Below are 144,179 nucleotides of genomic sequence, written 5' to 3'. Positions count from 1 at the left end.
AAATATGATTTGATGGATCTAAGTTTCCAGAGAATGAAAAAACTCTTTCTGATTAAGGAATCCACCTGGTCTTTCATGGTTAGGCATTGATCCAGAGTTACACCCAGTATCTTCATGGTAGACTGAATAGGGTAACTAAGTTTATTGATGCATAGTGGTGTTTTGGTGTCAAGCAGATGTGGCGAAGCAACAAAAAATTTCGTTTTTTCTGAATTAAGTTTGAGCTTGAACTCAGTCATCCATTGCTCCATCAAATTTATAGCTTCAGATGTCTTGGGAATAGTTTCCGAGATAGAGTTAGCAAATGGAATGATGATTGTAAAGTCATCTGCATAACTGAATAATTTTATCCCTAGCTGGGTTAATTGCACACCCAGTGAGGACATGTAGACATTGAAAAGCAATGGGGATAGCAGTGACCCTTGTGGCACACTGGAAGGATTGATCCAGGTATTGGAGAGATCATAATTGAAACGTACCTGATAGGTATGGGACATAAGGAAGCCACAAAACCAGTTCAACACCTCAACCTTGATACCAATAGCGTCTAGGCATTGTAGCATTTTCCCATGGTCTACTAGATCAAAGGCAGAGCTCATATCAAATTGCATGATCAGGGCATTGAGGCCCTTGCTAAACAATAGACGCAGCTTATCTAAGATAGCCGCAATTACCGTCTCCGTACTGAATAAAGGTCTAAAACCGGATTGGGTTTCATGTAGGAGAGAGAACTGATTAAGATATTCCATCAACTGGGTGTGTACCAATCCTTCCATGATTTTTACAATAAATAGAACGTATGCTACTGGTCTATAGTTGGTTACTAGAGCTGATGATTCTTTACTATTTTTTAGGATTGGGGTTATTATTATGTGACCGTTATTAGTGAGGAACTTCCCTTTTTTTAGGTTATGGGCTAAGTAATGCAGCAACGATAGTTTAAATTCTAATGACGCTGCTTTCATAATTTCCGGGGGACATGAGTCCAGAACGCAATATGATTTAGAGAATTTGTTATATAGTTATTCTATTCTAAGTCTTGAAAGGAACTCCAGATCATATCTGCTGGGATTTCATTTCCTTGTATGTTATTTATTTGATGATCGCTAGGGTCATTTGTTGAGCAGTTGTTTCTTAGGTTTTTAATTTTTAAATCAAAATGTAGTGCTAAATCATTCGCAGAGGGTAACTTCATGTTGTGTATGGGTGAAGTGTAGCGAGTGGTGTCGAATAAATTTGTGATCAAGTTAAACAGATCTTTTGTATTGATTCCTTGTGAATCGTTGCAAGATAAGTTGATTTTAGTGGAGTAGAATGCTTTACGTTTGTCTTTTATCAGTTGTTTGTAGATTTTTATATTAGCTCTCCATTTGTTGCGGTTTGCCAATTCTCTTGTTTTTTTCCAAATTCTTTCTAGTTGTTTCGTTTTTAGAAATTCAGTGTCAAACCATTTGTTGTATTTATTTGCACTACTTTTGCTATTACGTTTAGGGGCAATTTTATTTAAAATGGATGTGCTGGTTGTTGTCCATTGATCCCAGAAATCGACTCCTTCATCTATCTCCGCTTGCAGTACATATTGTGACTAGTATTCTTCTGGATTAATATAACCTCTTGTTTGGTGTTCTCTTTTTATCATCGGACTTGTTTTAGAGTTTCGATGAAACCAGATTAACTTGAAATAATAAGTCAAATGGTCAGACCAGATATCGTGACACCAGGTGCCTTCAGGTAGAGAGATGACAGGATCTAGGATTTCCTTTGTGGACAAGGCTACCACATCTAAATGATGGCCTTTTTCATGTGTTTGTGTGGGTAAAGGGAGGTTGTAGTTGAGTAGGGATAGAAAGTTTTTAAACTCTTTCGTGTCTGTATTGTCCTCTTCATCTAGGTATATGTTTATGTCTCCTGCGATGATATTGTAGGAAGGATCAAGTGAATTATGTAGGACAAATTCACAGAAGTCCTCTTTGGCTTTTGGCCAGCTTTTTGGTGGGACATAGAATAGTATACAAGATAGGGATTCTTCTAGTTGATTGTTATTGATTTTACAGGCTAAAATTTCTAGTTGGTTGGTCACTTTGGAATCCAATAGTTCGAACTCAAATCCTTCTTTAAGAATAATTGCTAATCCTCCTTTTTTTCCCTCGCGGTTTAGCGTAAGGATTTTAAAATTATCTGGCAGAAGATCAATTATTATTGGATCATCTTCACACAATAGCCATGTTTCGGTTAGAAAAAGGCAGGCTATTTGCTTGCTGATGATCCAATCTTTAATTAGGAAAGCCTTATTCCTGACAGATCTAGTATTAAGATATGCACAGGGAATAGATGCGGATGTGATAGGTTTGGTAGAGGAAGTGGTTCTAATAGGTTTTACTCCCTTATTCTTTTTTTAAGGGTTCGTTGATGTCTTCCTTTATTTGAGATAACATTAATATGATTTATTATGTCTTCTTGTGGGTTAATTATGTGCATGATTGATAGATCAGGGTAGTGGATTGATTGTAATTGTGGGTAGAGTGAGTTAACATCTTTGATGCTACCGCTAATCAGATAGATCAATAAGATCAGAAGGAGATTCATGTTTGCAGGGTAGTGTGTTTCTTCCTGTCACAAGAACTGTATTAGTTTCCCTAAGAATCTCGATTTATAGTTTGTATGGTTATTAGGCGGATTGATATGGTTCTTAAGATACCCAAGTGGATGTAGTTCTTAAGATGTAGTTAGAAGTTGGTAGTGGTGGTTGAGTTGGGGGAGTTCGCTATCGCAACTTGAGACATACATACGTCTACTATGTGGATCTATTGTATGTGTCTAGAGTATGCATCTAATGCATATGCCTAATCCATGCATTCAATGACTGCGTTTGACGTAAACAAACATGTGTGTCCTATGTATCTGGAGAATGTGTTTAGCAATCACATACGTACCTAATACAAGCATCTAATAATTATACATGCATTTAAAATTACACATGCATCTAATACAAGCATCTAATACATGCATCTAACAATTACACATGTCTCTGACGGTTACGCATGCCTCTGACAACTACACCTGCCTCTGGTAATTACGCATACCTCTATCAGTTACACATGCCTCTAAAAGTCTGGCACTTACATCAAAGTTTGGCAGAAATCTTAATGGGTAAACCTTAGTAAAACCTTAACTGGCTGTCGGTAGGAAGGCGGTAGCAGGTGGTCAGTTCTAGCTGCTGCGGGGCTAGGGTTCCTGGGTTGCTTCAGGGGGGGCGGAGCATGCTCACACGCCCGGCCTAGTAAGGAGGGAGGCGGCTTGGGAGCCCTGAAGTTGTTGGACTCGACGTGGGGGGCAGGTGGGAGGACAGACTGCTCTGCAGAGGATCTGGGACGAGTGTGAAATTCGTGAGGCTCTTCGTTCGCTTCATCTTGTTGTGCGCCGGGTCCGATCTGTGAGGTCGCTTCACAGAGGACGCTTAACAAAGGCGCACACGCCTTAGCCACACGCCGAACGGCTGCGTGCTGTTGGCACTGCTGTTTAAATCTTTATCCCCGCTGGCTCGGGGGGGCGGAGTGGTGCTCGCACTCCTCATTGGAGCGGGCTTCCGAAGTAGTTGTTCGGCCCGCTGCTGTTTAAATCTTTATCTCCGCTGGCTCGGGGGAGGGGAGGGGCGGAGCGGTGCTCACACGCCTCGTTGGAGCGGGCTCCCGAAGTAGTCACCTGCATAACCAAATGTTGGTACTAATCCCTCTTATCTTCCTTCACCTTCTGTGAATAATACCACTGTAAATTGCGATATGCGCATAACCTACCCTAGTCGCAAGATTTTTGCCATCCTCTTTCTGCCCTCCTCAATTGTCGCCTTAGCAACATCAACCCCTCATGATGCTAGGGATTCTTCCTGCAACGTCGAAGCCCTCATAAAAACAACCTCGTAATCCTATATCCCAGGTCTCCTCTTGCAAAATTATCCGTAAAAGACAAACTCTCTGGAATTTGCTGGAACTCTTTTTCTCCTTTGTCTCTTGTAGTTACTGTTGAATTTATTCTAAATTTCTTTTTGTTCATCCCAGGTTTGTAAACCACCGTGATGTTGGCCAGTAAATTATATCAAATAAGTAAAGTGAACTCTAAAACTGGACAGAATATTGTTAATATTGTGTCTCACACACTGTTGATTTCAGTAGTGGCTCGAGGTTAACTGTGTCAAATGCTACAGAAAGATCAATCGACACCAAGACAAGTCATCCTCCAGTATCCAAACATCTGTAGAGGTCACCAAATGTTCACGATAAACCTCTAAGATGTTATTGTTGGTCATAAAATAAAAAAACGGATGGGCCACAGTTTTCCAGGTTACCATCATCAAGAACTGGCTTTTTCAGCAATGGCTTCACACCAGTGACTTTTCTTTTGCAGAGAAGGACATTTACTGGGATGATTAAGGCGAGATCATGCCTTCCTCTCGCCAGTGGTCAGCTGCGCAATCAGGGTGCCTTTTTTGTATCCTGGGTGTGATAGAAACAGGCCTTAAACATTTCCTCCCGTTCCATTATTGCTGAAAAATGTCTTAATTTTGGGCCTTCCGTAATTCCACCCCAAACACCCTCCAACATGCCCTCCTGCTAATTGGATGATCTGCAGTGTAAAATGTCCAAATTCTGCCTTTCAGAAACTGTGAACATAAGAACATAAGAAACGCCTTCACCGGATCAGACCACAGGTCCATCTATTCCGGCGACCCGCACACGCGGAGGCCAAGCCAGGTGCTCCCAGATGGAGCCCTGGTCACCCGTATCCCTCAATGTGATTTGCAAGGAGGTGTGCATCCAACTTACGCTTGAAACCCAGAATGGTAGACTCCGTCACCACCTCCTCCGGGAGAGCGTTCCAAGCGTCCACCACTCGCTGTGTGAAACAGAACTTCCTGACATTTGTCCTGCTGCCCCTCAGCCTCAGTCCATGACCTCTTGTCTGTGTCACTTTTGACAATGTGAACAACGATGTTTCTTGCTCTATTTTGTCAAATCCTTTCAGTGTTTTAAAAGTCTCAATCATATCCCCTCGCAGTCTCCTCCTCTCGAGGGTGAACAGTCCCAGTTTTCCGAGGCGTTCTTTGTAGCTCAAATTTTCCATACCTTTTACTAGCTTCATGGCTCGCCTCTGCACCCTTTCCAGTAGGGTTATATCCTTTTTTAGGTATGGAGACCAGTGTTGGACACAGTACTCTAAGTGTGGTCTGACCATTGCTCTGTAAAGCGGCATTATGACGTCCCCCGATCTACTCGTGATCCCCTTCTTTATTATGCCCAACATTCTGTTTGCTTTCCTTGCCGCTGCTGCGCATCGAGCCTACGGCTTCAGGTTCCTGTCTATCAGTACCCCCAGGTCCCTTTCTTGTTCGGTTTTGGCCAATGTTACACCTAACATTTTATATTCATGTTCCTTATTTTTCTTACCCAGGTACATTTGTCTCTGTTAAACTTCATCTGCCACTTTCCCGCCACAGGTGCTGTGGGATTTGAACCTCGCTTCCCTGTTCTCAGGTATAAGTAACTCTTCTCCACCTTTCCCTGTGCTCTCTATCCCATTTAGTCTTCTTTCTTCCTCTCTTTCAAGTTTCAACAAGACATTCTCATTGCTTACCATGCAACAGATAAATATTTTGCTTGCAAAGTTCCAAGCAAGTGCCGAGATAAAGGACAGGTGGGTGTTCCCCTTATCTCATTTCTTTTGAAACCAGAGTAACATATAAACAAGATTTGATACAAACTCTGCTTCTACACACTACTGCCTTCTGCCTTGAAGTCGGAAACCTGTCCAGCTGTGCTAGTGACTGCATTGAAGCCATGAGAGGTTCTCTTCTGAATACGGGAGCAATGTTCCCAGAGTTTATGCCCAGAAACCACCTCTCCTTCCCCCTCCCACACTATCCAGTGTCTGCACTGCTTCGGTGTCCTCATCGTTCTGGCTCTTCCACATCCTCTTTACCTGTCAGCTTCTGTCACTATTCCTTAATGACTCTGAGTCTAGTCCAGGTTCTCAGGTCAGGCGCATCCTTTTTTTCTCAGCAGCTTTTCATATAAAGGGTTATCATATGGCTCCAGAAAAAGGAAGATGGATTGAGACATCTGGGTTTTACTTCCTCCTCCACCTTCTCCACTGCTCGAAGTGCTTCTAGTTTCAGTATTCTGCCTTCCAGGAGTCTAACTTGTTTCTTCAGGCCCTCCAGTTCCTCACATTGAGTGCATATATAAGACTGACTCCCAGAGGGGAGGTAGTCGTACATAAGGCAAACGGTGCAGAAAACTGGGTAGTAATTTGTAATTTTTCTCTAAAATTCAGCATAGTAGTGGAAGACTGGAGAGTGGCCAATGTGACGCCAATTTTTAAAAAGGGTTCTAGAGGTAATCTGGGAAATTATAGACAGGTGAATCTGATGTTGATGCTGGGCAAAAAGGTAGAGACTATTATAAAGAACAAACTGACAGAACAAATAAATAAGCCAACATGGATTTAGTCAAGGGAAATCTTGCCTCACCAATCTACTGCATTTCTTTGAAGGGGTGAATGAACCGGTTGATATTGTGTATTTGGATTTTCAAAAGGCATTTGACAAAGTACCTCATGAAAGACTCCCTCCAGGGATTCAAGACAAAGTTGGACAAGTTCCTACTCAACTGGAAAGTATGCAGGCAAGGCTGGGCTCATTTAGAGCACTGGTCTTTGACCTAGGGGCCGCCGCGTGAATGGACTGCTGGGCAAGATGGACCCAACAGCGGCAATTCTTAGGGTCTTCTGAGGAAATTAAAGTCATGGGATAGGAGGTAATATCCTATTATGGATTAAGAATTGGTTTAAATGGTCAGTATTCTCGGGGTTCCCCAGGGGTCTGTACTGGGACCACTGCTTTTTAATATATTTATTAATGATCTAGAAATGGGAATAACTAGTGCAAGAATTAAATTTGCTGATGACACAAAGTTGTTAAATCGCAAGAGGATTGTGAAAAATTACAAGAGGACCTTGTGAGACTGGAAGACTAGGAGCAAGTGATGGTCCTGGGAAACTCGGTCTCTCTCTTGCTCTGCATTACCAATCCCTGGCTCTGCCTCTCCCTTAATAGTCACATGTTATGGTTGACGTCTTGTTCACTTGCTTATCTAGAAATCCAAGTGTACAAACAAGTTTTGTAAAGATTTATTAAGGCAGTGAAATAAAAAGCTGTCACCTATGACTTGTCGGTTGCCCCTAATTTCTACAGAAGCTGACACAGGGTTCCACAAGTTAACGATGGCCACGGTGAATAGCTAAAAGTAACCTTGAATCTCAGAAGACCTCAGAATTTGGGGGCCAATCTTATTCCAGTGAAGTCCACTTTCCTTTTCTCTATCTTTCATTCTTAGCTTACTCTGGAAACTGAGTGAGCCAGTGGAATGCTTTACTGTCCAGAGGGATTAAAGGAACTCAGCGCTGCTTTTGACTGTAATTCTCTCTAGACAGCGCTGTGTACGCCTTTCAACACTTAGTAGTAGCCAGGGGCTGCTCAGTTCATTGTTCAGAGTCTAGTTCAGGTTAATTACTAATCCCAGCCCCAGTGGTCCGGTTCCTGCTTCATTAAAAGATCACATTGGTTGCAAGAGCTTGGAAAAGGTTTCACCTTTAAGGGGACGGCTCTGTTTATTTAAAGACTGAACTGTGTGTTTACTCCCATGGGACAGTGTAACTGTCAGTTTTCTCCTTGAAACAGGCTTGTTTAGCCAAGATATCTAATCATGTTTTTCTATTAGCAGATCCGAGATTATAGAATAAATTGTCAATTTAAAATCATGAGAAGCAGATTATTTGTTACTTCAGAAGTTAAAGCTTCCTTTTTCACTTTTGCTTTCAGATCTCATGTTGGCGTTCCCAGATTATTTTTCTGACCTACTATACTCTTCCTGCTGGTAGCTGAATCCAGGCTCCAGAAAAGTTCCCCCCCCCACACTTTATAAGAACATAAGAATAGCCATACTGGGGCAGACTGAAGGTCCATCAAGTCCAGTAGCCTTTTTCCAACAGTGGACAACCCAGGACCAAAGTACCTGATGAAAGCCCACTTTTCCCCCAGGTGTGAGATTCCCAGGCACCGCTAAGTTCTGTGTGGGTCTGATGGACAGGGAACCCCCATCCCACTGACTCTTTTTATAACTCGCAGTGGTATGGTGGGTTATTTTGCTTTTGTGATGTTATGTTTGCAAACTGCCTAGTTGTAGAAGGTATATACATTTTTTAAATAAATAAATGAAGATTAGGCTGGTTTGCTTTGCTTTTAGGGTTTTTTTTAAATACTTTTGAAAATGAGTTTGGGACAAGAGAATAGATGCTTTCTAAATAAATATCAGGAAATGGAATGGAACTAGTTCAGAAGCAGATGAAACCACAGACATGCTGTGAAAGGTCAGCAGAGCCAGCAAGAGGAAATCCTTTCTGAGCTGTGTGTACCTGTGGCTTTTACACCCAGAGTCCCGGAACCAGTGGCGTAACAATCCACATGTCGCACAACAAGAGTGCACCTAGGAAAAGGCAGCAGAACCAAATACACCCACTGTCAAATGAAACAAGCCAGACTAGTTCAGATGGACACAGAAAACACCTTCGCCCAGTATGGAATATGTAATCCCATCGGCCACGGAAATAACAGCGTTGACGCTCATAGAATTGCTACGAGTGTCAGAGCTGTTACCACCGTGGCCGTCGCTAAAAACCGCACTACGGTTTTTTAAAGGAAGGGTGGGTAAAATAGAAATATGTAGACAAAAGAAGCTGGACTCTGCATACAATGCAACGCCACAGAAACAGTAACGTATGTCTCCTAATATTGTGCAAAATATAAAGATAGCAGATGTAAATTTGAAAAAAAAACCCAGAGAAATAGAAACATGATGCCAGATAAAAGCTGTTAGAGGTTTTCTATATTGCAGACCACGTTGGTAAAAGCTTTGGCACTCAAAGAATTCCTATGAACATTGGAGCTAATATCGTCATGGCTGGTGATAAAAAAGCCTAATGCAGCGTCATAAAAGGATGCCAAAGTGGGGGGTGGGGGGAATAAAACAAAAATGGAAAATAAGATAATATCATTTAATTGGACTAATGAGAACATAAGAAGTGCCTCTGCTGGGTCAGACTAGAGGTCCATTGTGCCCAGCGGTCCAGGACCTGTATAGTGATCCTCTATCCCCTTTTCCTTCAGGAAATCATCCAGTCCCTTCTTGAACCCCCACCCTTTGGGTGAAGAAGAACTTCTAGCATTTTTCAATTAGCTTTCAGAGGCCAAAACCTCTTTTTTCAGGTATCTCTTGCTTCATGTTTTGTACATTATGCAAAATTTTAATAAAACTTGTGCTGAACTTTAAAAAAAAGTATACTGCTGTTACAGTATCCTGGCCTGACCTGAGGAAGGGGGTTAAGTAAAAAAATGTATTACAATTAGTCCAATAAAAGGATCACCTTATTTCCATTTTCTATTTATAAATATTTATCAACATAGCTACAATACTACTTTATCTTAAAGCAAAAAAATAAATAGAAATTTTTTCTACCTTTGTCCTCTGGTTTCTGCTTTCCTTATCTTGTCACTCTCTTCCTTCCATTCACTAGAGTTTGCCCTCTCTCTGCCCCTTCTAAATGGCATCTTCTCTCCTTCAATGCCCCCTCTAGAAACTGTATTCCCCCCTTCCATCTCTCCCTTCACCCCCATTGGGCTGGCATCCATCTCTCTTCTCTCCTTCCCTTCCTTCTCCCACACGCCCATGGTCTGTCATTTTACTCTCTCCTCTCCCTTCCATTTCCTTTTCTTCCCTCATCTTCTTTTTCAATTTATTTTCTGCATCTGTCTAGATTATAATACAATAAATCAATTTCTAGACCGCATAACCAGGTAGTTCAATACAGTTTACAAAAGATGAAATCATTAAAGAATTAGTTGCCTATGAATTTCCCTTTTCACTATCTACCTGCAGCTTGCCACCTCTTTCCCTCACCCCCATCAGTATTTCACTAATTCAATCCTATTTCCCCTCATTATGTGCCCTCTTTTTATTTATCCCCTCCTTCCATCATGTGCCCTCTTTCTCTATCCCTTACATCAAGCATCTTCTCTGTCCACTTCCATCCAGCATCTCCCCCTCTCTCCACTTCCATTCAGTTTGCTCCCCTCTTTCTCTCCTCCCCACTTCCTTCCTGCATCTGTTCCCCTCTTTCTCCCTCCTCCCCACTTCCATCCAGCATCTGCTCCCTTCTCTCTCCTATTCACACTTCCATCCAGCATAGGCTCCCTTTCTATCCTCCCCACTAACATCCAATGTCTGCCCTTTCTCTCTCTCCATCCACCCCTCTTCCATCAGCATCTGCCCCTTGTCTCTCCCTTCCCCCCACTTCCATCAGCATCTACCCCCTTTCTTTCCCTCCAACCCATTCCACCCAGTATCCTTCCCCCTTATGTCTCTCTCCCTTTTCCCTGCATACCAATTCCATCAGCATCTGCCCCCTTTCTCTTCCTCCACCACCCTTCCATACCAGTATCCTGCTCCTTTCTCTCTCCCTCCATCCCAATGCCATGCAGCAAGGTCCCGCGATGACTGCGGCTGGCGGCTCTGCTCCGGAACAAGTAAGTGACGTCAGAGGGGGTGGACCGGCAGCCACGGGTGGTGCAGGAAAGTCCCGCAGCAGAATAGGATGGGAGATTCCGGACCCAATATGCTGACTGTGCACCCTCTAAGGGCGTGCATCCAGGGCAGACTGCCCCTCCCACCACGCTTGGTACGCCACTGCCTGGAACATTTTCTTCATGGGTCTTTGTGCTCGCAGACATCAGTGTGATGCCAGATGAAAAGTTTCATCTGGCGGAATTCACCCAAGAATACTAAGAGAACTTAGAAACGAAATAGCGGAGTTACTGCAGCAGATTTGTAACCTATCCCTGAAAACAGGGGTAATACCGGAAGACTGGAGGATAGCAAATGTTACACCTATCTTCAAGAAAGGAACCAGAGGCGACCCGGGGAATTATAGACCGGTCAGCTTGACCTCAGTTCCGGGGAAGATGGCCGAATCATTGATCAAGAACAGTATCACCGAGCACATAGAAAAAAATAAGCTGATGAGAACAAGCCAGCATGGTTTCTGTACTGGAAGATCCTGCCAAACAAACCTACTGCACTTCTTCGAGAGGATAAGTGGACATTTGGACAAAGGTGACCCCATAGATATAGTATACCTAGACTTCCAGAAAGCCTTCGACAAGGTACCTCATGAGCGCCTTCTAAGGAAACTGTGGAACCACGGGGTGGAAGGGGACATACACAGATGGATCAAAAACTGGCTGGCAAAGAGGAAACAGAGGGTAGGAGTAAAGGGACACTATTCTGACTGGAAAGGGGTCACAAGTGGCGTCCCACAAGGGTCAGTGCTGGGACCGCTGCTATTCAATATATTTATTAATGACTTGGAAACAGGGACAAAGTGTGAAGTTATAAAATTTGCGGATGACACAAAACTCTCCGGTAAGGTTAGATCTGTAGAGGAATGTAAAAAACTCCAAAGGGACCTGGACAAACTGAGTGAGTGGACAAATAAATGGCCGATGAGTTTTAATGTGGAGAAATGTAAAGTTATGCACATAGGGAAAGGGAACCTGATGTACAACTACACGATGGGGGGATGACATTGGGAAAAGGCAACCTAGAAAAGGACTTGGGGGTTTTGGTGGATAAAACAATGAAACCGGCAGCACAATGCGCAGCGGCCTCAAAAAAGGCGAACAGAATGTTGGGCATTATCAAAAAAGGTATCACTACCAGAACCAAGGAAGTTATCCTCCCGCTGTACAGGGCAATGGTGCGACCGCATCTGGAGTACTGCGTCCAGTACTGGTCGCCGTACCTAAAGAAAGATATGGCGATACTCGAGAGGGTCCAGAGAAGAGCGACAAAAATGATAAAGGGCATGGAAAACCTCTCGTATGCTGAGAGGCTGGAGAAGTTGGGGCTCTTTTCCCTGGAAAAGAGGAGACTTAAAGGGGATATGATAGAAACTTATAAGATCATGAAGGGTATAGTGAAGGTAGAGAGAGACAGATTCTTCAGACTGGCGGGGGCAACAAGAACTAGAGGACACTCAAAAAAATTGAAGGGAGATAGGTTCAGAACAAATGCTAGGAAGTTCTTCTTCACCCAGAGGGTGGTGGACACCTGGAATGCGCTTCCAGAGGGGGTGGTTGAGCAGAGTACGGTTTTGGGTTTCAAAAAGGGATTGGACGAATTCCTGAAGGGAAAGGGGATCCAGGGGTACAATTAGAGGGTTACTATACAAGACAAAATGCTCTTGAGTAATAGATCACTACAGGTCATTGACCTGGGGGGCCGCCGCGGGAGCGGACTGCTGGGCATGATGGACCTATGGTCTGACTCGGCAGAGGCCATGCTTATGTGCTTATGTTTCATTTTTGGCACACTGTCACTGAGCCACTGGACAGGGCTGACCTATTAGTTCTCGCTTTAAAGTTCTCCTTTGATGTCTGTGTTACAGAAATGATCCCCTGATTTGTTCCCATGTGAAGACATGACTCTTCATGCTCTGTTGTCAGGCCTGGAGTGCCAGAATTGAGTCTGAGCACTTGAGGTAAACCAGAAAAAGTATGACCTTGGGGAGTCCCTGAACATAAGAGGCCTCATATTACTATAAAACCCTTTTTTTTTTTTTTGGGGGGGGGAAGAAGATCTGGGACCCTTAATCCAGGTTAGTAAATTGTTACTGGTGGGGCAGAGCTAAGAACAACCCACAGAATACAACAGCTCACCATCCTAACCCTAAACACAGACATGGGGTGGGATAATCTGCATGGAGTGACTGGCACAACCCTAACCACCTTACTGGCAGCATTAACCATTGATGCACTGGGACAAACTGAAGGTCATCAAGCCCTCTATCCTGTTTCCAACAGTGGCCAACCCAGGTCCCAAACAGCTGACGGAATTCCAAAAGAGTCAAACAGACTTTATTCTACTTATCCCAAGTCCATCTTACTACTACTATTTCTGATTTCTATAGCGCTTCCAGCTCTACCCACGCCAGAGACGGTTCCTGCTCGAAAGATTTTACAATCTAAATATGACAGACTTCCAAGTTTATTTAGAATTTGGTATACCGACCATCGACATGTATCTGATCGGTTTACAATGCTAAAAATATAAAATTTTAAAATAAAATGAGGGGGGAGGAGATAAACAGCAGGGAAAGGGGGGAGGGTTGCTTCTTAGAAGCGGTTCACATGAGTAGTATTCTGCGGTTAGAGGAAGAATCTTATCTCGTGTTTTGGTATGCGTCTTGAAATAAAAAGGTTTTGAGTTTGGTTTTGAATTTATTAAGAGAATTTTTGTGGCGGAGATGTGATGGCAGGGGCTGTGGCAGAGAAGATTGTGTTTCTGGTGTAGTAGAGTTCTTTAATTGGGGGAACGGTTAGCAAGTTTTGATCGGCGGATCTGAAGGCCTTAGATGAGGTGTAGGGAATGAGATGCTTGGGGAGCGGGTAAGTTTAATTTTGAAGACGAGCAGAAGTATTTTATATGTAGTGCGATGTGAGACTGGTAACCAATGCAAAGGATGAATCAATCAATGCTGCCCATGAAGAGAAATTCAAAGGGATGAAGAGGTAGAGAGAGTTGGGACTATAGAGGGAAGGAGAAACAGATAGAGTGTATTACAAGTTGGATCGTTTAGGAGGAAAGATAAGGAGTTCCATTTTGGCTATGATTAACTGTAGATGATGGTGAGACATCCAGGTAGCAATGTCAGACAGGCAGGGCAAGACTCTGAATGAACTACTGAATGAATACTTCTGCTCAGTCTTCACCTGTGAGGCACCGGGACACGGTCCGCAGTTGAAGGCAACACAAAGCACAGAAGACCCGTTTCAGAATTTTGAGTTCACACCAGGTGAAGTTTACAGTGAACTGGCAAGACTCAAGGTGAACAAAGCCATGGGACCAGACAATTTGCACCCAAGAGTGCTCAGAGAATTGAGCGATGTCCTGGCGAAACCGTTGGCTGAGCTATTCAATCTCTCCCTAAGTAAGGGGAAAGTTCCCCTGGACTGGAAATTAGCTAATGTCATTCCTCTGCATAAAAAGGGTTGCAGGGCAGAGGCTGCGAATTATAGACCGGTGAGTCTCACATCAATAGTGTGCAAACTCATGGAAACACTAATTAAAAGCAAATTGGATATGATCTTGAATGAAGGGAATCTTCGGGATCCCAGTCAGCATGGATTCACCAAGGGTAGGTCCAATCCAATCTCATCAGCTTCTTTGACTGGGTAACAAGAAAGTTGGACTTGGGAGAGTCTTTGGACGTCATGTACCTGGACTTCAGTAAAGCTTTTGACAGTGTCCCACACTGCAGGCTGCTAAGCAAGATGGAATCGATGGGGTTAGGAGAGACACTAACTGCATGGGTCAATGATTGGCTGAGTGGCAGACTTCAGAGGGTGGTGGTTAATGGTACCCTCTCTAAAACATCGGAGGTGACCAGTGGAGTGCCGCAGGGCTCGGTCCTGGGTCCACTCCTTTTCAACATATTCATAGGGGATCTGACTCAAGGGCTTCAAGGTAAAATAACACTATTCGCCGATGACACCAAACTATGTAATATAGTAAGTGAATGCAGTTTACAGAATTATATGGCGCAGGACCTGCTTACATTGGAAAGTTGGTCCTCAACCTGGCAGCTAGGCTTCAATGCTAAGAAATGTAAGGTCATGCACCTCGGAAGCGGAAATCCATGCAGGACGTACTTCTTGAACGGAGAAACTTTAACTAGGACTTCAGCAGAACGAGATTTAGGAGTAATCATCAGTGCAGACATGAAAACTGCCAATCAAGTGGAGAAGGCTTCATCTAAGGCAAGGCAGATATTGGGTTGTATCAATAGAAGTTTCGTCAGCCGAAAGCCTGAAGTCATAATGCCGTTGTACAGGGCCATGGTGAGACCTCATCTGGAGTACTGTGTGCAATTCTGGAGGCCACATTACAGTAAAGATGTGCGCAGAATTGAATCGGTTCAACGGACGGCCACCAGGATGATCTCGGGGCTCAAGGGTCTCTCGTACGAAGAGAGACTGAACAAATTGCAGCTCTACACTCTTGAGGAACGTAGGAAGAGGGGAGACATGATCGAAACATTTAAGTACCTCACGGGACGTGTCGAAGTGGAAGATGATATTTTCTTTCTCAAGGGACCCTCGGCCACAAGAGGGCACCCGCTCAAACTCAGGGGCGGAAAATTTCATGGCGACACCAGAAAGTATTTCTTCACAGAGAGAGTGGTTGATCATTGGAACAAGCTTCCAGTGCAGGTGATCGAGGCAGACAGCATGCCAGACTTTAAGAATAAATGGGATACCCATGTGGGATCCCTACGAGGGTCAAGATAAGGAAATTGGGTCATTAGGGCATAGACAGGGGGTGGGTAAGCAGAGTGGGCAGACTTGATGGGCTGTAGCCCTTTTCTGCCATCATCTTCTATGTTTCTATGACTCGGGCTTGGATTGCCAACGAAAGTTTGGGTGTAGAGAGGTAGATTGCAATTCATCAGCATAGAGATGGTACCTGAAGCCATGGGAGGAGATCAGAGCACCAAGAGAAGAAGTGTAAATGGAGAAAAGAAAAGATCCCAGGACCAAACCCTGATAACAGAATGGCACCAGAGGAGGATCCGCCACAGTACATGCTAAAAATGGTTTATGAACTTTTCTTTTAGGAAATTGTCCAAATCTCTTTTAAACCCTGCTATGCTAACTGCTTCTACCACATTCTCTGGCAATAAATTCCAGAGTTTGATTATACATGAAGAAATATTTTCTGCAATTTGTTTTAAATGTACTACTTAGTAGCTACATTGCATGCCCCCTAATCCTAGCACTTTTGGAAATTCACCTCTACCCGTTCCACTCCACCCAGGATTTTATGTCTCCCATCAGCCATCTCTTCAGCTTGAAGAGCCCTAGCCACATTAGTCTTTCCTCTTAAGGAAGTCATCCCATCCCCTTTAGCATTTTCGTTCCCCTTCTCAGTATCTTTTCTAATTCCACTGTATATTTTTTGAGAAACACTGTGACCAGGATTGTACACAGTATTTTAAACAGAGGGGTTATAAAACTATGTAAAAGTTCTTCCTTAATTGCCTCTGCCACAAAAGTATAGAAAATGTCTATCATTCCCCTCAAACTTTGCTTTTATGATATTTTGAAATTTACCTTTTTTGCAGAACATTTCGGATTGATTCTCAGCTGAGTAAACTTAGGGGCCATTTTACTAAGGTGTGGTAGGTATTGTCACGTGAGAAACAATACCACAGGCAAAACTGCACTTGCCACTGTGGTAAAAACAGATATACCACACAGCAATTCAGGTGGAGATGGGCAGCGAAGGGGTGTGTTGTGAGCATGCAGATCCACATTGTACTGGCAGGCTGCAGTAAAGGCATAAGCTGTTTCTTACCACCTGCAAAAGGTGACAGGATAACCGCGCGCCAGACGCCAGCGCGCCAACAATTCGGCGGAAGACAGAAGTTTGCGGGGGGGGGGGGGAAATAATTTTTAAAGAGCTACGACTGGGGGTTTGGGGTGGCAACCCCCCCACTTTATTGAAAAAAGGCAGGTAGTCAGGGTTTCTCAGATGCGCTGTTACCACAGCGCTTGTGGGTGAAAACCTGCATCTTGATAGACATGCCTACGAACCATGCTTTTTTGACCAATGGTAATTTCTGAATTGCTGGTAGGTGCCTGTTGCATTAATGCTTGAGTACCTAATTTGTAACCCATTTTGAGCCCCTTTGGGACGATGAACTAAACAAACAAAAAATCGACTAAATAAATAAATTTTAGCCATAGGCCTTAGTAAAAGGGCCCCTTATAGTAACTTCAAGAACTTTCCATCAATATAAATAGTAGTTCAGTGTAACTAGAGAGATCTTATGCTCACCAGCTCAGTTCAGTTCCAATTGCCTAAGTGGTAACATATCTGCATTGTTTTAGATGGCATCCAGAGGCTGGAAACATCTGGCAGATGCATTTTGCTATGTATGCAGTCAAATTATCAAGACAAGAGGGAAAAAGTATTCCATAGAAGCATCTGCTAAGATATGCAATGCCTACAAGGCATATTTCCACTTGCCTGCTGGGGGGATCAAGAGAAATCTTGGGCACCTCACTTCACATGCGAGCTAGCCAAAAAACTCTGAAAGTTTGTTTCTCACTAGGAAGGCAGAATTTTCTGCTAGAATGTTAAATTTTTTTAATATTTAAATTTTAACATTTTCAATGTTATTTGAAAATATATCATATATAACATATGTTGCGATAATCTTGTACACAGTCCATAGGTGAAATAAATTTATTCTTTTCATTTTGTTCTTGTACAGGATGGTACAGAGGGGAAAAGAGAGCCATGAAGTTTGCCATTCCAAGAATTTGGCAGGAACCCACTGACCACTCAACAACTGCTTCTGCGTGGTGGACCCTCCCAAACATCGAACTGGCAAACATGCATCTGCAATCACATATCCAGACATTCCTTCATCCCCTAGAAAGAGAGCAGCTGTCTTCAGAAGAGATTACAAGTTAGAGAGGGAGGGAGACATTGCAGATCCAATTTACAATATCAGCGGTGCAAACCAAAAAGGCTTCAATAGCTTGATCACATCCAGTGCCAAGCTTTTGACGTCTAAGCTCAAGCAGTGGAACTTGTTGTATGAAAGTGCGCAAGTCACAAAGGAAGCGTCACCAAACTTTCTCCACCTTCTTCACCCATCAAGATGAGCTCTGCTTCTGCCACAATGTGACCAGTCTGTCTGTAACCCAAAAGAGTGGCATCTCTCCATTGGCAGCTCATCCAGGAGCATCAAAGCCATAATGCTCCATAACGACTCACTCAGTGCACCTCAAAGAGGATTACAATAGCATCAAGACCTTGCAAGCACCTTGACGTACGATGAGTATGGCTGGGAGGTCATCAGAGACTTCAAAATGGTGGCATCCCTAATGGATCTCCAAGGTGGTTTTACCAAGTTCCCCTGCTATCTCTGCCTTTGGGACAGCAGCGACACAAAGGTGCACTATGAAAGGTGGGACGGGCCACAGTGGACAATAACGTTAAATGGGAACCACTGGTGAACCCCTGGAAGGTGCTGATGCCACCACTGCACATATATTGGGTCTAAAACAATTTGGCAGAGCAGCATTTAAGTACCTTCAAGCCAACTTCCTTAATCTGTCTAAGGCAAAGATCAAAGCTGGTGTCTTTGTCGGACCACAGATAAGGGAGATCCTGGAGTGCAAGGAATTTCCCAAGAAGCTAACTAGGAAGGAGGAAGCGACTTGGAACTCAGTGCAGTATGACTGAGGCCTTGTTGCAAGGAGATGAACAGCATCACATGCTTTAACCTGACTATCTCAAGATGATATTGAATGCTTGAGTGTTTGGAACGCCATTGGTATACGTGTTTAGCTATTAGCGAAGTATGTTACATTTATGTTATTGTCTACAATAAAGTGCAGATATTTAATAAAATACTGCTAGATTTTTTACATAAAATGTCTTTTTATCAATGCATCATTTGCTGAGGGTGAAAACATAAAGCTTATAGCACAATTACTGAAGCTCATGTTCTGTAACACCTTTACCAAAGCTCATGTATTGTGACACCATTACTGAAGCTAACGCAAACTTCTCTGAATTGATTTCCCAGTCATTTGTAGTGGCGTAGAAGCTTCCAATAAACAATAATATCAATAAATTTGCTCCAATAAGCAAAAATAATCACAAATTTTAAGAAAAATGTAGCTTTATGTAATCCAGGGCCTTGAGCATCCCCAGGATGGTCTGTAAAAAATTTATTTTCTGATCAAGCACAAACAAATTTATGGGAAAAACTTCAATTTGTAGTTTTTCCAACTTTAAGGTTTTCTGGACTACCCTAATGCCCTGGTGTTACCTTTATCCAGTTAAAATTGGGGGAATTGAAATCACTAAGGGCTCCTTTTATCAAACCTCGGTAGAGGCTTCTACCATGGGCCTTCAAGGTAAATGCTCTGACACATAGGAATTTTATGAACCATCGGAGCATTTACCTCGCTGGTCAGTGGTAAAAACCTCTATTGCGGCTTTGTAAAAGCTGGCACAAACCATTTAAACAGTAAAACCTGAGCAGTATACAACCATGAAAATCTTCCAAAACTGCTCCAATTTGTGTTATGTGAACTAGAGAATGACACAGGGACAAATTTGTCCTTGTCCCCGCAGGAATTCAATTTCCCTTTCCCTTCCCCATGAGGTTTTTTCCCTGTCCCTGCCCCATTCCTGTAAGCTCTGCCTTAACTGCAGAAGCCTTATGATTTTCAAGTGTTTGAGTCTTGTGCCGATGAGGACGGAGCTTGGGCATTGGTGGAATGAGGCATTATGATATCGCATTCTAACAAGATGGCAGCCGATTAAGTCACCATTTGTGCTGCCTCCCTTTATTCTCTTTTATTTCTTTTTATTTTTGGTTTTCCTGCTGTTTTTATTTATTTATTTATTTAATTGTTATTTTTATCTGTGTTATTTTTTAATCTTCTTTGATTTTTTATTCTGGCTGGGACTTCACTTGTGGACTTTGATCTGATGGTTCTGATTTGACCGTTGTTCTCAGTCTATCAGAAAGGCCTCGTTCTTCACTTGATATTCCTGCACCTTTTGGCGATCCTGAGCTGTGCCTGGCGACCGATCCATGGCGAGTGGAGCTGATGGTGGAGAGTCGGGGGGGACTGAGTCGTTGAGTGGAGGCGGTTGTCGAGGCGGATGCGCCAAGTCTGAAGTGATCAGCATGGACTCTGGCTCCCTGCAGCGATGCAGCTTCGGATTTCCTACTGGCAGTGCGATATCAGCAGGATTGGAGGTCTGGAGAACGGCTTTTCATCATGAGGGATGGTGACTTCAAGAGTGAGGGCTGGCTGAGGACCAGGGAGCGGAGAATTGGAACCGGAGAGATCTGAGCGTTGTTAAGTTTGGTGGACAGTGGTCTGGAAATCGAGAGATGTTTCTCACTGCTTTGGAAAAGTGGACCCTTGGCTGATGTGCAGAGGTCGATGATGGCGGTAGCCCGGCTAGGGTTGATGACATTGATGATTGATGGAAATGAAAATTAAGTCCTTCCTGACTTTTATTCCATCGTGCATATTATTTCTTTTTCTTTTTTTCTATTTGTTTAGTTTTTATTTAAATTTCCTTAGTATTCTATTGTTTAACGGTTTCTCATTCCATTCAATTCATATTCCTTCCTTTACCTTTTTTTTTTCTTCCTTCTAATGTTTATCTTTCTTTTTACATTTCTATATTTTATTTAATTCTTAAAATTATATTTTTATTTTATTTAGTTTTTTTCCATTATATTATTTTTTAGAATGTACATTTTGCTTTAAAAGTGTGGCATTGAGAGTTCGATGTATTCTTGTTAGGATGCTTCATATCTCATTTTTTTTCCTCTATCTTTATTTACCTCTCTATTATTTGCTAATTTGTTTGTTCTCAGGTACTTTAGTTAGATTATGAGCCTTTGGGACAGTAAGGGATTTTCAAAGTACCTATCTTTACCTATCTTATCTTATTGCATCCTTAATGTATATTTTCTGTAAACCGCTTCGAACCTAACGGATTAGTGGTATATAAGAAATAAAATTACAAATTACATTACATCACAATCTGAGCTCTAGAATGTTGCTACTTAGGGTTTGAGGCTTGTGCAGATGAGGACGGAGCTTAGGCATTGGTGGAATGAGGCATGATGACATCACAATCTGAGCTCTAGAATGTTGCTACTTAGGGTTTGAGGCTTGTGCAGATGAGGACGGAGCTTAGGCATTGGTGGAATGAGGCATGATGACATCACAATCTGAGCTCTAGAATGTTGCTACTTAGGATTTTCAAGCGTTTGAGGCTTGTGCAGATGAGGACGGAGCTTAGGCATTGGTGGAATGAGGCATTATGACATCACAATCTGAGCTCTAGAATGTTGCTACTTAGGATTTTAAAGGGTTTGAGGCTTGTGCAGATGAGGACGGAGCTTAGGCATTGGTGGAATGAGGCATTATGACATCACAATCTGAGCTCTAGAATGTTGCTACTTAGGATTTTCAAGCGTTTGAGGCATGTGCAGATGAGGTCGGAGCTTGCAGGACCAGGAAAATAACTTGCGGGTACAGGAAAATGAGTTCCCACATGGATGGGGAAAAATGTGTCGCTGTGTCATTCTCTAATGTGAATCCCACAATGTTTTCAACTTTATCTTATAAAAAATGTGGTGAAAAAAGACCTCAGCTATAGAAACATTTCCAGTCTACTGTATATGGTGAATAGTGATTGCATTAATTATTGGCCAGAAAAACTCCACACAATATATTTCAACACAACTTATGGTAGTTCACACAAAAGCATGACCTCACACTAGCGATCAATAATTTAGCTTAACTAAAAGCAAAGCTTTCGGAGGAGTGGGGTGTTCAATCCTAGATCTTGTTTTGCTGAAGAACTGCATCAGGGGAATTCACCTGGAAACAAGTTATAATGAAGAAAGAAGGTGAATTTCACTGATGCAACTCTGCAGTAAGACACGGACCCTTGATGGGACTGGATTGCGCCCCCCCCCCCCCCCCCACCCCCACTCCACTGTGGCTGAAAGAAGTCTTCTAAAGCTAAACTTTTCTATGAAACGGAAACTGTTTTTATCAATGAACCTACAAATTCTCTTCTATCCCATCGTTAACTTCCCAAAGCACAGAGCAAATGTCCTCTTCTCTTCTAGAGTCTTCCCAACAGTCGCATTCATTATGAAAGCAATGTTGAACCTACGTTCCACTAAAGTCTTCCTTTCTCCACTGAGATCTACAAGACCTGGACTCAGATTCCCATTTTTGCTCAGACCATACAACCATGACCCTACTTGCCCCATACAGGACATAGACTGGAGAAGTCTGTCCAGCATCAGATGCACTTGCCCAGGGCTGGGGTTGCCATTTAAACTGCCCTCCTGCACATCAATAGTATTATAGTTGATCTCTCATGGTATGATTCAATACGAGGGGGAAGAAGAGAATGACGTAGATATGGTTCAATCAATGGTCAGAAACCTAACTGGCATTTAATGAAATACGGTGGCAAAATAACGCTCAGAATTTTTCAGGATACCCTTGTACTATCTTCTTTCTATTTAGGGTTTCATGCATTTTCGAACTCCGTCACTGATTTTGCCTCCACCTTTACAGGGAAAGCATTGCAGGCATCTACCACCCTCTCCATGAAAAAATATTTCCTGACATTACTCCTAAGTCTAACCCCCTCCCCCCATTCAAGTATTGAAACATCTTTATTGTAGCTCCACTATCCCTTCTTTCCTCAATGGTATTTGTATTCCGGTATTCAAGCCTCGCAAACCCAATATCATTTGCATTGCCTTCCTCTGGACCACGTCAAGTCTTCTCACATCCTTAGCAAGGTATGGCCTCCAGAACTGAACACAATATTTCAAGTGGGGCCTCCCTTTTTCTGCGGCCCAGCATCCTGGCTAAGGCCACCGCTTTGTCACAATGTTTCGCCGCCTTGAGGATCCTCCAACACTATCACGCCAAGGTCCCTCTCCCAGGCCATGCATATCAGCTTCTCACCCCCTAACTTATACAGCTCCTTTGGATTTTTTTCTCCCCCAGTGCGTCACTCTGCAGTTCTTCATATTAATTTTTAACCTCCAAACATTATTGCATTCTTCTAACCTTTGAAGATCTCTTCTCAATGGGAGTAACAAGAGAAAAATCAATGGAGGAACAAGATCTTAGCCATGTCAACAGGTGTGTGCTGCTAATTAATGACTGAGTTTGCATTCTGCATTTAGTGACTATTTGGAGGGGGGGAGTGCAATGGGAGGATTAAGGCAGATACTTCCTCTATTCCCTGCTATATGGGGCTGGTCGAAATGAGCCATTTTGTACAGACCTGTTAAGTCCAATGTTGAGAAAATAGATGATACAAGTGCACAGGCTTTTTGCCAGTTACTTGTGACCTGGATTAGCCTCTGTGAAGACACGATACTGGGCTCGATGGACCATTGGTCTGATCCAGTAAGGCTATTCTTATGCTTATTGCCCTGTTCAGTCTAAGCCCAAACCTGCCCCAACCCCCCATTTATTAACTGTCTTGTCATGAAGAGATTCACTCAATACAGTTTATAATTCATTGAAAAGTACTCAGGTCCTCTTGAGCGTTTTCCTCATGTGTCCCAGTAGGCTCACCTGCGTTTAAATTGAGCCTTTCTAAAATCGTGAGATTTTCACATATGTATCATGAATCAGGGCTTTGATCTTTGCTTCCGATTCACTTGAGTCTTCTTCCAGGATATTCAAAACAGCTCAGCTACTCTGATTGGACACAGAGGGGTTCACTTTAGTTTATTATTTAAGGGAATATGTAGAAATAAAGCAAAAACCTAAAGGAAAAAATAATACCTTTTTAATTGGACTAACGCAGGCCACCTGTTATTGTCAGCCAAAGCGGAATTAGCTCCGACGCTCATAGGAATTCTATGAGCATTGGAGCTCTTACCTCCACCGCTGGCGATAAAAAAACCTAATGCAGCTTCATAAAAGGGGAGGGAGGGGAGGGGTTTAATGTAGTTTCTGATCTGAGGAAGAAGAAAACGAATCATAAACTACTCATTAGTCCAATAAAAAAGGTTGTTTTTGCTTCATTTCTACATATTATCTTGACCAACACGGCCACTTTGGAATTGTAAAGCCTTATGCAATCAAAGTTTGTTGGTTTCTTCTCCTGCTTTAACGCATTTTCAAAGATGTTTGCAAGACGCTGACCTGTTCACCAAGTCCAGGGTACTCCAAATTAGGTCCCATCTTTTTTCCTGTTGGCTATTTTTCATGCACAAGAACTTCACCCTCTGTTTTCTGCTGTTCCTGCCTTTTTTGTAATGGAGGTAAGAAGTAGTAGCTGCTGTTTTTTTATTTTGGATATCTGGGGTCTTAGAATTTCTTTTGATGTCTCCTTATTTATCTGGGTGTATATTCTGAGTATAATTGTTCAGACTTTAAATCATATAAAAATATATTTGATTGGTTTCTTACTTTCCCCCAAATTCTATGAAATTTTCAGCAAACAGAATGCTAGGAATGATTAAGAAGGGGATCACGAACAGATCGGAGAAGGTTATCATGCCGCTGTACCGGGCCATGGTGCGCCCTCACCTGGAGTACTGCGTCCAGCACTGGTCGCCGTAAATGAAGAAGGACACGGTACTACTCGAAAGGGTCCAGAGAAGAGCGACTAAGATGGTTAAGGGGCTGGAGGAGTTGCCGTACAGTGAGAGAATAGAGAAACTGGGCTTCTTCTCCCTTGAAAAGAGGGGACATGATCAAAATGTTCAAGATAATGAATGGAATAGACTTAGTAAATAAGGACAGGTTGTTCAAGTTTCAAGTTTAATGGTTCTTTTGATTAATCGCTTAATCATAATTCTAAGCGATGAACAATTTAAAATACATTCAGTGGGAAACAATACAATACAAACTTAAAACAATAACATAGAGTTAAAGATTACATAAGAACATAAGAAATGCCTCCACTGGGTCAGACCACAGGTCCATCGTGCCCAGCAGTCCGCCCATGCGGTGGCCAAACAGGTCTAGGACCTGTGCAGTAGCCCTCTATCTGTACCCCTCTATCCCTTTTTCTAGTAGGAAATTGTCCAATCCTTTCTTTAACCCATGCACCGAACTCTGCCCTATTACGCCCTCTGGAAGCGCATTCCAGATGTCCACAACACGCTGGGTAAAGAAAAACTTCCTAGCATATTCATAACATAAAAAGGGGATGCGAAATACAATTCAATATAGAAAAGCAGAACAAAAAAGGAAAAGTACACGAGGAAAACAAATAAAAGCATAATAATACAGTAAAATCAATGGCCTAAGGATTATAAGGTAGAAAGAACAAAAGGGCACTCTTTAAAGTTAAAAGGGGATAGATTCTGTACAAATGTAAGGAAGTTCTTCTTCACCCAGAGAGTGGTGGAAAACTGGGATCTCTCCTCCCTGAATCTGATTTTTGTTCTCTTTAGGTGTTTCTTCTTCCTGTATCTGGTGATCTCTTTTCCTTGAATCTGATTTTTTTTTTTTTGCTCCCCCCGACTGTCTCTTTTCCCTCTATCTGTTTTTTGCTCCCTCTGGGTTCTCTCCTCCCTGAATCTGATTTTTGTTCTCTTTAGGTGTTTCTTCTTCCTGTATCTGGTGATCTCTTTTCCCTGAATCAGAATTTTTTTTTTTTTTTCTCCCCCTTACTCTCTCTTTTCCCTCTATCTGTTTTTTTTGCTCCCTCTGGGCTCTCTCCTCCCTGAATCAGAATTTTTTTTTTTTTCTCCCCCTGACTGTGTCTTTTCCCTCTATCTGCTTTTTGCTCCCTCTGGGTTCTCTCCTCCCTGAATCTGATTTTTGTTCTCTTTAGGTGTTTCTTCTTCCTGTATCTGGTGATCTCTTTTCCTTGAATCTGATTTTTTTTTTTTTGCTCCCCCCGACTGTCTCTTTTCCCTCTATCTGTTTTTTGCTCCCTCTGGGTTCTCTCCTCCCTGAATCTGATTTTTGTTCTCTTTAGGTGTTTCTTCTTCCTGTATCTGGTGATCTCTTTTCCCTGAATCAGAATTTTTTTTTTTTTTTGCTCCCCCTTACTCTCTCTTTTCCCTCTATCTGTTTTTTTTGCTCCCTCTGGGCTCTCTCCTCCCTGAATCAGAATTTTTTTTTTTTCTCCCCCTGACTGTGTCTTTTCCCTCTATCTGCTTTTTGCTCCCTCTGGGTTCTCTCCTCCCTGAATCTGATTTTTGTTCTCTTTAGGTGTTTCTTCTTCCTGTATCTGGTGATCTCTTTTCCTTGAATCTGATTTTTTTTTTTTTGCTCCCCCCGACTGTCTCTTTTCCCTCTATCTGTTTTTTGCTCCCTCTGGGTTCTCTCCTCCCTGAATCTGATTTTTGTTCTCTTTAGGTGTTTCTTCTTCCTGTATCTGGTGATCTCTTTTCCCTGAATCAGAATTTTTTTTTTTTTTTTGCTCCCCCTTACTCTCTCTTTTCCCTCTATCTGTTTTTTGCTCCCTCTGGGTTCTCTCCTCCCTGAATCTGATTTTTGTTCTCTTTAGGTGTTTCTTCTTCCTGTATCTGGTGATCTCTTTTCCCTGAATCAGAATTTTTTTTTTTTTTTGCTCCCCCTTACTCTCTCTTTTCCCTCTATCTGTTTTTTTTGCTCCCTCTGGGCTCTCTCCTCCCTGAATCAGAATTTTTTTTTTTTTCTCCCCCTGACTGTGTCTTTTCCCTCTATCTGCTTTTTGCTCCCTCTGGGTTCTCTCCTCCCTGAATCTGATTTTTGTTCTCTTTAGGTGTTTCTTCTTCCTGTATCTGGTGATCTCTTTTCCTTGAATCTGATTTTTTTTTTTTTTGCTCCCCCCGACTGTCTCTTTTCCCTCTATCTGTTTTTTGCTCCCTCTGGGTTCTCTCCTCCCTGAATCTGATTTTTGTTCTCTTTAGGTGTTTCTTCTTCCTGTATCTGGTGATCTCTTTTCCCTGAATCAGAATTTTTTTTTTTTTTTGCTCCCCCTTACTCTCTCTTTTCCCTCTATCTGTTTTTTTTTGCTCCCTCTGGGCTCTCTCCTCCCTGAATCAGAATTTTTTTTTTTTTCTCCCCCTGACTGTGTCTTTTCCCTCTATCTGCTTTTTGCTCCCTCTGGGTTCTCTCCTCCCTGAATCTGATTTTTGTTCTCTTTAGGTGTTTCTTCTTCCTGTATCTGGTGATCTCTTTTCCTTGAATCTGATTTTTTTTTTTTTGCTCCCCCCGACTGTCTCTTTTCCCTCTATCTGTTTTTTGCTCCCTCTGGGTTCTCTCCTCCCTGAATCTGATTTTTGTTCTCTTTAGGTGTTTCTTCTTCCTGTATCTGGTGATCTCTTTTCCCTGAATCAGAATTTTTTTTTTTTTTTTTGCTCCCCCTTACTCTCTCTTTTCCCTCTATCTGTTTTTTGCTCCCTCTGGGTTCTCTCCTCCCTGAATCTGATTTTTGTTCTCTTTAGGTGTTTCTTCTTCCTGTATCTGGTGATCTCTTTTCCCTGAATCAGAATTTTTTTTTTTTTTCTCCCCCTGACTGTCTCTTTTCCCTCTATCTGCTTTTTGCTCCCTCTTGGTTTTCTCCTCCCTGAATCTGATTTTTGTTCTCTTTAGGTGTTTCTTCTTCCTGTATCTGGTGATCTCTTTTCCTTGAATCTGATTTTTTTTTTTTTTTGCTCCCCCCGACTGTCTCTTTTCCCTCTATCTGTTTTTTGCTCCCTCTGGGTTCTCTCCTCCCTGAATCTGATTTTTGTTCTCTTTAGGTGTTTCTTCTTCCTGTATCTGGTGATCTCTTTTCCCTGAATCAGAATTTTTTTTTTTTTTTTGCTCCCCCTGACTGTGTCTTTTCCCTCTATCTGCTTTTTGCTCCCTCTGGGTTCTCTCCTCCCTGAATCTGATTTTTTTGCCCCCTCCCCACGGGTGTTTCTTCTCGCTGAATCTTCCTGATCGCTGCCCGTAGCCGCCTCTGCTCAGCCCTGGGACTTCGGACGGTAATTGCTGCCGCTGCAGGCAGGGGGCAGCGGCGAGCTCAGGATCCAGAGCGTTCGGGGGAGATTTGCTCCTCTCAGTGCCGTTTGCACTTTCTCCTGCGCCGATCCGGAGTCTTTTGAGCTGCTCTTGAAAGTGCTCGGCATGGCCTTTGCAGGCAGAAGATGCGCCCCGGGGGGAGCCGGAGCGCCGCTGGGACTCGTCCTGTGCCAGGTACCCTTTGCTCTTTGCAGTGCCAACTGTGCAGGGAGTTGGCATAGGACAGTGCAGTAGTTAGTTGGTGAATGGAGTAGGGGTTGGGACATGGGGGCTTATTTAGAGAGGTGGGGGTGTCCTGATCTAAGAGTGTGTGGGGACTGGGTGACATGGTGGGGAGTATTTAGGGGTTTGGGGATTGTTGGCAGGTGGTATGGAGGGGGTGCTGTGGAGAGAGAGAGATCTTGAAATCTCTCCCTCTTTCCACCTTTTGGACTTTTTGGGCTTATGGCAGGAGATGGCTCAATTAATCTGAGGTGAGTCTCTTTCTTACCCACCCTAGTGTGTGTGTGTGGGAGGGGGGGGATCCTCAACATTTTGAATATATTTAGTGCTGTGATTGTATTCTTTTAAATTCATATGAATGTATAAATAAATGCATATATTCTAGGGAGAATCTGCTCATTGCTGACAGTTTGCTGTAAATTTCCCAGCAGAAAAGAATTGCCAAAGTGACTGAACCTATGCAACTGGGCTGTACGTGAAACGGGAACCCATGTTTGCACGTCACCCGAGCGCAGACGTGTACCAAATACCAGCACAGCGCATAAAGCATATGGGGGTCCAGGTGCTGCCGGAGGGTGGTCTCGCTGGGGGTCCTTAGGAGCTGCCCCCACAGTCTGTGTAGTGGCACTCAAGAAATGTTTCTTTTAAACACTGCAGCAGGCGCTTAAAAAAAGCTCAGGTTGCCACATCTGTTTAATTTTCAATGCTAGAGAAGGAAAAATGTCAGCCCTGAAGGAAGGCATTTCTGCTTCTCTTTCAGTGGGGTCGCATGGTTCGCTGAGTCTGGTTTCTTGATTTTTGCACTTCCATGTTCTTACTTTGGCTTCTGCGTGAAACTGGGGTGAGGGATTCTGAAATTGCAAATGATCCAGCTTTTTCTTATTTCGCCTCTGGTCCAGGGCTCTGGTGAGGAGGAGGAGGAGGGTCAAATTCCTAGTCTGGTCTACTTTCAAACTTCGAGAGAGAGAGATTGGCCAGACTGGGGTTTTGGCCCCTTGTATCATCATCAGTGCCCTAAGCCAGGGCCTCACCTGGCTTCATCAGGAAGGGGAGACTTGAGAGGGAGAGGCAGGGTGATACCAGATAAAGCCCCTTGAGTCGGCCCTGGGTAGAGTTGAGGCAGTTTGCGATGAAATATGGTTTCCTTTCATTTATTAAAATTTGTAGTCCACCTATTATAATTATCCGATGGGCTGATTACCTGCTCTGAGGTGAATTGATAGAATTGTATAAGTATTGATTATATCTAGTTAAATACAAAAGGGATGCACCAAAGAAAGTCTCTGTCCGGCAGTGGAGGGAGTTTGTTGCTGTCACTGATGAGACACCTGAGTTTGAATGACGTCTCCAGTGAAAGATCCCATTTCTGCTCTTCACCTCTGGCCGGGGGAATTTGATTGGCTGCTCTAAGAATGTTGACTGGACGAATTTAGACTGTGAGACAGACACTCTGGCCTTCGTGAATCACGGCTGCCGGTCGTGTAGGCCTGATGGAGAATGGTGCATAGCAGTCCCTAACCACGATTCTGCTACCTACCTTTTTAAATGACTTTTTAATTGGTCAACAGGTACTTTAGCTAGATTGTGAGCCTTCGGGACAGCTAGGGAAATCCAAAGTACCATTTTTATTTATTTTATTTTAATGTATCTTTAATCTATCTTCATTGTAAACTGCTTTGAACCTCGCGGTATATAAGAAATCAAATCAATTAAGTTATGTGGCATTACCACTGTCTAACTTACAGCGCCATTCAAAGAATCCAGGCCTATCCGTATATTTCTGGGCTGTGTTGGGGGGAGGGAGGACAGGTCAAAAATGTATCCAGATAGCAGTGATAGTTGTTAGCTGGATAAATTGCACATTTAGTTTAGGCCTTCGAATAACGGATCTAAAGTAACTCTTTCAAAAAGTACAGAGAGCAGGTGGGGGGGGGGGGGGGGGCATTCAATGGAAATACTTTAAAAACAAAAAGAAAGAAATATTTTTACTCCAAGAATAGTTAAGCTCTGGAATTTGTTGCCGGAGAATACAATAACAACAGTTAGTGTGTCTGGGTTTAAGAAAGGCTTAGACAAGTTCCCGGAGGAAAAGTCCATAGTCTGCTATTGAGACAGACATGGGGGAAGCTGCTTCTTGTTCTGGGATTGGTAGCTACTATTTGGATTTCTGCCAGGTGCTGGTGACCTGAACTGGCCACTATTGGAAACAGGAAACTGGACTATTCTTATGTGCAGAAATTGCCAATACAGTTGCCTACTAACTATGTATACGGTGTCTGGAAAAACAGGACCCCAACATTTTTCGAAATAACCCCAAAATGATCTTCTGCTTGAAATTTGAGGCATTTCTGAGGACGTTATTTTTCAACAGGGCACTCCAGTCTATCAAAACAGTTGGACACCTGGGGAGGGGAGGGGAGGGGAGGGGGAAGGAGAGATGCTGGACAGTGGCCACCTGAAGAGAAGATGATGGATACTTGGGGGGGAAAGATAGAGAAAATGAAAGTTGGATGCCTGGGGAGAAAAAGGCAAGGGGAGATACTCGACATTTGAGGAAGGAAGGGGAGATATTGGACACCTTGGGAGGGGTAGGGAAGAGAAAGGAAAGGGGGGGGAAGGGAAGACCTTGAGCTGCCCTTTATGGGGACACAGAACTAACTGAAGGCTCACTTAGGGTGTCAGGTCTCCTTGGGCTGAGTTCTGACTCTGCCTTCACTTCCCCACTACGGAGTCAGTATTTTCTGCCTCTACCACTTGCCCTCAGGGGCTCTTCCATTCTCGGATAGTCCTGAGTTTGCCTCCTCTGAGCCTCATGCTGTCATCATTTATTCTATAATTCCCTTTTCACCGAAGAAATGCTTTCAGTTGCTTTATTTATGGTTTTGAGGTATTTGGATAACTCTGTCCTATCCCTTTTATTTTCTTTGTGCATCTCAGGCTCTTCTCTGTAATCCAATAACCGAGAATATGATTTTCCTTGTACACATGCCTTGAAAAATCTTTTGCGACAGAATGGGAGAAATATCTTTTCATTTTTCCCTGATACCACTATGACTGATTTAATGTGTCAATTTACTTTTCAGTACTATTTAAACACAAATGATGTCCAACTTTACTTTTTATTAGAGACAGACTCGTTTAGTCGTAAATCAAACAAGGAGCCTCAGGCCCTGAGCCAGAATATGCTGGAGATAGTCTCAGCCTCTCAGATTTACTGCTAATATTCACCTCAGCAGTGCCTCCTGGTGGTGTTCACTAGTCATATGCACAGTCAGGCGACATTCCAAGGTGTGGTTGGAAATTCTTTAAACTCCAGTACAATTTGTACAATCCTGTTACATTTGCTTGGTCTCTTTTCTCAACATACATATGGAAGTCACTTGCTTCTTGTAATTATCTCAAGGATAACTGAAGCGCACTGGAAGAACAGTCTTGTGATCAGGAACCACAGAAACCAGGGTTCAAATCCCACCATAGATCCTTGTGACCTTTAGCATACCAAGGGCATGGTGGTGGGGGTTGCTCTGCTGACCCCACCCCCTCTGACATCGACTTTCTGTTCTGGGGTGGGGAATTGGCAGAACTGACGGCTGCATGCATGCGGTCAGCAGGCCTGTGACCGCTCCAAGTGCCCCCCCCTGCTGCCCGGAGGAGGGGGTGCTCAGCAAACCGGGTCTGCCTCTGCCTCAATCCTCTGTTGCCTCAGATACAAACTTATCCCTCTTTTTACAAAGCCACGCTTGCTGCCCCAATGCCCTTTAAATCCCTATGGGCTTTGGGGCAGTTACCGCAGTGGCCCATGCAAAACAGCTTCGTAAAAGAGGCCTTAAGATTGTAAGCCCACCAGGGACAGGGAAAAAACCCTGGACTATTTTTGAAAAGATGTGAGCTAAATACTGTCTCCTCTGCCGATAAATATGTTTCTCGACCTTTATTTTTACATCCCTTTTTTTTTTTTACCCACAATATCTGCTTTCTTAAACTGTGGGAAAAGGAACATCACCGATGACCACAACTTCTTAATGCTCCACACTTTTGTCTGGGTTGCAATTCCTCACGTACACTACGCGCTTATTTTCAAAGCAGATGGATGTCTCAAAATGACTAAAAATATGTCCATCTTCCTAAAATGTCCCAATCATAATTGGGATGTTTTACAATGCAGTTCGTCCAAACAGCAAAGGGACATGTTGGAGGTGGGTTCTGGACGGGACTAGGCCACAATTAGGCCATCTTTTAACAATAATGCAGTGGAAAGATTGAGGCAAACATGAGGGATTTTTTTTAAAAACCCAATCTGTTCTAAACCTGTTTCATTCACTTCCAGGGTACAAAAGGATGCACTGATTGAGCGCTGACCACTGGAGGGATGAAAGCATGACCCCTCCTTCATCTCCCAGTGGTTACTGACCCCTTCCTTCCCCCCCCCCCACCAAAAAAAACAAAAAACCAGTGGTTATGGCCGTTTCTAATGGAGCAGTGAGCAAGTGTAAGGGATAGCCCTATTGGTCAGTGCAGTGGACTTTGAACAATAGGAGCCAGGTGTAACTCCCACTTTAACTCTTTCATTTCTGTACAAAGAGGTGAACCATCCTAGATTAACTTCTAGACCTCAATTTATAAGATATCTGGAAGTGTGGTGTATCTTTAGTTGCAGTAGGTTTTTATTTGGTCCTCAGAATAAAGGAATTCAAGTGGGAATTGTATCTGGCTCTTCAACATATTTATAAACGACGATACAAAAGTTATTCAGAATAGTGAGGACACAGAAGGATTGTGAAGACCTACAACGAGACATAAACACACTCAAGGAATGGGCCGCGAAATGGGCTGTACTTGGAGAGATCTCTCAGGAAAAGGACTTGGGAGTTCTGATCGACAAGTCGATGAAGCCGACCACGCAATGTGTGGTGGTGGCGGCGGCGGCAAAAAGGGGCAAACAGAATGCTAGGAATGATTAAGAAAGGGATCACAAACAGATCAGAGAAGGTTATCACGCCGCTGTACCGGGTCATGGTACGCTCCCACCTGGAATATTGCATCCAGCACTGGTCACCGTACATGAAGAAGGACACGGTACTACTCGAAAGGGTCCAGAGAAGATAGACTAAAATGGTTAAGGGGCTGGAGGAGTTGCCGTACAGTGAGAGATTAGAGAAACTGGGCCTCTTCTTCCTTGAAAAGAGGAGACTGAGAGGGGACATGATCGAAACATTCAAGATAATGAAGGGAATAGATTTAGTAGAGAAAGACAGGTTGTTCACCCTCTCCAAGGTAGAGAGAACGAGGGCACTCTCTAAAGTTAAAAGGGGATCGATTCTGTACAAATCTAAGGAAGTTCTTCTTCATCCAGAGAGTGGTGGAAAACTGGAACGCTCTTCCGGAGACTGTTACAGGGGAAAACACCCTCCAGGGATTCAAGACAAAGTTAGGCAAGTTCCTGCTGAACTGGTGAGACTGGACTCATTTGGAGTACTGGTCTTGACCTTAGGGCCACCGCGTGAGCGGACTGCTGGGCAGGATGGACCACTGGTCTGACCAGCAGCAGCAATTCTTATGTTCTTAAGACCACTTCACTGGCCACCAGGCTGTCCGTGGGATGTCCGTGAGACCTTTTTTGTGCCTGGTTTTTTTTGGCATTCACAGTTTGGAAAATAGCTATTCATTTTGGATCTTTTTAGTACAAGAATATTCTTCTCATGTAGTTTTTAACAAGAAATCCCAATGGGTTTTTTGTGTGTTTGAAAATGGCTATGAGATGGACAAGATTGTTGTTGGTTTGTTTTTTTTTTTTTTTTTTGGGGGGGGGGGGTTTGGGGGAGCTAGATGTTATGAGCAGGATGTTTTTACAGAAATGCCCCTCTAGGTGTATTTCCCTGTCCCCCAGGGCTTAAAGCCTAATTTTGTACCTTGGGCAATTGAAGGGTTGAGTGACTTGTCCAAGATCACCAAGAGCAGTGGTGGGATTTGAACTGGGATTCTACGCTTCTATCCACTCGGTTTTCCCTCTCCTTATATACTGGATTGAGTTTGTTCTTTTTCTAGGATTCAATTCGCCTTCTCTTATTGATTGTATTAATGCTTATATTTGGTCATTTTTCTCTTAGAAATATTATAAATTGTATGTCAAACTGTACCTGCTGTATATCAACTTCATAAAGGCAGTTAATGAGTTAATATATATAGGCCTTCTGACTTCAGCAGGTCACAAAGAGACATGAGATCTATAACCATTTGCAGTTCATTGGGGGGGGAGGGGGTTGTGTTTGCTATGAACGACTTAAGAGATTGGGATTGTTCTCCCTTGAGAAGAGGAGACTGCGAGGGGATATGATCGAGACTTTCAAAATACTGAAAGGAATCAACAAAATAGAGCAGGAAAAAAAATTATTTACAATGTCCAATGTGACACGGACAAGAGGACATGGATTGAAGCTAAGGGGGGACAAGTCTAGGACAAATATCAGGAAGTTCTGCTTCACGCAACGAGTGGTGGACAGCTGGAATGCTCTCCCAGAGGAGGTTATTGCGGAATCCACCGTTCTAGGATTTAAAAGCAAACTAGATACACATCTCCTTAAGAGACGCATAGAGGGATATGGGTGACTAAAATTACGCTAGGTGTACACTTGGCTGGGCCTCCGCGTGTGCGGATCGCCGGACTTGATGGACCGAAGGTCTGATCGGAGATGGCAGTTCTTATGTTTGTCCAAAGTTTGCTGTCCTGTGTTGAAAATAGCAACCTCTCATCTTTAAGTCAACAGACTGTGTCCAATTTAGATTAACATATGGTTCCTGGAGTAACATTTGCCACTTATTCTTTTATTTTCCAATTCTGGAGCTTTTGTCCTGGAGAGGTGATAAGCCAGAGTACAATTCTGGGGTTCAAAAAGGGACTGGATGACTTCCTGGAAGCGAAGGGAATAACGGGGTACAGATAGAGGTTTACCTCACAGGACACTGAGCAAATAGGGTATGGACTTTTTAGGTTAGGTAGGGAACATTTTCAGGTCATGGACCTGGAGGGCCGCCGCGGGAGCGGACTGCCGGGCGCGATGGACCCCTGGTCTGACCCGGCAGAGGCAATGCTTATGTTCTTATGTTGTGTGCTGCTGGATTCTGATTCCTCCCTTCGGTTTGTCCAGGATGAAGAACAGAGACTCGGTCCTGCAGCACTTGAATCTGCTGAAAGCGTTCACTTCGGCCTAGAATCGGATTCTGAAAGGCTTTTTCTTCCGTCAGCTCTTGCCATGTACTGATTCTTAAAGACAAGCTTCATAGACATAGTGGAGTTTTCTGGTTCAACGTTTTACAATCTTTATGGGGCCAGTCAGCAATTCCAAAGCTGTGTGAAAGCTCGTGGATTGCAAATTGAGTAATGGCTTGTTGTTAAATCAGTTTTCATATCATTTTCAGTCTCTTGCATCATTGTTTGATCTTTTTTTTTTCCCGAAACTGGGTCTGTCTCATTTCTCCTCTTTATGTACACCTTCCTGCTCAACTTCTGCTATCTTAGTTTTCAGTTTTACTCAGTTTTCATTTAGGAAAAGTTGCTATAACGATCGCTGTACTTGTAGAGCTCCAAATAAATTGGTGCAATATTACTAGTGGATCATTAATATCTGTAGGGTTAAAGCTAAATCCATGTCCCAAGCAATTAAGAATAGTCAGTGGATTTAGTGCCAGACAAAACAAGAGTGGTGATAGGGAACCTCTGTCATAGGTGCCAGAAAGGAGGGGGTGGGGAGTAGAAACCCAAAATGTTTTGCCAACTGACACCTTCTCTAACCTGCAGAGTGACAGGAGCTTGTCCTTCTGCTGTCACAGCTTTGGTTATCCGTGGCCTGCTCTAGTGAGAAACAGGAAGAAGATGTTTCTTTTTTTAACATTCATGTGGTGCTGATAGGCAGAGCAGCAGCAGAAACATAAGCTCCCATCACTCTGCAGGAGATTTAAAATCGGAGGTACTGGGGGCCAACAAGGGAGCAGGTAGAAAGGAACTAGGACTTGGAGAAGGGTCTGATATAGGGGCTGAGGGCTGAAAAGGGGGCAAATAAGAGAACATAAGAATAGCCATACTGTTTTCAAAGTGGCCAGTCCAGGTCACAAGAAACCCAAATAGTAGCAACATCCCATGATACCGAACCCAGGACAAGAAGAAGGGAGTTGAGGCTTGAAGGCAGATCTATGAACTGGCAAGGGGGCAGGTGAAGGAAGGGGGATGGGGCTTGGAGATGAATCTGATGTAGGGACTGAGGCTGGGAGAAGGGGGCTGGGGGGGATGATGTGAGCCTGGGCTTGGCAAAAAGGGGCTTATTCTGGCAGATGGTAGGAGAAGGAGGCTGTGGAGAGGGGCTGAAGAAGGAATGTAATGATGAGGGTGGGAGAAGAGGGCTGAGGCTGACGGGACCATAGGATAAGTGGGCTGGTAGAGCTATAGTGAGGGGTGGGGTGGGGAAGCAAGGGTAAAAATGGAGGAGCAGAGGGGTAGGATTAGGTTTGGAGTTAGAGGTAGAATTGGGTGGAGCTTGGGCCCCCCATACAAAAAGGTATTTCACTGACCCTAATCTCCATGAACATCAAGCAGTTGAAAGAATCTGTGGAAAATAGAAAAGCCTGGCGAAGACTGGCCTACAGAGTATCCGAGGGTCAGACACGAGTGAATGGATAAGAGTGATCTCCATGAGCTGATGACTGTAGCTTAAGAACATGGCCTGTTTAGTCTTTTTTACTTTCAGCATAATAGCCAGGTTTGTGGGGGCTTGAGCACCCCCAATATTGAACAACGTCCTTGACTGTATCTAGAGAGAGGTCATTTCCACTGAGTTTAGCAGCTCCAATAAGTATGAAAAAGTGGCTTCTATGGCCTTCGAAACATATGCCAGTTGTGTCCATGTCTTAACAGTTCCTGCTTAATTCAAGATTTATTATCTCTAGATTTGATTATTGTAACATCCTGTACATAAACCTTTTACCTTTCCCATTATTAATTAAAGACCAGCTTCATTCTGGAAATTGTGGCACTCGAGACAAGTAGAGAATCCACTTTCCTATACCCCTCAGCTTGCTCTGAAAGTTTGCAACCAAAACTTGTCACCTGGTTACAACTAAAACCAAAACTTCTAATTTGGTTGTTTGAATATGAACAATGAAGACCACTAGGGATTGTCAGGGCTTCCAAAACCCACAGGGGCTCATAATCAAAATGGAAATACGTCTAAACACCTGCCTAAATCGGTACTTGGACAATCAGTAAGACAAGTCATCCAAGTGCCGATAATCAAGCTGGGTTTTAGACGTCTCTTAAAACGACGTAGGCCTTTTCAGTGCTGCTGTACGCCCAGAGCTAAATGGGGTGTTTTAGGAGGAGTGGTGAGGGCGGGATTTGGGCGGGACGTGGGCTGACCTAGATTTAGTCGTACTAAAAGTTTAACGACGCTGGCTAGACGGAATTTATACATATCAACTTAGGTGATTGAAAACCAAGTCTAAGTGCCCAGAAGGTATCCAAAGTGACTAGATAACCACTGCACACACAAAATACAGTCCCCCACACACTTCCCCAGTGATCACTAACTCCCCCCCTCCCCGCCATAAAAATCGTAATAAAAACTTTACATATCTGCCTCCAGAACATCAGCACCTGGCATAAGAAAGCCTAGTAGAGCAGCACAGAGGTGGCTTAAGTAGTCTGGGACTATTGGGGTTGAAGACAGGTGGGTCTAGTAGGTTTTGGGGGGGCTCACCATGACCTATTGAAAGGTCACTTTGGGCAGCCACAAAACTTAAGAGACTTGAAGAAAGCAACAGGTTTTATTAGCATACATATGCGACTCCTGAGCTCCAAGCTGGCTTCAGAAATCCCGAAAACAGGATGTTACAGAGATATTTATATATTCTTCTGGCTATACAACTGAATTCTAGAAAAAACATTTCACGTGTTACTTTTCTTAACAATCATTGGTGCTAAGCTCACACTAGCAGGTCATTAGCAGGTCACTTATCTAAGCCCTGCAGTCTTTCTGTTACATGTCGTTTATGCTGAGATAGTCATAAGAAGTTAGAATGTCCAAGGCAGGCTAGAACATGAGATAAGTTAGGTCTGCAGCTAAACATAATTCAGCATTTTATGAAAGAGAAAACTTAGTTCAACACTTAGGAAAACCAGTCCCAGACTCCTTCACTATAAGGGAGTTGTGGTGAGATGTTTTAAGTGGCACCCTTTTCGTGAAGGTCGCAGCAGTGCCCTGTAAGGTGCCCCACTACTGTGTTGCCATGTCTGGGTGGTCAGATCATCACTTTGCTGGTCCCTCCCATGTCCAAAAGGTCTTGTTCTAGGTGTTTTTGACTTGGACAAATTTTTGGACGAGAATGGGGTATAAAGATAGACAACTTAGTGGTCTGGCTGACCAAACGGCTGGACGTATACTTAGACGATTTTCAAAAAAAGAAATATTTTACACGTATTTTTCGGGAATGGACTTTAGACATTGCCAACTTTGGGTGCCTAGGCCCAAAACGGACTTAGACGTTTCTTTTGATTAGGCCCCTCACAGTATCCAAGCCAGAATATAATAATTGAAATCATGAAAGATGATGCTGTATTTTGCCTCCACCCACAAGGACTACAGTTCATGAAAACCAAAAGCCACAGTGGCTAACTCTGACATCATATCATCCCAGAAAGGGCAGGAGTAACTGGAGATGCTCCTGACCAAACTTAACCCGTAGCCTGTTAGGAATTGTAAGATAGGGAGAAGCACTTGAGAGGGGGTCCAGTTGGGGGAGCAACTTATTTTCAGAGGGAGTGAAACAAACGTTAGAAAACACATGGCCATCTTCAGCCAAAACTGAAAACACGGCTGAAAATTAAAATAACGTTTTGGCTGAGATTATAAAGCTATGTTTTGTCATTGAAGGCTATTACTAACCTAGAGAAGGGAGATGGGGATGAAAGAGATGACGAAATGTTTGCTGTCTGAAATTGGGCAGTGCCAGCCTGTGAAAGGGTAAACGGGGGCTCCGGTTAATTTATATCCTGAGCTCAGGTTAACATACATAATATTCAGTCAACTTATACATGATAAACAGTCAGAATGGGTTACAATTTATCAAGCTTACGGTGCAATGTATTTGTCCTAGTATGACATATATAGAGGGTCTAGTTCAGGGGTGTCCAACCTGCGGCCCTGGTCGAGGGCGATGCAGTGTTTTCCTCTGCTGCCCCCGGGTGTTTATCATCTTGCCGGCTCCCTCCTGTGTCTTCCTGCAGTGTTTGAAAGTTTGTGCGGCCCCAGAAACATTTTTTTCGGCCAATGCGGCCCAGTGAAGCCAAAAGGTTGGACATCCCTGTTGCAATAGACAGTGAGGAATATCTGCAAAAGTGTGTAAACACATGAGAGGTCTAGTTTTGACCTTTTACCTTCTGACCTATTTCTGCTTGGAATGTGAGGCAATTAATATGACATATATGCATGAGAAAACCTTCAGGGTAGTGCTATTGTAACTCGATAAAGCTCTGTAAAACAGCCAGAGTGAAGAGAGTCTGCTTTGTGAGTCTCCGTCTCCCAGTGCTGGTAGAATAAACAGTTCTGTGGTGCTATCAGTGGTCAGTGACTTAATTATTTGACAGAGCTTGGACAACCAAGTTTCCAAGTTGATTTAAAATTTTCTATCCTGCCCTAGGGAGAACCGTCAGGGCAGCTGATATTCTAACACATAGTAAAATACAATACGATATACAGAATAGCCATGCTTAGAGGAAATTGGCTGGTGATTTGGGCAAATCTTTCTTCATAAAGGCAAAATAAATAAATGAGCTACCTCTTGTTGCCAGATAATACATTTGTTCTTACTCTATATCAGGGATCTCAAAGTCCCTCCTTGAGGCTGCAATCCAGTCGGGTTTTCAGGATTTCCCCAATGAATAGGCATGAGATCTATGTGCATGCACTACTTTCAGTGCATATTCATTGGGGAAATCCTGAAAACCCGACTGGATTGCAGCCCTCAAGGAAGGACTTTGAGATCCCTGTTCTATATGGAGCTATAGGGTGGGCACTCCTTGGTCTTTTCAATGTTATGGGTTTACTTAGTGCAAGACCAAGATATCATTGCAAACAATTTTAGACATTCTGCTTTGGGCCACGTTTCTTTATTTTCTGGTTTTCCTTGCACTCTTAACTCCCTACTCTAAATTTTAGTGTCTTACTTGGTGCTTGACTCAGGAATATCCTTCTTTCCTGGTTGAGGGATTCTCAGGTCCTCCACCAAGTGTGAACCCACTTTCCTGTTTGGGGAGAGGCCCCGTTTAATTGCTGTTTCAAAACCGAAACTAGGTGAAAAAGGATTTTGAGCTGGTTTCAGTGCTGTAACTGAAATTCAGCCGGCCTCTATCTGAAAGGCCTTATTTAGCTCCTTAAAGAAAACTCTTTACTCCAGGAATTTATTTCAGAGCAGCATTACTCCATTTTTGGATAACTGGAACTTGGTCAAGAGAGGAATCTTACCTTCCTCAGTCCTTACCCCCAGATCTTACCTATCTGGCCAAATATAATTTGAGTTGTGATGTTGCCCCTCTCTTATTTATAAGAACATAAGATTTGCTGCTGCTGGGTCAGACCAGTGGTCCATTGTGCCCAGCAGTTCACTCATGTGGCAGCCCTTAGGTCAAAGACCAGTCTAGCCTTACCTGCATACGTTCTGTTCCAGTAGGAATTATCCAACCCTTTCTTGAATCCCTCCCAAAAGTTGAGATCCTTTGAGGTGCTTTTGGCTCATTTACTTTTCCCATCTATAGTCTATCTCCTCCTCTCTCTAAGAGATCCCACATGCTTGTCTCACGTTTTCTTGAATTCAGACACAGTCTTTGTCTCTACCACTTCTATTGGGAAACTATTCCACGTATCTGTCCTCCTTTCGGTAAAAAAGTATTTCCTAAATTACTCCTGAGCCTATCACTTCTTAACCCCATTCTATGTTTTTTTGCACTCTGGAGTTACCTTTCAATTGAAAGAGACTTGCCTCATATGTATTTATGACACATTCATAGGTATTTAAACATCTCTATCATATCTCCCCTTTCCTGCCTTTCCTCTAAAGTATACAGATTGAGATTTTTAAGTCTGTCCCTGTACGCCTTATGACGTAGATCTTCAACCATTTTAGTAGCCTTCCTCTGGACCAGCTCCATCCTTTTTATATCTTTTTGAAGGTGCGACCTCCGGAATTGTACACAATATTCTAAATGACGTCTCACTAAAGTCTTATACAGGGGCATCAATACCTCCTTTTTCCTACTGGCCATACCTCTTCCTATGCACCCTAGCATCCTTCTAGCTTTCGCCACCATCTTTTCAACCTGTTTGGCCACTTTAGATCATCACATACTATCACACCTAAATCCAATTCCTCCTTTATGCACATAAATTCTTCACCCCCTAAACCAGGGATGTCCAACCTTTTGGCTTCCATGGGCCGCATTGGCCGAAAAAAATGGTTCTGGGGCCACACAATCGTGCAAACCCTGCAGCAAGACAGAGGAGGGAGCCGGCAAGACAGTAAATACCCAAGGGCAGCAGAGGAAAACACTGCATTGCCCTCGACCGGGGCCGCATGCAGCCCTCGGGCCACAGGTTGGACACCCCTGCCCTAAACTATACCATTCCCTTGGGTTTTTGTAACCCAACCACGTGACCTTGTATTTCTTGGCATTAAATCTTAGCTGCCAAATTTCAGACCATCCCTCAAGCTTCAGTAGATCCTTCCTCATGTTTTTCACACCAACTGGGGTGTCTACTTTATTGCAGATTTTGGTATCATCCGTAAAGAAACAAATCTTATCAGTTAGTCCTTTGCTTACAAAAATGTTAAAAAGAATAGGCCCACAAACCAAACCTTGCTTGAGGTACACCACTACTAACATTCCTTTCCTCAGAGTAATCTCCATTGACCACTACCCTATGTCCCAACTTAGTCCATCACTTTGGGACTCATCCTGAGGGCACTCAGTTTATTTATTAGACGTCTATGTGGAACATTGTGAAAGGCTTTGCTAAAATCTAGCGCACTCCCTCCATCCCAAGTCTCTAGTCACCCAGTCAAAGAAATTGATTAGATTTGTCTGATAAGCTTTTTTAGCTCTGACATACTAATGGAGCAAATGTTTTCTGCAGTACATTATAATTGAAATTATAAAATTGCAAAACCAACAAAAAAATAAATTTGAGAGATATTTATTTAAAGTTCTTTAAGCTATGTAGGAGTAATTGTAACAATGGTGAACCTAAAGTAGATAGAATAGAATTGCTAATCAATGCGATGGATGTGCTGGTTTTTTCAGTGCAAATTAACTCAAAATGCAGCTCAATTGTTGACAAGGAAACACGTATTTCATCATCCACCATCTGCAGTCGTTCTCTTTTTTTTCAATTTAATTTCTGTCAGAGCTGAAAATCCAAGTTCATAAAGATAAGATGATCCAAGCCTTGATTGTTTTGTTGCTCAAGTTAGGATAACTACTGCATTAAAAATAAAATTTTGTGTCTTAGTTCAAGTCTAAAATCCTCATTCTAAGGTCATCCTTCAAAACCCCCCCTTCCAACCACCCCCTCACCATTGCCTCCCCCCCTCCTGACCCAACTTAATCCCAGCTGACATGTACTGGGGCCACTTTGAAACCCCCAACTGGTTCCAATTCTTCCAACTTTACAACAAATATGCCAACTCCTACTGCCGCCTAGACAATTGCCCACCCAGCATCATGAAAGCAGCTCCCTCTCCCTTCAAAGCATTGTTGTATGATTGGATCTCACAACAAATGACCAATGGTGAGTTCCCAAATGACCTCGGCCACATACTCATCACATCCATCATAAAAAAATCACAGAGATCCAGTATCTCTAGCCTCCAACTACAGACCAGTAGCCAACATCCCCTTCTTCACTAAATTGATGGAAGGACTGATCAACACAGCCCTGACAAACTACCTGGATAAATTCTCAACACTCCACAAATATCAATCAGGCTTCTGCACACACCACAGCGGTGAAACCACCATAGCCTCCATTGTGGACCACATCGCCCTCATTCTTAGCTCAGGGAACAAAGCACTAATACTCCAATTTGACCTGGTGGACTACAATATCTTACTCAGCTGCCTAGATGCTATCAGTATCTTGGGCCATGTACTAAACTGGTTCAATGGCTTGCTGAAAAAGCCATCCTACCAAGTCATCAGTGACCAAGCCTACTCACAATCATGGATCAACCCTTGCAGCATCCCGCAAGGTTCACCTCTCTCTCCCCCCCCCTTTTCAACCTATGCATGACCTCACTAGGAAATACTCTAGCGAAACTGAACCTCAAATCATACATTTACACAGACGACATCACTATTATCATCCCCATCTCTACCCTTTTGTCCGAAACCAGAAACTTCATAGCATATTTATCAATGACCTGGAAAAAGAGGCAAAGTGCGAGGTTATAAAATTTGCAGACGATACCAAACTGTGCGGCAGAGTTAGGTCTAGGGAGGAGTGTGAGGACCTGCAAAGGGACCTGGACAAGCTGGAAGACTGGGCAAACAAATGGCAAATGCGCTTTAACGTGGAAAAATGCAAGGTCATGCATATAGGTAAAAAGAACCCGCTGTTCAAATACAAATTGGGGGGGGCATTATTGGGAGACAGCAGTCTTGAGAGAGACTTGGGTGTGCTGGTAGATGCATCACTGAAGCCATCTGCACAGTGCGCAGCAGCCTTGAAAAAAGCCAACAGAATGCTGGGCATCATAAAGAGGGGCATAACAACCAGGACGCGGGAAGTCATCATGCCATTGTATAGAGCTATGGTGCGTCCACATCTGGAATACTGCGTTCAATATTGGTCGCCGTACCTCAAGAAGGACATGGCGGTGCTTGAGAGAGTCCAAAGGAGAGCAACGAAACTGGTAAGAGGGCTGGAACACTGCCCATATGCCGAGAGGTTGGATAGGCTGGGGCTCTTCTCTCTGGAAAAAAGGAGGCTCAGGGGAGATATGATAGAGACCTTCAAGATCATGAGGGGCATAGAGAGGGTGGATAGGGACAGATTCTTCAGGCTGAAGGGGTCAACAGGCACGAGGGGGCACTCGGAGAAACTGAAGGGAGATAGGTTCAGAACAAATGCAAGGAAGTTTTTCTTCACCCAAAGGGTCGTGGACACTTGGAATGCGCTACCGGAGGAAGTGATCAGGCAGAGTACGGTACAGGGATTCAAACAAGGATTGGACGGATTCCTGAGGGATAGGGGGATCGTGGGATACTGAGAGAGGTGCTGGGATGTAACACAGGTATAGAAAGCAAACCAAGTAATAAGTATAGAAATCCGACCAGGTCGTGCATGTGCAAGACCGGAGGGTTAGGACTTCGATGGGAAGATAAAACTCAATGGGAAACCAAGGTGGCAAGGGGGCCCCTTCTGGTGTCTCAGACAGGCCGTGACCTGTTCGGGCCGCCGCGGGAGCGGACTGCTGGGCAGGATGGACCTGAGGTCTGACCCAGCGGAGGCACTGCTTATGTTCTTATGTTCTTATGTTATCAGTCATCAACCAGGTAGCAGAGTGGACTAACAATTTTAAACTTAAATTAAACCCCAAATTCTTCATAGCCTCTTCAACTAACAAAAACATCGAATCGTCACTCGACATAAATGGAAGAAACTTCCCATCAACTCCACAATAAAAATCCTAGGCATTACCTTCAACCAACAACTCACATTTGATGTCCATACCAACATCATAAGAACATAAGAAGTTGCCTCCACTGGGTCAGACCAGAGGTCCATCTCGCCCAGCGGTCCGCTCCTGCGGCGGCCCATCAGGTCTATGACCTGTGAAGTGGTTTCTGACCACTTCTATAAACCTATCTCTGGTTCTATCTGTACCCCTCAATCCCCTTATCCTCCAGGAACCTATCCAAACCTTTCTTGAACCCCTAATAAAAAAATGCTTCAGCCTACTATGGAAATTACGCACACTAAAACCTTACTTTGACTTCGCATCATTCAGACTTCTAATTCAGTCTCTAATTCTAAACTCACTGGACTACTGCAACATTATCTACCTAGGATCTCACAAAAAAACATCAAAAGACTAAGAATGATTCAAAACATGGCGGTGCGACTGAACTTTGGCCTGAAAAAATCCGACCACATAACCCCATACTACAAAACATCATTGGTTGCCGATCAAGGCCAGAATCATCTTCAAATTCAGCTGTCTATGCTACAAGACACTATTCGGCACCTTGCCCACCTACCCCCTGAAACACTTTGTCCTACAGGATAAACCCCGCCCCTCCCGCAAAACACTACTATTCTCATTCCCAACTCCCAAGGGATGCCAATACAAGAGATTCCTTGATAGAACACTGTCCTTCCAGGCAGGCATCTGGAACAACACTCTGAGCAATCTCCTCTTGAATTCTCCATCTTACGCTTCTCTCCCCACCCTTCCCTCCTCCCTTCACATCCCTTCCCCTCCTCCCCCATGTCCATTATTTGTATCGATACCTGCTCCCTCAATTTCCACTCTGCACTTATCCACCACCGTATACCATCTTGAACTGAATAGGTATGACGAGATATAAATAAAGCTATTATTATTCAAGGACCAATCATGTCAAAGAAAGATGCTTGTTTGGGCGATTGTATCCTTGCACACACAGCCGCTCATAACATTGACAGACTCTTGTGTACACAATGTATTCTAGTTTATACTTATGAAGGGAATGTTTAAAAATAAAATAAAATTGAGAAATCTCTCCTGACCTTCAATCTCTTTGCACAGTTTCTGGTTCCTGACCTCTCATCCTTTGCTCCCTCCTTCATTCTCCGATCATTATCATATTTCCACCTCACTGCACCAGCTAGAACCAGCCAATAAGTGCCAGCCCATAGCCATCCTTTTTACAGTACCATGGACTCTGTTTTCCCAGGTTTTGGAGCAGCCAGTGAGATGTGTGGCACTGACTGACTGTTCCTTGGAGGAAGTAGTGTAGTTGCTGTCTTAGGAATAGCCTGGTGGTTAGTGCAATGTCCTGAGAACTGGGTTCGAGTCCCACCACAGCTCCTTGTGACACTGGGCAAATTGCCTAACCCTGTCTTTGATTGTAACCACAGAAAGGCAGTATGTCAAATTCTGTCCCTTTCCATAAAGCAAAAGAAAGGAAATAAGGTTCAGTAATATCATTTTTAAGAAGCTTTCAAAGTCAGAACCACCTTCTTCAGGTCAGATTTGAGCAGAAAATGACTGTCAAAATTCTGTATATACAGTGAGATATGAAAAGCGTTCCAGTGATTGCTGCTTGACAATTTGTCTGCCTTCAGGTGGCCCCTGTTACTGTATCTAGAGGCTGGGATCAGGGCCTTTTTCCTTCCACCTATGGGAACCCCCTAGGAAGGTCTGCATTTTAGCTCAGTTTATGTTCAAAACATGATCAGCTCCTAATCTCAACCTTGATAAGGGAGAAGAATATATTTTGATTATTTATTCAACAAAAAGGTTCAACAATGAGTCCTAAGATGAAAACATATGCGACCCCTCCTTCATCAACTGGTAGCAACTCCTTGAGTCCAATTAGATGTTTCCTGTAGATGGTGATTAGACTCTTACATCACTCGTGAGGAATTTTGGCCCAGTCTTCCATAAGGAACTGCTTCAGCTCTCTGCCATTTCAGGGCTTCTCTGTGTGAACAGCTCACCAGCTCTTGCACATTATTTCAGGGGGGTTTATGCTGGGACTCTGACTTGGCCTAGATTGACTTGAATGTTTAGGGTTGTTTCATGCCGTGTGACCCTCTTTTGGCTCAGCTTCAGCTATGAGACAGACGGCTGACATTCTCCTCTGATACAAAACAGAATTCAGGTTCTGATACAGGGGAGCATTCCAATGCTATGACCCCTCAATCGCCTCTCTTCACAGCTGGAATCAGATTCTTTGGAAGGCAGTGTTTGGTTTTCACCAAAGTATGTTATTGTGACAGGTTTCAGGTTTATTTAAAATTTGATACTATCGCTTATAATATTTCTAAGCGGTGTACATAATAAAATCAGGGACATAGTAATGTAAGATCAGACATGGACTAACCTTTCACATATTCATAAGGGATTTAACCCGGGGGCTTCAGGGTAAAGTAGCACTGTTCGCCGACGACGCCAAACTGTGTAATATAGTAAGTGAAAGCAGTCTCAAGGGTAGTATGACGCAGGATCTGATCATGTTGGAAAACTGGTCCTCAACATGGCAGCTGGGCTTCAACGCTAAGAAGTGTAAGGTCATGCATCTCGGCAGCAGAAATCCTTGCAGAACATACACCTTGAATGGAGAAGCACTAGCTAGGACTTCAGAAGAACGGGACTTGGGAGTAATCATCAGTGCAGACATGAAGGCTGCCAAACAAGTAGAGAAGGCCTCATCCAAGACAAGGCAAGGCAAGGCAAATGATGGGATGTATCAAGAGAAGCTTCGTCAGCCGCAAGCCTGAAGTCATAATGCCACTTTACAGAACCATGGTGAGACCTCATCTGGAGTACTGTGTGCAATTCTGGAGGCCACATTACCGTAAAGATGTGCTTCGAGCCAAGTCGGTCCAGCGGATGGCCACTAGAATGGTCTCCGGACTCAAGGGTCTCTCATACGAAGAAAGACTGGGCAAATTGCAGCTCTATACTCTAGAGGAGCGCAGGGAAAGGGGGGACATGATTGAGACATTTAAATATGTCACAGGACGTGTCGAGGTGGAAGACGACATCTTCCTTCCCAAAGGACCCTCGGTCACAAGGGGGCATGCGCTCAAACTCAGAGGAGGGAACTTTAATGGTGACACCAGGAAGTACTTCTTCACAGAAAGGGTGGTGGATCACTGGAACAAACTTCCGGTGCAGGTGATCAAGGCCACCAGCGTGCTCGACTTTAAGAATAAATGGGACATCCACGTAGGATCACTACGAGGGTCGAGCTAAAGAACTAAGTCATCAGCACCCAGACTTAATGGGGTGGGTCAGTAGAGTGGGCAGACTTGATGGGCTGTAGCCCTTTTCTGCCGTCATCTTTCTATGTTTCTAAGGGTAGAACTACAATAATTAAAGAAAAGAAACAAATAAGGAGAATGCAATTGGGAAGACAAAGAATATACTGTATCTGGATCACTGAAGATTGAAGAGCTGGGATAGAGGTTTAGTCTACAAAAAGGACTTCAAGGAGCTCTTGAACCTAGGCAAGGTGCGTATACTGAAAAGATCTCATTACATCTGCTATAAATGATTTTTAAGGAAGGAATTGAGAGTCTACAGAGCACAGGGTCCTAAGGGGAGTATATGGGATTAATCATTTATCAAGAAATGCTTGAAGATTTGACTGTCAAATTATATTATAAGTTATTCAGTGCTGAATCAATAACCAGTGGGCATTTTGCAAAAGAACATAAGAATTGGCGCTGCTGGGTCAGACATGGTCCATCACGCCCAGCAGTCCGCTCACGCGGCGACCCTCTGGTCAAAGACCAGCACCCTAACCGAGACTAGCCCTACCAGCGCACGTTCTTGTTCAGCAGGAACTTTTCTAACTTTGTCTTGAATCCCTGGAGATTGTTTTCCCCTATGATAGCCTCCGGGAGAGCGTTCCAGTTTTCCAACACTCTCTGGGTGAAGAAGAACTTCCTTACGTTTGTACGACATCTATCCCCTTTCAACTTTAGAGTGCCCTCTCGTTCTCCCTACCTTGGAGAGGGTAAACAACCTGTCCTTATCTACTAAGTCTATCCGCTTCAGTACTTTGAGTGTTTCGATCATGTCCCTTCTCAATCTCCTCTGTTCAAGAGAGAGGAGGCCCAGTTTCTCTTATTTTTTTTTTTAATATTCTTTATTCATTTTGAAAACTTACAACAAGCGTACAGGAATATATCATTAGTAACAACAATAACACTTGTAATTCTCATATAATTCTACAAACATAAAAATTATATCCCGTCCCACCCACCTTCTTTCAAATATTTTAATCAATTATATCATATCTCTTTTTTCCTTTAAATTTAGTTCATGTTCCTAGTATTAAGAGGCCCGGTTTCTCTAATCTTTCGCTGTACGGCAGCTCCTCCAACCACTTAACCATCTTAGTTGCTCTTCTCTGGACCCTTTCGAGTAGTATCGTGTCCTTCTTCATGTACAGCGACCAGTGCTGGACGCATTACTCCAGGTGAGGGCGCACCATGGCCCGATACAGCTGCATGATATCCTTCTCTGATCTGTTCGTGATCCCCTTCTTTATCATTCCTAGCATTCTGTTTGCCCTTTTTGCCGCCGCTGCACATTGCATGGACGGCTTCATCGACTTGTCAATCAGAACTCCCAAGTCTCTTTCCTGGGAGGTCTCTCCAAGTACCGCCCCGGACATCCTATATTCGTGCATGAGATTTTTGATACCGACATGCATCACTTTACACTTATCCACGTTGAACCTCATCTGCCATGTCGATGCCCATTCCTCGAGCCTGATTATGTCACGTTGCAGATCTTCGCAATCCTCCTGTGTCTTCACTAATCTGAATAACTTCGTATCGTCTGCAAATTTTATCACCTCGCTCATCCTACCTATGTCCAGATCGTTTATAAAGATGTTGAAGAGCACAGGTCCAAGCACTGAGCCCTGTGGAACCCCACTGGTGACGCTCTTCCAATCTGAATATTGTCCATTTACCCCCACTCTCTGCTTCCTATGCTCCAGCCAGTTTTTAATCCACGTGGGTATTTCACCCTCGATTCCAAGGCTCGCAATTTTCCGAAGTAGTCGTTCATGCGGAACCTTGTCGAACGCCTTCTGAAAATCCAGATATACAATGTTAACTGGATCGCCTTTGTCTATCTGTCTGTTTACACCCTCAAAGAAGTGCAGCAAGTTCGTCAAACACGATCTGCCTTTGCTAAAACCGTGCTGACTGGTCCTCATCAGACTGTGTCCGTCAAGGTGATCAATGATGCTGTCCTTTATCAGTGACTCTACCATCTTTCCCGGTATCGAGGTCAGACTCACAGGTCTGTAGTTTTCCGGATCTCCCCTCGAACCTTTCATGAAGATTGGTGTAACATTGTCTACTTGTATATTAACCACGTATGCAAAGGTTGTGAAACCTATGAACTGACTGGATAATTAAGGGGGCTAGAAAAATGTTAAGAAGCAATGGGGATAGTATGGATCCTTAAGGTATTCTATAAGTAGTGGTATAGGGTTTCAAAGTGGAGTTATTGAAATTTATCTATGATGTTCTTTCAGAAACATAGGATTGGAACCAGTTTAGAATTTGATCGGTGATTCCTATTGAAGCCAGTCTATTTAGGAGCAATTGGCGATCAATTGTATCAAAGGCCGATGATAGGTCAAGGCAAATTAGAACATACTTGTGATAATCTAGGTGATACAGGATTGTTGTTGTAAGGTCTAAAAGGCCAAAAAGTTCTACTTTTTACTCTTCTGTTCAGAGAATTTATTTAAGAAGTTTTTGTGAGTCATCTAGATACAGTGTTAGGCAGTAATATATTATTTTTAAAAGTACTAAGTAACTGTAATGATTACTTTTGAGCAAATGTAACGAATAACTATAATATATGACATTTTCAGTAGAGTGTAATGTCTAGTTACTTTTTAGTGACACCTGTCCGATTTTCTTTGTGTCTGGTTTTTGGCAAACTTGCTTTTGGTGAAATTGTTCAAGCGTGCAGCATGAGGTGATAAAGATGGCTGGGTCTTTGACATTTTGAAAGGTCACTTTGGGCAGCCACAAAACTTAGAGACTTGAAGAAAGCACATGCCGGTCATGAAATTCCCTCGAATGGAGCGATTTCTACTTTGTGCATGAATATAATAGGGAGCCTCGACCCTGAGGAAAGCGTGTGAAACATGGACATGTTTGAAGATCGGGTTCTGTGAGCTTCCGCTCATTGGAACCATTGGGTAATTTGACCCTCTGAGGATCAAGTATCATAATTTCTCCTTATGAATCTGGGGATTAATATAAGACTGGAATAATTTCTTCTTGCTATGATGCCCTGTATTGGTAGCATGGAATATGCTACACCTTGGGTTTTGGCCAGGTATTAGTGACCTAGATTGGCCACCGTGAGAACGGGCTACTCGGCTTGATGGACCATTGGTCTGACCCAGTAAGGCTATTCTTATGTTCCCCAGTTGAGGTCCTTCTACCCATTTCTACCTACAAGCTACCATCACCCTATAGTCATCAGCACGATCCCAGATATGCTTCGCCTCAGTTCCATGCAGACCCGTTCGCCTCCAGGCTTGTTATTCCTAAGAAGAGAAAGCCTGAATATAAACTAATCTCCTTTCTCATAATAGCCCTCATTGCCTCCCAATAATTCTTCAACTTTTCATATTCCCATAACATGTGGAAAAGAATCCTCATTGTATATATCCTCTGTAACAGTTCTCCTTCCTCCTGACTGTACACCATTATGGCCAGAGCGACATCGGGTCTGTGTATGATCATGTGCTGCACTTGTTGATAGGAAACTGCCACAGAACTCCGGTGCCGATATTTATATAAGAACATAAGAGCTGCCGTAGTGGGTCAGACCGAAGGTCCATCAAGCCAGTATCCTGTTTCTAACAGTGGCCACCCGGATCCCAAAGAGTAAATATCTCTTGCCTTTCCTTCTCCCCAGACTTTTGAATTCTTCCAGGGTAGAGAAAGAGGGAAAAGACGAGGGAGGGGAGAGGCAGAAGGAGAGATAAGGAGAAGATGGGGTGGAGGGATGAGGGAGGGAACCTGGAAGCAGAGTATTTAGGTGCGGGAGAAATGGAAGAAGCAAATGATGATAGAGAGGGTGGTGTGCTTTTTACTTTCATTTGCTATGTATTACCCTAATTCCTGACACTCCTTTCTTTGAATCCCTTTCCTTCTTTGTGCTCATTCTCTGCTGGTCTTTTTCTCCATCTTTCACTTTACTGTCCAATCTCCTTCATTCCACCTCTGCCAGTATCACTTATCAGAGGTAATCTTCCCTTTCTGCAGAGAGCTTCTGCTGTCTGTCAATTTGCAAAGATTACCAGGGTCACGTCATGGCCACCTATTCAAATTTAGACCCTTCCTCTTTGCCTGTCAGGTTTGGCTCTGTCTGTGTGAGAGGAAGGATCTCTTTAAGGCGATATTGGAAAAAGTTGCTACTGGAAAAATAACTATTAGAAAAATAATCGAATCTACTAATTACATCAGAAAAAAAATGACTGAGGGAGGGATATGATTTGATTATTCAAGTAGATTTGATTATTTTTCTAATAGTTATTTTTCCAGTAGCAACTTTTGACTGTGTATTGTCGTAATGAAAATATTTATAACATGCTTTGCTTAAGTAGATATTATTCAGTTGCAACCACTGCTGATCCGGCTGTATTTGCATCAGAAGAAAAGCCAGTATGTGATCGTTCCCTATAGAAGCAGACGCTGGCTGTGTAACTCTTCAGGGGCACGGACCCCACTGAACCTGTGAGAATTTGTAAGGCGTTCTTTCAAGGGAAAGAGATTGTCATGCGTTATCATGTAGGGGAAGGAGGGTTTATAATGTTTTATTGAACGTGAAGGTGAAGGGTAGACTCAGAAGGAACCGGAGGAAATATTTTTTTTCACTGAAAGGGGCTGAATTGGTGGAGATTTCAAGAATGCTTGGGATAAGTACACTGGATCTTGTTTTTTTCTACGACCTCTTGTTCCTTCTTTCTCATGTTAATCCCTTCTTTTTTTGTAAATTTTAATTGCTTATACTCTATTTTGTTTGAATCGCTTTTTATTGATTGTAAACCGTCCAGATACTTTTTTTGATAGCCAGTATATCAAAGAAATGATAAACTTGGAAAGTAAATGGCTTGGATGGACAGACTGAATGAGCCATAAGGTCTTTCTCTCCTTCTATCGTATGTGTAAATGTAAGGGAAAGAGAGATTTAAGGCTTGATTCTACGCTATTACAGCTGTTATTTTTCTTGTCTGCTTTCTTGATGTCAGTTTTATACGTAATTTATACTTGAATCTACTTTTGATTATTGATTATAATAATGCTTATTGTTCCATAAGTGTAGGTGCCCGATTTCCTTTATAAAACAGTAGCTTAAGTATGCGCAGGCATTAATGCTGGTGCCTACGTTTTGGTGATATCCAGTAACTATTCTGTGAGCTACACATTCCACCTAGATAGAAACATGATGGCAGATAAAGGCCAAATGGCCCATCTAGTCTGCCCATCTGCAGTAACCATTATCTCTTTCTGTCTCCGAGAGATCCCATGTGCCTATCCCAGGCCCTCTTGAATTCAGACACAGTCTCTGTTTCCACCATCTCTTCTGGGAAACTGGTCCACGCATCTACCACCATTTCCATAAAAAAGTATTTCCTTAGATTACTCTGGAGCCCATCACCTCTTCACTTCATCCTATGCCCTCTCATTGCAGAGTTTCCTTTCAAATGAAAAAGACTCGACTCGTACGCATTTATGCCACGTAGGTATTTAAAGTTTCTTTATTTTTGATATGCCATCTATCAAAACAAGTGTCTAAATGGTGTACAATATAATGAGATTAAAAAAAGAAATAATAAAAGGTAAATAAAAACAATATCTTATCAAATATTAAAAATACTAGAAGGGTTCACTAGACGTCTCTATCATATCTCCCCTCTCCCACTTTCCTCCAAAGTCTACAGATTGAGATCTTTAAGTCTGTTCCCATATGCCTTATCACAAAGACCACACTCTATTTTAGTCGCCTTCCTCTGGACCAACTCCATCCTTTTTATATCTTTTTGAAGGTGCGACCTCCGGAATTGTACACAATATTCTAAATGAGTCTTATACAGGGGCATCAATACCTCCTTTTTCCTACTGGCCATACCTCTCGGCCTGTGCTCTAAGCCACTTCCTCTCTGCATGTTATTTTATTTATATTAGAATTGTTTATGCTTTGCTTAGCTGCTTTTTGGGTTTGAGTGGATAATGAAATATTTTTCAAAAACATAACAGTCAGAGAGCAGCTGATTAGGATGAAGGGGTCAGGAATTAAAAGGAGAGTGGGTGACTGGTCAAGAGACAGAGGGATAGTGATCCAAAGAGCCAGAGTTTATCAGGTGGGATTGAGATAGTCGAGAGAGGCTTGGAGGGGCTTCTAGAGAGGGAGAACTGGGTAACTGTTGAGGGGAAGTAGTCAGAAGATGCAGGGTGCTGTTGATGTTGGCAAGGGGGGTGGAGGTGATGAGGAGATGTACAGTAGGGGGTTTAAGAGATGCAAAGAGATAGTTGGGGCTCAGGGGACAAATGTAATAGGCAAAAGGGTTCATGATATGGGGTTGTTTGCAGTTGGGGGGACGGTAGTTGGAGTCAGCTTCAGGGTTTTGTTGGCAGTGGGGTGCAATGGGTAATTTATGGGGGCTGTAGTCGGGGCCAAAGGGGTGATTAAGGGATGTTGGGAGTAGCTGGTGTGGGCAGTGGGCAGAAGGTGCAAGGTGTAATTTTGCTTGAGTGGTGGGAATCAGTGGTTGGTGGTGAAGATAGAGGAGGAGATGCAGGGAGTGGTTGGCATGAGGATTAGAGGAGGAGGAGGTAAAGAAAATGGCTGGTGAGGAGGGGAAAGCAGTGGTTGATGGAAGGGGATAGAGGAGTAATGCAGGAACTGGTTGGCATGGGCATTCGAGGAAGAGATGGGAGATGAAGGTAGAGGAGATATAAAAAGTAGTTGGCAGTAGGGGGAAGAGGAAGTGGAGTAGGGAGTGGTTGATGAGGGTTGAAGAAGAGGTGCAGGGAGTGGTTGGCAGTGGGGAACAGAGGAGTGGAGAAATTTCACCAGTCCCCAATGGAATCTAAAGATCCATTTCATTCCCACACATCCATCCACACAATTAATTTCCTCCACCTCCACCCATACCTGCAGAATTTGACACTATTATTCACTTGCTTGTAGCTCCCTGTTTCCTCCCAACCCCCAACAGTCTCCTTTGGTTTTTCGGATGGTATTCATTATTCAACCAAAGAGTGTTCCAAGCCTCATTCTGATGCTCCAAATGCATCAGAGATTTTGACTATGCTGCCACAGAAATCTTGTGACAATTTCTTCCATTTTTGATGGAATCTCCCAAGTTCCACAGGATTCCCGCAATCCTCATTCGAATACAGCTCTCCCCATCCCCAATGTCAATAGATCCCCCTCTGTCTCCTTCTTCCCTGGGTCTGGCACTCCCCCTCTCATCCCTTCCCCATTCATGCACCAGCATCTCTCCTGTCTCTGAACCTTCCCCCCCCAATCTACCTCAAAACATCTGTTTCTCTATAAAGGAATGTAGGGAAGAAACTGCTTATCTGGGTTATGCCATGTAAATGGTAGGTGTGACTGGGCGTGCCTAAGGGTAGAAAGCCATACATATGACCCCCTGAAATTAAGGAGTAGCTCATACTGCAGGCATGCACAGAAGTGCCCGTTTCCATGGCATGAGACATAAGAACATAAGAATCGTTCTCATGGTGGCCAATCCAGGTTCCTAGTACCTGGCCAAAACCCAAGAAGTAGTAACATTTCATGCTACAGATCCAGGTCAAGCAGTGGATTCCCCCATGTCTTTCTCAATAATAGACTATAGACTTTTCCTCCAGGAACTTGTCCAAACCTTTCTTAAAACCAGCTATGCTATCCGCTCTTCCCACAACCTCTGGCAATGCGTTCCAGAGCTTAACTATTCTCTGAGTGAAAAAATATTTCCTCCTATAACTTCATCGAACGTCCCCTAGTCTTTGTAATTTTTGACAGAGTGAAAAATCAACCCATTTGTACCCGTTCTACTCCACTCAAGATTCTGTAGACTTCAATCATATCTCCCCTCAGCCGTCTCTTTTCCATAAAAACAAATGAATAGCCTTACTAGGTCAGACCAATGGTCCATCAAGCCCAGTAGCCCGTTCTCACGGTGGCCAAGCCGGGTCACTCGTACCTGGCCAAAACCCATGCTACCGATCCAGGGCAAGCAGTGGCTTGCCCCATGTCTTTCTCAATAACAGACTATGGACTTTTACTCCAGGAAATGACCCAAACAAAGCACACGTAATGGCACATACCCAGTTGCAGAACTCCCTGCAGCTGTTATCAGATTAGCAGTATTTGAACTGTGGCATCCGAAAGTCAATAAAAGATATATCTGCTTTGCTTTGGAATTAGCTAGACAAAACCTTGTAGTTTAGACCCTCCCCCACCTCCTGAGCATGGAAAAAATATGGCTTGCAGAAAAAGAGGTGAGGCTTTAGCATTCCCAGGGCCAGTCAGCATTGATATTTCTGGATTAAGAACGTAAGTGTTGCAGTGCTGGGACAGGCTGAAAGTCTCTAAAGCCCTGTATCCTGTTTCCAACAGTAGCCGGTGCAGGTCACAAGTACCTGGCAAGATCCCAAAAGAGTAAAATAGATTTTATGCCACTTATCCCAGAAAAAAAGCAGTGGATTTTCCTAAGTCCATTTTATTAATGGCATATGGACTTTTCGTTTAAGATCATGTCCCAATTCTATTTTTAAACCCTGCTAAGCTAACTTTTGCCATGTTCTCTGGCAATGAATTCCAGAGTTCAATTAAACGCTGTGTGAAGAAATATTTTCTCCAGTTTATTTTAAATCTACTATTTAGTAGCTTCATCGCATGTCCCCAAGTCCTAGTATTTTTGGAAAGAGTAAACAAGCGATTCACATCTACCCTTTCCATAGATCTCTATTGTATCAGCCCCGAGTTGTCTCTTTTCCAAGCTGAAGAGCCCTAGCAGCCACTTTAGCCTTTCCTCATAGGGAAGTCATTCCAAACCTTTTATCATTTTCGTTGCTCGTCTCTGTATCTTTTCTAATTCCGCTCCATCCTTTTTGAGATTCAGGGAGCAGTACAAAGTCTTGGTTCTCTTCCCCATTCCTTTCCTTATAAAATCTAACATTCTCTGTGCTTTCTTAGCCACTGAGGCAATGTTCTTGGGTGCTGACTCCTAATATTCACCTCTCAGTGGGTTCTGATGCTCATTTTCAAAGCAGACAGATGCCTCAGGTGCATTCATCTGCTCAGACGCAGGACGTACAATAGGGATTTTCGAATGTCTGAAAAGAGGGATGTTTTTATCTAGACCTGAGTGTAATTGAGTGGCTGATCACTGCGGGATTAAGGCAAGACCCCTCCTTAATCCCTGCTGTTGTTTATGTCTCGCTCCCCCTCCCCTGAAAGTGAGACTGGAAAGAAAACCAGGCTCCATGCCAGCCGCAGGTATTATATCCATTCTGAAAGGAGCAGCCCTAGTGGACTTTGAATGAAAGGTTCTAGGTTCAAGTCCTAGTATAGTTCCGGAATTTATTTTTTCTGGGGCTTCCTCCAGGAATTGAAAAATTCTTACTGTACCCAAACATAGAAGGTACCTGTAGGGACAGGAGGCGTTTCACGTTGACCAAAAAAGAGGAACGATGGGATTTCAGTGTGTGCCCGACGCTAACCACTAGGGTAGTCCTCTGTTCTGTGTGACCTTTTTTTTAAAATGCTGCCAGACAGACGTCCCCTGTCCCTTCTTTTTTCCTGTTCGTGAAATGGCTGTTCAGGATGGACCTCGACAGCGTATGGAACAAAATTTCTTATATACTGCAGCTACTTCTGGATCGCTGGTACTTTTTTTGTCTGGACATTCTTTTGAAAATTACCCTCCATGGACTAATCTTCTACCTCAGTCTTTATGTGGGCAGTATGGGGACACTTTCACTGTAATTGCAGAGCGCAGATTTCACTATGGAAAAGACTCCAGCCCTGGCTACTTGATGTGCCTTGGTGAGCATCGTAGCTCAAGTGACAACTGTATATTTGGTGTTAAAACCTGTTAGATCTGCTCCTCACCAACTTCACTGTAAGGGCAAAATGTGTTTATTCATAACACTGACACTACATTCTTACTGCAATAATCTGATCAACCAGAGACACCACAGAGACTTTAAACCCCTATCAAATGAGATCACAGACTTCAGTTCTCAAGCAGAGAGAGACTGTCCAACCACAAACATCATAGACTTTCACAAGGCACCTCTCAGATGAGACTGGCTATTTAGAGACATCAGATTTTAGCACCTCATCATTGAGTTCAGTTCCCAGCCAAAGAGACTGTCCATCCAGGGACATCACAGACTTTGGCACTACAGCAAAGAAACCGTCTGAGCAGAGTGGATGAGGCATTTGGCCTTTATCTGCCATCATGTTTCTATATAACCAAATATCACAAGGAGTACTAATTAATTAAATGATATGTTCAATAAATAATTATATTTTCTTTAAATTATCTAATTAAATATTATATGTAAAAAACAGAAAGAGACAGACAGGTGGAACAACTACAAGAATTAGAGAGTTTCTTTCATTATGGGAACGGTTAAAACAACATGGGAATTAAGCCAGTGGATAAGGGGTTAAGATTTCCACGCTTTCTCAGAGGGGTGGAGCAGTAGGATGGAAAGCATGGAGTCTGGATCTGGCAGTGGAGGAGAATGGCACAGATAACAGTGACTTAGAGAGAGATACTGATCAGCTACAAAATGAGCAGAGAAGTGAAAATAAGAGCATAAGAATTGCCGCTGCTGGGTCAGACCAGTGGTCCAAATAAGTCCAGTCTCACCACTTTAGCATGAACTTGTCCAACTTTGTCTTGAATCCCTAGAGGGTGTTTTCCCCTACAACAGCTTCTGGAAGAGCGTTCCAGTTTTCCGCCACTCTCTGGGTGAAGAAGAACTTCCTTACGTTTGTACGGAATCTATCCCCTTTCAACTTTAGAGAGCGCCCTCTCATTCTCTCTACCTTGGAGAGGGTGAACAACCTGTCTTTATGTACTAAGTCTATTCCCTTCATTATCTTGAATGTCCCTTCTCAGTCTCATCTTTTCAAGGGAGAAGAGGCCCGGTTTCTCCAATCTCTCACTTTACGGCAACTCCTCCAGCCCCTTAACCATTTTAGTCTATCTTCTCTGGACCCTTCTTCATGTACGGCAACCACTGCTGGACGCAGTATTCCAGGTGGGAGCGTAACATGGCCCGGTACATCAGCATGATAACCTTCTCCGATATGGAGGAGGTCTAGCCGTAATCTATTGCTCTACTATACTGGCTGATTTTGAACTCTCTTTAAACAGCAGCTCTTTGGAATACTTGGAGGTCAGATCTAAAGCTTCCCTCTCATCAGATTATCTGCTCTTGTATCTCCCTCCGTCCTATTAGCGTTTTAACACTAACCCATCTACAATCCACCATTTTAGACTTCTGTGTCTCTTCTGCTAATTCTGTCTTTCTAGATGACTTTAACATACATTTTGACAACACTAGCAATGCCTTCGCATCAGAAGTTCTTACTTTCTTCAACGATTTGGACCTTTACCCATTAATAACTAGTCCTACCCACATTGTTGGCCACACCTTAGACATGGTGCTTATCCAATCATCCCAAAGCAATAACTTTCAAATGTCTCCCACTATACAAGTTCCATGGTCAGACCATTTCCTAGTTTCCTTTCAACAACAAACCCCAAACCACTGCTTAAATTTAAAACCTAAAACAATCACCAGTAGGAACTATAATAAATTAGAAGCCAGAGACATCTTATCCAATTTCAATTTTACCTTACTGTCTAGTCTTACTGTTGACAAAATCTCAGTATGGAACCAGTCTATTACTAAATTTTTAGATTCCTCAGCATCGATTACCACTTTCATGATTTCTCCTCATAAATTAAAAAATCCATGGTACTCAGCAAACTTGATTCTAATAAAAAAACAACTACGCTCCCTTGAATGAAAATGGAAGCACAATAAGACACTCACCAATCTACAGAAGTTTAAGGAACATGCTGCATATTATAGATCTGAAATTAACAGTACTTGAGAGAGTCCAAAGGAGAGCAACGAAACTGGTAAAAGGGCTGGAACACTGCCCATACGCTGAGAGGTTGGATAGGCTGGGGCTCTTCTCTCTGGAAAAAAGGAGGCTCAGGGGAGATATGATAGAGACCTTCAAGATCATGAGGGTGGATAGGGACAGATTCTTCAGACTGAGGGGGACAACAGGTACGAAGGGGCATTCGGAGAAACTGAAGGGAGATAGGTTCAAAACAAATGCAAGGAAGTTTTTCTTCACCCAAAGGGTCGTGAACACTTGGAATGCGCTACCGGAGGAAGTGATCAGGCAGAGTACGGTACATGGATTCAAACAGGGATTGGACGGATTCCTGAGGGATAAAGGGATCGTGGGATACTGAGAGAGGTGCTGGGATGTAACACAAGTATAGAAAGCTAACCAGGTAATAAGTATAGAAAGCCAACCAGGTCGTGCATGGGCAAGACCAGAGGGTGCGGACTTTGATGGGAAGATAGGACTTTAATGAGAAACCAAGGTGGCAAGGGGCCCCTTCTGGTGATTCAGACAGGTCGTGACCTGTTTGGGCCGCCGCGGGAGCGGACTGCTGGGCAGGATGGACCTATGGTCTGACCCGGCGGAGGCACTGCTTATGTTCTTATGTAGAACCAATAAAGAATATTACACTAAACAAATTAAGAAGGCAAAAAATTCCTCTACATTATATGCAATAGTTAAATCTCTAACTACAAAGAAAAAAGAAATAAACAAACCAATCAGTGGCGTACCTAGCATATGTGACACCCAGAACCCATCATTTTTTGACACCCCCCCATCTATATGAAAAATATGATTTTTAGTAACAATCCACATTTCGCACAACAAGAGTGTACCTAGGAAAAGGCAGCATCTTAAACACTGCAGTAAGCACTAGAACACCAACACATACATTGTAAAACTAAACAAGCCAGATCCCGCACAGTCAATTGATCCTGTAGTCAATGCCAACTGAAAACTATGTTCTTTTCATACACACAGAACATAGATACACCCTCGCCCAATATGGAATAATCACAAACTAAAAATAGAAATATGTAGACAAAAGTTAAACTGAACCGCCAAGAAACCAGACTCTGCATACAATGCAACACCTCAAAAACATTAACACATGTCCTCTAATACAGTGCAAAATATAAAGACAGTAGATGTAAATTTGAAAAAACTGATACATAACAATCACCACTTTACAAATTAACAAATAAAAATAAAACAAATAATGAGAAATAAAAAAATACCATTTTATTGGACTATTCCCCGTAAGCTCAGTCCCCATTCCCGCAAACCACCTGATTCCATCCACACAAACCTTGAATTGTTTTATATTGAACTTATTATATTAAAGTATAAAAAGAAACAATATTCTGTACAATTGTCAATTTATAAATCAGCGTCTTCTCCCCACTCTCTCTTCCCCATTTCCCTTCAGCATCCTCAGCCCACCCTCTCCACTTTCCTTCAGCGCAAGCACATAAAAACAAGCAAGTAATTTTATATCATTTTCATTCTATTCACTCATAGAAATTAAAGTCTAAATAATGCCTGTCAAATAACAAAACATGATTTTAAAAATAATTCCCTGCACAGCCTGCAAGGATTACTAGATATCTTTCAGCAGCTCCCCTCCCTCCCTCCCCCTTATCTTCGTGGCCAAGTCAAAATGATCTACCAACAATAAAATTTTAAAAACACAAAGCACACTGTACACAGAGAAAATGTTAATTATCATTTATATTCCGTGGGTTTTCAAAGAGGTTAAGGCAGATGACTTTATGCAATGTCACCTCAGTAACAACTATACATAAATAGACAAATATACCCCCCTTCCTTTTTACTAAATCGCAATAGCGGTTTTTAGCGCAGGGAGCTGTGCTGAATGCCCCACGCTGCTCTTGACGCTCATAGGCTCCCTGTGCTAAAAACCGCTAATGCGGTTTAGTAAAAGGAGGCCATAGTGCAAAATATAGACAGCGAATATAAATTCTCAAAACAGACACATTTTGATCACTAAATTGAAAATAAAATCATTTTTCCTACCTTTGTTTGGCAATTTCAGCAGTTTCTGGTTGCACTTTATTCTTCTGTGTGCATCCAATATTTCTTCCCTTCTTTCAGCCTCCTGTATGCTTCCTCTCCTCCAGACCTCATTCCCTCCCCAAACTATTTCTTTATTTCACCCTGCCCCCTTCTTTCTTTCTCTCTCCATGCCCCCTTTCTTTCTGTATGTCTGTCTTTTTCTCTCTCTCGCTTCGTGCCCCATTTCTTTCTTTCTTTCACCCTGACCCCTTCTTTCTTTCTCTCTCCATGCCCCCTTTCTTTCTGTATGTCTGTCTTTCTCTCTCTCTGTGCCCCATTTCTTTCTTTCTTTCACCCTGCCCCCTTCTTTCTTTCTCTCTCCATGCCCCTTTCTTTCTGTATGTCTGTCTTTCTCTCTCTCTCCGTGCCCCATTTCTTTCTTTCTTTCACCCTGCCCCCTTCTTTCTTTCTCTCTCCATGCCCCCTTTCTTTCTCTATGTCTTTCTCTCTCTGTGCCCCATTTGTTTCTTTCTTTAACCCCGCCCCCTTCTTTCTTTCTCTCTCCATGCCCCCTTTCTTTCTCTATGTCTGTCTTTCTCTCTCTGTGCCCCATATCTTTCTTTCTTTCACCCTGCCCCCTTCTTTCTTTCTCTCTCCATGCCCCCTTTCTTTCTGTATGTCTTTCTCTCTCTCTGTGCCCCATTTTTTTCTTTCTTTCACCCTTCCCCTTTCTTTCTTTCTCTCTCCATGCCCCCTTTCTTTCTCTCTGCCTGTCTTTCTCTCTCTCTCTCCGTGCCCCATTTTTTTCTTTTTCTTTGTTTCACCCTGCTCCCTCTCTTTCTGGCTCCCTGCCCCCCCTTTCTTTCTTTCTTTCTCCCTCCCCTCCCCCATGCCACCGCCATTGGGAAAATGCTGTCACCGCCGCTGGGGAATAGGCTGCCACTGCCGCCATTGGGAACAGGCCGGCGCCGAGTTCGCCCTGCTTCTCTTCCCCGTCGGGGCTGACCAATTCTCACCGTCCAACCTCAATTTTAACGTCGGAGAGGATGTTCCGGGCCAGCCAGGTAGCGATTGGCTGAGCCAGAACGACCTCTCTGACGTCAAAATTGACATTGGGTGGCGAGAGTTGGTCAGCCCCGCAGGGAAGAAAAGAAGGGAGAACTCGGCCGGCTTGTTACCGATGGCGGCAGTGGAAGCCTTTCCCCGGCGGCAGCCTATTCCCCGGTGGGTGGCCAGCTGTGCACCCCCTTGGGGCGTGCACCCGGGGCGGACCGCCCCCCCATCCCCCTCTTGGTACGCCACTGAAACCGATCTCTCACCATCAGCACAAGCCCTTGACACTTACTTCATTGATAAAGTACAGAGAATTAGAGACACTTTTCTGCCAACCACTATTTCCAGCAAATACTTTTACTAATCTGTCCTTTTCAAAATGCTCCAGTTTCACTCTCCCTACTTTGCAGGAAGTTCAAAGATGCATTAACTCACTTAACATAAAAGGGACCAGCGCAGAAGTCATTCCCCCTTTACTTTTAAAACGATTCTTCTCCATCTTTGGCCCTTACATCAAAGACTTGGTTAATTCTAGTCTATCATCAGGATCTTTGCCCAAGATCTGGAAACAATCGATTATTTATCCAATAATTAAGAATCAAAAAATACTCAGGACATGTCAAATTACCAACCTATAGCAAACATACTATTTATGGCTAAGCTTACCGAAAAATTGTTTTTTTTTTTCAAATCTCCGACTTCATTGAGAAAACAAACGTTCTTCATCCCAATCAAACTGGTTTTCGTCATTACCACTCTACTGAACTTTCTCTGTTAGGATTAATCACAAAATACTCTACTACCTAGATCAGGGGTGTCAAAGTCCCTCCTCGAGGGCCGCAATCCAGTCAGGTTTTCAGGATTTCCCCGATGAATATGCATAAGATCTATTTGCATGCACGGCTTTCATTGTATGCTAATAGATCTCATGCATATTCATTGGGGAAATCCTGAAAACTCGACTGGATTGCGGCCCTCGAGGACCGACTTTGACAACTGTGACCTAGATCATCATCAGTTAGTACTGCTTATTTCCTTAGATCTATCGACCACTTCATGAAATCGGCCTCTCTGACCAAGTCACGGGCTGGTTTGTCTCTTATTTTTCAGATAGATCATCTAAGGTCATTTTCAACGGCACATCGTCTGAACCTTTTACAACCAAATACGGAATTCCACAAGGTTCCATCTTGTCGCCGCTGCTTTTTAACATCTTTATGTTGCTCCTTTTGACAGTGGGCCAATCTATCTTAACATTAATAAATCATGATTTTTCCTTTCAAATAAGGCCCTGAAATTGGAATCGCTTCCTATCAAAGTCATCCCTACTTTAAAATTGTTAGCAGTCACTTTAGACAGTAAATTCTCTTATCGCAATGTCCAGAAATGTTTCCATCATCTTAGAATGATACGTTCTCTTGCGAAGTTACTAGAACCACCTTCCTTGAATTCACTGATCCACTCTCTAGTAATTCCTTGCATAGATTACTGCAATGCCCTTTATAAAGGCATTACAATAAAAGAAATTAGATGGCTTCAAATAGTGCAGAATACAGCCATCAAGATTATTTATGGCGCTAAGAAATTTGATCACGTTTCACCCCTCCTGTTCAATGCACATTGGTTACCCGTTGAACACAGAATTAGTTATAAAATCTTACTCTTAACCTTTGCAACACACTTAAATGACCAACCAGAGTTCATTGACAGACTTTTAATTCCTTATAATCCTTCCAAAATGCTTCGTTCAATGTCACAAAATCTTCTTGTCATACCATCATTAAAATTAATTAATACGTTGCTTTCCGATAATTTTGCCGTCACTGCCCCTTCTCTCTGGAATTCACTGCCCAATCATTTGCGCTGTGAAACCGTAACAAAACAATTCATTTTTGTTCCAGGATCCCTTTGAACAGTAACTGTCCTCTTAAGGACAAAATCCAACAAGTTTCATCTCTTTTTATCCTAACCTATTGTTCTTTTTCACGATTGTAATTCTTCCCTTTTTACCTATTATTTGAAGTTAGTCCATATGTCTTATTATGTGTTTCACTAATTAGTTTGGTATTGTTTAGTATTCCTAATTTTAACCTGTTTTTATGTTAATTTTATATTGTACACTGCTTAGAAACCTGATTAAGTGGTTTAAAATTTTTTTAATAAACTTGAAACTTGATCCCATTCTTAATCATTCCTAGTGTTCTGTTTGCCCTTTTCGCCGCCGCCACACATTAGAAACATAGAAACATAGAAATTGACGGCAGAAAAGGGCCATAGCCCATCGAGTCTGCCCATACCAATGACCCACTCCCTGATTCTTACTCCCCTATAGATCCCACATGAATATCCCATTTCTTCTTAAAATCTGACACGCTGTTGGCCTCAATCACCTGCTGAGGCAACTCGTTCCAATGATCGACCACCGTTCGGTGAAGAAGTGCTTCCTAGCATCACCTTGAAATTTCCCTCCCCTGATTTTCAGCGAGTGTCCTCTGGTTACCGAGGGCCCTGTAAGACTGAAGATATCATCTTTCACCTCTATACGCCCCGTGATATATTTAAAGGTCTCAATCATGTCCCCCTTCTCTCTTCGCTCCTCCAGTGAGTACATCCGCAGTTTTTTTAACCTTTCTTCATACGTGAGATCCCTGAGCCCCAAGACCATCCTGGTAGTCATTCGCTGAACCGACTCAATTCTCAACACATCTTTCCGGTAGTGTGGTCTCCAGAATTGAACACAATACTCGAGATGAGGTCTCACCATGGATCTGTCAGTGGCATAATGACTTCAGGTTTTCTGCTGACAAAACCCCTACGGATGCAGCCCATCATTTGTCTTGCCTTGGACGAAGCCTTCTCTACTTGATTGGCAGCCTTCATATCATCGCTAATGATCACTCCTAAATCACGTTCCACCGTGGTCCTGGACAAGGTTTCACCATTTAGTGTGTAAGTTCTGTGTGGATTTTTTTTGCCTAGGTGCATTACTTTACATTTTTTAGCATTGAAGCCTAGCTGCCAAGTTGATGACCACTGTTCCAGCTGTCGTAGGTCCTGCGTCATAAAGTCAGGCACACTGCTTTTGTGTACTATGTTGCATAGTTTGGCATCGTCGGCAAACAGTGATACCTTTCCCTTAAGCCCTTGGGTCAAATCTCCTATGAATAAATTGAATAGAATTGGCCCTAAGACGGACCCTGAGGTACTCCACTCATCACTGCTGACGTTTCGGAGGGGGTACCATTTACCATCACCCTTTGAAGCCTACCATCTAGCCAATCCCTTACCCATGCAGTGAATGTATCTCCTAATCCCATCGATTTTAGTTTGCTCAACAGCCTGCGGTGTGGGACGCTATCAAAAGCTTTGCTGAAGTCCAAATATATCACATCTAGGGACTGGTCACCCAGTCAAAGAAGTCAATCAGATTAGATTGGCAGGACCTTCCCCTGGTAAATCTGTGTTGATGTGGATCACGTAAATTTTCTTCATCTAGAATTTTGTCAAGTTTCTGTTTGATTAGTGTTTCCATGAGTTTGCACACTATGGATGTAAGACTCACAGGTCTGTAATTTTCTGTCTCTGTTCTGCAGCCCTTTTTGTGGAGTGGAATTACGTTAGCTGTTTTCCAGTCTAGGGGTACTTTTCCCGTGCGCATGGAAAGATTAAAGAGCACGGATAGTGGTTCAGCCAGAACTTCACTCAGCTCTCTGAGTACCCTGAGATGTAGATTGTCTGGTCCCATGGCTTTGTCTACTTTGAGTCTTGAAAGTTCGTGGTAGACGCTACTAGGTGTAAACTCGTAATCATGAAACAGATCATTTTGGCTGTCTCTTATCTGTAGTTGTGGACCAGCCCCGGTGCTTCACAGGAGAATACTGAGCAGAAGTATTCATTTAGCAGTTCTGCCTTGGTAGTATCAGATTCTGCGTAGTTTCCATCTGCTTGCCTAAGGCGTTCTATCCCATTTTTGTTTCTCTTCCTGTCGCTAATGTACCTAAAGAAGGATTTGTCCCCTTTTTTAATGTTCCGTGCTAGATCTTCCTCTGTTCGACGTTTGGCTTCCCTGACTGCCTTTTTGACAGCCTTAGATCTGGCCAGATAGTCTTCTTTTGCCTCCCTTTTCCCAAGATGTTTGTAGGTGATAAATGTTTCTTTTTTCTTTTTAATGAGGTCCGAAATTTCCTTGTTGAACCATTGTGGTTTTTTGTTTCTTCGGCGTTTGCTTACTGTTTTTACGTAGTGGCTAGATGCTTCGTTCAGGATGGATTTTAGATTTGACCACATAGTTTCCGGATTGTCAGTTTCTGCATGATTTTGAAGCTCCTGATAGACAAAGTCTCTCATGTGGTCGAAATCTGCATCCCTAAAGTTGAGGACCCTCGTTGCTGTGTTTGATTTAGAGAAGCCTTTCCTGAGGTTGAGCCATACCATGTTGTGGTCACTGGAGGCCAGCGTGTCTCCCACTGATACTTCCGAGACACTGTCTCCATTTGTGAGTACCAGGTCCAGTATTGCTTTTTCTCTGGTGGGCTTTAATACCATTTGTTTGAGTTGTGCACCCTTAATGGAGGTCAATATTCTTCTGCTACCACTCGTAGTTGCTGAGAGGGTGTTCCAGTCTGCATCTGGCATGTTGAAGTCGCCTAACAGTACTGTGTCACCACGTAAAGTGATGTTCTCTATGTCCTCAATCAATTCTTTGTCTTTGTCTTCCTGTTGTCTTGGAGGCCTGTATACCACACCGAGGTAAAGGCATTTTTCATTCCCTCTGGCTAGGTTTACCCAAAGTGATTCCCCTGTGTATCTAACCTCTGTGATCCTGGTAGTTTTGATATTATCCTTAGTGTATAGTGCTACCCCCCTCCTAATTTGCCCTCTCTGTCCCGACGAAGTAGATTGTAGCCTGGTATAACCATATCCCACCCATGCGAGTCTGTGAACCAGGTCTCGGATATCGCTACTATGTCAAGGTCAGCATTCCTTATTTCTGTTTCTAGTTCCAGGATTTTGTTGCCCAAGCTGTGTGCATTAACATACATTGCTCTCCAAATTTGTGATGAGATGCCTATCCCCGTTAGTGTGACTCTTGTTTTTTTGTGTATACTATGGGTACTTACCTTAGGCTCAGAAGTGTGGGTTTTACTCGCTTCCCCAGGATGGATCCTTACTGCTCTGGTATGTATGTATGAACCCTCCCCCAACTTACCTAGTTTAAAGCCTTCCGAAGTAGACGTGCTAGTCGATGTCCAAAAACTTTCTTGCCTCTCTTTGTTAGGTGAAGTCCGTCAGGTCCCTGTAGTCCTTGTAGCGCCTCTCCGTGGTCTAGGAATCCAAAGTTCATCTCTAAACACCATTCGCGAAGCCACTCGTTGGTCCTATGGATGCGCTCTTCCCTGTCTCTGCCTTTGTCTCTTACCGGGAGAATTGATGAGAAGACCACCTGTGCTCCTGTCTGCTTCAGCTTTCTTCCCAGGGCCTCGAAATCTTTAGGGATGCTGTCTGATGTGCTTCTGGCAGTATCGTTGGTACCTACATGAATGAGAAACATAGGGAAATGGTCAGTAGGTTTCAGAAGTTTGTCTATACTGTTGGTGATATCCCGGATCCTGGCTCCAGGGAGACAGCAGACCTCCCTCGAATGCAAATCTGGTCTGCAAATTGGTCCTTCGGTGCCTCTTAGCATGAAGTCTCCGATGACCACCACTCTACGCTCCTGGAATGAAAATCCAGATATACAATGTCGACTGGGTCACCCTTGTCTATCTGCCTATTTACTCCCTCGAAGAAGTGCTGCAAGTTCGTCAAACAAGATTTGCCTTTGCTGAAACCATGCTGGCTGGTCCTCATCAGCCCGTGTCCATCAAGGTGATCAATGATGCGGTCCTTTATCAGCGACTCTACCATCTTTCCCGGTACCCAGGTCAGAGTCACCGGTTAATAGTTTCCCGGATCTCACCTCGAACATTTTTTGAAGATTGGTGTAACATTCGCTACCTTCCAGCCTTCTGGAATCTTCTCCGATTTGATTGACAGGTTGGCTATTAGTTAAAGCAGTTCAGCTATAGCCCCTTTCAGTTCCTTGATGACCCTTGGATGTATGCCATCCGGCTCCGTGGATTTATCGCTCTTAAGCATATTGATCTGCTTGCATACCTCTTCTAGACGGACCGTCAACCCTGTCAGTTTCCCATCTTCGTTTCCAGCATATAGCCTGATGGGTTCCGGTATGCTGTGTATATCCTCTTCGGCTTGTCGGCGATTGCTTTGTCCTCCTTTAGCACTCCCTTTATTCCATGGTCATCCAACGATCACACCGCTTCCTTCGTGGGTCGTTTCCCCTTAATATATCGAAAGAACAGCTTGAAGTTTTTCACCTCCTTGGCTATTTTTTCCTCGTAGTCTCTTTTACCGCCTTATGGCACCTGCATTGATGTTGTTTGTGCTTATTCCAGTTTTCGTCTGTTCTTCAAGTTTCAAGTTTATTAGAGTTTTTGATTAATCGCTTAATCATACTTCAAAGCGATGAACATACATAAAAAAACATTTAAAATTATAATATTAAAAGTATTACTATATTTAAACATAAACATTAAAATAAACTAGACTATATACAAACTTAACAAACAAGAAAAAAAAGGCGAAGGGGATTTGAACTACAAATTATTATAGAAAGAGTAATCGGGGAAAAACATAAGGTCGGGAATTTAAAGTGCATGGTTAAATACAACATTATTAATAAATCAAAGATTAAGAATTATTACTCAAAGCATCTTTGAAAAGGAATGTTTTTAAATTAGTTTTAAATTTATCAATATTATTTTCTTCTCTTAAATAAATTGGAAGAGAATTCCAGATTTGTGGGGCAGTAACGGAAAAGATAAATTGTCGTCTAGTGTTGATGATCTTGAGAGAAGGAATTGTCAGTAAATGTTGTTCATTTGACCGTAATGTTCTATTTGAGGAGTAAGGAATCAATGATTTAAAAATAAATGCAGGTGTTTTAAAAAGCATTGATTTAAAAGTGAGTAGGCATAGTTTATAAGTTATTCTATGAGATACCGGAAGCCAATGAGCGTTCTTAAGAAGTGGTGTTACGTGATCAAATTTTTTTGTTTTTGTTATAAGTTTGATGGAAGTATTTTGTATGATTTGTAGGCGTCTAATTTCACTTTGTGCAATTCCTTTAAAAAGGGCGTTACAGTAATCGATTTTAGAAATTACTAAGGAGTGGATAAGAATATTAAGTGATTTAGAGCAAAGATATTATGGAAAGGGAACGGATTTGATGAAGTCTATAGAAAGATGATTTGACGATACTACCTATATGTTCGTGAAAAGTTAATTTACTGTCAAATATAACTCCTAGGATTTTAATGGTATTAACCAATTGCAGAGGAATATTTTTTATAGTAATAGGGGCAATAAGTTTAGGAGTTTCTTTCCATGGGAAAAGCATTGTCTTTGTTTTTTCAATATTAAGGGCTAACCTATTTATATCTAACCATTGATGAATTTGTTCAAGTTTATTGTTAATTGCTATGATATCCAAAGAATTCTTGACCTTTTCCATTCCTTAAACAAAGTTTTCTTGTCTCTGATCGCTTCTTTCACCTCTACAGTGAGCCACGCCGGTTCTTTGTTCTTTTTCCTCTTTGATCCCTTGTTGATACGTGGTATATATAGATTTTGTGCCTCGGTGACTGTGTCCTTAAAAAGGGACCAAGCTTGTTCTAGCATTTTTACAGTGCTTATCCTCTTCTTAATCTTCTTCCCTACCATGAGTCTCATCCCTTCGTAATTCACTTTTCGGAAGTTCAGTGCCATGGCCTTTGTTCTTGACCAATGTTTTGTCCCTGTGTCCAGGTCGAAGCAGATCATGTTGTGATTGCTGTTTCCCAGCGTCCCTTCTACTTCTACTCCTTGTGCCGGTCCTCACAGTCCATTTAGAATTAAGTTTAGAATTGAATTTCCTCTTGTATTTTCCTTGACAAGTTGTTCCAGGAAACAATCGCCTAAAGCATCCAGGAACTTGGTCTCCCTAGCACAGCGGGAGGTGCCTAGGTTCCAGTCTATCCCCGGATAGTTGAAATCACCCATGATAACTGCATTGGAAAAAGGACAAAACTGAGGGGAACTGGAAAGAGCACAGGAAGTATCAAAAAGGGGTCACTCGGAGAAATTGAAAGGGGACAGGTTTAGAACAAATGCTAGGAAGTTCTTTTTTACCCAGAGGGTGGTGAACACATGGAACGCACTTCAAGAGGTTGTGATAGGCCAGAGCACAGTACAGGGGTTCAAGGAAGGTTTAGATAGGTTCCTAAAGGATAAGGGGATTGAGGGGTACAGATAGAAGCAGAGGTAGGTTATAGAAATGGTCAGGAACCACATCACAGGTCATAGACCTGATGGGCCGCCGCGGGAGCGGACCGCTGGGCGCGATGGACCTCTGGTCTGACCCAGTGGAGGCAACTTCTTATGTTCTTATGAATGTCACCGAGTGGTTCGAAAAGCCAAAAGAGAGTATGAAGAGAGGCTAGCCAGGGAAGCACAAAATTTCAAACCGTTCTTTAGATATATTAAAGGGAAGCAACCGGCTAGGAAGGAGGTAGGACCGCTGGATGAGGGAGACAGGAAGGGAGTGGTGAAGGAGGAGAAAGAAGTGGCAGAAAGACTCAACATGTTCTTCTCCTAGGACAAGCAGGATGAGTCAGCCACATATGGGTGTTGTCCCAACAGCTCCCAATTTGCTGATAAGCTCTCCAATAGCTCAGAGAAATTTTTTTTTTTTTTTCTCTGAGCACGTGCAGTGCCCGGGCCCCACTGGGCATGCCCGAGCCATACCCATTTCCCCCTGCTTCCCCCTAATCCCCAGTCTTTAGTTTCCGCCCGTTCCCATCGGTCGGATTTTCTACAGCTCTCCATTACAACTTTTCTACTCATCACCTTGAAGATGCTTGAATCATCTAAAGAAACAACTGGGATGCAGGAGGAGGATGAAAACACTGGATCCTCATGAATTGTGCTCCCACTGATTGGATCCGGCGCTCGAGGTTTCCGTGTTGCTTGCATTGTGCGCACATGTCACCACGTGCACGCAAGCTAAGAAAGAGGGCACTGAGAGACTTCATGAAGAGAAGTGAAGCCCGAGAATCTTCCTCCAGCAGCCATCCTCATCGGAATGTAGCAGCGGGGGATCTACAAGCTACAGTGGCAAGGAGCCTCCAGGATGCCCTGGCTCAGCTAATCTCCCCGCCTGCACTCGGCCCGGTAGAGAAATATCTCCAGGAGTCCCTGCATGTTGCCGTGTACAGCCAGCCTCTGCAGGGCAGCCGATAGGAGTCTCGCATGCTGCTGTGTAAAGCCACTGCCTCTGCAAGCAGCAGATTGGGGCTTTCGCCCTCCAGACTGCATGCTGCCGCGTACAGCCAGCCTCTGCAGGGAGCCGATCGGGATTCTGTATTCACAAACAAAGACACATCCAACATACCGGAACCTGAGCAATTCTTCAATGGCAATCAAGCAGAAAAATTAACATCCATGGAAGTGAGCCTTGAAGATGTACGCAGGCAGATAGAAAAACTAATAACTGACAAATCCCCGGGTCCGGACGGAGTCCATCCAAAGGTTCTGAAGGAATTAAAGGAGGAGATAGCGGAACTACTGCAGCAAATTTGCAATCTATCTCTGAAAACAGGCGTGATCCCGGAGGACTGGAAGATAGCCAACGTTACGCCCATCTTTAAAAAGGGATCAAGAGGTGACCCAGGGGAAAAATGACGGAAGCACTGATAAAAGAAAACATCGATGAACATTTTGAAAGAAACAAACTTCTGATAACCAGCCAACATGGTTTCTGCAAGGGGAGATCGTGCCTAACGAACTTATTGCACTTCTTCAAAGGAATTAACAAACAGATGGACAAAGGAGACCCCATAGACATCATATATCTAGATTTCCAAAAAGCCTTTGACAAGGTGCCCCATGAATGCCTACTCCGGAAACTGAAGAACCACGGGGTGGAAGGAGACGTACATAGATGGATCAGGAATCGGTTGGCGGGTAGGAGTGAAGGGCCACTACTCGGACTGGAGGAGGGTCACGAGTGGGGTCCCACAGGGCTCGGTGCTCGGGCCACTGCTATTTAATATATTCATAAATGATCTAGAAACAGGGACGAAGTGTGAAATAATAAAATTTGCAGACGACACAAAACTATTTAGTGGAGCTTGGACTAAAGAGGACTGCGAAGAATTGCAAAGGGACTTGAACAAACTAGGGGAATGGGCAACGAGATGGCAGATGAAGTTCAACGTTGAGAAATGTAAAGTATTACATGTGGGAAACAGAAACACGAGGTACAATTATACGATGGGAAGGATGTTATTGAATGAGAGTACCCAAGAAAGGGACTTGGGGGTATTGGTGGATATGACAATGAAGCCAACGGCAGCGCAGCGGCCGCTAAGAAGGCAAACAGAATGCTAGGCATAATCAAGAAGGGTATTACAACCAGAACGAAAGAAGTTATCCTGCCGTTGTATCGGGCGATGGTGCGTCCGCATATGGAGTATTGTGTCCAATATTGGTCGCCGTACCTTAAGAAGGACATGGTGTTACTTGAGAGGGTTCAGAGGAGAGCGACGCCTCTGATAAAGGGGATGGAAAACCTTTCATACGCTGAGAGATTGGAGAAACTGGGTCTCTTTTCCCTGGAGAAGAGGAGACTTAGAGGGGATATGATAGAGATTTACAAGATCATGAAGGGCATAGAGAGAGTAGAGATTGACAGATTCTTCAAATTTTCAAATAATAAAAGAACAAGAGGGCATTCAGAAAAGTTGAAAGGGGACAGATTCAGAACGAATGCTAGGAAGTTTTTCTTTACCCAGCGTGTGGTGGACACCTGGAATGCGCTTCCAGAGAGCGTAATAGGGCAGAGTACGGTACTGGGGTTCAAGAAAGGATTGGACAATTTCCTGCTGGAAAAGGGGATAGAGGGGTATAGATAGAGGATTACTGCACAGGTCCTGGACCTGTTGGGCCGCCGCGTGAGTGGACTGCTGGGCACGATGGACCTCAGGTCTGACCCAGCAGAGGCATTGCTTATGTTCTCATGTTCTTATGCCTCCCTTGCAGTTGCGCTTAATCTTGTCTGTCATTTCACCATCAATTTCTTTGGACTGCCCTGGGGGTTGGTAGTAGATGCCGATCTTCGTTTCCAGTCCATTTGTTCCTGGAATTTTGACCCATAGAGACTCTAACTTATCCGTCTGCTGTGGCGTGTTCTCTCCAGTAGATTCAATTCCCTCTTTGACGTATATGGCAATGCTCCCACTTTTTGAGCCACTCTGTCTCTGCAGTATAGTTTGTATCCCGGTAGCACAGTGTCCCAGACGTTTTCCTCAGTCCACCATGTTTCCGTGATGCTGATGATGTCCACGTTATCTTTTTGTGCCATAGCTTCTAATTTACCCATTTTATTCCTTAGGCTCCTTGCGTTCGTGTACATACACTTGAGTTTGCAGCCTGTTCCTTTCTTACATTTCCTTCCCTCTTGTGTCCCTTTTGATCTGTCTTGCCTGTGATCCAGTGAGTCTTCCCCTCTATCTTCCTGCACGGTATCCTCTGGGTATACCGGTTCCCGAACCATCGACTCTCTCTCTCGGTCGACTGTCAGCTTTTCCCTTCTTCCTAGTTTAAAAACTTCTCAACTTCTCGCTTGATGTTGCTTGCAAGTAGCCTCGTTCCGCCTCTGCTAAGGTGGAGTCTGTCCTTCCTGAATAGCTTGCTCTTCCCCCAGAACGTCGTCCAGTTGCACACAAAGTGGAATCCTTCTTCCTCACACCAGCGCCGCATCCACGGGGGTCATGTGAGTGTAGTGTAGGGTTATCATATGGCTCCAGAAAAAGAAGGATGGATTGAGACATCCGGAAGTAAAACCCAGATGTCTCAATCCATCCTCCTTTTTCTGGAGCCATATGGCAACCCTAGTGTAGTGACACTGGTGGAAGATAAGTTGTGAACAGGTTGAAGGGGAGAGAGGAGTAAGTTGCAGTAATCCAAACGTGAGGTGTCAAGAGTGTGGATTAAGATTTTGGTACTCTGTTCAGAAAGGAATTTTGATGATATTATAGAGCAAGAAATGACAGGTTTTAGCACTGTGTTGATCCAAAGACCACTACTCTCTCCTCATCCTTCTTGACCTATCCGTTGCTTTTGACGCTGTAGACCACTGCCTTCTCCTTGACACGCTGTCCTCATTTGGATTCCAGGGCCTCATTCTCTCTTCCTATCTCCCACATCGCACCGTTACTATATGCGATGGCAGATCCTCCTCCACTGTTCTCCCACTATCGATGGGAGTACTCCAGGGCTCTGTCCTGGGACCTCTTCTCTTCTCCATCTAAACTCATTCATTCCCTTGGTGCTCTGACCTTCTCCCATGGTTTTCAATATCACCTCTATGCTGATAATTTCCAGATCTACCTCCCTATACCTGAAATCACTACAGGAATCCAAGCCCAGGTCTCAGCTTGCTTGTCCAACATTGCTGCCTGGATGGCCAAGACTGAGCTACTTATCCTCCCATCCAAACCCAACTCTCCCCACATTATCTCAGTGGATAACACTCTCACCCTCCCTGTCTCATCAGCTCACAACCTCTGGGTCATCTTTGACTCCTCTCTATCCTTCTTTGCGCAAATCCAACAGACCGCCAAATCCTGTCATTTCTTTCTCTGCAACATCGCCAAAATCCAACTGACGTATAATCTGGTAACCCTACACCACATGGTGTGTGGTGCGATAATAATAATAATAATTGTTTTATTTATATCCTGTCATACCTTTTCAGTTCAAGATGGTATACAATAAAGCAGAAATACAGTGTGGATATCGCAGGTATCCATACAAGTGAAGAGAACAGGGAAATTACAGCATTGGTTTAGTGGGGGGGGGAGGGGGGAGAAGAGAGTGGGTTGCACAGGTAGGATGCTTTGATGAGCTTATTTTATGGGGTATAATGTTATGATATGCTGTTCTGGATAGTGGAATGTGGGGCCCTGAAGTCTGAGAGCAGAACGTGGATGTTTGAGCCGTCCTGCAGAAGGGATATGAACCATTCAACTCTTTATGAAATGTTCTCTTCTTGTATTCCTCCTGGTCTACGCAGGGGTTTCTGTGAGGTTGTGTCGAGTCCTCAGAAGCGTTTTCTTCCCAGTGGCTTTGGCGTCACCAGATCCCCTTGGGCTGTCCTGATGCAGAACTGCAGTCTCACGGAGGGATGTGCTGGGTCTTTCTTCACAGTGTCGTGCTGGTTCTCCTTTTCTTCTGCCAGGTATTTTCTGTTCCACATGCCTTATATTAGCTCTTGTGCCTCAAACTCTTTTTTTTTAAACACTTCTGATAAGAGGCTGACCGAAACTGAAACTGCACCAAAATTTGTTTGAAAGCTTTCGGCCGAAACTGCAGCCAAAACTCATCATCTGAAACTGAAACCGAAAACTCCAATTTGGTTGTGTGAATGTGAACCAGTGAGGGCCCCTGAGGTTTGCCATCTGTATCCAAGCCAGAATGCAATTTAAATAGTGAAAGACTTTTTTAATGCCAAGCAAAATAGCCTCCAGCCACATGAAAACGGAAACGAAAAACCACAGTGACAGCTGACTTCGTAACTCATCTCAAATTTACAGACTTAAATTCTTGCTAAAAGTTTGAATCCCTCTGTTTACTATAAAATTATTGTGCAGGATCATTCCTAACTGCATTACTTGGAATCACAATACACCACAAAATGCAAAGCTTAGTGCCCCTGTGGTACAATTGGGGCAGGACAAGTGATGATGCCCCAATCATGACAGTCGTTTTGAGAGCGGAGCTGGAATGGGCAGGCGTAACCGGGGGTTGCTCCTGCCCCAACTAGACCCCCCCAGGAATTGTAAGATAGGCCCAGGAGGGTCCAAGAGGAAGGGCAGCTCCTGTTTGGGGCAGGTCTGTGGAATCGGAAGTAATGTTGAGCAGAGCTGGAACTGAAGTCGGTAAAAATCTATTGACTCCAACTTCAGCTTCCAAATCAAAACTTACAAAAAGTATAATATAGATAGAGTTACCAGATGACCGGATTTCCCTGGGGGGTATATCGGGGGCAGACTGATCATCGGAACGATAGAGTTACCAGATGTCTTTTTATAGGACATGTCTAGGTGCCTGGTAGTTTGTCTGGGTTTTGGAAAGCCCCTTTTCTGGAGCCATTTGGTAACCCTAGTCTGGAGGGCCTCTGAGCATGCGCTGATGATGTCATATGCACCAATATGTACTCAGAGGCCCCCCGATCCGGCAGGAAAGAGACGAGGCTATGTGGGGGTGGTTCTGAGGGGTGGAACATGGCGGGGTTTGTGGTGCGGCCTTGTGCCCGAATTGTTACAATTTCAAATATGGTAACCCTAATTAGGGCCTCACTCCCCCCTAGCTTCAGGGGACCAAGTCACTGTCAGTCTGCCCTTGATACACACAAATATACTTTAGATCCAGAAGAAAAACTTTGAAGCCCAATATCAGCAGGAGTTGGAGTCAGACATTAGAAAAATTGAGGCGTTGGAGTTGGAGTTTTGGTGTGCCAATTCCACAGCCCTGGTTTGGAGGCGGAAGGGAGACAAATGGGACAAAACACACGTTTGGCTTCTACCAAAAACACATGGTTGTTTTTGTCCAAAACAAAAAATATGACCAAAAATTAAAACAACTTTTGGGCCAAAAGGGAAACTGAGCAGAAAAACAGTTTTTGGGACACCATAAGAGAAAGTGCAATTTTGATGTGAAGCCTCTTGTTCCAGGATTGCAGCTAGCCACGAAGTCTCATCAGATTTTTTCATTCCCTACAGAGACCCTCAGCCCAGAGCACAAATGATCTGTACAACAGTTGGAAGAAGTATGAAAGTGAATGCCAGCAAAACATGTCCCAGGGTCCTACTTCAACAGGTGAAAGCCGTGAGTGACTCCTGCCCTGACTTTCCACATATGTTTGCATCTTTTGCTCTGTCTTTTTCTGTTTCTGTAGACTTGGTCTGTAATCGCACTTTTGACGGATATGCCTGTTGGCCTGATGCACTTCCAAACACAACAGTCCGTGTATCCTGTCCCCGATTCTTGCCGTGGATTGAGAAAGGTACTATTTGGGAGATGCAGAAACATGACGCGCCTGCCAGGACCCTCAGCACCCTGAGGTTGTGGCTTGAAGCCCAGCTGTTCCCTGTGACCCTGGCAGTGGCGCAGCGAGAGTGACCGGCAGCCGGGGAGCTAGTGCCCCTCTCCCACCCACTTCCCTGTACCTTTTTAACTGCAGCATGAGCAGCGACGACCTTGCTGCCCGCTTCGGCTTTGGAGCTGTTACTTCCTCTCGGAAGTGCCAAAGCCAAAATGGGCAGTAAGGTTGTCGCTGCTCACGCTGAAGTTAAAAAAGTACAGGAAAGGAGCATGGGTGCTCGCGCACGGCAAGGGGGTGTGGATAGGAGGAGGGCTGCCAGCACCCTGAGGAAGACTGTGCCTAGGGGCCTACCGCCCCCTCACACTGGACCCTGGGCAAGTCACTTAATCCCCCCCATTGACCCAGGTACATTAGATAGATGGTGAGGCCAGCAGGACAGACAGGGACAAATGCTTGAAGGACCCATAGGTAAACTGCTTTGAGTATAGTTGTAATACATGTCCCTTTGCCCTGTGCCCCATTCATCTAACATGGCTGCTTTCTCTCCCTGTCTGTGTATCTGCTTTTTGCAGTGCAGAATGGATACGTTTACAAGAGGTGTGGGCCTGATGGTCAGTGGATTTCCATGCCCAACGGAAATGTCGAAAGAAATGTCACAGAGTGTGAAGTGAACATGGATGACCTCCGAGCCCAGGTTCGATTTGGCCCATCATGACTCTGGTATTGTTGCTGTGAGGGAAGCAATTGGAACTTGTGTTGTTAGACAGTTTCTCAGGATCTCTCTTTGACGGGCCTGAGCAGTATTTCTATCCCAGGCAAACCAGGCTAGATGGGTCGTATTTATTCCATCATCACAAAGCAGTTCTAGACAGTTTTCCAGTAGAAACCTAAACATTTGAGCTGTCCACCATGTAGAAGTGTAAAGGAAGGGCAGGGCTAGGGTTACCAGAATTTTGTCCGGAGAAACCTGGACACATGGACTTGCCCTGTTCTGCACCTAGCCACACCCCGTTCCGCCTCTAGCCCCGCCCTCTGCATGTGGAGATATGTGTTACATCATCTGCGCATGCTCAGAGGCCCTCCAGATGTGGCCAAGAGGTCAAGGCTTTCCAGAACTCGGACAAACTACCAAGTTTTGGAAAAGACGTCCGGCACTCAGACAATCCTCTAAGCTTCTGCTGCTTAGACATATGTGGTGGCAGAGTGGTCAACTTTTCATCCCTCCCTGCTCAATATCGGGAGAGCTGAATCCTATTGCTGGAGGCTTTCCTTGTCTTCCCTGGGCCTCTCTCTTCTCTCTAGGCTCTCTCACTGCCTGTCTGGCCTGGGCCATGCCCTTTAAAGTAGCTCTGTGAAGTCGTGTTGTCCTGCTAGGGCACTGGGTCAATACTGGCTCGGACAGGAGGGATGGAATAGCCCTGTTCGCTGCTCTGTCTCATGGAGTCTGAGCTGACATGGTGTTGATGAATGCTCTAATATGTTGCCTTGTATTGTGCTAACTTTGTAAGTATCAGATCTGTCACTTGAATGCTCCTCTACCTCTCTTAATATGATGCCACAAAGCAAACAGAAAAGCAGACAATTCCCCAGCTCCAGAAAGGAAGAATGACACGGGGAGAAATTTGTCCCCATCTCTGCGGGAACTCAGTTCCCCTGTCCCATCCCCGAGAGTTTTGGCACTATCCCTGCCCCTGCCCCATTCCTGTGAGCACAAGCCTCGAACACTTACAATTTTAAAGTGTTTGAGAACGGACAGGAAAGTGAAACGTTTGTCCCCGTGTCATTCTCTACTGGCAAAAACTGGTGGTCAGAATTGAAGAAACGCCATGAAGTCATCGTCATTTCTGCCTCTGATTTTCCTTTGCTTTGCTTAATATGATGTATCTTTTGTGCCCAGCTGACATTTATCGTATTTCTGTTCTATGATTGTTCTACTGTGTTGGTTTAATGTTTACATTTTTGATACTGTATCACGTTAGTCCTAGGATTAGGTTTAAATATGCCACGTTGTCCTCATTTATTGAATTTATGTTTCTATTTGGTGATTTTACTATTGTCATTTTAAGTTAAGCTAAGCTTGCTGTCCACCGCCTCGGGTGGCCTTAAATCCCTATAAATAAATGACCGTGTTAAGGCATGGCAGTGCCCGATTCTAGAATTTTCTTTCTCTGTTTCTAGGATCAATTTGGCGAGACGTACCGCAGTTTTATGGTCATGTACACCGCGGGTTACTCTGTGTCTCTGGGGACCCTGGTCATAGCTCTCAGCATCCTAGCGGGTTTCAGGTGAGGATCCAGACACCACACACAGAAATGATAGGCGAAGAGGAGGCACTCGATGAACCTTGAACTTGTTTCTGGTTTTCCACAGTAAGTTGCGCTGCACGCGGAACTGTATCCATATGAACCTCTTCGCCTCCTTCATCCTCAAGTGCGCCTCCGTCCTGGTGATTGATGGTGCTCTCAAGACGCGATATAATCAGGTCTTCGATGATGACTACAGTGTGCAGCTCTGGCTGAACAGCGATGTGAGCTGATGTTCTCTCTCTCCTCTGTAGATCCCTTTCTCCTTTGCTCTCCCTACCCTCCACTTTGTTCCAGTCTTGCACTAGAAGTAATAAATCTAATCGAAGCCTCTCAGCCATCTCTGTCCTAGTGCAGGCGGCAGTCGTATGAGTGCTGTAGGAGTCTCTCTTCTTTGCCTTTCAGGCTCTGGCGTGGTGTCGGGCAGCCTCGGTATTCATGCAGTACGGAATTATAGCTAATTACTGCTGGCTTCTGGTGGAAGGACTTTACCTGCACAACCTGCTGTCAATAGCTGGGTTTTCAGAGAAGAGTTACTTCACTCTATATGTCTGTATTGGCTGGGGTGAGTACAAGGAGTGTGTGTGGATGTACCCCTGCGGCTCTCCCCCCCCCCCCCACCCCCTTATAGGAAGGGGTGACTGCGTTCCTTACAAACAAAAAGAAAAAATAATTCTCTCTAGAAAAATAACCAAAAGGGAAAGCATATGCAGTTAGAGGAGGAAGAGCCTCATTGGCTGAAAAACCTCCTCCTGCCTTGTATTTACTCAAAAACTCATTATCAAATTGCTGAAAACTCCTTTCCTGTTCAGTCCAAATAATTTAGATATATGCATGCAGACAAGATCCTATAATGAATTGTGTGAAAAGTTTGACCCTTTAAATGGGAAACAAGCCCCACTCCTGTTGCTGATATCTTTGCGATCAGACTTTCTCCGAGCGGGGCTTGTTTATCATTTAAATGGCTTTTCCTCCTCTAACTGCATATGCTTTCCCTTTTTGCTTGTACGAATTTCACCTCGGTCCCTGCTTTATTAGTTTTGGTGACTTTGTTCCTTGTATCTGTGTGTAGGACTCTGTACATACTGTACTTCTCTCCTTTGGAGTGAGAAGAGGGTTGGTGTCTCTCTTGGGTTTCAAAAATACATTTTCCCCTCCCCTCCATCTGTAAAGAAGCACCTCCTCTCCCCATCATGTTCTCAGAATAATTGCCTCCTCATCCTTGTTATGTTTTCTCACAGGAGCTCCGGTTCTTTTTGTCGTCCCCTGGGTGGTTGTGAAGTACATCTACGAAAACACTCAGTAAGTATCTGTGGGCGTGGGGTTAGGGTGCTGAAACTTCATTCACTTGTATCTACTTGGCGTGCACACTGTGTGGAATGAAGAAATAGGCTAGGCAGGGGTCTCAAAGTCCTTCCTTGAGGGCCGCAATCCATTCGGGTTTTCAGGATTTCTCCAATGAATATGCATGAGATCCTGAAAACCCGACTGGATTGTGGCCCTCAAGGAGGGACTATGAGATCCCTGGCGCTAGTGAGCTCCAGTGGGCACTGTGAATGTTCACATCCGCTGAGTCGGAAATGGCCGGTGCTTGTTGTCTAGTTAAGGCCTGTGACTGCTCATGTCATCCTGGGAGGCCAGGACTGAAAAATGAGTTATAGAGCAGAGACCTGGGTCTCGGCCCAGGATTTGACATTCTTTGCCTAGAACTTGTTCAAATGCAGAGAGCTGCGCAATTAGTGGCCCTGAGGCAGCTGTAGGCACAGGATCCGTTTACTTTAGTTTCTTAACAAAACATTAAAGCAATTTACAAAACCAGAAGTGCTCATAAACAGGACTAAAGACGATGTGTTGTGGGAAGGGGAGGGGGTCAGAGGGATACAGTAGCAACATTTGGAAGTGCTACTGATGCAGACACAGGGTCCACTGTGACTTAGATATTCGGTACCTTGAAAATGGTGCAGTGATCTCATCACCTGGCAGGGAAGGCTGAGTTTGTTCGAGATCATTTTTAAGAAATGAAACGCTTACTTTCTACAGCGAAAATCATTTCTTTCATTTTCTCATAAAAGACTCTGGTTTCCCTTCTCCTTGATCTCTCTTGTCTGTCTTTGCCTTCTCGTTCTTTGTTTTCAGATGCTGGACCATTCATGAGTACATGGGATTCTGGTGGATACTCAGGACCCCAGTTTTATTATCTATAATGGTGAGAATCTTCTGTTTCAGTGCTACACTAGCCACCATAGAGTAAGACAGACTGGCCCTGCCCGTATCACCATAGAGTAAGACAGACTGGCCCTGCCCGTATCACCATAGAGTAAGACAGACTGGCCCTGCCCGTATCACCATAGAGTAAGACAGACTGGCCCTGCCCGTATCACCATAGAGTAACACTGACTGCTCATACCTGGATCGCTGTAGGGGAACATGGATAGATGAACGGATGTTGAACAAGGACCTACTTTGAACATATTAGCGCAGATACGTACATCCTGCCTCTTCTCACCAAACTGAATTTCCAGCCTAACATTTTATTTTTTCTCCTTTTTTTTAGATAAACTTTGTCATATTTGTTCGAATAATACGAATTCTTGTATCTAAGCTATGGGCACATGAGATGCGATATACGGACAGCAAGTCCAGGTACAAGTAACGTTTCCAGCATGTGTATCTGCGTCAGAGATAGGCATGGAGGGAGAGGACTAGATATTCCCTTTCCAAGAAACATCAGTTCTGCTCTTGTCACACACTGGCATTTCATTAGCTCTATAGCCCAAGAAATGTCACAGCCAGATGTGGAAAACTTAAGTTGGGGTTTCACCTAGAATTTCACTGAGGTCATAGATCTCTTGGAGTTCCAGGGCTCGCTTGTACCTGCAAAAGGAAAGACAGCAGAAAGAGGCAACTGAAATGGTCAGAGGTTCTCTAGGTTGGAAGAAAAAGGAATCGATTTTCTCTTTCGGATCCTGTGGGAAACTATGAAATGAGACAGGAACCTTTAGTCTGGTCCAGGGTGGTGCATCTTCTCTCCTTACATATACCCCAAAGGAAAAGAGAGATGAGGGGACTCATTAGATGAAAGGTTTTGGTAATGCACAAGGGAAGCTTTTTCAATGGAAAAGCTCCAAGGGGAAAACTCTACAACAATGTCAGGAAATATTTGTTTCTGCAAAGAACAGCGAATGCTCTCGTGGGTTCTATGGCATCAGCTAAAGCAGGAAAAGTAGCAGAAGCACGACCACAGGGTTATTCAGAGGTGCTGCTTTGGGGAGTAAATTGCGGTGAGAGGAGGTGCAATGGCTCCAGTGGGTTTTTCTGATTCCATGAGGTATCCTGCATGCAGGAGGAGGGCAGTGACTCCAGTGGGTTACGCTGTAACTATGTTGGATGTATCCTGTAAACTGCATATTATGCATATTGGATTAGATCCCTAGGAGGTGTCAAATTAGGATAAATCCAGTGCAAATTGTAACCTGTTAACTATATATTATGTATGTTTAACCTGTAACTAGAGAATGACATGGGGAAAAAATTTGTCCCCGTCACCACGACCACCATCCATACAAGCCTCAGTACTGCAATATTTAGCTTATTCCTTCCTTATAAATCAAAGTTCTGGCTGCTGAACTAGAGAAAGAGATGTTCAGCTGGTAGGGCTTTGTTGATACATTTTTATCTTTCTACTACTAGGGAACAAAAATAGTCTATAATTGTGATAATGTATTAAATAACTACATATATGTCACGATATTGTGAATTTTATAATATTCATTCAAATGTTCTTTTAAATAGTGCTCAGACCCACAACCTTCAGTGTTTGAGTGTATACTGCTTATTACTGCGGGAAAAAAAAATACTGCCGATATTATTATATCGCACTGTCACAGCAAAAAATTTAGATCACCCAATCTAAACAACAGCAAAACATGGCGATTTTAAACAAATACCTACTTATACTGGGGATTCTCTACTTAAAATGTTATAGAAGCTGGTGTAATGACGAAAAAAAACCCAAACCAATCCCTATTCATTTTTCCTGGCACAGGCCAACAAAGACGAGTAAACCAACTGGGTCACACTAATTTCTACATGACTTTTCAAAGCTAGGCCCACTACAAATACCTCCTTCAAACACCATAGTAACAAGATCAAGGAAAGGAAATTGAAAACAATAGAATGTGCTAATACTCCCACCCCAAATAAATATGTCAATTTCAAGGGATATTACCGAAACACACGTTCAGTAAGAAACAAAGCTCAAATACTGCACGATTGGCTGACGCAAACTAACCCCGATCTCCTATGCCTGACCGAAACGTGGATGATTTCAGACACAGATACAATTATGAAAGAAATGCTACCCCAAGGTTACAAAATAATACCACTATCTAGAAACTGGAAAAAAGGGGGCGGTATAGCGATAATTTTAAAAGAATCCCTTGAATATAGCAAAATAGACGCAAAAACCACAAACGACCTAGAAATATTAACCTGTAAGATCACCAACACCCAACTAGAAGAGGCACTAACCGTGACACTATTTTACATCCCCCCAAAAAAGTGGTCTAATACCAGAGAAGAGTTCTTCGAATACCTCATCACCAACACCCTAAAAGGAACATATAATCTACTACTGGGCGACATGAACGTTCACCTAGAACAAGTGGATAAACACTTTCCTAACAACCAAAACCAGAGAAAACACACGAAAAAGGCCACCAACTAGACCTAATTACCTTCTCACAAAAAGAAGTCCCTGATCCCAAGATCCAACATAGCAGAGAGGCCTGGAAAGAATGAAAAAAAATCACACCAACCAAAGTATAAAAGAAAAAACCCAAACCCTGCCACAATCACCCAGTGGCGTACCTAGGGTATGTGGCACCCGGGGCCCATCATTTTTTTGACACCTCCCCAAGTAAAAAAATATTTTTTGTAATAACCTTGAAACGGAATAAATGGTCATAATAGAAACAGGCAGTGAAAATTTTCTCATATATGTAACCATTATTCCAAACATAACATAACATAAATTATGTCTGAATTGTCATGATATCAGAAGTACATATGGTAACACCAGGAAGTTCTTCTTCACCGAAAGAATGGTCGATCGTTGGAATGAACTTCCGCTTCAGGTGATTCAGGCCAGCAGCGTGCCGGATTTTAAAAGGAAATGGGATACACATGTGGGATCTCTAGGGGGGTAAATTCAAGGGGGTAGGGTTGTTAGAGTGGGCAGACTTGATGGGCTATAGCCCTTTTCTGCCGTCATCTTCTATGTTTCTAGTTGCAGGTGATGCTTGGGACAGTTCTGATTGTGTTAGTTCGGTTTTATGTGTTTTTTGAATAGAAGGGTTTTTATCTCTTTTTTGAAGGTTTTGTAGTTTGTGGTCGAGGTCAATAGGTTGTAGAGTTGGGGGTCGAGTGTTAGGAGGTTGTCGAACAGTTTTTTTTCTTTTGACGATTTTGATTGGAGGGTGTGTGAATGGTGCGTGAGTTCTCCCATGTCTGGTTGAGGTGGATTGAATTATTTAGCTGAAGAAATTAGTAAAAAAAAAAAACCCCATTCCACACACATTAATTCTCTTCCATTTTTGTTCCCAATCTAAAAAACACTGATAAGTTCCCAGAAAAAAAATACATTAAAATAAGAAGTGAAAACAAAGGCCCCTACAGATGAGAACATAACATAAGAATAGCCTAACTGGGTCAGACCAATGGTCCATCATGCCCAGTAGCCCATTCTCATGGTAGCCAATCCAGGACACTAATACCTGGTCAAAACCCAAAGAGTAGCAACATTCCATGCTACCGATCCAGGGCAAGCAGACACTTCCCCCATGTCTTAATAACAGAGTATGGACTTTTCCTCCAGGAATTTGTCCAAACCTTTCTTAAAATCAGCAACGCTATCTGCTTTAACCATAACTTCTGGCCACTTCATTTTTAAGCTTAGGTCTTTCCTTCCAAATAGAGACCTTGTTAGATGTCAAATACAGAAAGAACAAGGAAACTTCACAAGGACTTAGCTGTGCAGGAAATGTGAATCTCCTCATACACCCACCATATAGTGCAAAAATATGCAAAGGTCTGGTTTTTTCTTTCAATCACTACATAGCCTAATGCCACACAAGCAGCGCTGTTACAAACATATTCTGAAGGTCAATGCTAAGATTAACAAAATTTCCTTCCTTGGACCACAAGGAGATACTGACAAACCATTGGAAGAGATCCCAAAACAACTACCCAGGCACAACACCCAAAGACCCACTCAGTGTGTGAACCAGTTGAGTGGAGTGGACTAACTGGGGGGTGGAAATGGACCTGGAGTTTGCTCAACAGAATTTCCCAGACCACCTCTTCCTCTCAACACATTGACACGCTGCCACCACCACCACCACCATTAGGAACACCTCACCGGGTAGACCAGCAATGCTATAAACTTTATAAAACACATTATTATATTTTCTTATAAAGCACATATTTTAACTGAACTCTCTGACATCCTCAGCCTTGCCATTCACAAAAATAGAAGGAAGAAAAGTTCCCATTTCCTGCTGTCTCATGTCCCCAGCCTATACAATATTTTTCTTCTGCACACCCTTCAAAAGTCTGACCAAATTCTCGTTTCACTTGCATTATAAAGTACTGAGGATGCCATCTCTCCCCAATCCCAGGTCCTAAAGTCTAAGACAGTAGCGCAAACGCTGCCCGATTCAAGAAAAAATTTCTTTTTAAATTTTCGATTCGATTCAGCCTATTGAATTGGTTTTTCGATTCAACTTTCCTGCCCAATTGGGTGTTTGTTTTTTTCAAATATCCTGGTGGGTTTATTTTATAGCTTTTTCACCCCCATTTGGCTACTCCTAACCACACTGGCGCTGTGGTGTAAATAAAATAAAGAAACAAAAAGGACTTTTCCTCTCTCTGTTAAATCCTAGCTCACGTTTGTGGTCTAACACCAGCTCTGGCAGGATACACATTTAAAATCTGACATATTGTAATCACAAAACAGAAAATAAAATTAGTTTTTCTACCTTTTGTTGTCTGGTTATTTTTCAAATCTTGTTGGTCCAAGGCTCTGGTTGTCTTCTGATAACTTGCTTGCCAGGGTCTCCTTCTTTCTTCTTTCTCCGTGCTAACCATCCATCTGCCATCTCTGTCCTCCCCTTCCGTTTCCCTTCCCTCCCCCAGGAGGTCTGGCATCTTTCCTTTATTTGTCTCCCTCCACAGATCCATCTTTTCTTAACTACCCTTTCATCCAGCATCTCTCCCTCCTTTTCCACCACCCCAGGGTCCATCTCTCCCTTTCTTTTCCCAACTACCCTCCTATCCAGTTTCTCTATCCCCCCTCCACACCATCCCTTGTGTCCAACTTCTCTCCCTTTCTGTTCCTTCCCTCCCTAAAAACCATAGTCCATCATCTCTCTCCCTCTTCTCTATTTTCAGACCCATTATTTCTTCCCACCCAAAGTCCGGCATATGCGCATCTCTTAGAACCCCCCATTCTCTCCGTGTACTTCTACACCAGGGCCCCCCTCCCTGAAGGCCTGTCCCCCCCTTAAAGGTCTGCATCCCACCCCTGAAGGCCTGTCCCTCCCGAAGGCCTGTACCCCCCTCCCAAAGGCCTGTCCCCCCCTTGAAGGCCTGCCTGCCTGGCCCCCTTGAAGGCCTGTCCCCCCCTTGAAGGCCTGCCTGTCTGTCCCCCTTGAAGGCCTGTCCCCCCCCTTGAAGGCCTGTCCCTCCCTTGAAAGCCTGCCTGCCTGTCCCCCCCTTGAAGGCCTATCCCCCCTTAAAGGCCTGTCCCACCCCTTGAAGGCCTACACCTCCCCCGAAAGCCTGCACCCCCCTGAAGGCCTGTCCCCCCCTTGAAGGCCTGCCTGTCCCCCCCCTTGAAGGCCTGTCTCTCCCTTGAAAGCCTGCCTGCCTGTCCCCCCCCTTGAAGGCCTGTCCCCCCTTAAAGGCCTGCCTGTCTGCCTGTCCCTCCCCCCCCTTGAAGGCCTGCCTGCCTGTCACCCCCCACCCCCCCTTTGAAGGCCGGCCTGTCTGCCCGCCCCACCCTGAAGGCCTGATGCCCCGACCCACCCCGAAGGACCGCTTGCCCCCCTGGCCTCCCCGCACCACCTATGGTAGAGAAGCAGCCCGCAGCAGGATCGCGATGCCAGCGATCCGTGCGCTGCTTCGGAGCTGCTTCCTCCGCCGCAGTCCCGCCCCCTCCTCTGATGTCAGAGGAGGGGTGGGACCGCGGCGGAGTAAGCAGTGCCGAAGCAGCCCAGGGATCGCTGGCATCGCGATCCCACTGCAGGCTGCTTCTCCACCGCAAACGGTGCAGGGGGAACTGGACGCCAAGGCCGGGAGCACCCCCTTAGGACTTGCACCCGGGGTGGACCGCCCCCCCCCCCCGCCTGCCCCTTGGTACGCCACTGCAATCACCAGAAGAGGAACTATAAACCCAATAGAATTCTGGACCCACTATGAATTACAACCCAAAATGGAGGAAACACAAAACTTCCCAAACAGATGGGCAAAGTCTAGCAAAGAAATATTAGATCAAATAGCACCGTTACAAACATACAAAAAGAAAGAAAGGGAGCCAAATGAATGGTACGACTCTGAATTACTAACTCTTAAACAGGAACTGAGAAAATTAGAAAGAACCTGGCAGGAAACAAACAAAGAAGAAGACAAAATCCAATGGAAACAAAAAATGAAAAACTACAAAAATCTGATCAGAGAAAAGCGAACAACATACTACGCACAAAAAATAGGGACACCCAAAACAAATAGCAAAGAACTATTCAAGTTGGTAAACAGACTAACAGACCCCACCCAAATCATGCTCCAGAATAATGAATGTACACCCTCGGCAGAAACCCTTGCCACGTTTTTTAAAAACAAAATCCTAGATGTAAGAACGACAATACCTTCTAATTCCAATCAGAGCCCCACGAAAAAGAAACAAGAGTAGACATGCTCTGGAACCACTTTGAACCTCCAAACTGACACCAATTCCTAATCCTATACAACAAATATACCAAATCAAACTGCCTACTGGACGTATGTCCTTCCAAGACCATGACAGCAGCCACTCTAGATTTTAAAAAGGATCTTTTTACCTGGATAGCAACCACTCATACTGAAGGAACATTCCACGAGGAAATGGGTCATATACTAATCACACCAAAAAAACTCACTAGCCCTAAAAACCAACTACAGACCGATAGCAAGCATCCCCTTATTCACCAAGCTGCTCGAAGGACTGGTCAATTTGGAGCTAGTAGACTATCTAGACAAATTCAGTGAACATTCAGAAAAGGTTTTAGCATTGAGACAGTCCTAGCCTCGATCCTTAATCAGCAAAGGAACAAGTGCTCTAATTTTACAACTAGACTTCAGCAGCGCTTTCGATCTGGTTGATCACGAAATAATGCTACACTGCCTAGACGGAATAGGAATTACGGAAAGAGTAAGAAACTGGCTACAGGGTTTCCTAACAAAGAGATCGTACTGGGTGATCAGTGGAGGGACGTACTCAAACATCTGGAAAAAACCCTCGGGAGTACCACAAGGTTCACCGCTGTCACCTACTCTATTCAACATCTACATATCATCCCTAGGACACTTCCTAAAAAAGCTACTACATATATGCAGATGACATTTCCATATTAATCCCAGTAAACAGCATAACGAACGAGACCTCAGAATATATTTCTCAAATTAAGACCAAAATAGAACAGTGGACAATAAACTTCAAGCTGAAACTAAACACAGAAAAAACAAAAGTTTTCCTTGCAAGCCCAATAGACAAAATTACCAATACAACGTTACATATAAAAGATCATGCGTACCCGATTACTAAAACAATAAAAATATTGGGAGTCACACTAGACACCCACTTGACAATGGTGGAACACACGAACATTGTAGTAAAAAAATGTTTCCTGACACTGTGGAAATTAAGGACCATAAAAAATATTTCGACCCTCTATCATTTAGACTGCTAGTGCAATCACTAGTGCTTTCAACACTGGACTACTGCAATATCGTTTATATGGATATACCTAAAAAAACTGTAAAGAAACTTAGGATTGTTCAAAACACAGCGGTCCACCTGATATTTGGATTGAAAAAGAGTGACCATGTTAGCCCCTACTATAGACTGCTTCACTGGCTGCCAGTGGAGGCCCGAATAATTTTTAAGTTCTCTTGCATATGTTTCAAGCTGGTTTGGGGACTGGCCCCTACTTACCTGCTACCTCACTTCACTCTATACAGCCCTACGAGGCAAACCAGAAACAGCAACCTATTTGCATACCCAAGCATCACCGGCTGCAGATACAAAACCTTCCTGGATAGAACTTTTATGTACCAAGCTAACAAACAACAGCATTGATTGGACAGCTACATAAATGGAGCAAGACTGACATATAATGCCTTTAGAAAAGCCATAAAAACTGCCTTATTCAACAAAAACATCACCTAAAAAAGTATCTACACCTAACACTACATATGTCCACTCCTGCTTTTAAGTCTGAAATGTCTAACATTAAGTTCTGCTGCCTTTTGTAAGATTCTATATACTGTATCCCGGACTTCTACATGTTGTAACTCGCTGACTATCCAGCTCTCTTCAGTGTGAACCGCCTAGAAGTCTCACGACTATGGCGGTATAGAAGAATAAAGTTATTATTATTATTATTAAAACAAAACACAGGCTGCCATCAGACCATCATAGCACCATTTATATTATAATAAAGCAATCTTGTGTCTAATATCTTGAAGAACTTATGGTCACGTGACAGCAGTGCAGCGTCCTAAAGTGCTCTTGGAAGTTTTGCTTCCTCAGGAAGGGATTATCTAATAATTCAAAAGAGAAACATTCAATATACAGTGCTTCACGATTCCATTCTTATTATCTAATTTCAACGTTATCAAATCGCCACTTAAATTACCTTGCTTCAGCCACCGAGGCAGGAACAAGCCATCCTGCTCTGACTCAGCAGGCGATGAACTGACAAAGCAACCCTGCCACTCGCCTCCCGTATCTGCGTCACTTACCACCTAATACCAATCGATTTCATTATCCAGTTATATGATCTACCCATTACTGCACTAACAACAACAAAAGAACCTCCACTATGACCAACTATTAATTCTCTTACAAACCACCTCACCCTCAACAACCCGTTATTGTTTATAAAATCTACAACTTACCTCTCTAGCTAATCATTGTAACTCTGTATTTTTAAATTAACCTTTTGTAATCCGCCTTGAACCGCAAGGTAATGGCGGAATAGAAATCCCTAATGTAATGTAATGTAATGTAAATGAATCGATGTTCTTTTCCATAAGTATTTGTGAAAGGAGGGCAGGTGTACCAACACTGTGGACTGCATCCCTCCAATGGGAAACCAGAGGGGCCGAAAGGCGGCCGCATCGAATAGTGCTTAAATCTTCTGTTATTCTAATTTTTATGGGGCGTTTTGTGTGGCCAATATACAATTTATCGCAAGGACATCTTATACACTACACCACTACCATTGAAGAACAATCTGTGTTTGTGAGTAATTTGAACTTTTTTCCTCTGGTGAACGGGATGTCCAGTTCTTGAATTTGTAAAATATATTGGCAATATACACATCGGCCACAAGGCTTGTGGCCACTCCCCCTTTGTCAACCGGCTCCTCTGGGTTCTTCAGGGATATCCCTATGACGTAATATCTCTCCAACATTACGCCCCCGTTGAAAAGCAAATTTGGGAGGATCCACCAACTCAGGAATCACTTTTAACACTGACTTAATAAACTGACATATCCTTTGACTCTCCATAGTATAAGCTAATACACATACAATAGGGTTGCTGTCTCTCTCATTAGGTTGTAATAACCATTCCCTATGACAGTTACTTGCCCGTTTCCAGGCCTTTCTTACCACCCTAGAGGGATACCCTCTTTGTACAAACTGATAATACATTCACTATCTTCTGAACAAATTCTTTTCAAAATGAGGAACTGACCCACAGGGATGCCCTGGTCTTGGATGGAAACTTTGAAATTGTAATAACGAGTTCCTATCTGACATCTTACTGTATAAAGTAGTTTGAATTTTACCTAGATGTTTTATCACCATTAGATCCAGAAAAGGTATCCTATCTTCACTAATATGAAATGAAAATTTTATATTCGTGTCAAACCTATTCAATTTATCCATGAATTGAGGCCTGGTCCATAAAAATATCACATCGTCTATCTATCGTTTCCATAACAAAACCCCTCCGTACAGTGCAGATCTGTACACATATCTCTTTTCAAACTGGGTCATATACAGACAAGCTATAGATGGGGCAGCTGCTGACCCCATAGCTACCCCTTTTATTTGAGCATAATACTGTTGTTCAAATCGAAAATAGTTACATCGGATCACAATTTCAACTAACAAACAGTCCTTTCTCCCTCGATAAACCTGCCATGTCCTGAAAATTGCCAGCCACGTCAATGGCTGCCTGCTGGGGTATCTTTGTATATAAAGCCACTACATCGGCCGTTGCCATCACCATTTCATCTTGTATCTCCCCCATGTCTTCCATTATCCGCAAGAAATGAGACGAGTCCTGAAAATATGATTCAGCACCAGATACAAATGTCTTAAGAAAGCCATCGATATATTTTGACAGGGGTTCCAGAAGAGACCCTATCCCTGCCACTATGCTTCGTCGGGACAGGGAGGGCAAAATGGGAGGTGGGGTAGCATTATATACCAAAGATGACATTAAGGTCACCAGAATCACAGATGTACAGTACACTGGGGAATCCCTTTGGGTAAATTTGGCCAGAGGGAAGGACAAATGCCTATATCTTGGCGTGGTATACAGACCCCCAAAACATCAAGAAGACCTAGATTTGGAATTAATCGGAGATATAGAGAATATCACCTTGCGGGGGGACACAGTATTGGTAGGTGACTTCAACATGCCCGATGTGGATTGGGTCACGCTTTCCTCTGCTTCCGGCAGCAGCAGGAAGCTATTAAACTCTATGAATGGAGCAGGACTCAGGCAACTGGTAATTGAGCCAACAAGGGATCAGGCAATTTTGGACCTGGTACTTACCAACGGAGAAAGTATCACAGAGGTCTCGGTGGGTGAAACTTTGGCCTCCAGTGACCACAATATGATTTGGTTCAATCTCAGGAAAGGTTTCACGAAATCTACCACATTGACCAAGGTTCTCAAGTTCAAGGACACAAATTTCCAGGACATGGGAGACTTCGTTCACCAGGCGCTACAAACCCAAGCAGATACCGACAGCGTGGAAGAAATGTGGTCAACTTTGAAAACCACCATACAGGAAGCAACAAACCGCTATGTTAAATCAGTAAGCAAACGGAGTAGGAACAACAAGCCACAGTGGTTCTCTATGGAGATCTCAGACCTCATCAAAGAGAAGAAAAAAGCATTCATCTCTTACAAACAATCAGGGACACAGGACTCCAGAGTAGATTATCTGACCAAATCAAGAGCCGTCAAAGCGGCAGTTAGAGAGGCCAAATTCCGCATGGAGGAGTCTCTAGCAAAGAATATCCAGAAGGGAGATAAATCCTTCTTCAGGTATATTAGTGACAGGAAAAAGAACTCAGGTGGGATAGTACGACTCAGAAAACCAGACGGAGACCATGTGGAGACGGACTCGGAAAAGGCCCAACTGTTAAATGAATACTTCTGTTCAGTCTTCACCCGCGAGGTGCCGGGAATCGGCCCTCAACCACATACAAGGATTAAATCAGTAGACCCGTTTAGTAATTTCAAATTTACACCCAGCAGCGTCTACTGCGAGCTGTCAAAAATCAAGGTCAACAAGGCAATGGGGCCTGACAACCTACACCCTAGGGTACTCAGGGAGTTGGGAGATGTCTTGGCGGAACCACTATCCGCGCTCTTTAATCTCTCCCTTAGTACAGGTAACGTCCCGATGGACTGGAAGACGGCTAACGTCATTCCACTACACAAGAAAGGCTCCAGGGTGGATATGGCAAACTACAGACCAGTGAGTCTCACTTCAATAGTGAGCAAACTAATGGAAACCCTAATCAAACACCAAATGGATAGGATCATGGACGAGGAGAATCTGCGGGATCCCCGCCAACATGGATTTACTAAGGGGAGATCGTGCCAATCCAACCTGATCGGCTTCTTTGACTGGGTGACGAGGAAGCTGGATGTTGGTGAGTCCCTGGACATCGTCTATCTGGATTTCAGCAAAGCATTTGATAGCGTGCCACACCGCAGGTTGCTGAACAAGATGAGTTCTTTAGGTTTGGGCGACACTTTAACCAAATGGGTTGGGAACTGGCTTGGAGGTAGGCTTCAGAGGGTGATGGTGAATGGCACTCCCTCCGAGATGTCGGAGGTGATAAGTGGAGTGCCACAGGGCTCCGTCCTGGGCCCGATCTTGTTCAACATCTATATAAGAGACCTGACAGAAGGGCTTCGAGGTAAAATAACATTGTTTGCCGATGATGCCAAACTGTGCAATGTAGTGAGCAAAAGCACAACAGACAAAAAAGCAATGACAGACGATATGGTGCATGACTTACTTCTGCTGGAGCACTGGTCTAGGTCCTGGCAACTCAGTTTCAATGCCAAAAAATGCAAAGTCATGCACCTGGGAAGCCAGAATCCATGCAAGATCTACACCCTAAATGGCGAGATCCTGACAAGAACTGTAGCAGAAAGAGACTTGGGAGTGATTGTCAGGGAAGACATGAAGTCGGCAAACCAAGTGGAGCAAGCTTCATCCAAAGCAAGGCAAATCATAGGTTGCATACGCAGGAGTTTCATCAGCCGTAAACCTGAAGTCATTATGCCACTATATAGATCCATGGTGAGACCGCACCTGGAGTACTGTGTGCAATTCTGGAGGCCGCATTACCGCAAGGATGTGCTGAGACTGGAGTCGGTCCAGAGAATGGCCACCAGGATGGTCTCGGGACTCAGGGAGCTCCCGTACGAGGAGCGGTTGGGGAATTTGCAGCTCTACTCACTCGAGGAGCGTCGAGAGAGGGGAGATATGATCGAGACATTCAAATATCTCACGGGCCGCATCAAGGTGGAAGAAGACATCTTCTTCTTCAAGGGTCCCGCAGCAACAAGGGGGCATTCATGGAAAATCAGGGGCGGGAAACTGCACAGTGACACTAGGAAGTTCTTCTTCACTGAAAGGGTGGTTGATCGCTGGAATAGTCTTCCACTTCGGGTTATTGAGGCCACCAGTGTGGCGGATTTTAAGGCCAGATGGGATAGACATGTGGGATCTATCCGCAAAGACAGATAGTGAGGATCACTGGAGTGGGCAGACTTGATGGGCCTTGGCCCTTATCTGCCGTCTATTTCTATGTTTCTATGTTTCTATCCCGGAGGACGTTAAATAGATTTATTTATCTTGGGAATAAAGTAGATCAGCGGGGCTATGGGAAATTCCCTACTGAGATACTTATAGTCCCTAGAACTAATTAGATCACTATTTCTTGCAATCATTAATATATCGTCTATCTTTATTTTCAACTCAGGGGTTGGGTCTCTTTGTAACTTCAAATAAAAATCCTCATTAGTTAATTGACTATCAGCCTCCTGTTTATATTGTGCATAATCCTGGAGGACGATCCCGCCCCCCTTGTCCGCTCTCTGGATAATAATCGATTGGTCATTTCTCAAAGACTGTAACATCTGAAGCTGATATCGAGATAAATTATATTTAGTACGGGACAACTGTAGCTCCATGGATTGGAGATCAGACAAAACCAATCGTTCAAATGCAGCCATCAAAACATCCGGGGATCCTGGTGGAATCCATTTAGATCTCATATGGACCAACTGGCTTTCACTTTCATTAAGTTGTTGAATTTCTTTACTTTGAAAAAAAGATCGTAACCACAGGGTACGAAAAAAATGGTGTACGGCTATACGGGTATCAAAACCATCATACTTCTTAGTGGGAACAAATGATAGTCCTTTAAGTAGAACTTGTTCCTCTTCGTGCGACAATCTCCGAGAGGATAAATTGAACACCCCTGTAGTTATTTGCATGTGTTCATCTTCTTGGGCTTGCTCACCATGACTTCCTTGGGTTTGACTGCCACTACTTGTTCTTCCTTGTCCACTGGTTCTATCCGTTAAAAAACGAGGATAATACAGTAATAATAATAATAATAATAATTTTATTCTTATATACCGCCATACCCAGCGAGTTCTAGGCGGTTTACATTAAATTAGATTAGGATCCGCATAGACCCCGGTTGTATCAAACTCTGTTTAACCGTGGGAGCGTCCTCTTCTGAGGACTCACTAGTGGTCATGTTAAAAAACACTTTTTTACCCACAGTCCTAGATTGGTTCTCTAAATTCCTCCGCTCTCGTTCTTACATTGTTAACATGAATGGCACCTCATCCTCCCCCTGGAAACCGAATTGTGGAGACCCGCAAGGCTCTCCACTATCTCCTATCCTTTTCAATATCTATATGTCCTCCCTAAAACTCCTCCACCCATCCCCCCTTGAAACAATTTACACTTATGCAGACGACATCCTCGTTCTCCTCGAGACCGATTCGAACCTCACTGACCTGTCTAAGAACATATCCTCTTGTATAGTGAACCTACAATCCTGGGCCCACACTGTGCAAATGAAATTGAATGAGTCCAAAACAAGACTTCTTTGGCTTGGTCCAAAACTAGACCACCTACCCACCTCCATCCCACTACCCTCTGGCTCCTCTCTGCAGCTTGAGTTCTCGAGCAAGGTCTTGGGCATCATCATTGATTCCACATTGTCCGTCAATGACCACCTCCAATCCTTGGTAAAAAAATGCTTTTTCAACCTTCACATGCTGAGGAAAGTTAGATCCTGCTTCCATCAAAAACATTTTACCCTCCTTGTCCAATCCATCATCCTTTCCAGATTGGACTATTGCAACTCTATCTACTTAAGCCTAACTAAGAAAAACCTCCACAGACTCCAACGGATTCAGAATGCCGCGGCCAGGCTCATCTTCGCTAAAAGTAAATTTGACCATGTCTCCCCGCTCCTGGCCAAGCTCCACTGGCTTCCGATAATCGCCAGGATCCACTATAAATGTGCCTGTTTAGCTTTCAAAATCCTTCACGGTATCCTCCCTTTATCCCTCTTTCTTGGAATTCCTCAAACCGTAATACCACCAGATCCTCCCACAAATTAAAACTATCCTTCCCCTCGCTAAAAGGCATTTCCCACACAGGAAAGCTAGGGACCTCCCTCCACTTCAAAATCACTGAGCTCTGGAACAACCTTACCTCCCCTCTTCGGAACTTGAGCTCTCTCCAAGTTTTCCGCAAACATCTGAAAACCTGGCTTTTCTCAAAAATGTAAGTCTCCCTCCAACTTAGGAATCAAGGAAACTCTTATATCTTGGCATCCCAAGTCCTCTAAATTTTCTTCACACTTCTACCTCTAACCCTCTGTTGTTGCTCCTTCCTATTTCTTCTACTGTAAACCGTGCCGAGCTCTACGAACGTGGAGATGATACGGTATACAAACCTAAGGATTCGATTCGATTAGATTAGATATGTCTACTATCTAGACATGTCCCTGTAGACACCTTAATGTCTACAGGGACATTAAGGTGGGCAGACTAGATGGGCCGTGGGCCCTTATCTGCCGTCTATTTCTATGTTTCTATGTATTTCTACGGATCTTAGTCTTTTTATTCATCCTTCCATAGACGTATCCCTTAGTATAGTCCATTTCGTCCCTGCGGTATTTTTTAATTTTAAACAATCGCTGTTCATTCAAATATATCTGCATTTGGGATTCATGTTCTTTCAAATTTTGTTGAAATTCATCTGCCTCTTGATTTTGTTTCATCTGATCCATTTTATTTTGTAAATCCTGCTGATGTTCACATCCACTGTTAACATTAAGTCCAAGGAGCACCGTGTCAGGGTCTCATTCCAATTTTTCACATACATTTCATTATCCATGAATCTAGGCTCCTTGCATATCATCAACCCATGAGGGACTCTTTGAGCATGGCAATACTCTACTAGTGTAGCCAAATGTAACTGGGCTCTAATTAAAGCTCTATTCACGTTCTTAATTTCATTCCAACTTACTGGGGCTGATACTGCCCTCTCCCCCAACAGGCAGACACCAGCCATTAATGAGGCTATACGATCATCTGATAGACCAGATTTGGATTGCCAACCTATAGTGGCCATATTCCCCAATAATATATATATTTTTCTACTACTAGGGAACAAAAATATTCTATAATTGCGATAATATATTAAATAACTACATTTATGTCACAATATTGTGAATTTTATAATATTCATTAAAATGTTCTTTTAAATAGTGCACAACTAATATACTACACAACTAATATACTACTTTATACTAAAGCAAAAAGAAAAGAAATAGAAAATTTTTTCTACCTTTGTTGTCTGGTTTCTGCTTTCCTCATCTTCTCCTCATTCAATTCTTTCCATCCACTGTTTGCCTTCTCTCTGCATCTTCCATTTGCTCTGTTACTGTGCCTTTCCCTTCCATCTCTCCCTTCACCCCCCAATTGGTCTGGCACCCATCTTCTTCCCTCCACTCTCCCCCTTGTCTTGCATCTCTGTCTTCTTCCCTTCCAGCAGCTTCTCCCCACTCTGTCTTCCCCATTTCCCTTCAGCGTCTTCTCCCCACTCTCGATTCCCCATTTCCCTTCAGCATTTTCTCTCCACTCTCTGTTCCCCATTTCCTTTCAGCGTCTGTTCCTTTCCTCCACCACCCTTCCTTCTCACCACTTCACCGCCCTTTGGCACACCTCGCACAGCCCCCTCCCTCCTTCCTACCTACCCAAATCTATCTATTGAGGAGTGTGTAGCGCAGTGGTTGGATCTACAGCCTCAGCACCCTGGGGTTGTGGGTTCAAACCCCGCGCTGCTCCTTGTGACCCTGGGCAAGTCACTTAATCCTCCATAGCCCCAGGTACGTTAGATAGATTGTGAGCCCACCGGGACAGATAGGGAAAATGCTTGAGTACCTGATTGTAAAAACCGCTTAGATAACCTTGATAGGCGGTATATAAAATCCTAATAAACTTGAAACTTAAACTTGATCTCCCTTCTTCCTTTGCGGTGCCTTTTAAGATTGAGTAACTTCTTCAAAGCCGTCAGAGCCTGCGAGCAGTAGTGTGCGTCTGTGGGCGGAAGCTTCTCCTCTGACACAACCGGAACACTAACCCTAACCCTAATCCCCTAACCCAAACCCAATTCTTATGTTCTCATGTGTGGCAATACCGTGGAGAATTTGGGGTCATCACAAGCATTTTAATGAGAATACTAGTGAACAGATAACAGCGGGAGAATCCTGATGAAAGATCTATTGATCCTGAAGCCCTCAGTGCAAATCCAGAGCCAGGGCGATGGCAAGCTTTGTGCAGGCAATGTTGTTTAAAGTACTAGGTCAAAGTACTTACATAAAAGAAAGAAGTATAATGAAAAGCAATTCATTCATTTCATTTTTTATCCTGTCCTCCCCAAAGAGCCCAGGACAGGTCACAGGTCAACATACACAATATACAGTTAACAGGTTACAAGTTGCCATGGTTACAGTACAAGTTTTTATCCTAAGTTGACACATACTAGGGATCTAATACCAATATCCGTAATAAATTCCAAAAGTGAAAAAGTAAGTGCCTAAAGTCCTATTTTTTGAGCAAGCAGAATTGCTTCCAGCTTCAGCTTCAGCTTCATCTCTGCTTTAAAGGGACCCAACTCATCTAACCAGTTCCAACACCGGCAACTCCACAGTTCTTATAGGCTCTAGTCACTGAAGATGAAATGATTCACTGCAATCGCAAAATCCTCTTCCCAGTTTTGCGGTTTCATTTCGTTTACTGAGGAACTCCCTTCCATTCAATGCAACAAGGTCAAAGCAGTCAAAATTGGGATGGCATTTGCGCATGCTATGCAGTGATGTCACATGCATGTGATGTCATCACATCACACCAGCACATACACAGATGCCCTCCTGACAAGTGAACAGGTTGAGGGGTGGGGCTGGGGGAGGGGCCATGGGATTTTGGTTCTGGAAAATCTATACAACACCGGTGGCCACGCAGGAAGCAAGTGAGGGCGGGGCACCAGATTTATGCCCTGCCATTCCCACCCCCCCCCCCTTGGTCATGGCATAGTGAATGTGGTGGGAGCTAGGGGATGTCTCCAGCTCAGGTCACCCTATTCCTTTCTGGTCCAGCATGTTTCCCCCTGGCATCAGACCCAGTGGCATCTTCTTCTGCCTGAGGAGTGAACCCCCAGTGTCTGATGTAACGTGAGCTGGTCTGTGATTTTTCTAGGCTGGCAAAATCAACCTTGATCCTGTTCTCACTGCTGGGGACCCATGAGGTGATCTTTGCCTTCATACTAGAAGAACTTGCTCAAGGCACAATGCGACAAGTCAAACTCTTCTTTGATCTTGCAGTAGGCTCCTTTCAGGTAAGGGTTGCCACTGGGGTTCCAGCTTTCTTTCCACATGGTCATTTTCAAACTCTTTGAAACAATGGGTGTAATTTCACGTTCTGTAGCTGAGAATGGACAGTTTTCAGGCATCCAGTTAACATGGGCAAACTGCTTTACAAGCAGAAAAATCACATTGAAAATGAGTACAAGAAGAAAGGAAATAAAGAGCATTCTCCATGCTGGTGGAGAGGCAGAGCCTGGGCCAGTGAGTGGGAAGTTACCTGATATGGCTGCCCAGATGGACTTTCCAGAAGCCAGCGGTTTGTCTGCTCCAGCCACATCTGGAGGGTCTCTGAGCATGCTCAAGGCCCTCCAGACGCAGTCCAGAGGTCAGGAAAGACGCTCTGTGGGGCGGAACAGGGCGGGGGGGGGGGGGGTTTGCTTCTGAAAATATGGTAATAGGGGACAGATGTAATTAGAAAACCATTTCCATCTAATAATCTGAAGCTTTTCAAATAATGTTCACATTTTCTTCTCTCCATTGCAGGGGATGTTGGTAGCGATACTCTACTGTTTCATGAATAAAGAGGTAACTTATTCTTTTAGCCTTTCTCTCTTGCCAGTACTTTCGGTGTGTCTGGAGTGGTGCCCCATGCATGGGCAGGACTGATCACATTGGCATGGTTGCACACAAAGCTTGTAAAAGTAACATAATCAATAGATTGTAACCTACCCTCTCTAACTGCATTCCATATGTATTTTTCATACAGTTCTTCACTGTCAGTTTAATTTCCATCCTATAAGTTCACATAGAATTTTTCTTTTTTCAACCATCTTTATTTTCTCTTCTTTATTAATTTCCAGGTACTTTAGTTAGATTGTGAGCCTTCGGGACAGTAAGGGAATTTTTAAGTACCTTCTTACTTCTCATTTATAATCTTAATGTATATTTTCTTCAAACCGCTTAGAACCTAACGGATGTAGCGGTATATAAGAAATAAATTACATTACAATTACATTACATAATGAATGGTCCATCCACTCTGCCCAGCACGGAACTGTCCCTCCCATGCCTGGATGAAGCCAACTACTTGGAGAAGAGGGTGGGTTATGGGAGATCAATAACCTGCTGTCCGGGGAGAAAAACATAACATAACATTGTGCTTATAGACCGCGTTACCAAAAAGTTCTATGCAGTTAACAAAAAATTATAAACATTAAACAATCAAGGATGAATGAATGAAGTAGTCAGATATTTTGTGAAAAGATAAGTTTTCAGCTGAGAGCAACAGTGATCGAAATTCATTTTCATGCCAAAGAATGATTAAGAAATTTCTTACTTTTACAGCCCTTTACTGAAGGAAAATGAAACAAAGCATGGGTTTCTCTATTGTGTTTGTGAGTAGCTATGGAGAAACTATTAACCAAGTAGGTAGGGGTTGCTCCAAATAAAGCCTTGTAACAAAAGCAACCCAGCTTAAACAGTCCCCAGGCCCACAAAGGCAACCAATGCAATTCACAGTAGAATAACTTGACATTATTATATTTCTTCAGTCCGTAAATCAGTCTAACTGCTGTGTTCTGTATCAATGATAATCTAGATAATTCTTTCTTAGTGGTTGATAAATAAACAATGTTACAATAGTCAAGGAGACTCAATAGTAGTGATTGGACCAATAATTTGAAGGCAGAAAATTCAGAATAAGATCTAATGGTTCACAATCTCCATAACGTAAAATAACTTTTACATACAACAGCATCTATCTGAGTTTTCATAGTAAGATGTTGATCTAATACAACTCCTAATATTTTAATCGTTGGGTGGATCACATAAGATGTTGAGAGATTTTAGTAGGTGATGCTACAAAGAACTTTGTTTTCTCAGAGTTAAGCTTAAGTTTGAATTGCTGCATCCAAAAATTAATCTTTTCCATTATAGTCTCAATTTGAGTAGAACTCTGAGATAAAACCAAATTACAAGGTATAACTATTGTGATGTCATCGGCATAACTGAACAATCTTATATCCAGATTGCTTAGACATACACCTAGCGATGAAAGGTAGATATTAAATAATGTAGGCGATAGTGGAGATCCTTGGGGCACACCACAAGGATTCTTCCAGCTAGAAGAAAATTGAGTCTGAAATTTAACTTGATAGGATCTAGTTTCCAAAAATCCCTTAAACCATGAGTAGACATTGGCATGTAAACCTAAGGCATCCAAGCAGATTAGTAAGTTGGTATGATCTACCAGATCAAAGGCGCTACTCAGATCGAATTGGAGCACCAATGCACTGCTGCCTTTGCTTACTAGGCTAGTTAAGTGGTCCAGCAGTGTAGCTATTATTGTTTCAGTGCTGTAATGAGATCTAAATCCGGATTGTGAATTATGAAGTAATAAATGTTGTTCTAGATATTTTGTCAATTGTATATGAACCAAGCCTTCCGTGAGTTTTACAAAAAAGGGAATTGATGTGATTGGTCTATAGTTAGACGGCAGTAAGATGGATTCTTTAATGTTTTTAATAATCAGAGTAATAATTATATTGCCATCATCTGAAGGAAATTTTCCCACATCTAAAGAATCCGTTATCCACTCAAATAATTTCAATTTGAAATGTACAGGAGCGGCCACCATCAAATCTGGAGGACAGGGGTCTAGCCAACAGTAAGATTGTGCATATTTTTGAAAAAGTTTAATAAAATCATGCCAATCCGGTTTTTCAAAGGCAGACCAGCACAGATTTGTGTGAACCCCATCACCTTTTGAGTTAAAGTTGAAATATGAGTCTAAGTTTGAAGGACTAGATGGATAGGAAGATCTTACGGATAGTACCTTAGAGCTAAAAAAAATTAGCTAAATTATCTGAAGATGGAAGGAGTAACCAAGAGGATTCCAGCTCATAGTACATTCCCTAATCCTAGTTATACTAGACTATTGCAACATCCTCTACCTCCCCTGCCCTGCAACAATGACTAAACAATAACAAACAATTCAAAATACAGCTCTGAGACTTGTCTACTCATTGAGGAAACACGACCACATTACAGAGGCATACCTCAACTCACACTGGCTCCCAATTCAGGAAAAAATACTATTTAAATTCTACTGTATACTATTTAAAACTATAAACGGAGACAGCCCAATCTACCTGAGCAACCGCCTCATCCAAACTACCTCAACCAGACATAGAAAAACACACACCCCATTCACTCACCCTCCAATCAAAGAAGTTAAACGGAAAAAAACTGTACGATGGCCTCCTACCACTCAAGCAGCAAAACTAGATAACCAAATCTCCAATCTACTGATAACAACCCCAGACTACAAGATGTTCATAAAAGAAATAAAAACTATACTCTTCAAGAAATCGCTGAAAAAGTCTTAACACCACGAATACCTCCCTCTTCCCATCTTCTTCCCAACTCACCGATACTACCTGATCTACTCTTAACCTTCACTAGAAATGACCAATGATCTTCTTTTGTAACCCACCTTCTATAACTCTTTTGTAATCTACCTTGAACCGCAAGGTAATGGTGGAATAGAAATCTCTAATGTAATGTAACATTAAATACAGAATTAACATAGAAACAGAACATAGAAATAGACGGCAGATAAGGGCCACGGCCCTTCTAGTCTGCCCACCCCAATGACCCTCCCCTACCTATCTCTTTGAATAGATCCTACATGTCTATCCCATTTGGCTTTAAAATCAGGCACGCTGCTGGCCTCAATGACCTGAAGTGGAAGACTATTCCAGCGATCAATCACCCTTTCAGTGAAAAAGAATTTCCTCGTGTCACCGTGCAGTTTCCCGCCCCTGAGTTTCCACGGATGCCCCCTTGTTGTCGTGGGACCCTTGAAAAAGAAGATATCTTCTTCCACCTCGATACGGCCCGTGAGATACTTGAACGTCTCGATCATGTCTCCCCTCTCTGCGTTCCTCAAGTGAGTAGAGCTGTAACTTCTTTAGCCGCTCCTCGTACGGGAGATCCTTGAGTCCCGAGACCATCCGGGTGGCCATTCTCTGGACCGACTCTAGTCTCAGCACATCCTTACGGTAATGCAGCCTCCAGAATTGCACACAGTACTCCAGGTGTGGTCTCACCATGGATCTATACAATGGCATAATGACTTCAGGTTTACGGCTGACGAAACTCCTGAGTATGCAACCTATGATTTGCCTTACTTTTGAGGAAGCTTGCTTCACTTGATTGGCAGTCTTCATGTCCTCACTGATGATCACCCCTAAGTCTCGTTCTGCTTCAGTTCTTGTTAGGATCTCGCCATTAAGGGTGTAAGTCTTGCATGGATTTTGGCTGCCCAGGTGCATGACTTTGCATTTTTTGGCATTGAAGCTGAATTGCCAGGACCTAGACTAGCGTTCCAGTAGAAGTAGGTCGTGAATCATGTTGTCGGGCATTGAATTTTTATCTGTTGTGCTTTTGCCCACTACATTGCTTAGTTTGGCGTCATCGGCGAATAATGTTATTGTACCTCGGAGCCTTTCTGCCAAGTCTCTTATATAGATGTTGAACAAGATCGGGCCCAGGATGGAGCCCTGCGGCACTCCACCGATCACCTCCGTCATTTTGGAGGGGGTGCCATTCACCACTACCCTCTGAAGCCTACCTCCAAAACAGTTCCCAATCCATTTTGTCAATGTGTCGCCCAATCCTATAGAACTCATCTTGTTCAGCAACCTGCGGTGTGGTACGCTGAAGTCCAGGTAAATGATGTCCAGGGACTCCCCAGCATCCAGCTTCCTTGTCACCCAGTCAAAGAAGCTGATCAGGTTGGATTGGCAGGATCTCCCCTTAGTAAATCCATGTTGACGGGGATCCCGTAGACTCTCCTCGTTCATGATCGTATCCAATTGGCGTTTGATTAGAGTTTCCATTAGTTTGCTCACTATTGATGTGAGACTCACTGGTAGTTTGCTGTTTCCATCTTGGAGCCTTTCTTGTGAAGTGGAATGACGTCAGCCGTCTTCCAGTCCAATGGGACGTTACCTATACTAAGGGAGAGATTGAAGAGCGCGGATAGCAGTTCCGCCAAGACATCACACAATTCCCTGAGCACCATGGGGTATAGGTTGCCAGGCCCCATTGCCTTGTTAACCTTGAGCTTTGACAGCTCGCAGTAGACACTGCTGTGTGTAAACTCGAAATTACTAAATGGGTCAACTGATTCAACCCTTGTCTGTAGCTGAGGGCCGACTCCCGGCGCCTCACGGGTGAAGACTGAGCAGAAGTATTCATTTAACAGTTGGGCTTTTTCCGAGTCCATTTCTACATAGTCTCCGTCTGGTTTTCTGAGACGTACTATCCCGCCTGTGTTCTTATTTCTGTCACTGATATACCTGAAGAAGGATTTATCTCCTTTCTGGATGTTCTTTGCTAGAGACTCCTTCATGTGGAATTTGGCCTCCCTAACTGCTGTTATGACGGCTTTTGACTTGACCAGATAGTCTACTCTAGAGTCCTGTTTCCCTGATTGTTTGTAAGAGATGAATGCATTTTTCTTCTCCTTGATGAGGTCCGAGATCTCTGCAGAGAACCACTGTGGCTTATTGTTCCTACTCCGTTTACTTACTGATTTAACATAGCGGTTTGTTGCTTCCTGTAAGGTGGCTTTCAAAATCGACCACATTTCTTCCACGTTATCGGTTTCTGTTTGGCTTTGTAGCGCCTGGTGAACGAAGTCTCTCATGTCTTGGAAGTTTGTGTCCCTGAATTTGAGGACCTTGGTCAGTGTGGTAGATTTAGTGAAACCTTTCCTGAGATTGAACCATACCATGTTGTAGTCACTGGAGGCCAATGTGTCGCCCACCGAGACCTCTGTGACACTTTCTCCATTGGTAAGTATCAGGTCCAGTATTGCCTGATCCCTTGTTGGTTCCAACACCAGTTGCCTGAGTCTAGTTGGAATAATTTTTTACCATTGATGTTTGCAGTCCCTACTTTGGCTGTGTAATATGTTTTCGTTTATCCCTTATCATTAATTTATAAATTCTGATTTCCTGCCTACATTTTACTTTATCTTCAGTTGATTTAAATTTGCCAGTCCCCATTAACTATTTAACTGGTCTCCCATTATACAGGTCCCGGGTCTTCTGGACTACTGGAGCTGAGGGTCACTCCTGAAGCAGAAACAGTGGCTGACGCCAAAAATAGCTTTCCTCCCTTTTATTTCTTAAAGTTTCAAGTTTTATTAAAATTTCTTATACTGCTGAATTAAACTTCTGAGTGGCGTAAAATTAAAAATTTTACAAAAAAAGACAGAATTGCAAGTTAAAACTTTACAATATAGACCACAGGGAATAAATAAAACAGAAATTTAAGACAGACAGGAACAGGAGGGAAAAAGGGGAGAACAACGATAATCAGTGGAAAGAGAACATAAAAGGAAAAATATGATAGAAACATAGAACATAGAAAGATGACGGCAGATAAGGGCTACAGCCCATCAAGTCTGCCCACACTATTGACCCTCCCTATTAAGTCTAATGACCCCCTTAAATATAATTGTAGTTATACTGCCACTCTACTGACCCTCTCTTTCAAGTCTATACCCTAGTGACCCTATCCCTTGGCATGACCCTCGTAGGGATCCCACATAGGTATCCCATTTATTCTTGAAGTCTGAGATGCTGCGTGCCTCGATCACCTGCACTGGAAGCTTGTTCCAATGCTCAATCACTTTCTCCGTGAAGAAGTACTTCCTGGCATCTCCACAAAACTTCCCTCCCCTAAGCTTGAGCGGATGACCCCTTGTGGTCGAGGGTCCCTTCAGAAGAAAGATATCATCTTCCACCTCGACCCGTCCCGTGATGTACTTAAAAGTCTCAATCATGTCTCCCCTCTCCCTACGCTCTTCGAGAGTGTAGAGCTGCAATTTGCTCAGTCTTTCTTCGTACGGGAGACCCTTTAGCCCCGAGACCATCCTGGTGGCCATCCGCTGAACCGATAGGGAGGGGATCGGCATCAATACTGACAGAAAAAGTTTAGCCCTGATAAGGGCAGTTAAATATCAAAAGCGTCTTGAAATAAGAATGTTTTGAACTTGATTTTAAAGTGGGGAAGGGATGCTTCCAGGCAAAGATGATTAGGGATGGAGTTCCAAAAACCATTAGATCTAATAGTATTAATGTGGGAATCGTTAGGAGATTTTGAGACGTTGAGTGAAGAGTTTTAGATGATAAGAATATTCATGAATTCAGGTTGGTTACTTGAATGAGTTTTAAATATCGTTTATTCTGTGTACAACTGGAAGCCAACGGGAAACGATCATATTTCTTAACATTGAATATGATTTTTACAGCAGTGTCCTGCACAATTTCAAGACGTCTGATTTCCTTTGTAGTTATGCCCTTGAAGAGGCCATTACAATAATCTATACAAGAGATTACTAGAGAGTGGATTCAAGTGCTTAAGGATGCAGGTTCCAGGAGTTTTGCAATCTGATCATTCTTAAGTGATGGAAAGAGCGTTGAACTACTGTGCTAATGTGATGGTGATAAGTAAATTTGCTGTCGAAAGTGACACCTAACAATTTTAAAGAACTGACTATTTTAATTGGCAAAGAATTGAGTTTTAGTTAAGCCTTCTTTGATTTTGATTTTTGCAATATTTAGGGCCAATTTATTTTCATCTAACCATGATTTTACTTTTTCCAGTTTCAGATTTATAGTGGAAATTTCGGCTGGGTTACTGAGATCTGTTGGTTGGATTAATTGGACATCGTCCACGTTCGCGAATATCGTGAAGCCTATGGACTGACCTAGTGTCAAGAGTGGAAACATAAAGATATTGAAAAGTAATAGAAATAAAACGGAGCCTTGTGGGATACCATGTTTATTTTTAAAGGTTTCTGAGGAGTTAGAATTAAACCCAACCTTAAGAGGAAAAGGACGAGAACCAGTCCAGGACCTGGTTTGAAATTCTAATTTTTTGTAGGCATGATAGTAGGAGTCTATGGTCAAGAGAAATGAGCAAAACTGACTGTAAAGGTTTCCCTGCTAACTTATTTGATATGAGTGCAGAGTGAGGTGCAGAAAAGAGATCCCTCCCCAGGACTACTTTTAAAGTGCCTGATAGTATAGTGGTATCTTCTGGGTAAGACTGATTCCCAGTTGCTCTCACCCCCATGGGTTCCTGCTGGGACTTTCCACAGTAGCCTTGCAAGACGGCCATCTTGGGATCGGAAGCATCTTAAGCAGGAGCTCCCTTCTGGTGGCTGGGGGAAGGTGGCTGGCCTAGGAGGAGCCATGAGGCAACAGTTTCGATTTCGGTTCCACTGAGTAGCATATTTTGGCAGCAGATTCGGTCTCAGCCAGAACCAAAACCACCAGTTTGGGTTGGCCTCAAGTGCTTGATGCTTGCTTTTTTGACCAGCTGTAGGATAATTCCCTGGGTGGGTGAAAGGTCCCCTTACATAGATAGGAAGATGGTAGTCATCAGTGTCACTGTCACTGCTTGCAGTCTTCAGCCTCTTCCCCAATTAGGATCTACAGATGTCCGCAGCTTCAATCTTTGTTCTTATTGACTGAGGTTTGGGATCTAGTCTCCCTATGACCAGATCTTCTGCTTAACCTCCTTGACAGTCTCTGCAAATGAGAACACTTCAGTCTCTTATTTCAGGCTCCAGGGGTAGACTGTGGCAGCTTCTGTCTACTCCTCCCAGTGGGACTCTCCACTCACTGCTCCTTTACATCCTTCCTCTTGTGAGGAAAGACATGGCATCTCCCTTGTAATCGCATTTTATACTTCTCTCCAAAACTCATATTCGATCCGAGTCTCTGAATATTAACACTTACTGTTACTTTGTGATTGACAATTTCTGGAGCGGGGCCAGAATATTCTGTCTGTAACTTCAATGACATAATCTGCTACATGAACGAGGGTCCTGGATTTGGTATTCTGCCACAAGACCTGAGGGGACCTGGTAGAACTGTGTTCACACTGCAACGGAGTTTAATCTGGGGGAGGGAGTTTTATAGAAGTGGGAACAGAAAGATTTGGGGAAATCAATCCGTCACCTCGGCTAGGTGTAATGCTTCACATTGGAGCATCTTTGCATCTGATCCTGGGAATCCTTTGCATGCATCATCTGCGGAGGCTTTCAGGGGCTGTGGTTTCCTGCAGGTTAGTGCAAGTCGAAGCCACCGGTGAAGCTCTTCATGGCTTACTGATGTTAGGTCAGTTTGTAAACCACTTTGTAATGTGAATGAAAGGCAGAATATTTACACAATGCACTGACTTAAACATCAGTAGAGGATGGACCTTCTGCAATATTGGAAGAGAAATCGCAATGGAAGAGAAATCGCAATGGAAATTCAAATAAGAACATAAGAATTGCTGCTGCTGGGTCAGACCAGTGGTCCATCCTGCCCAGTAGTCCGCTCACGCGGTGGCCCTCAGGTCAAAGACCAGTGCTCTAAATGAGTCCAACCTCACCTGCGTATATTCCAGTTTAGCAGGAACTTGTCCAACTTTGTTTTGAAACCCTGAAGTGTGTTTTCCCCTATAACAGATTCCGGAAGAGTGTTCCAGTTTTCCACCACTCTCTGGGTGAGGAAGAATTTCCTTATGTTTGTACAGAATCTATCCCCTTTCAACTTTAGAGAGTGCCCTCTCATTCTCCCTACCTTGGAGAGGCTGAACAACCTGTCTTTATCTACTAAATCTATTCCCTTCATTATCTTGAATGTTTCGATCATGTCCCCTCTCAGTCTCCTCTTTTCAAGGGAGAAGAGGCCCAGTTTCTTCAATCTCTCACTGTACGGCAACTCCTCCACTCCTTAACCATTTTAGTCACTCTTCTCTGGACCCTATCAAGTAGTACCTTCTTCATGTACGGCGACCAGTGCTGGACGCATTATTCCAGGTGAGGGCGCACCATGGCCCAGTACAGCGGCATGATAACCCTCTCCGATTTGCTCGTGATCCCCTTTTTAATCATTCCTAGCATTCTGTTCGCCCTTTTCGCCACTGCCACACATTGCACAGTCGGCTTCATCGACTTGTCGATCAGAACTCCCAAGTCTCTTTCCTGGGAGGTCTCTCCAAGTACAGCCCTGGACATCCTGTATTCGTGCATGAGATTTTTGTTACCGATATGCATCACCTTACACTTATCTACATTGAACCTCATTTGCCATGTCGCAGCCCATTTCTCAAGCATGTTTATGTCACGTTGCTGATCTTCGCAATCCTCCTGCGTCTTCACTACTCTGAATAGCTTAGTATCATCCGCAAATTTAATCACCTCGCTCGTCGTACCAATTTCCAGATCGTTTATAAAGATGTTGAAGAGCACAGGTCCAAGCACGAAGCCCTGCGGCACCCCACTGGTTACGCTCTTCCAGTCCGAGTATTGTCCATTTATCCCCACTCTCTGTTTCCTATGCTCCAGCCAGTTTTTGATCCACATGAGTATTTCACCCTCGATTCCATGACTCGCAAGCTTCCGAAGTAGTCGTTCATGCGAACCTTGTCGAATGACTTTTGAAAATCCAGATAAACAATGTCGACCGGGTTGCCCTTGTCTATCTGCCTGTTTACCCCCTCGAAGAAGTGCAGCAAGTTCGTCAGACAAGATCTGCCTTTGCTGAAGCCATGCTGGCTGGTCCTCATCAGACCGTGTCCGTCAAGGTGATCAATGATGTGGTCCTTTATCAGCGCTTCTACCATCTTTCCCGGTACCAAGGTCAGACTCACCGGTCTGTAGTTTCCCGGATCTCCCCTAGAATCTTTTTTGAAGATCGGTGTAACATTTGCCACCTTCCAGTCTTCCGGAATCTTCCCCGATTTGATTGACAGTTGAAGCAGTTCAGCTATAGTCCCTTTCAGTTCCTTGATGACCCTTGGATGGAGGCCATCCAGTCCCGGAGATTTATCGCTCTTTAGCCTATCAATCTGTCTGTATACCTCTTCTGGACTGACCATCAGCCCTGTCAATTTCCTGTCTTCATTTCTAGCATAGAGCCTGATGGGTTCCAGTATGTTGCGTATATCCTCTTCGGTAAATACAGATGCAAAAAATGTGTTCAGTTTTTCAGCGATTTCTTTATCTTTCTTTAGTACTGCCTTTATTTCATGGTCATCCAAAGGTCCCACCGCTTCCTTTGCGGCCATTTCCACTTAATGTATCGAAAGAATGGCTTGAAGTTTTTTTGCCTCCTTGGCTATTTTTTCCTCGTAGTCTCTTTTGGCTTCTTTTACCACCTTATGGCACCTGCGTTGATGTTGTTTGTGCTTATTCCAGTTTTCATCCGTTTTTGACCTTTTCCATTCCTTAAACGAAGTTTTCTTGTCTCTGATCGCTTCCTTCAGCTCTACAGTGAGTCACATCGGTGCTTTGTTCTTTTTCCTCTTGGATCCTTTGTTGATACGTGGTATATGAAGATCTTAGTCCTCAGTTACTGTGCCTTAAAAAGGGACCATGCTTGCTCTAGCATTTTTACAGCATTTATCCTCTTCTTAATCTTCTTCCCCACCATGAGTCTCATCCTTTCGTAATTCCCTTTTCAGAAGTTCAATGCCGTGGCCGTTGTTCTGGTCCGTTATTTCGCCCCTGTATCCAGGTCGAAGCAACTGGTTGTGATCGCTGTTTCCCAGCGTTCCTTCTACTTCTACACTTTGTGCCGGTCCTCGTAGTCCATTTAGAATTAAGTCCAGCATTGTATTTCCTCCAGTATTTTCCTTGCCAAGTTGTTCCAGGAAACAATCGCCTATAGCATCCAGGAACTTGGTCTCCCTAGCGCAGCCGGAAGTGCCTAGGTTCCAGTCTATCCCCGGATAGTTGAAGTCACCCGTGATAACTGCGTTGCCTCCCTTGCAGTTGCGTTTAATCTCGTCCGTCATTTCTCCATCAGTTTCTTCTGACTGCCCTGGGGGTCGATAGTAGATGCCAATCTTCATTTCCAGTCCATTCGTTCCCGGAAGTTTGACCCATAGAGACTCTAAGTTATCCATCAGTTGTGGCGTGTTCTCTCCAGTGGATTCAATTTCCTCTTTGACGTATATGGCAATGCCCCACCTTTTTGAGCCACTCTGTCTCTGCGGTATAGCTTGTATTCAAACTTCAAAAGATCAGAAATTTGTCCCCTCACTTTTTAAAAAAAAATAAATTAATTCATTTATTACATCATATAACAAATATAGGAAATACAAAAATTTCAAACATAAAGTAATCACCCATTTTAAAACTGATTTTCCAATAGAAAGAAATCACATAATGAAATTAGGAAAATACAATTCATCTAATCAGGCTTAATTATATTGTGCTACATCCCAGAATTGTCCCCTCACTTTAAAGTGAGAGGTTCTGATCTTTTGAAGATGATAGAATAATAATTATAAGTTGTTATTAAAACTGTCATCAGCATAGGAGGCATCTTTTCAAAACGATTGGGGTGCTAAGCCCAATGGAAATTACTCCTTCCTAATCAGTCAAGGAGTTTGCTCCACTGCTCAATGCACTGATACCGGTGAATTATGAAAACCAAACGGAGGAAATTTTGCTCAGGAAAACAAGTTGAAATGCACAGAGAAAATCTTGCATCTGACAGACTCAAGAGAAAACCTAGAAGTCATCTGGCCTTGTGCAATGATGTGGATGCAGGCAGCGTCACATATGTGCAGTGAAATACTCTAGAAATCTCTGAACGTTTTGCTCTGGGCTCTTTCAGTTGAGGTCACCCATTTGCAGGACTGCGTTTCTCGCTGGTCCTCAAAGAAGAAAAATAATTTCCAAGACCACACAGGGATTTTTGGAAGATGCAGTGTTGAGGGAGGAGATGAGTGGAGGAGGGCACTGGGGGAAGCTGGACCTTTGCACAGGAAAGAGGGGAGAGTTGGACGAGAATGATCAGGGAGGGAATGTGGGATGGGGAAACAGGGAACTGCATAGGACCCTTGAGAGGGATTGTAGGGAGAAGGGAAGATCAGAGAAGGACTTTAGGAGCTGAGTGAGGTGGAGGAAGAGAGTTATGGTTGAACATGGGGGTGAGGGTGGGTGGATGGACTTTGTGGGAGTCTCTTTGCAGAAGTAATAAGCGCACAGTCCTTGATTAAGGCCTAGAAGAGACTTTATCTTCGCTCAGTCTGTTAGATTGTTAAGCTCTCACTGGATCCCAGACACATTTGTCTCTCTTGAAAACATTTGGTATTGTGAACTTTGCTTATTCCTTTTAAAGAGAATCAGGCCCAATGCCAGGAGCTAGTGATTTATAAATCTCTAAATTTATAAGCAATGATTTCCACGCCAAGGTTTAATGGAAACACTGCAGGAGAAAGGGCAGGTTAGGGAGGCTCAGCACCTCCATCTTTACTTGATTTTCTGGCCAAATCTCTGAGAACATCCTCCTTTCTAAGTGAAATCTTTCCAGTCTCTGGAGAAGCCCTGACTGTCTCTTCTCAAACTTCCTGACGGGATCTAGGGCTGAACTACAGCTGAACATATCCCATATGAAAGCGCAGCTTGGATGGAGGCCATCAATAAGATTATCTTCACGTTTTGTTCTGATTGACCAAAATAAAACATGTCAGGGGGAAATCCAGGCTACCAGAATTTGACTTCTGGAGCCTAGTTAGTGTCTGAAGCCTCTCCAGGAGTCCCTGCTTCCACCTGTTGCTAGCAGACACCCCACACTTCTCTCATTGGATGTCATCCTTCTTCCAGTTCCTGCATCCTCCGCTCCCAGTCCTTTTTCTGCGCTGAAATGGAAAAACAGGCTGGCGTGTTTTCTGCTTTGCTTTGGATAAGGGAAGAACGGAAGTTTCAAGTTTATTTAAAATTTGATACAAATGCTTATAAAATTTCTAAGTGGTGTACATCACTTAGGGGTCCTTTTTCTAAGGCGCCCTAACGATTAGTGTGCGCTAAATGCTAATGCGTACATAGAATATAATGGGCGCATTAGAATTTGGCGTGCAGTAATCGGCTAGCACGCCTTAGTAAAATGACCCCTAAAGTTGGGCGTCACAAGAATGTTTCAAATAAAAACGTGGACAATGGGAGACAGAACTGCCGGGTTTAAAGAAAACAAAGAGGAATAAATCAATTGGGCTGGGGTAAGAGCAAGTCATTCGATGCGTGGCCATTCAACATTTAGATTTCGAAAACATCCCTAGACCCAAAGGTCCATCTCTGGGCTGCGTCTGGTGCCGGAGGGTATTGATTGGTCAATCGAATGCAGAGTCTAGAAATATAGGAACGTTTAAATGATAGAAGGGCTATTTTGTAAGAGATACGGTGGGGAATAGGCAGCTGATGGCCTAAAAGTGATCAAATTTCTTTTGCAGCGTTCTCAGTTAATTGTAATCACCTTAACCCTTTAGTGGTCTGGGGTGCAGAGGAGACACTTAGCAATTCCATCAAAATAGTTACAATTCACCTTAATAATTGCCTTTCCGTTGTAGAAAAGAAAGCAATTTGCCCATAAAGAAAAAATTAAATTAAAATAAGTTTTAAAACACTTTACAAAAGCATTTATTACAAAAATAAAAAGAACCATTCTGAATGTGATGTATGTTTGATGCGTGTTCTGTTTGTTCTTTCTTGGTTGGTTCCGATTCAAAACAAACTAATCAAACTCGCCCTGGCCAGATTGGCTACGTAAGACCCACCACCTCTCTGTACGCTCTCTGGCAACAGTGGCAGCAAGCCTCACCCCACTCTCCAGCAGCAATAGTCAGACTCCCTCTCCCGCTGCTCCCTAAGTCACCACAGATTCCTGCGTCTAAGGCTGCTTTTACCAGGTCCATAATCACCCCATGTACCATCTTTCCAGGAATCCATGGCCACACTAAAGTGTCTGAAGGGCTGCTTCCTCCCTTCTAGGTATTCTTGCTTTGCATGAAATGCTTTTAAAAAGGGGAAATATTAGAATTCAAAATTCATGCAACTCTTCTTAATTCAATCCATCACTATTAAAGAAGTAATGCAGTAATCTTTCATTCATGCATTTATTAGAAACTGCGTCAATCGTCATCGATCCTTTATTTTATTGATTTAAACCTTTTTATGATTTCATGAAATATAATTAAAATTCTGAGCCAAAGCACTTATCTTATTCAGCTGAAGCTCTGTCGGCTGGGGGCTTCTGCCGACATGTTTCGCCCCACAGCCTGTATCAAACTCCACCATCAAAGCCATTTCACTCTCTAGACACAGCCTGGCGGCAGAAGCCCCCAGTCGACAGAGCTTCAGCTGAATAAGATAAGTGCTTTGGCTCAGAATTTGAATCATATTTCATGAAATCATAAAAAGGTTTCAATCAATAAAATAAAGGATCGATGACGATTGAAGCAGTCTTTCTAAAAAATGCATGAATGAAAGATTACTGCATTACATTCTGAGGCTTCTTAAATAGTGATGGATTGAATTAAGAATTGTTGCATGAATTTTGAATTCTAATACTTGGACTATTAATGCAACTAAAGAACATTGTGTCAAAACAGCTGACTTCAAAAGGGGAAATGGATCTAAACGTTCCCCGCCCCGCTCCTTGCTTCATGCTCACTCCCACCTCTGATGCCCGACTTCTTTTGTATTTCTGTGCTCTTCTCATCACTGCCGCAGGTCCACTGTGAGCTGCTGAAGAGCTGGAAACGCTGGAAGATGGGGAAGGACATTGAAGAGGCCTGCAGGCACACTTACAGCCAGATTCCCACCACCAAAACTGGGACCAACAGCGTGACTGACAAGTATCAACTGATGACCGGTAACGGGACAGAAAATAACTCCACTGCGCACTGCTTCCAGCGCACCACGGAGCATCTCACCCTCAGCGAGCAGCCCCACAGCTATGACTTTCTGGAGACTGCTGAAAGTAACTTATGAAAAGACACAGCTCCTCCTTAGAGGGGTGTCGAGAACGCAGTGATCTGCTGCTGCTCCTCCAGGTGGAGATTCCTTCCTGGCAGGACTGAAATCCGCAGGATGAGTCTCCCAGACGAGGAGGAAAAAGGCACCCTGGTAAGTGCACTGGAAGCTCAGGTCACCGTCATGACCTTGAACAAAATCAAAGTCCAAATCTGTTCTTGTTTTGGTGCTTCTGTCCAAGCCTTCGACATGCCGTCAGGGTGGCTGTACCGGTTCCTTTTGTGGCCACGTTGACTAACTCCAGCACCTGATGCATCTGAGGAGAGATGGGATTTTCTGGGAATCAACCTAAAAGAAGTCCCCTGAGATGACTCCTTCCTGGAGATTCTCCCTCCCCCCTACACACACACTTTTATCCTGCTATAACACCACTGAAGCACCAGGACAATCGTTATGTATTTTAAAGTCTGAACTCATTAACCAAAAATATTCCTCATTCATTGGGCCAATATTCAAATGCGCTTATCTGGAAAACAGTGCTCTGGATCAGGACATTCAGAGGAACTATCCAGATAGTGTCTCCGAATATCCTTATACCCCCCATACTATCCAGATGGTGTCTGTGAATATCCTTAACCCGTCCCCCCCATACTATCTGGATGGTGTCTGTGAATATCCTTAACCCGCCCCCCCATACTATCTGGATGGTGTCTGTGAATATCCTTAACCCGCCCCCCCATACTATCTAGATGGTGTCTGTGAATATCCTTAACCCGCCCACCCCCCATACTATCTGGATGGTATCTGTGAAATTCCTTAACCCACCCCCCATACTATCCGGATGGTGTCTGTGAATATCCTTACGATCCCCTCCCCCAGGGCAGAGTGTGAGCATTTTCAGTGCCATCCCAGAATACACCTGGATAACTGAACCCAGAGAGCAGACGATGTGGTTAAGTTCCTCACTGGCTTCCTTAGCTGGATACTCACACACGTACTACAATTTATCATGTCCATAGTGCTGAAAGGCATACTCAGTGCTGTATATTTAATACGTAATAGACGGTCGCTGCTCAGACGAGCTTGCAAACTAGGACAGACAGAACAAATGGGACAGAGAGGGGTTGGGGAGTTTCTTACAGAGAGAATGATAGGATGAATAGGTATCTTCTGGTGAGTGTTAGGAGTTGAAAGCAACCTCAAAAAAGTGGACTTTTCGTTTACATTTGAATACTGCAAGAGATGGAACCTGACTTAATGTTCCAGGCATACAGTGCAGCAAGGTAGAAGAGATGGAGTCTGGAGTTGGCAGTGGAGGAGAAGGGTATGGATAGGACAGAGTTCATGAGGGGAAGCAGGGGGGAGATGAGTGAGGAGAGCTATTGAGGGGTTGCAGAGTGAATGTACTTGTAGGTCAATAACAGGACATTGTATTTGGAAATGGAAGGGGAGCCAATAAAGTGACTATATGCTCGCTCTTGCTCTCTCACACACACACTTCTGCCCCTTTTACCTTGGTTTCCAAACCCTCCAGCTTTCAGTCCTCAAAATAAACATAACAGTAGGCCTTCCTCTGAGCTGGCCCTTACTAATGCCAGTCCCCCAAACCAGCACACTCTGGCCTTCTCTTGCAGCCCGAGGCTTCCCTGATGAACTTTCTGTGGCACTGTGAATTTACTGTTACCTAATAACAGGAAACACAAAGCTTCACAGAGGAAACTGGAAATGAGTTCACAAGCATTTTTGCTGGTCTGACACTAGCAAACAAAATAATAAAGGCCAGATGTCAGGTAAACCAACAGCAAGGTACTTAAATTTTGGGGGGAAACATTTTGCTGATGCATCCCCTTAAATCTTCAGATATTTACACCTTTCTGCCTTGCCTGCCTCAGTTCAGATGTACAAATATGGACTGTAGAAGACAGGCTTTCTAATACAAATTAATCTCTCCTCCTGCTCCAATTGAGAAGTCAGCACTTGGTGTTTCTTAACACAGACATTGTCATCTGGCATCCAGGTTATAAAAATTGGTGTTAATTTCAAAAAGGTTTTCTTTGTAGTATAATCAGAGCAAAGAAGAATGTCTTGGGTGGATGGCCTTGGGATGCTGCCAGTGACACATTAGTAACTAAGATGCCAGATAAAGTTAAATGGAAGACCGTTGATTAGTCTGCTAGAAGGGGGAGTCTAGGTTGCTCAGCTGAGATGGTCTTCAGCATCTTGAGATCATTTCAGAGCCATGTTAGGACGTGATCCCAGGAAAAAGTCTGAAGGGCCATGCTAGGTCTCATTGTGATGTTACTAATGAATCTAGAAGATCAACCAAGCAGAGTCTAAGTAAATATGTCGGGATGGATTCTGTGTAGTTGACGTGTATCTTGCATGTTTTTCATTTGATCGCTGTTTCTCCCTCCCTCCTTTTCTGCCTTATCCTGAGTCTCTACTGTCTCTGCTGCTGTGGTCTCTCCTCACTGTCAGCTCACACACTGCCTTACCTTGAAACAGGGCATTACAGGGGCGAAAAGCCTTTAATGGCACAGCAGCCTCCTGCCCCCAACACACATTGCTTTCGTTGCCGTCCCCTCATCAGCAGTAGTGTTGGCAGGAAGGGCCATAACTTCAACTTATTAATAGCTACTAGAGGCATCTCTGGGGCTTGACTGAACTCAGCAGCCTTAGGGAGCCCAGGAGGATGGAAACTGGGTCCTGGGTGGTGGAGTGCCGATATTCTAGAATAACAGGAGGTGCAGATGGATGACTGGGGGATTATGTGGTTATATATGGGTGAGTGGAGGGAGTTGAGTGACGATATTGGGTGTTAGAAATAGGGGAGTAGAGAAATTTGATGGTAGAAGAAGATACTCTATGACATTCAGGAAAAGTGCAATGAAAAGAGTGCAGAACCTGGCCCATAAGCTCTGTACTAAAAGGAGAACAGTGGGATATGGCAGAACATGGAAATACTGTACCTCAAAGGTAAAATAGCGACATTGGACCCCCGTAGTTTCCTGAAGCTTCTTCAGGCATCCGGCTACATCAGAACCAGGGGGACTGGGATCTTCATCTCTACCACCTGGGAATTTCCTCTCCTCAGCATAATCAGACCATAGAGTGATGTCCTGATTCACTTGCACTTCTTTCCAAACACTGCAATTTGTGAACCCCCCCCCCCCCACACACACACACACACACACTCATGCTGTGAATGCTGCCAAGCCGGGACTTTGCATAGCATTAACCACTGGACCAACCTAGGAAATATTTCTCCAAAGAAAAGCTGTTAGAACCAGTCCATATTACGGGTGAGGGCTGAGCAGGATTTTGCTTTGAAGTGACAGTATTCTTTAACCCATTCTTTCATGATTTCATGGAAGCTGCTTTGGTTGGACTTGTATAGATGAAACGAAGGGGAAATGAGACTAGCCTGGTCTTGCTGTCTTTATCTCCCATCAGAAATCTGTTTTTGAATTAATGGGCAGATGTTTTTCTTGTCCCTTCCAAACTCAATTGTATTGTAATAATTAAAAGTTCCTGATCTTGGATACCCCAATAAAGCATTAAGAACATGGCACGTTTGGTGTTTTGACTTTATAGACCATGAGTGTTGTCTTTTAAGCAATGTACAGCAGAGGTGCTCTGTGTTGTCTTCATCTATGGTCTCCATTTTATCATGCACAATATTTGACCTGATTAGCTTGGTCACATGACAGAACTTACAAACTTTCATTATAAATACACTGAGGGCTCCTTTTACGAAGCCGCGCTAATGGTTTTAATGCATGCTAGCCAGAAATCTACCGCTTGCTCAAAAGGAAGCGGTAGTGGCTAGAGTGTGTGGCAATTTAGCACGCGCTATTCCACGCGTGGCTTTGTTAAAGGAGCACTGAGTGCTGCTAGAATTGGAAAGGAGAAAGCCAACTGTAAATGGGGGCTTGAACCAGCAACCCAAGGGGGCAGGAGATATTTGCCCTCGGAGGATGTCACTTGTCTGGGATAGGCTATGAGATTAGAGAAGGAGAGCATGGCCTTCCCCCTCAGCCCTTGGTCCCTGCCTTCTGCCTTTCTGTACCATCTGCCAGTCAACTGGACTCATCACCAATGAGAGTTGGATAAGAAGTCAGTTCTTGTATTTCTATATTGTAACACCTTTACAAAAGCTCATATAAACCACTCTGAATTGGCTCCCCCAGTCATTAGCTAGATAGATAGATAGAAGCTTTTGATAAACAATATTGTATGTATATAATTTATGGTTTTTATTCTTTCTGTCAAAAGTCCAGTATGTTATAGTGAAATTTAATCGAGTGAGTGAATTTGATTTTTCATTTATTGGAATTTATTAATGGCCTTTATGAAGAGATTCACCCAAGGCAATGTACAGCAGGTACAACTTACTATTTTGTTAACAGCATAACAGTAGGAAATAGTTTATAGTTTATTTAAAATTTGTTATACCGCTTATCATACTTCTAAGTGGTGAACAGAAAATAAAATAGTTTTTTTTTTTAAAAAAGAGAATTTACAAACTCATAATACAAATCTATGTGGAAAAGACATTGGAGACAGAAGGATAAGGGGGAAATCCATAAAATAATAGAAGATTTAGGGGAGGAAAGATCTTGTCTGAGCAGTGCTTGAAAGATTAATTTTTCATTTTTATCTGAGCTAGCCCAGAAGATAAGGTTTCAGATTTCAAAAACATCAGTGAATAAGAAGGTTTTGATTTTTGATTTGAAATGGTTTAATTGGTTTTCCTCTCTTATATATGTTGGAATCGAATTCCAGAGTGTGGGAGCTGTTACGGAAAAAATAGAAGAATAGGGTGGTATTGTATGTAGTTCATGTGGTGAAGAGAAGGAATTGTAAGCAGATGTTGGGATTGCGATCTGAGTGGTCTGGATCAAGTTTCAAGTTTGATTAAAATTTTGATGTATCACAATATCATGAATTCAAAGCAATTTACAATTAAAAACAGGGTCTTAATTATTAACTACAACTGACACACTTGAATATGACAAACTGATACATAAGGGAAGTAGGGAGAACTATAATAAGCCTAGTAAAGGACACATGAAGGGTAAGAAATTTTAAAAGTAATGATAAAATGGAATAGAAAATTAAGCCTAAAGACAGAGTCCATGTGAGTTTAAGCAATGAATGGGATCAAAAGAGACTGATGATTAGGTTTCCTTGTAGAATCAGCATTTTAACAATTCTTTCAATTTATTTAGTGATTTTTCTTCCTTAATAAATGCTGTCACTACAAAGATTGTATCTTGTCTTATATATATATTATATTAAGTGATGGAATTTCTAGAAGGTTTATATCCTCTGATGGATGGTGTGTAGGGGATCAAAAGTCGGTTTATAAAGTCAGGGGAGCTTGTTTTTAAGGTCTTAAATGTGAGGAGGAGTATTTTATATGTAATTCTGTATGAAATGAGGAGCCAGTGTGCTTTAATCAGTAGTGGAGTTACATAATCATATTTTTTTGCCTTCATTATAAGTTTTATTGCTATATTTTGTATGATTTGAAGTCTTTTCAGTTCCTTTTGCGTAATCCCTTTATATAAGGAGTTACAGTAATCCAGTTTTGAGATAACAAATGAGTGTATTAGTTTGTTGATTGACGGTGGTTCCAAGATTGTTGAAAGCGAGTGAATCATATGTAGTCTATAAAAACATTGTTGAACAGTGGTGCTAATTTGTTGATGGTATGTGAGCTTGTTATCTAGGATTATGCCTAATAGTTTTATGGAGAATACTATTTGGAGAGATGTGGATTTGAGAGAGTGGTGCAGTCAATATATGGCCCTCTTTACACAGGAAGAGCATAGTTTTATCTATATTTAGGGCTAACATATTGTTGTTTACAAAAAATGAGATCAACTTGAAAACAGTAAATTGAAACCTGTGGTACTGGAGAAGGATTTTATGTGTGCTGTGGACCACTAGAAGAACTAAGAAATCACTCAAAGCCCAAATGATGAAGTTATGATTGTCTTATTTTGGTCATACTGTCAGAAGATAAAGATCATTGGAGAAGGACTTCATGTTTGGGAAGATCGAAAGAACCAGGTGAAGAAGGTAATCTGCAATCAGATGGCCGGCATGTTGAAAACAAGCTTGGGGATGACACTGGAGGACCTTACTGGCTAGCACAAAACCGATCTCTCTTTAGATCTGTAATTCATCAAGTCGCTAGGACTCGAACACGAGTCGATGATACCTAACTAACTAATAATAAGATTAACATGAAAGTGTATGAAAAATATGTAGAATATATAAGATTCATAACAGAAAGCCAAGAAGAACATTCATATAACATAGATATATACACATATAACAGAAAAATGATAAGGAAAGGAGCAAAAGGGGTGCTCAGGGAGGATAGCGGAGAGACTGAATGAATTTTTTGCATCAGTCTTTGCGGAAGAAGATGTAAGAGATCTACCTGAACCGGAAATGGTTTTCAAAGGTGATAATGTGGTGGACCTGAAAGAAATCTCACTGAACCTGGAAGATGTACTAAGCCAAATTGACAAGTTATAAAGTGATAAATTGCCAAGACCAGATGGTATACATCTCAGGGTACTGAAAGAACTCAAACATGAAATTGCTGACCTGCTGTTAGTGATCTGTATGTAACCTGTCGCTAAAATAGTCTGTAGTACCTGAAGATTGGAGGGTGGCCAATGTTACGCCGATTTTTAAAAAAGGTTCCAGGGGACATATAGATGAGTGATACAGGGTTCATTGGGATAATCGGATGGGTGACTAAACTCGAGGTAGGTTGTACAGTTAAACAGGATATCATTTACAGCAGGCCGGGTTTTCAGGACATCCACAATGAATATGCATGAGAGAGATTTGCCCACACTGCCTTCTTGGTATGCAAATCTCTCTCATGCTAATCATTGTAATTTCTGTCTTTTTAAATTAACCTTTTGTAATCCGCCTTGAACCGCAAGGTAATGGCGGAATAGAAATCCCTAATGTAATGTAATGTAATGTAATATCCTGAAAACCTGGCCTGCCAGAAGATCTTGAGGACTGGAATTGGGCAGCCCTGAGTTAGCTAATCCAGGGGCAGAATGAGTGTCAAGTCAGTCACCCTGTGTATTAAAGGCTTAGGCATTTGTTTTGAATCATGACATTACTACTGAGTGATATGTAATAATTTATGTAACTGTTAGAAAGACCTTTGGCTCTGTATCATGAAAAATGCTATTTCTGTCATTTGTTAGTGGAGTTTGTATGTGTTTTAATTGTTTTATTAGGTATGTATGCTTTGGTAATCCACTTTGGATAAACTTGTGTCCCAGAGCATGGGGGCTTCTCCTGAGAAGCATCACATTGTACAATTTCTTTTGATGCTCCTCGACGGTGTGTTAAGGGCTTGGCCCATTTTCTCAGAAGACCTTGAAAATCAAACAGTTTTAAATTTAGCCCTGTAAGGTACCGGTAACTAGTGTGACGTGACCTGCAGAAATCTCTTATCTATAGATGTGGAGCCCTTTTCCCAGAGAAAGAGACATCCAGGTCAGGGTTTGCTTTGTTCTGCTACCTGGGTTTATTTTCTGACATTGTGCCATTGAAAAAATGAACACAGATTCAATAGTTTCCATGAAGCGTTGTCAGAATTACATTTCCACTCTTCCAGACTAGGAAACCCTTACAACTGCTGCTTTTTGGCTGTGTGGCAGACTGGGACCACAGCTTTGGGCATGCAACACTGGCTTTCAGATTTAACTCTCTAGGAATTTGTTCTGGGTCAGCAGCAGTAACACTGGGAGCTTGTAGGCACCTTGTCCCCTTCTCAATAAGTCAGGCCAAGCCAGATATTGTTTAGAACCAAGGAGGTACTGAAAATCTCAAAGGGTAGATTAGAAAATTCAAAGATCTGTCTGCCGCCTTTGATACTGTTGATCATCGCCTACTCCTTGATACGCTGTCCTCGTTGAGATTCCAGGGATTTGCTCTCTCCTGGTTTTCTTCCTATCTCTCCCATCACAACTTCAGTGTATGCAATGGTGGATCTTCCTCCACAACCTTCCCTCCTTTTCTCAATCTACACTTGCTCACTTGGAGCGCTGATCTCTTCCCATGGCTTCCAGTATCACCTCTATGCTGATGACTTCTAGATCTACTTCTCTGCACCAAATATCTCTACTGAAAATCCAGACATTTCCACCACCTAGATGTCTCACCGCCATCTAAAATTGAATATGGCTAAAACCGAGTTGCTCATTTTCCCACCTAAACCCACCTCTCCGCTTCCCTTATTCTCTCATCCTTCCTGTTTTGTCTGCTCGTAATCTTGGGGTCATCTTTGACTCCTCTCTCTCCACCACCCAGATAAAACATATCGCTAAAACCTGCTGCTTCTTCCTCTATAATATTACCAAAATCTGACCCTTCCTCTCTGAGCACAATACCAAGACACTTATCCACGTCCTCATCACCTCACGCTTAGATTACTGCAACTCGCTATTCTCAGACCTTCCTCTTAGCCATCTCGCGCCCACCTAATCCGTCCAGAATTCGGCTGCACGACTCATATCCCGAGAGAGCCACTATACTCCCGTTACCCCTCTCCTAAAGTCATTTCATTGGCTTCCCATCTGTTTCCGAATAGAATTCAAACTCCTCTTGCTGACCTACAAATGCACTCACTCAGCTGCCCCTCACTATCTCTCTTCACTTATATCCCCCTATGATCCCCCCCCCCATAAGCTCCGTTCATCTGGTAAGTCTCTCCTATCTGTGCCCTTCTCTTCTACTGCAAACTCCAGACTCCCTCCCTTCTGCCTTGGAACAAGCTGACCAAATCCCATCTCTGGCAGTGTTCAAGGCCCAGTTAAAAGCCCACCTCTTTGAGAGTAATTTTGACTCCTAACTCCTCTCACCTTGAGTTCTGCATCCCCAATCCTATATGTCGTGTCTGTCCAAGTTAGATTGTAATCTCTTCCGAGCAGGGACTCTCTATTAAATGTGAAAATGTACCCTTGGACTCTCCCTTTTAATCGGAGAACCTCTCCTCTCTAACTCCTTTCCCTCAATACTTCCTACAGCTGATCTGGACTCAGATATGCTCACAGGGGCAGTGCCGGGGCAGCTCCTTCCCTCTGTGTCACAGATCCAGGGCATATCCTATGTCTCCTTCACTCTGCACTGGCTTAACCTGCCACAGACCTCCTCTTCTTCTGTTGTGCATCTCAGTGGTACAATGGTTTAACCAATCAAAAACCCAGATAACAACTGGCTCTGTGATTTTGTACTAGTCCTTATTTCCCTCCAAGAAAGGTCTCCATCCAGCATTACCAAGACTGCCCCACCCCCAGTTCTGGACCAGCAAGGGAACAAATGGGTTGCAATGCAATATTATTTAGCAGAACCATTAGAGGGACAGTGCCTACATTCATCAATTAAGTACTAAGTTTTCACATTTAGCTTGGTTCCATTTTGGAGGTGGAAATAAACAATGGAGGATTAAGGAGAATGACTCGCTTAATCCCTCATCTATAACCCTGGCTGAAACGAGCACTTTTCATAATCCTTTGCATGCCTTTGAGCTGCCTTAAAGCCCAGTGTGAAAATATCTCTCCAGACACGTTTAATCCCTTAGTAAAATGGGGGAAGCGTGTAGATCTTAGTCCCGACCACACCACACCCCCTCGAAATCAGTATGTGATCTACATGCAAAAATGAGAAGCATCCAGGTGTGCATGACCACATATTTGGGCATCTCGCTTTCTTTTTCTGATTCAGAGCCTGAAATGCTCTTTTTCTTCCCAGATTCTCTCCTGCTTTCCCCATCTTCCTACAATGTTTGTGGAGGCTCCACATTTTCCAAGGCACTTTGAAGCTTCCAGTACACGTTCTTGTGCTCTGCTCTTTCTTCCCAGTATATAGTAGTAGCCAAAAAATGCAATTACTGGGAAAGGGAAGGAAAAGAAGACAAAGAATATTATAATGCCTTTGTATCACTTCAGTTCTGGTCACCATATCTCGAAAAAGAATTAGAAAAGATTTTAAAAAGAAGGGCACGGATGTTGAAAAGAGATGGATGAGGAGGGATTTGATTGAGATCTATAGAACAATAGAACAGGTAGAAACTTTACTCGTTCAGAAAGTACAAAGACTTGGGGACCAGCAATGAAGTTACATGATACTATATTGAAAACAAATAGGAGAAAATATTTTTTCACTTAATGCATTGCATACCTCATTGCTGGAAAAGGTTTGGATAAGTTCCTGGAGGTAAAGTCTGAAAACTCTTCTGAATGTAGATCGCTGGGGTCAGTAGCATGGAATCTTGCTACTTCTTAGGAGTCTAGCAGGACTGGCCACAGTTGGAAGTAGGATACTGGGCTCGATGGCCCTTTGGTCTAACCCAGGGTGGCTTCTTCCTCTTCCCCCACCCCACCTCTCTCCTTCCCTTGAACTGCTTCTTTTTCACCTTTCCCCACTCCTGCTGCTTGAAGTTCCAGCCAACTTTCTTGCACCCAAAGATGTAAATGTGATGGTCTCGCTCCACGGTTTACCAGAAGGCATCGTCTCTGACTGAGGTACACAGTGGACTGGGCGAGGGTGGATTGGAAAGGAAAAGAGGGACCTAGATACACAGCCATGCCCAGCTAGTGACTAAGCTAAGAAGCCACAATGCTAGCAGTCAGAAGTGAAAGAGGCTTAAAGGTTCCTGAATAATTTGTAATCCGCACAGAATTGTAGGATATGCGGAATATAAATTATTAAAATCAAATACAATATATAATCAATGAATTTGAATATCTGAACAGCATACAAATGCTGTTGAATTAACTGCACTAGTATTGGACTTGTTAAAAACGATTCCTGACAATTGATTTATTAATAAGACCTATGTACATAGTTCAATAAATCAGTTTATTAGCCAACCTTGTTCACAGAAGCTTTTTGGGATTTTTCCGGGGGAGGGGGGGGAGAAGAGAGTGAACCTAGAGAATGACACGGGGAAAAAAATATTCACCGTTCCCGACTGTCCCCGCAAGCTCAATCCCCGTCCCCGCCCTGCAAACTGTCAGATCCCACCCACACAAGCCTCGAATAGTTATGATTTTATACTGAACTTATTTGATTAAAGTATAAAAAGAGAGAATATTCTGTATAATTGTCATTTTACAAACACAAATAATACAGAGCAAGGATCAGCAAAACCCCTGTCTCCCCTCCCTTTCACAAATATCCCCTCCACTATTGTGAAAACTGAACAATCCAAATTACTACAGAATGCTACATAGAAGAATCAAGCTAACAGATACTTCAGTCACACATGGCAGGAATAGTGTTAGGGGAGAGCAACTAGGGCAACTGTCCCCTGGTCAGAGAGAGAGCCCTAAGCCAGCTGGAAGCTAAAGAAGCACAGCCTGGGCTTTGCGGTCCCCAGTTATGTGTAATACCAGCTCTAGCAGGATGCATATTTCAAATCTGAAATATTCTGGTAATTTTATTCTCCAAATCACATTGGTCTCAGGCTTTGGTTTTGGGTTCCTTCTGTCTTCATTGTGGCATGGCAGGCTGCTGAAGGTAAAATAGGCGCAAGAGGAGCTGGGGAGGAGATGCCGAGTCTGACAGGGGCGCAATTTTTTTTAACCACAAGAGCAAGACTTTTCATCGCTTCCACAGGGCTGTGAAAAGTCTTGTCCCTATTCCTGCGATAAACCAGCTGCGAATTTACTGTGGTGACCACGATTTACCACAGTAAACGATCCCCATGTCATTCTCTAAGTGAACCCACCTGCTAACCATTTTTTTCCCCAGGTGGAGACACTGAGCGCTAATTGAGTGAGGGACTGACAGAGACTGTCTTTGGGGGACTCCAGCCAGGTTGGGCCCTAGATCCAGAGCCACCCTTAAGGGGGCCTTACATACACAGGGGGCTCTTGGTCGTATTGCACCTGAGCAGCAACTCTTAAACATCTCTGGGAAGGGAATCAATTGCCTAGCTTCAGTCCTCTGGGTACAAAATCTGGCTCCACAAGCAAAGCTGGTCTGTAACATCAGCAATTCCCAAGAGTATAAATGAAGCAAATGAGAGCAGCAGGTGCACTTCATGTAAGTCAATATAATTACTCTGCCTCACCATGCCAAATGCATGTCCTTCATGTATCACCATGGAAATACAGTATTATGCCCCTACTGACACTCCTAGGAAAGGCTTTTTTTTTTTTTAATAAACATTTATCAGTGTTAGTTTTTAAACGTAATGCTGCAGAAACAGCCTGTCTGCTCCTGAGAGGCTCCTCCAGCCTGAGCCGAGTGGAGGAAGTGATGGGGAGAGGCTGCCTTAGCATTTAAATTAAGTCCCAAAACAGGATGACAAAGCAAAGCCCCCACGGAATTATAACCTCTCAAGGGGAGTGTGTGGTGCAGTGGTTAGAGCCGCAGCCTCAGCACCCTGAGGTTGTGGGTTCAAATCCTACACTGCTCCTTGTGACTCTGGGCAAGTCACCTAATGCCCCACCGTGACTGATAGGGAAAAAATACTTGAGGACCTGAATGTAAACCACGTGAGGCTATAGGTGTGAAATATGAAATATCCCTAGAGAAATGGGAAAAGGGAATCTGGAAAGCAGGTTCTGATGGAAGAGGCTGAGTTGGATTTAGTGGCCAATAGGAGGAAATACTCCGAGAATAGTTAAGCTCTGGAACGCGTTGCCAGAGGATGTGGTAAGAGCGGAGAGCATAGCTGGTTTTAAGAAAGGTTTGGACATGTTCCTGGAGGAAAAGTCCATAGTCTGCTATTGAGAAAGACATGGGGGAAGCCACTGCTTGCATGGAATATTGCTACTCCTTGGGTTTTGGCCAGGTACTAGTGATCTGGATTGGCCACCGTGAGAACGGGCTACTGGGCTTGATGGACCATTGGTCTGACTCAGTAGGGCTATTCTTATGTTCTTATTTTAAGGTATAGGAAATGAGTATAGGTTTAAGATTGTTTACTGTATGCGGTTATTTTATAATGATCTGCCATATTCTATTTGTATCTGATGTATGTCATGTTTTGTTATCCATATAGATGTCTGATATGCAGGTTATAAGTGTAATAAATAAATAAACCAACCATGACTAGGATATAGTTATGCTGGACTATAATCTATACAGGAAGGACAGCGTAGGACAAGGGTGCCCAATAGGTCGATCGCGATCGACTGGTAGATCGCCAAGGCAAAGTGAGTCGATTGCGGAGCCCATCCCGGGCTCCGCGATAGACTCACTTTGCCTTGGCAATCTACCGGGCCGATCAGCCTTCCTCTCCCCGACGTGAATTCTGCTATCTGAGAGGAAGTTCTGGCCAGCCAATCACTGCCTGGCTGGGCCGGAACTTCCTCTCCAACGGCAAAATTGATGTCGGGGAGAGAAATGCTGGTCGGCCCGATGCAGGGAAGCAGGGAGAGCTTGAGGCGGCAGCAGCTTTGGGGCCTGTTCCCCGATGGCAGTGGCAGTGGCTTGGGGGAGGGCAGGGAGAAAGAAAGAAAGGGGGCAGGCAGGAAGACAAAAGGAAAGAAGGGAAACAGAAAAAAAAGAAAGGGGGCATGAAGAGAGAAAAAAAAGAAAGGGAGGCAGGGAGAGAGGAAGAAAAAGTTGGGGGAGGGAATGAGGTCTGGAGGAGAGGAAGCATAAAGGCTGAAAGAAGGGAAAAAAGATTGGATGCACAGTCAGAAGAAGAAAGTGCAACCAGAGACTCATGAAATCACCAGACAACAAAGGTAGGAAAAATGATTTTATTTTCAATTTAGTGATCAAAATGTGTCTGAATGTATATATGCTGTCTATATTTTACACTAAGGTCCCCTTTTACTAAACCGCAATAGCGGTTTTTAGCGCAGGGAGCCTATGAGCGTCAAGAGCAGCGCTGGGCATTCAGCGCAGCTCCCTGCGCTAAAAACTGCTATCGTGGTTTAGTAAAAAGGGAGGGGGGTATTTGTCTATTTTTGTTTGGTTGTTACTGAGGTGACAGTGCATAGAGTCATCTGCCTTGACCTCTTTGAAAAAAACCCAGAATAGGAATGATAATTAACATTTTCTCAGCGTATAGTGTGCTTTGTGTTTTTTAATTTTATTGTTGGTAGATCATTTTGACTTGGTCATTTTAAAAGTAGCTCGCAGGCCCAAAAAGTGTGGGCACCCCTGGCGTAGGAAAAAGGAAAGAGGAGTGGCATAAGAACATAAGAGTGACCATACTGGAACAGATTGAAGTAGTGGCATACCGAGGGTATGTGACACCCTGAAATGAAACGAAAGGTCCGAAAAGAAAGAGGCAGCTAGCCTTGCTTTCCCTTCCATAAGCTTTACTCAATTGCCAGGAGAAAGAAATATCAGTTTTCATGAACATTGCCTACCTTGTCAGGCCCCAGGCAGTGTTAGTCAGTAGAAGGCGCTGCTTTTGGCGGCCCCAGAAGCTTTCCCTCTCTGCTTCTGCTTCCTGTCCCCGCTGACCATCGTTTGCAGTGTCTTCAACTGACTGACCCTGTTAGCGGCCCAGTCTGCAGGCTGGCAATGACGGCTGAAGCACTGGAGATAGGAGGATCACCCCCCTAGGAACTGCATCCGGGGCGGACCGTCCCCCTTCTTGGTACACCACTGCCTGAGGAAGGGGATTTTGGTCTCCAAAAGTTAGTAAAAAAATGGATTAAAATGAGTCTAATATAAAGATTACCTTAGTCCCATTTTCTGTTTATAAATGTTTATCAATACAGCTACAATACTACTTTATTCTAAAGCAACAAAAAAAAAAAAAAAAAGAAATTTTCTACCTTTTGTCATTTCTGCTTTCCTTTACAGCAATGTTTTTCAACCTTTTTACACCTATGGACCGGCAGAAATAAAAGAATTATTCTGTGGACCAGTGGTTGAAGAACACTGGGCTAAGTCATGGGCCAGACCCCGCCCATCTCTACCCAATCTCTGTCCCAGACCCCGCCCCCATAATAGTACTAATTGCACCTTGCACGTCCCGTGCCTCATCTGGAAGCCTTCCCTCTGACGTTGCAACGTCAGAGAGAAGGCTTCCGTTTCAGGCGCAGGATGTCCGTAGGAGCCACAGCCCATGGCTTTGTGCACTGAATCAGTTAGGAAGAGGGAGCTGACTCGAAGATAACGCCGCATCGATCACATCGTGGACTGGCGGTTGAAGAACACTGTTTTGGGCCAGTTGCACATGCTGGCCCTGTGGACTGGCAGGTAATTTCTGTGGACCGGCACTGGTCCATGGACCAGTGGTTGAAGAACACTGCTTTAGAGAATGACATGGTGACTGTTTCCAATAGATAGAAACATAGAAACATAGAAATAGACGGCAAATAAGGGCCATGGCCCATCTAGTCTGCCCACCCTAATGACCCTCCCCTACCTTTGCCTAGTGAATAGATCCCACATGTCGATCCCATTTGGCCTTAAAATCAGGCACGCTGCTGACCTCAATCACCTGCAGTGGAAGACTATTCCAACGATCAACCACCCTTTCAGTGAAAAAGATTTCCTGGTGTCACCTCGTAGTTTCCCGCCTCTGATTTTCCACGGATGCCCTCTTGTTACCGTGGGTCCCTTGAAAAAGAAGATATCTTCTTCCGCTTCAATGCGGCCCGTGAGATACTTGAACGTCTCGATCATATCCCCCCTCTCTCTGCGCTCCTCGAGCGAGTATAGCTGCAGTTTGTATAATTGTTCTTCGTACGGGAGATCTTTGAGTCCCGAGACCATCCGGGTGGCCATTCTCTGAACCGACTCGTCTCAGCACATCTTTGCAATAATGTGGCCTCCAGAATTGCACACAGTATTCCAGGTGGGGCCTCACCATGAATCTATACAATGGCATAATGACTTCCGGCTTACGGCTGACGAAACCTCTGCGGATGCAACCTAGGATCTGTCTTGCCTTGGATGAGGCCTGCTCTACCTGACTGGCAGCCTTCATGTCCTCACTGACGATCACCCCCAAGTCTCGTTCTGCTACCGTTCTTGTTAGGATCTCATCATTAAGGGTGTAAGTCTTGTATGGATTATGGTTGCCTAGGTGCATGACTTTGCATTTTTTGGCATTGAAGCTAAGTTGCCAGGTCCTAGACCAGCGCTCCAGTAGGAGTAGGTCGTGCATCATGTTGTCGGGCATTGAATCTTCGTCCGTTGTGCATTTGCCCACTACATTACTTAGTTTGGCGTCATCGGCGAATAATGTTATTTTACCTCGAAGCCCTTCTGCCAAGTCTCTTATAAAGATGTTGAATAGGGTCGGGCCCAAGACCAAGCCCTGTGGCCCTCCACTGATCACCTCCGTCATTTCGGAGGGGGTGCCGTTCACCACTACCCTTTGAAGCCTACCACCAAGCTAGTTCCCAACCCATTTTGACAATGTGTCACCTAATCCTATAGAACTCATCTTGCTCAGCAACCTGCGGTGTGGTACGCTATCAAATGCTTTGCTAAAGTCCAGGTACACGATGTCCAGGGACTCCCCAACATCCAGCTTCCCCGTCACTCAGTCAAAGAAGCTGATCAGGTTGGATTGGCATGATCTCCCCTTAGTAAATCCATGTTGACGGGGGTCCTGTAGATTTTCCTCATCCAGGATTTTATCCAATTGGTGTTTGATTAGAGTTTCCATTAGTTTGCTCACTATTGATGTTAGACTCACTGGTCTGTAGTTTGCTGTCTCCATCTTTGAGCCTTTCTTGTGGAGTGGAATGACGTTAGCCGTCCTCCAGTCCAACGGGACGCTGCCTGTACTAAGGGAGAGGTTGAAGAGCGCTGACAGTGGCTCCGCCAAGACATCACTCAACTCCCTAAGCACCCTGGGGTGTAGGTTGTCAGGCCCCATTGCCTTGTTAATCTTGAGTTTTGACAGCTCACCGTAGACACTGCTGGCCGTAAACTCGAAGTTACTAAATGGGTCAACTGAGTCAGCCCTTGTCTGTAGCTGAGGGCCAAGCCCTGGCACTTCACGGGTGAAGACTGAGCTGAAGTATTCATTTAATAGTTGAGCTTTTTCGGAATCCTTTTCCACATAGTCTCCGTCTGGTTTCCTAAGACGTACAATCCCGCCTCAGTTTTTACTTCTGTCACTGATATATCTGAAGAAGGATTTATCTCTCTTCTGGATGTTCTTTGCCAGAGACTCCTCCATGTGGAATTTAGCCTCCCTGACTGCTGTTTTGACTGCTTTTGACTTGGTCAGGTAGTCTGCTCTAGAGTCCTGTTTCCCCGATTGTTTGTAGGAGATGAATGCTTTTTTCTTCTCCTTGATGAGGTCTGAGATCTCCGCAGTGAACCATTGCGGCTTGTTGTTTCTTCGCCGTTTACTTACTAATTTAACATAGCGGTTTGTCGCTTCTTGTATGGTGGCTTTCAAAGTCGACCACATTTCATCCACGCTATCGGTTTTTGCTTGGCTTTGTAGCGCCTGGTGAACAAAGGAACCCATGTCTTGGAAGTTTATGTCCTTGAATTTGAGGACCTTGGTTAGCGTGGTAGATTTAGTGAAACCTTTCCTAAGATTGAACCATACCATGTTGTGGTCACTGGAGGCCAATGTGTCGCCCACCGAGACCTCTGTGACACTTTCTCCATTGGTAAGTAATAGGTCCAGTATTGCCTGATCCCTTGTTGGTTCCAACACCAGTTGCCTGAGTCTTGCTCCCTTCATAGAGTTTAATAGCCTCCTGTTGCTGCCGGAATCAGAGGTTAGTGTATCCCAATCCACATCAGGCATGTTGAAGTCACCTAACAATACTGTGTCCCCACGCAAGGTGATATTTTCTATATCCCCGATTATTTCCATATCCAGGTCATCCTGTTGTCTTGGGGGTCTGTAAATTACGCCAAGATACAAGCATTTGTCCTTCCCTCTGGCCAAATTAACCCAAAGGGATTCCCCAGTGTATTGGACATCTGAGATTCTTGTGACCTTAATGTCATCTTTAGTATATAATGCTACACCTCCTCCCAATCTGCCTTCTCTGTCCCGGCGAAGCAAGTTGTAACCCGATATGACCATGTCCCATCCGTGGGAGTCTGTGAGCAGGTCTCAGATATTGCCACCACATCCAGGTCGGCATTCCTTATTTCTGTTTCCAACTCCAGGATCTTGTTTCCCAAACTGTGTGCGTTGACGTACATAGCCCTCCATGTTGTATTTTTGTTACGTATCAGTGGGGATATACCTGCTTGAGCTACTTGAACACCTTCAGCATAAATTGCGTTATATATGTTCCCCCTAGACCTAGCAATATTTGCGTTATATATGTTCCCCCTAGACCCAGAACTACAATGTGGCCCATACTTATGATGTGAACCTACCCCCGACTCGAAGGTGTGTGTACTCGCCCCTGACCCAGACTTTCGGTGACTACTTACCACATCCTCAAAACAGTGTTTGCAGTTTAGCCACAGGTAACCTGCAGGAACGTGGGGAGGGGGGGAAATAAAAAAATTGACGGGTTGACGCAGGTATAAGGACAAGGCATTTTACCGCCCTGTGAAGCTGTGAATGGCCTTGACCCTGCAGTGAAGGATCTGCCACTAGTCACCTCCCTTCCCACCCGTCCTGGCCAGTAGATCCCCTCACGATCATGGGTCCAGTAGCCCTCTTCCCTCCCTCCCGATCATGGCTACCAGCAAAAGAAAACAAACAAACCTGCAACTCCCCTGGATCGGGCCTTTTGTGCCTCCCGGGGTGAGCCTTCCAGCCTCTTAGAAGCTTCCTGCATGCAGGGCTGCTCTGGAACCTTCTTCACACCAAGTCCCTCCTTCCGCTATAACTTCTGGTTTCACCACGATTGGGTGCGAGGGAGGTTGTGGAACTCGCAATAGGGAAGGGGGCTGCTGCTGCACTCATGAAGGAGGTAGGAGCTGCTGGACCGGCTGGACAGTTGCTGGATCTGTTCTGGTAATTGAAGGGAGAAGGGAAACAGGTGTTGAGCCCATGGAATGGAGTGAAGGGAAGGGAGAGGTGCCAGACCCAAACCTGGGTGCTGAAGGGAGGGGATAGAGGTGTTGGACCCATGGCAAGGAGGCTAGAGGGAAGGGAGAGAGGTACAAGACCTGCAGGAAGGAAGAGGGAAAGAGAAAGGCTGAACCAAGGGGATGAAGGAAGAGTGAGTGAAATATTGAACAAAGCAAAGGGAGGGAGGAAAGAGAGAGTGTGAGAGAGTAAGAGAGGGGAGAAGTTGGACACAGAGAGATATACAAAAAGAGGGGAGATGGTGGGCATGGATGAGAGCACAGGAACAGGGACAAAAAGAGGAAGGTTACATGGGGTAGTATATTGACACAGAGGAGTAATGCTAGACATGGGAGGGTATATGGAAACAGAGAAAAGATGGATAGGCATGGGGGAGAATAAGAATGCAGAAGGAAGATGCTGGACGGGGGGCATAGGGATATAGAGAAGGGGGATCATAGAACGGTGAGATGATGAAGGCAGGGAGATGGGCACAGGGGAAATACTAGAAAGGCACATAGAGAAGACATAGAGAAGGGAGATAATGAACATGGGGAACAATACATACACAGAGATAGAAGATGGATGGTGAGCATGGAGAAAGAAGAAATGTTAAATGGTCAGGAGATCCAGACAAGTGAGTTAAGAGAAGACAAAAGAAAACAGAGACCAACGCCTGAGAACAATATGATTTGAAGAATAAAATGACGAGACAACAAATGGTAGAAAAAAAAATTGTATTTTCTATTTTGTGATTAGAATATGTCAGATTTGAAATATGCATCCTGCTAGAGCTGGTGTTGGACATAACTGGGGACTACAAAGCCCAGGCTGTGCTGCTTTAGCTTCCAGCTGGCTTAGGGTTCTCTCTGACTGGTGACAGTTGCCCTAGTTGCACTCCCCTAACACTATTCCTGTAATGTGTGACTGCAGTATTCTGTTAGCATGAATTTTCTGTGTAGCATCCTCTATAATAAAACTCTAAGCGCACATGCACACTTAGGACAGCGTGTTCCCTGCCAACGTGGTCCCTGGGTACGTGCCGAATTCGATTTTCGAACACAGAGGCAGAGAACATGCTGGCGACGCCCCCCCCCTCCTGCCCTCACTCCGTCTAACAGCGGTGTCAAACTCGCGGCCCCCCAGAAACTGTTCTGCGGCCCGCAGTCTGGCCAGTTCCCTTACCCTTGCTGAAGTTATTTTTGAGTTCAAAGCTGCCACCGCAGCTCCTCTCACGTGCCACACCTGCATCGGAAGCCTCTCTGATGTCATGTCAGAGAGAAGGGTATGGGATCTGGTCAGAAACGCTGCTACACAGGGAAATGGGGTGGAGGGAGGGAAAAGCTGCTGCTGCACAGGGAAATGGAGAGGGAGGGAATGCTGCTGCTGCTGCTGCACAGGGAAGTGGGGGGAGGGAAATGCTGCTGCTGCACAGGGAGATGGATGGGGAGGGATTGCTGCTGCTGCTGCTGCACAGGGAAGTGGGGAGGGGAAATGCTGCTGCTGCACAGGGAAATGGAGGGGGAGGAAAATGCTGCTGCTGCACAGGAAAGGGTGGGAGGGAAATGCTGCTGCAGCACAGGAAAAGGTGGGAGGGAAATGCTGCTGCTGCACATGGAAGTGGGGGGGAAAGGGAAAGGAGGCCAGGGAGTGAACTTGCTTTGCTTTGGGAGGAGGGGTGTGCTGGGGGCAGGGAGCAATCTTGGTTTGCTTTGGGGGGGAGACAGAAGGGGCCATGGAGAAAGACAAAGAAAGGCAGGCAGGCAGGGGGTCACAGAGAGAGAGACAGAAAGAAAGGGAGGCAGTGCACTAGAACGAAAGACAGCGGGCAGGGAGAGAGACAGAAAGAAAGACAGACAAACAGGGGGCCAGGGAGACAGACAGACAGAAAGATAGACAAAGGAGGCCAGAGAGAAAGACAGAAAGAAAGATAGACAAAGGGGGCAGGGAGAGAGACAGACAGAAAGAAAGACAGATAGACAGCGGGAGGGAGAGAGCGAGAAAGAAAGAAAGATAGACAGACATACATATATTCTAGCACCCGTTAATGTAACAGGCTTAAACATAAGTTCTGTAATAATTTGGCTTATTCATTTTTCTCGATAGTGGAGGGGAGAAAGAGGTTTTGTTGATTCTTGCTCTGTATTATTTGTGTTTATAAAATGACAATTGTGCAGAATATTGTTTCTTTTTATACTTTAATAAAATAAATTCAATATAAAATCATAACTATTCAATGCGTGAGCGGATGGGATCAGGCAGTTTGTGGGGACAGGGTGGAGATGGGGACCGAGCTCGCAGGGATGGGTTGGGGACAGGAACTAAGCTCGTGGGCCGGGGCAAAGACAGGAACAAATTTTTTTCCTGTGTCATTCTCTACTTATCTTATCTTCACTCTCCATTCCATCCAGTGTTTACCCTCTTTGTCCCTTCCATTTTTATCTTTCTGTCTCCACTTCCTCCCCTATGCTCTGCCATCTCTCTTTCTCCTTTCCTTCTCTCCTTCTCACCCCAACTCACCCCATGGTTTGGCATCTGTTTCCCTTCCTCCATGCCCTGGCATCTCTCTTCTTTCCTTCCAACTTTCTCTCCCCCTCCATGCTCTTACATCTCCTCTCCTTCCTTTTGCTTCCTCCCTCCCTTCCTGATGGTCTGGTATCTGTATCCTGCCCTTCCCTCCCCTCATGTCCTGGCATCTCTCCCTATCCTTCCATGCTCTGGCATCTCCTCTCCTTCCTTTCCCTCCCTTCACAATGGTCTGGCATCTCTCTCCTCTCCTCGCCTTCCCTCTCCCCCTCCCCCTCCATGCTCTTGCATCTCTTCTACTTCCTTTCACTCCCTCCCTTCCTTCCTGATGATCTGGTATCTGTCTCCTTCCCTTTCATCTCCTCCTCCTTCTTCCTTCCCCCCAATTGGATTACATTCTTCCTTATTCCTCCCTCTCTCCAATTGGGTGCAGCATTTCTCTATCCCCCATCCCCCAATGGGTACATCTCTTTCCTTCATTGTCGGCAGTCTTAATAACTCACTGCTCTGTCAGTGTCAGGTCTTCCTTTCTGCCAGGTCCCACCTACTTCCTGCTTTCGCGAAGGCAGGACCTGGCAGAAAAGAAGGCCCAACACTGGCAGAGCAGTAAATTGTAAAGACAGAGGCTGCTGCTTCCAGAAAGGGAAGTTCCCGCACCTTGACGCCAATGCCAACCCTCTCATAGTCTGCACCCATACGGTCCCCACCTTGGTCCATCAAGCCCAGTATTCTGTTTCCAACAGTGGCCAACCCAGGTCACAAGAACCTATAAAAGATCATATTTAAGCCACTAGTTCCATAACTTCCTGCTTCCAATGCTAGAGAGAGAGAGTGAGTGAGAGGCTTCAGGCCCAACAAGCTAAGCACCATGTCAAAGCAAACTCCCATGACTGCAAGGGGCTCAGAGAAGGAGCAGCTGCTAGCGTGCATGGTGAGTTATGAGAGAGATCTTGAACAGGGGGGGGAGGGGTGCGTTAAACACCTTAAAAAACTTTTAATGGCATTGAATTATTAACACTTCGTTAATAACATGTTTATTGTACAGCCCTCCTTTTAATCGGTTCTTAATCTACAATTTTTTATTTTATTTATTCATTTGGGGATCGTGGGGTACTGAGGGAGGTGCTGGGGCGTTGCATAAGTATAGACAGCTCACCAGGTCGTGCAGGTGCAAGGCCGGAGGGTTAGGACATTGATGGGAAGATAGGACTTCGATGAGAAACCTAGGGGGCAAGGGGGCCCCTTCTGGTGATTAAGGCAGGTCATGACCTGTTGGGCCGCCGCAGGGGCAGACTGCTGGGCGGGATGGACCTCTGGTCTGACCCGGCGGAGGCACTGCTTATGTTTATGTTCTTATTTAATTACTTATATACTTAATTACTTATATCCTAAGCGGTTTACAGACAGGTACTTTATCATATTTCCCTATCTGTCCCGGCGGGCTCAAACTCTATCTAGTGTACCTGGGGCAATGAGGGGATTAAGTGACTTGCCCAGGGTCACAAGGAGCAGTGATGGATTTGAACCCACAGCCTTAGGGTGCTGAGGCTGTAGCTCTACCTCCTTTCCAATAACTTTCTTTTTATTTTCAAATATATTTTGTTGAGCTCCACAATGAAGGTCAAGAGCAGAATAGAATACAAAGAACAAGCTCACATTTTAACGTCGTAAACTACAGCACAACTTCAGCACCCTCCCCTCCCGGCCCAGCCCCCCATTCGAACCCCTCTTCCCCCCAGTCCTCCTTCGGCTACAAACTATAGAATGAACCACATGGGAATGCATGTACAAAGACTCACACAGAGGCAGAAAAAACCCAACAAGTTATCAACAGTTCAATAAGTGGCTACGAGCCAGAGAAGTCATGGTATTTCAAAATGGCTCCAAAATGCGTTGAAAAGAGCGTTCCAAGAGAGATGAGAAATCTAACATATCCCTTCGTTCCCACATCAGGAGTGTGATCATACGGCACCGACAAATGGAGTAATCAAGCGCCTCCACCTCCAGCCACTTGAGCAGAATGCATTTCAGAGCCACAAGGATAGTCCACTTGAGGAAAGCAGCAGGTCCCCTTCTATGGGAGAGAAGCACCAAATAGAAACAATGGAGAACATTGAATAGTGACGTTCCAGAGTCGCTCCACAAACAAAAATATGGCGTCCCAAAAAGACCTAATACTAGGACAGGTCCAAAACATATGTCCTAAACCAGCCTCAGGTGTCTGACACCTAAGACAGGTGGCCAACGCTCGAAACCCAGAGTGATAAGCCCTCTTAGGAGAGATATATAATCGTAAAACCAACTTATAATGTTGTTCCCAAAAAGTAGTATATTTGTAAAAAGCAGACAATTTTCTAACAGCTTATAATATCACATCATCAGGCAATACAAGATTTAGATCACGAGCCCAGGCATCTCGCAATCTAGAATGGTCAAGCAAAGGGGATTCATCTTTCAAGTGACAATGGTGAAATTTAAGTGGAACAGGGAGCTGGGAGCCAATAGTGAATGCCATAGATAACTCCTGACAAGACGCCGTTAAATGGCAAGATGGTAGGGAAGTAATGTAATGATGAATCTACATGTAAGCAAATCCATCAGTGGATGGAAGACCAAACTCCTCCCTCAGCTGAGCAAAGTACCTGATTCTCCCATCATCCTCCACCAACTGAAACACATAATGAATCCCCCTTGCTTCCCACCTAACGAAACTGGCATAAATTTATTTTTATAATATATTACACAACTTTGTTACTATGTTAATTATATCACAAGTTAAAACTTGCTAAAGTAAATCAGAAAAGAAACATTGAATATGAGAAAAGCTAGGGACCTCCCTCCACTTCAAAATCCTCTGGAACAACCTTACCTCCCCTCTTCGGAACTTGAGCCCTCTCCAAGTTTTCCGCAAACATCTGAAAACCTGGCTTTTCTCAAAAAATGTAAGTCTCCCTCCAACTTAGGAATCAAGGAAACTCTTATATCTTGGCATCCCAAGTCCTCTAAATTTTCTTCACACTTCTACCTCGAACCCTCTGTTGTAGTTCCTTCCTATTTCTTCTACTGTAAACCGCGTCGAGCTCTACGAACGTGGAAATGATGCGGTATACAAACCTAAGGATTAGATTAGAAAAGGAACTTTATCACAAAGCTAATCCTGCTTGGACCACAATTATGAATGGTATACCTACCAGAAAGACATAAAGGTCATCATAACATTACGAAATAGAAAAGAAAAGGCCCTTGTGATGCCCAATTACTTCAATACACCCTTGATAAAGTTAGACTCTTCCCCTTGTGATCTTCTGTAAATCTAAGAGGGATTATAATTGCTCAGATTGAAAAAGGTCTATTTTACCCCCAAGTTTTTATCGATTTGCCCAAAGAAATAAAGCTCCTAAAGACAAAACTTCCTGCTTTAAGGCCACAAAGGCTCTTCCTAAGCTCCTGGATTTGTGTACTAACATCAGGATTTACCACAGACCAAAGTTGGAGCGTTCCAAAAGTAGCCACACATCACTGCTCGAAGATCTTGCTCAAATTCAAATGAAGCAAAGTCCCTCTTGCAGTAGGTCTCATCTAAAGATGACTCAAGAATCTGAGATATATCGAAATCTTGAGATTTTGTCTCTTGAATTCCAGCTTCCAGTTCTCACCACAAGATCATAAATTTTATTTAAAGGCAGAATAACTTCAGAGGAAAAGATGAGAACTTCCATCAGGTATTTTCTAAAAATATCCACTGCATAAATTCAATCTTCTTTTTATAATTTTCAATAGATTCAATTTTTCTATGGATAAGTCATCTTTTAAAATAGCAACAGAAAGTTCTTGAAGTGATTTAACATCTGCTTCAATTGGTCAAACATCTGGTTGCCTCAGCTGATGTTCCTTCCAAAGAAACAGCACTTCCCTGGAGTCCCTCTTTGTTGCTGAAAACTGCAGTATTTCTACCCTCAATCACAGGCTCTCCTTGAGCGACTTCTGCAGAGGGCATCTCCCCCTTCATGTTGGGTTCAGCGAGACAAGGCAGCAACTTGGGCTTTGGAGGCAAACTGATGACATCACTCCCAAAAGGTCTTGGGCTCTCCTTCACCCTGTGCCAAAGCCGGGACCCAAAATCTCTCCAGTTCATTGATTGGGGCTTCAGACTTTTCTAATTTCCTCTGGAGTCTTTCATGAGGTACTTGGCCAATGCCCTTTGAAAATCCAAATACACAATATCAATTGGTTCACCTTTATCCACATGTTCATTCACCCCTTCAAAGAAATGCAGTAGATTGGTGAGGCAAGATTTCTCTTGACTAAATCTCATTAATCCACACTTATGTATATGTTCTGTCATTTTGTTCTTTATAATAGTCTCTACCGTTTTGCCTGGCACCCATGTCAGACTCACTGGTCTGTAAGGTTCCAGATCACCTCTGGAACCCTTTTTAAAAATTGACCTCCAGTCTTCCGATAAATTAGTAGCAATAGCTCTGTACGTTCATTTTTCAATTCTGGGATATATACATGCAGTCAAATTGTTCCGTTACATCTTCCAGCCTGCCTGCATCATATTATTGGTGATTGGTGTAAGCAGAGGTGGAACATATGAGATAAGACAGAGGAGCAGCAGTTCAATAGAAATAAGGGTGATTACATTAATGAGAAATTATACATAGCGGCAGAAAAGAGGCATTAACTGATCTCAGAGTATGTATGCTAAGCAAGTATGTGCTGCTGGTATTATTCCACGTGTGTGAGACTACCTAGAAACATAAAGGCCAAATGGCCCATCCAATCTGCCCATCCTCTTCCTCTCTCTAAGAGTTCCCACATGCTTATCCCATGCCTTCTTGAATTCAGACAGTCTCTGTCTCTACCCTCTCTTCCGGGAGACTGTTCCACGCATCTATCACCCTTTCTGTAAAAATGTACCGTATTTCCTTAGATTACCCCCGAGTCTTTACTTTACTATTCCCTCTCATTCCAGAGCTTCCTTTCAAACGAAAGAGACTTGACTCATGCGCATTTATGCCACATAGGTATTTAAATGTCTCTATCATATCTCCTCTTTCCCGCCTTTCCACCAAAGTATACAGATTGAGATTTTTAAGTCTGTCCCCATACGCCTTATGACAAAAAACATTCACCATTTTAGCAGCCTTCCTCTGGACCAACTCCATCCTTTTTATATCTTTTTAAAGGTGCAGCCTCCAGAATTGTACACAATATTCTACAGTTTACAGTTTATTTAAATTTTGATAAAAACACTTATAAAAACCTTCTAAGCGCTGTACAATTTAAAATAAGGGTACAGAAAATTCACAAAAATGTTCATTAATACAAATAAAATATTCAATAGATACAAAAAACTTACGTAACATTCAATGGACAACGAGTAACAGACACATAAGGTAAATGAGGTCTCACCAGAGTCTTATACAGGGACATCAATACTTCTTTTTCCCTACTGGCCATACCTCTTCCTATGCAACCTAGCATCCTTCTAGCTTTCGCCGTCACCTTTTCAACCTGTTTGGCCACCTTAAGATCATCACATACAATTACACCCAAGTCCCGCTCTTCTGTCATGCACATAAGTTCTTCACCCCCTAAACTGTACCGTTCCCTTGGGTTATTACAGCCCAAATGCATGACCTTGCATTTTTTAGCATTAAATTTTAGCTGCCAATTTTCAGACCATTCTTCAAGCTTTGCCAGGTCTTTCTTCATGTTATTCACACCATCCAACGTGTCTACTCTTTTGCAGATTTTGGTATCATCCACAAAAATACAAATCTTACCTGACAGCCCTGCAGCAATAGCAATAATAAAAATGTTAAAAAGAACAGGCCCAAGAACAGAACCTTGAGGCA

The 144,179-nt window shown here is 43.7% G+C and overlaps 1 protein-coding gene across 4 annotated transcripts; it reads left to right on the top strand.

Annotated features, from left to right (window-relative positions):
- Nucleotides 1-27,637: 27,637 nt before the first annotated feature.
- Nucleotides 27,638-120,381, top strand: GCGR (glucagon receptor). 4 transcript variants are annotated; one of them, XM_033961488.1, is made up of 14 exons: nucleotides 27,638-27,895; nucleotides 76,167-76,331; nucleotides 77,875-77,971; nucleotides 78,051-78,158; nucleotides 78,770-78,891; nucleotides 80,376-80,482; nucleotides 80,568-80,724; nucleotides 80,906-81,065; nucleotides 81,742-81,802; nucleotides 82,637-82,706; nucleotides 83,055-83,143; nucleotides 100,872-101,010; nucleotides 101,522-101,563; nucleotides 108,658-108,827. In XM_033961488.1, exons 2-14 carry the CDS (start codon nucleotides 76,278-76,280, stop codon nucleotides 108,712-108,714), a joined length of 1,263 nt encoding a protein of 420 aa, XP_033817379.1. In that variant the 5' UTR covers nucleotides 27,638-27,895; nucleotides 76,167-76,277; the 3' UTR covers nucleotides 108,715-108,827. The 4 variants fall into 4 exon arrangements, with proteins under 4 accessions (XP_033817379.1, XP_033817377.1, XP_033817378.1 ...); XM_033961486.1 differs by lacking the exon at nucleotides 108,658-108,827 and adding an exon at nucleotides 116,568-120,381 and having other exon boundaries at nucleotides 27,640-27,895; nucleotides 82,640-82,706; XM_033961485.1 differs by lacking the exon at nucleotides 108,658-108,827 and adding an exon at nucleotides 116,568-120,381 and having other exon boundaries at nucleotides 27,644-27,895.
- Nucleotides 120,382-144,179: the final 23,798 nt, after the last annotated feature.

The sequence above is a fragment of the Geotrypetes seraphini genome, chromosome 10 (assembly GCF_902459505.1).
Source record: "Geotrypetes seraphini chromosome 10, aGeoSer1.1, whole genome shotgun sequence".
Classification (NCBI taxonomy): Eukaryota; Metazoa; Chordata; class Amphibia; order Gymnophiona; family Dermophiidae; genus Geotrypetes; species Geotrypetes seraphini.
This window is presented reverse-complemented; position numbering and strand designations above follow the sequence as displayed.

Excerpts from the sequence above, each read along its gene's own strand:
- GCGR (XM_033961485.1), top strand. The coding sequence starts at position 76,278 with ATGTGCTGGGTCTTTCTTCACAGTGTCGTGCTGGTTCTCCTTTTCTTC. Across the intron at positions 81,803-82,636 it reads TACATCTACGAAAACACTCA|ATGCTGGACCATTCATGAGT; the intron begins GTAAGTATCTGT and ends CTTTGTTTTCAG. Across the intron at positions 101,564-116,567 it reads ACTGTTTCATGAATAAAGAG|GTCCACTGTGAGCTGCTGAA; the intron begins GTAACTTATTCT and ends TCACTGCCGCAG.